The following is a 144179-nucleotide window of genomic DNA, read 5'->3' as shown; positions in this document are numbered from 1 at the left end:
TGTGATTGCTTTTGTAGGCACACTAACCAGAGTTGCTTTCGTTCCGCATTAGAGCATGCTTAATCAAATTTTAGCTGATGCTCACCACAGCAGTACTCTCCTCAATGGGGAATCCCATCTGCAGAACCATCCGGGCTCTCACTACCCTAACATAAGAGAGTAAGCTGACCATGGAGTAGGGATGACTTCTGTTTCTCTCGGTTTTTCTTTTTTCTTTTCTAGTCGTTAGGTTCATCTTGCTGCATTTTCTCATTAGTTTGTGATTATTATTTTTTTGAAAAGTGATAAGTGCCATTTGTGTGAATCAGATTGGAATAAAGAGTTAGTTTCTGAAGTTCAAAGGCTTTATTCATGCAACACCTATTTATAGTATGAGTGGAGATGAGAGAGAAAATAGCAGACATCTTTTCTGGAGAGAAGATAAACAGAATGACTTGGCTTTTAGGGGTGGAGTTAACTTAGACAGAGAGGCTACAAGCCGGGGGTGGCTCAGTAATTAGACAAACATTGTCCTTGTGTAGTTTAAAGTAACGCATGCATTAAGTTTGTAAAGAGAAGGAAATGTATTTGCTTTTCTCCAACAATTAAGATCGTAAGAACTTTGAAACTCCTTACCTATTGACATTAGGCAGATGATATCATTTTAGATGCCTAAAGTATTCTGCTGGATCCAGCCAAAGGGGGCCCATCTAATCCAGCATCCTGTTCTCACAGTGGCCAAGCAGATGCCTGTGCCAGCAGGATCCAAGCACAAGAGCACCTTCTGCTCCTGTGGTTTCCAGCAACTGGTATTCAGCAGCATTGCTGCCTCTGAGCATGGAGGAAGAACAGAGCCATTGTGGCTGGTTACAATTCTCCTCCATGCATTTGTCCAATCCTTTTTAAAAGTCATTCAAGTAGTATAGCACTAGAACTAAGAGAAGGAGGAAAAAATATCTCTAACCACTTTCCCCATCAGCTATCCACTTGCTTAGCATTGTCTACACTGACCGGCAGCAGCTCTCCAGGGTTTCAGATAGGGAGTCTCTCCCAGCTGTACTTGGAGATGCCATTGGGGATTGAACTTGAGACCTTTTTTATGCAAAGCAGATGCTCTGCCACTGAGCTGTGGTCCTTCACTTAAAAATAAAGTAAGACCCTAGTCCTCATGGTTCTGAATAAATAGGAAGCTGGGGTCTTCTGCATGCAAAGCAGATGCTCTCTCACTATGCTGTGGCCCTTCTCAAATAAAGTCCTTGCCTCAAATAGTCCCCCCCTTCTGCACTACACCTTCTGATCTCATCTACCTAGCCAGCACTCAGCACTATCCTTGACTGAGCTGAATCTTCCCTAGAACAGACGGTCCTCGCATTGCTGACCAAAAATGCGTTGCTGTTTTCTCACCAAGACCATTTCCCTAAGACGAATGTGACCCCCATTCATCCTCTCAAAATGAGAGTGAGATTGTGCTGCTCCTGGGCTCTGAGCGGCCTTCGCAGCTGCCTCCAGAAGATCAGCAGTGAGGAAAGTGATAATTAGTTCAGTAATAGTTCTGCCAGCAAATTCAGGCATCACTGAGGAATTCGTGTGGCACGAAGCACATCAAAACACATACCCTGCCCCCCTCTCCCTTGCAGAGGAATAAGCTTGTGCACACCAGATGTTGCTGGACATCATTAAAAGAGCCCTGAAGCTGGATCAAGCCAATGGCCCATCTAGTCCAGCACCCAGTTCTCACAGTGGCCAACCAGATGCCCCAGTGGGAAACCTTCAAGCAGGACTTGAGTGCAATAACCACTCACCCCACTTTTGATTCTCAGCAACCAGCATTCAGTGCTCGATTGCCCCTGGGCATGGAGGTTCTTCTCTCAAACTGGACCTCCATATGGGAGAGTCCTGCTGGATTGGACCAAAGATCCATCTTCTGTCAGAATGGCCACCCAGATATCCCAATGGTCCCACAGGTCCCACAAGCAGGACCCAAGTGCAGCAGCTGCTGGTATTCAGAAGCATTTGTGCTTCCAACTGTGGAAATTACATGCAGAAGGGTGTGATGGCCTGGGAATCTGATTCAGAGGCTGAACCGGAGGAATCCCAGCCTGCACAGGAGTCCCCGCCTCCAGGGCCGGCTGAGCCGGGGCAAGGCCTTGAATCTGAAGGGCCCGCACCTGTGCCGGATCCTCAGGAGCAGACACCAGATGAATTCACTCTGGCTCCGGGGGTGATTGAGGACCCATTGCCTGCAGGTGCTCCTCTCCCAGCCCTGTCAGGGGAAGGTGAGGCTGCCTCTGGGTCCAGTAACCCTCCAGCCTCTCCTGAGCTGCAGAGGCTCAGGGCAGAGAGGCGGAGGGAACTAAGTTCTGTCAGGAGGAGTGCTCGCCTTAAGGCCAGGAGAGGCGAGTCATCTGTGGGCCGGGACCGCCCTAGGCCCCAGAGGAGATAAAGGCCAGTCAGCCCAGTCCCAGGTTGCAGGAGCAACATCGCTGGAAACCTGTTCCTGCCAGTACCCTGACCTGCTTTTCTGGCCCTGACCATGCCCGGCTCCTTGCCTTAGACCCCACTTCGCCCTTGGTGGACAGTTTCCAGACCCTCAGCCCAGGACCGGACTCAGACCATGCCGCACAGTAACCCTCCCCCCCGGAACCAGCACAAAGGGCAACTCAAGGCAGGAGGAATGGAACGATTTCCCTATGAAGAAGGGTTGCAACATTTGGGGCTTTTTAGTTTAGAGAAAAGTTATGTAAGAGGTGACATGATAGAAGTTTATAAAATTAGGCATGGCATGGAGAAAGCGGAGAGAGAGAAGTTTGTCTCCTTCTCTTGTAACACTAGAACTTGTGGGCATCCAGTGAGGCCGAATGTTGAAAGATTCAGGACAGCTGAAAGAAAGTCCTCCCCACAGTGCATAGTTAAAACTATGGAACTTGCGCCCATAAGAGGCAGTGATGACCACCAACGTGGGTGACTTTAAAAGAAGATTAGGCAAATTCATGGAGGAGAGGGCTGCCAATGGCTGTGCTCCACCTCCATGGTCAGAGGCAGTAATGCCGCTGAGCATTGGCTGCTGAAAGCCAGAGGAGGGGAGAGTGCATATGTGCTTGAATCCTTCTGGTGGGTTTCTCAAAAGAGGCATCTGGTGGGCTACTGTGAGAAGAAAATGCTGGACTAGATGTGCCAATGACCTGATCTGGCAGGCTCTTCTTACGTTCTTAGGTTCTTTGATTTAAAATCACCTAGCAGGAAAATTTTCCCAGCTGCCTTTTGCTCAGCCCATGAACATTTGGAAGCAGACCCTCCCCTCCTGGAGGCCCCCCTGCCTTCCTTGGGCAGGGTTTTCTCATCTTATAGAAGCACAGAGAGGTCTGGAGGGTTCTCCTGTATGATTATTTGTGTGTTAGCAAGAACAAACAGCTTATTAATGTCTTCCCTGTTTTTTGTGGGAATCTTTCATCACCGGCCCCCAGAAGAGCCTCTGCTGGGTAGCACCAGTTTGATGGCTTTGATTTTGTAATGTGCCATTATGTAACCTGACAGGAGCCTTTTTGCTGTATGGGTGCAGCAGAGGGCCTGAAAGATTGATGCAGGTTATCCTGAGGATTACTTTGGGGCTTGCAGTGGCTCAGCTCTGCTCTTTTTCAATGGTGGAAGAGTTGCTACAAGGATGCATCGTTCTAGACACATTGCACTAATGCTGCCCCAGTTGCCCCAGATGCCAGTGCCTTTGTGAGCTCAGTCCAAAGTGTCAGACTTTTCTACAGGGCAACAGTGTGTCTGTTTTGCGTTTCACAGAGTTGGAAATGACCCCATGGGTAATCTAGTCCAACCTCCTGCAATGCAGAAATCACAGTGAAAGGATACCTGACAAATGGCAATCCAACCTCCATTTAAAAATCTCCAACCTTCCTAATGTTTAGTCGGAATGTCCTTTCTTATAATTTGAATCCATTCTTATAATTTGAATCTAAATGAATGGATTCAAATTTGTAAGGAATCATTCATTCACTGTGGCAACACTTGCACTTTGGAACTCTCCATCTAGTGATATTAGGCAGGTGCTGTCATTAAACCTAAGAATGTAAGAAAGTGCCCCAAAGTGGGGCATGAGTGCATTAGCAACTCTGCCTTTCTGTGATTCCCAGCAAGCAGTATCCACAGGTATACTATCTATGACAGGGGAGGTGTAACATCAGACAAACTGGCTGCTGGATCACCCCCAAAGGGGGAATCTAGTCCAGCATCTTGTTCTCAGGATGGTCAACCTGAGCTTCTGCTCTCACAGTGTACCTCTGCTGTTTTGTACCATAAACCCATATTGTCCAACATCCTGTTCTCACAATGGCCAACTAGATGCCCCAATGGGAAATCCCAAAGCAGGGCCTAAATGCAGCAGCAACTCTTCCCACATCTGATTCTCGACAACTGGCATCCAGAGCCACATGGACTCTAACAGGGGAGGTAGAAAACAGCCATCAGGGTTGGTAGCCGCTGCTTTGATGCTTCAAAAGCCACTCAGAGAAAAATGTGATTGGTATCCATGCAGCAAGCAATCAATGTGTAAAACCTACAAGGAGATTCTGACAGGCGCCACTGAGAGGCAGCACTGCCTGTTTGTTGCAGTTTGTCATTGAGGAGCAGAACACAATGTGGAGGTAAGGACTGTTGCAGCAGAGAAGATGTAATGGGGGGAGGGATGTAGAATGCAGGAGGTTTGCCCTTGGCATTCGCTTGCTCCTGGCAGATTGCAAAGAATCCTACAGTTTAAGGACCCAGCTCAATGTATATATATTTAAAAAAAGACTTAACAGAAACGTAGTAATTTATTTTAGTTGGCATCCTTGAATTTAAAAATAGACAAGGACACCAGAGAAAGTCATGACAAAGTCAAAGGAACATCCTCTTGCAAGGAGAGATGTGCTCTAAACCGTATGTGCTTCAATCATAGAAACACAGGATTGTATAATTAGTTGGAAGAGATCTTGAGGGTCATCTAGTCCAACCCCCTGCAATGATGAATCACAGCTAAATAATCCTTGACAAATGACCATCCAACCTCTGCTTAAAAACCTCCAATGAAAGAGAGTCCACCACCTTCCAAGGGAGTCCGTTCTTCTTACCATCAGCTCTTACCATCAGAAAGTTATTCCTAGCTGGAATCTCCTTTCTTGTCATTTGAATCCATTGGTTAGGATGCAAACCTCTGAAGCAGCAGAAAAAAAGCTTGCTCCATCTTCCATGTGATGGAAGATGGCCTTCAGATATCATCAGAAGATGGCTCTCATATCACCTCTCAGTCTCCTCTTCTGCAAGCTAAATGCCCCCAACTCTCTCAACCATTCTTCATAACTCAGTTTCTAGACCCTTTATCATCTTGGTTGCCCTCCTCAGCCCACGTTCTAGCTTGCCCTGGAAGCTTTGGAACAAGGCTTCAGAATCTCAGACCCGGGGGCCAAACATAGCTCTCTGGCTCTCTCTGCCTGGCCCTCAAACCCTCCCTAGACCATGTTCCTCCTTGAGTGTCTTTGAACTGTGATGGTGCCTCTTGCTTAAGCTGGGTGAAGGACGGAGAGATGTGTAGTGTGTGTGTAGAAACCTCTGGATTTTGTACGACTTTGAGATACAGCCTACCATACATGTATTGCTCTGCTTTCTTTTGCCGCTAGCCCCACCCACAACTGGTATGTGGACCCTGGAGGTTGTCAGCTACCAGGAGAATATTAATTAAAATATTGGCCATGCTGTACCTCCCTAGTTGCTTCTGAATGCAAGTTGCTGGAAACTTCAAGAGAGCAGAATTGCTGGAGCACTCATATCCTGCTTCTGGGCTTCCCATAAGAGGCATCTGGTTGGCCACTGTAAGAACAGGACGCTGGATTAAGGGTTCCCCTTTGGCCTCATCTAGCAGCCAGGCTCTCCTTATATTCCAGCTCCACTGCCGGAGGCAGTATGACTCTGAATACTAGTAGCTGCAAATAAAAAATGAGGGAGAGTGTTGCTGCTGTGATGCTCAGGTCCTGCTTGCAGGCTTCCCATGGGGGCATCAGGTCGGCCACCAGGGGTGCCATCTTGCCCTCAGGGTTGTGGGTGACAGCCACCGCACGCAGATGTGCAACATCACACACACCCCTGCACGTAGTGTGTGTGACGTCATATAGCCAGCAGCCAGCAAGGCAACCTTTTCTACTCAGACTCAGACACCTGAGCCCCACCACCCAGAAAAAGATGCCTTGCTGGCTGGCTGCGGAGGACAGAGCTGAACTGCTTCTCTCCTTGCCAGCTTTTTTATTGACTTTTTGGATGCCCGGCCCCCACAATTATATTATTGTGGGTGCCCAAACACCTTCAGCCCCTGGAGTTGGCTTCTAGGTTGGCCACTTTGAGAAAAGGATGCTAGAACAGTTGGACCTCTGGCCAGATCCAGCAGTACTCGTCTTATGTTTTAAGTTCCAATAACAATATCCCCTATGCCTGAGCCACCCTCTTGCTTGTGCTTCCAAATGCTCGGCCTCATGGAACTCATCTGCAGCAGATATTTTGAGCCCCATCCCATCCATGGAGCCGTTAACTCAATTTAAAGAATCATAATGCAGTTTGTGGCCAGAAAGAGACGGCTATTTGCAGAGGACAAATAACGGGCAGCTGGGAGTACCTTGCTCCAGAATCCAATACCTAGATGCATGATGCCGGGCCTTAATAGCTGCAAAAGCAAAGCTTTTTTTTTATTTCTATTCACAGACCTTTCCTTGCCAACATTCTTAGTAAATCTCCGAAGAGCTTTTCTCTCACTGCTGACATAAAGCACCAGGAGGGCATTGCAAGATTAACAGCTCTGGTGTCCGTGGCAATGGCGCCCAATGGGGTGCTTGGGAAGGTCTCTTGGAGAGAGATGCCCTCCTAATAACCTGCGTTGCTGCAGCGCAGTTGCCCTATGGGGATCACCAACATACATGGTCACAGGGGACTCTCTCTCTCTCTCTCTCTCTCTCTCTCTCTCTCTCTCTCTCTCTCCCACATCCTTTTCTTTATATGGAAATCTGAACTCTCTGGATGGATTTGCCATCTGTCTTCTCCCCAAGTATTTACAATTTTTTTACTAGAGGTGAACATGTATATATAATCATAAAATTGTAGAGCTGGAAGGGGCCACAAGAGTCATCTGGTCCAATCCCCTGCAGTGCCTCCTGTCTCCCACCCCCTTTTCTGCCATCATTTACCCCTGCCATTAAGATCAATGTGCTTCAATTTCTCTGCAATTTTTAAAAACACCTTTCTCAGGAGCCAAGGCATTGTGTTATCTTACAACTGCCCTGGCTTAAAATGACACCATGTTCCTGCTGCCTGGGGCACGCCAAACATAGCTTTGTGATCACCAGGCTGCTTTCTCAAACTGTGCCATTGGCATTGATTTCCCTGTTTGGAAAAGGCTTTATTGATCCAGGGCTTCGTTTTGAGCAGCACCCCACACTGAGAAACCTTGGCAGTGGAGCAAGGAGGAGGGTCCACAGGGGTCATACTTTGTGCCGGCTTGCTATCAACAGCACTTCTTTATAGACATATAAAAAACACTTGTAGGGTTTTTCTTTAACCCCTCCATTCAATCCGCAGTGTACTGTCTAGCTCTTATAATCAGGCTTTGGAATTTGACCATTTGTAGCTTTGACTCGTGAAAAAAACACCACATTCTCTTTCTGTCTAATGATGCCTGTCATGCTGCTGCCAGCAATAATATGGGACGCAGCCAAGTCCCTGTCATTATTTAATTTTGATCAGGTGCCTGGTTGTCAATTTTATTTGATTTTCTCAAAGCATCCTAGGAGGACACAGGAGGAGAGAGACCACTGCGGCTCAACTCAGCATCCCACCAGAAGAGACTGTGTGAAAAGGGGTGGCGGGGTGGGGAGTTTGGTTCTGGTTTTCATCCTGGCCTCTCTGAATTTGCACTTCCTGGAAACAGTACGCAAACTGGAAGGCAACTCTTTTCTTCACAATTCACTCCAGCAGGGAGGACTTGAACCAATGGATTCAAATGACAAGAAAGCAGATTGCAGCTAAACATTAGGGATAACTTTCTGAAACTAAGAGCTGCCTGACAGTGGAATGGACTCCCTTGGACGGTAGTGGACTCTCCTACAATGGAGGTTTTAAAGCAAAGGTTAGATGGCCATCTGTCATGGATGCTTAAGCTGAGATTCCTTCATTTCAGGGGGTTGGGCTAGATGATACTTGGGAATCCCTTCCAACTCTACAAATCCATGATGAATTTTTGTGAGGACTCTTAAATTCCTTTTGCAAACAATGCAGACATTTGGCAATCTGGACTAAAGGCTGGAAAAATGAGAAGCTGAGAAGAATGAAAAATATTGACAGATTCATCCATTTGTTCTCTCCCTACCAGGGGTGATAATTGCTGTACACCCAGAGACTTATTGGGTGTTTCTCTTTCCTGCACATTGTTTACTGACTCCCCTGCGCTGCAAGAGCAGTGTGTTTTGTTTGCAACATGTCTGCACTCAAGAATAGCTCACAAAATTAAACCTTAAAAAAAAATCAATAGCCAATAATCAATTAAGTAGCAATAAAAAACACAGTCAAGCAATTAAAGCATTAAAACACAGTAACACATAAACTGTCGACTGAGATTTTAAATGGCCTGGAACTGTTTTAATTCCACTAGTAGCGGATGGCACAAAAAAACATGGTATCAGCAGCTATAAGAAAACAGTGGAAAGAAAATAGTAATTACTACCTCCACCCTCTGAATGGAACAGAAGCTGAGGAATTAAGAGGCAATTTATTACTTCTTCACCCAGGAAGCAATAAATGGGACAGAATCAGCAAGGTGGAAGCTTTTAATTAAAAGCACAGGAGCTCTTAACAGCACTTTGCTGCCCCCAACAGCTGAGCCCAGCAATTGCACTTTGATCACACAAAGCCAATCTGAAATAACAAGAAAGCACTAGATTGCAGGGATCTGCCAATGACTTTGTCCATACAGAGTTTAGGGTAGTGTAGGCTCCTCAGTTGTTCCATGGGCCTTATGTCACCTGCTATCAGTACAGTAGTGCCCCGCAAGACGAATGCCTCGCAAGACAAAAAACTCGCTAGACGAAAGGTTTTTTTGTCCGCGATTTGCCTCGCAAGACGAATTCCCCTATGGGCTTGCTTCGCAAAACGAAAACGTCTCGCGACATTGTTTCCTTTGTGTAAAAACCGTTAAAACCAAGGGTGCTTAGCTTGAGCAGCTGCAGTTGCGACTTGGCTTCGAGGAGCAACTGTTAGCACGTGGTTTGGTAGCCTTTTATCAGACTTTGCTCACTTTTGAAGATTTTCCAAAACTTTTCCAGAACTTTTCCAGAACTTCTCTTTCATCCATTTGGTAAGTTAAACTTTTAAAACTTTTTGGGGGGGTTTTGGATTTTGGGTTGGGGTGTTTGGGATTCAAGGACTTGGTGTTGGGAAGGGGTTTGCGATAATCTGGGGGCTTGTGGGCCTTTTTGGGGAATTTTTATGATTTTCTGTGACCATTGTGCCAGGTTGCTTATTTTTGAAAATTTTTCTGAGTTTGAATTTCTGAGTGCTGGCTGGCTAGGGGAACAGTGGGGGAGGTTTCTGCAGAAATCTGGGACCATGTGGGGGTTTTTTGGGATTTTTTATGATTTTCTGTGACCATTGGGCATGGCTGTTTTTTTTCAAATTTTTTTTTCTGAGTTTGAATTTCTGAGTGCTGGCTGGCTGGGGGAACAGTGGGGGAGGTTTCTGCAGAAATCTGGGACCTTGTGGGTTTTTTTTGGGATTTTTTATGATTTTCTGTGACCATTGGGCATGGCTGTTTTTTTTCAAATTTTTTTTTCTGAGTTTGAATTTCTGAGTGCTGGCTGGCTGGGGGAACAGTGGGGGAGGTTTCTGCAGAAATCTGGGACCATGTGGGGGTTTTTTGGGATTTTTTATGATTTTCTGTGACCATTGGGCATGGCTGTTTTTTTTTGAAAATTTTTCTGAGTTTGAATTTCTGAGTGCTGGCTGGCTGGGGGAACAGTGGGGGAGGTTTCTGCAGAAATCTGGGGGCTTGTGGGGGTTTTTTTGGAATTTTTATGATTTTCTGTGACCATTGGGCATGGCTGTTTTTTTTTGAAAATTTTTCTGAGTTTGAATTTCTGAGTGCTGGCTGGCTGGGGGAACAGTGGGGGAGGTTTCTGCAGAAATCTGGGGGCTTGTGGGTTTTTTTTGGGATTTTTTATGATTTTCTGTGACCATTGGGCATGGCTGTTTTTTTTTGAAAATTTTTCTGAGTTTGAATTTCTGAGTGCTGGCTGGCTGGGGGAACAGTGGGGGAGGTTTCTGCAGAAATCTGGGGGCTTGTGGGGTTTTTTTTGGAATTTTTATGATTTTCTGTGACCACTAGGCATGGCTGTTTTTTTTTGAAATTTTGTTGTTATTTTTTGAATTTTTTTTTGTCTGGGTGGGGAAGCAGTTGGGGAGGGGTTTGCAGCAGTAGGGGAGGGGCTGGGGGAGCAGTTGAGGAGGGGTTTGCAATTTCTGTGTTATGGGTGGGTTGGTGCGTGTCTGTGGGAGCAGTTGAGGTTTTTGAAGACATTGGTGATTTTTGAAGCTTTTCCTAAACTTTTTTTACAGCCATTTGAGGTTCCTGAGGACTTCGGTGGTTGATTGCTGAAGCTTTTCCAGAACTTCTCTTTCATCCATTTGGTAAGCTCAACTTTTAAAACTTTTTTGGGGGTTTTTGGGATTTTTGATTTGGGGTTGGGGTGCTTGGGATTCAAGGCCTTGGTTCTGGGTTTTAATTTCTGTGTGGTGGGTGGCTGGGTGCTTTTGTATTTTTTGGGTTTGAAGCACATCACTGATTTTTTTTCCTGTTTCTTAGTTTACGAAGGTGGGACCTGTGCTGCCATGGGACCCAAGAAGACTGCTCCTGCGGTGGCCGGCGAGAGGAAGAAGGAGAAGGTGACGCTGGAGATGAAGAAGGACATCATTCGGAAGCACGACGGCGGAATGCGTGTGACGGACATCGCCAGGGAGTACGGCAGGAACCCATCGACCATCGGGACCATCCTGAAGATGAGGGAGAAGATCATGGCGACTGATGCAGCCAAGGGAGTCACCAGGATCGTGAGGAACCGCCCAGCTGTCCTGGAGGAGGTCGAGAAGTTGCTGCTCATCTGGATAGAAGAGAAGCAGCGTGCAGGGGACACAGTGTCTGAGGCCGTCATTTGTGAGAAGGCCAAGGCCTTGCATGCTGACCTCATCCGGGATCAGCCAGGAACCTCAGCCGAGCCAGAAGTCTTCAAGGCTAGCAGAGGTTGGTTTGACCGGTTCAAGACGAGATCTGGCATCCACAGCGTGGTCAGGCATGGAGAGGCTGCCAGTTCTGATGTTCCTGCGGCTGAAGACTTTGCAGCGGAGTTCCTGGAGCTTGTGAAGACGGAGGGCTACGTTCCGCAGCAGGTCTTCAACTGCGACGAGACCGGGCTGTTTTGGAAGAGGATGCCCAAAAGGACTTTCATCACTCAGGAGGAGTCCAGGCTGCCTGGCCACAAGCCCATGAAGGACCGTCTGACCCTGCTCTTCTGTGCCAACGCCAGCGGCGACCTGAAGATCAAGCCCCTGCTGGTGTACCACTCGGAGAACCCACGGGCCTTCAAGAGACACAAGATCGACAAGGAGCGGCTGAGTGTCATGTGGCGATCCAACAGCAAGGCTTGGGTCACACGTGTGCTGTTTGTGGACTGGGTCAATCTTGCTTTTGGCCCTGCTGTCAAGCAGTACCTGCTGGACAACGACCTGCCGCTGAAGGCTTTGCTTCTGATGGACAATGCTCCTGCCCATCCTAAAGGCCTTGAGGTGGACTTGTTGGAGGAGTTCAGCTTCATCAACATCATGTTCCTGCCGCCTAACACCACGCCACTGCTCCAGCCGATGGATCAGCAGGTCATCGCCAATTTCAAAAAACTCTACACCAAGGAGCTTTTCAGGCGATGCTTCGAGGTGACTGACTGCACCACCATCACCCTGCGGGAATTCTGGAAGGACCACTTCGACATTGCCACCTGCTTGAAGATGGTCAACACGGCCTGGAAAGGGATCAGCCAGAGAAATTTGAATTGCGCTTGGCGCAACCTGTGGCCGGACTGTGTGGCACCAAGTGACTCTGATGCACCAGAGTCAACAGTGGTGCAGGACATTGTTGCCTTGGGGAGGACCATGGGCCTGGAGGTCACGGAGGAGGACATCTGCGAGCTGGTAGAGGGGCACGACGACGAGCTGACCACCCAGGAGCTGGTTGAACTGCAGGCAGAGGCTGCGCAGGAGCAGGCCTCACTGGAAGAGGAGGAAGCAACTGGGGAACGGCTGTCCTCCGAAAGACTGAGGGACATTTGCCAGAGGTGGAAGGAGGTGCAGACTTTTGCAGATCTACACCACCATGAGAAGCACGTGGCACATGACGCTGGGAACTTTTATGATACGAGGGTCATGTCGTATTTCAGGGAGCTGCTGAAAAGGCGGATGAAGCAGCAGACAATGGACAGGTTCTTGACCAAGAAGCAAAGAGTGGAAGAGGAGCCTTCTTCAAGTGCTCCCCCAGAGTCTTAGAAAATGTCTGTATACTGTACTTTGTTGATTTTTAAATGTATTTCTGTCATGTTTATAAAGTTAATTTATTTTCCCTTCAATTTTTGAACTGCTCTTTACAGTATGTGTGACTTTAAAGAGCAGTTAATAAACTGTTGTTGTACCAAATTTGGCTTTGTTTGGACTTTTTTTGACCATAGGAACGCATTAATTGATTTTCAATGCATTCCTATGGGATTTCGTGCTTCGCAAGACGAAAAATTCGCTAGACGACAAAAATTGCGGAACGAATTAATTTCGTCTTGCGGGGCACCACTGTAGCTTCATGTAGCTGCTGTCTGATGAGCCACCTCCTTCAATGCTGTGTTAAGCTTGGTAGAGGGGGTCCTGTTGCTCTGCTGCCCTCAGAAATTTGGCAGGTCAGGGAAAAGGGCCTTCTCTGTGGCAGCCCCTAAGCTGTGGAATTGCCTCCCTGCAGAGATGTGCCTGTTACCTTCATTGCATAGCTTTCACTTTACCCTGGACACCATCTCTCTCTCCCCCCCCCACCTGATAGTTTAAAAGAGGATTTGACAAATATGTGGAGGAGAAAGCTATGAAAGCCCAATAGTCCATTATATTTGGTCCTTTTCTTTTAAAGGACAGGGCAGCAGGAAAGTGCTGCGTTTTTCATGAAAACGTTACTAGTGATGGAAAATTGCATAGGAGGATTTTGCTGTTATCCATCCCATCCTAAATAGGCATTAGCTACCTGACATGGAGGCCTACATTAACAGGGGTGTCTAGGTTGTTGTTTTTTTTTTGTGTGCCATTGCAAACTTGACCTTTCCTACCTCCGTTTGTTCCTCCATTATCCCAGTTGACGTACTGAGTCAAATCTCACTGCAGTTACCTTACACTTTCCTGGCCCTCCAAACTCTCCCTATGCCAGGTTGGGTGATCACAGTAACATCGTACCCTGCATTACAGTGGATGAGACCCTTGGTCCATAAAGACTCAGTGTTGTCCAAGAAGTTGATTGTCCCAGCCCTATCTGGAGATGCTATGGGGGATTGTACCTGGAACCTTCCACTCTACCACTGTGCTATGACCCTTCCACTGAAAACAAAGTAAGATTCTAGTCCTCATGGTTCTGAATAAAGACTTGATTTAAATAGCAACAAAAGAAACTATGTTATCCTGAGTCAGACCATTGGTCCAGCTAGGTCAGTGGGGCCTACTCTGACTGGCAGTGGCTCTCCAGGGTTTCAGGCACAGCAGATGGTCCACTGCTGAGCTACATCCCCTCCCCTAAACATTAAGATTCTAGTCCTGATGAATCTGAATAGGCTTGATTTAAATAGCAACCTAAGAAGCAGCCTTTTTTTGAATCAGACCCATTGGTCCATCTAGCTCAGAGTTGTCAACATGGACTGGCACCAGCTCTCCAGGGTTTTAGGCATGGGACGTTCCCAAGCTTACCTGGAGATACCATTGGGAACTGAACCTGGGATTTTCTGCATGCAACCCAGAGGCACAGTCCTTTCCCCCAAAGAAATGGGGAAATAGTGATATGTACAGCTTGAAAAAGGCGCTTGACATACAAAACTGAAAGCATCCCAAATGCTGTGCATTCCTGCAACCTCCTAGAAAAGCCCAATAAAAAGGTATAAATAAACAATTTGACTCTCATGCAAATGCCTGATTTTAATGAATATTTCATAGGCTCGGGGAAGGGGAAAAAAGTCATTGACATTTTGCTGGATTGCTTCAATTAGCACCTAAGACTTGTGCTCCTACCAGCAACATGATTGCTTATCATAATGCTTTATTAAGCCATTGCTAGGGTGCAAATTTACCCAGGCAACACTGCGCGGACCTCCTGCGGCAGCCTTTATTGGATATAAATGACTTAGTAATTGCGATTGATCATTAACAGAGAACAATATTATTTTGAAATTAGGCAGCGGAGGATCTCAGGAAAAGGGCACAGGGCTTGTTCTCCTCGCGTCAGAGCCATCACAAAAGTGTTTTATATTCAGAGATGCAACTAATGGATCTCCTGGAAGAAAAAGTGTGTTTGGATTGAAGGCATCTGAGGCGATTAGCTCAATTCTCTTGCATATTTCTGTATTGACAGTTGCTCAGTTTTGCCCCATTTTTGTATAGTTTTCTGGGGGAAAGAGGTCAAAGCACTAGCCTGGGAAACTAGAAGCTTTGTAGAGAGAAATCCTCTAACACGAGAGAATAGAATGATAGAACTGTAGAGTTGGAAGGTACCCCAAGGGTTATCTAGTCCAACCCCCTGCAATTCAGGTATCACATCTAAAGACATATCCCCCCCCCCTTCCTAATAAAACAAATTGAGCTCTGCTGGTTCAGGCCAATGACCCAACTAGTCCAGCATCCTGTTCTTACAGTGGCCAACCAGGTACCCTCCCCCCTCCTTTTTGAAGATGGGAACAATCTTTGCCCATCTCTAGTCTGCAAGGACCACACCTGTTCTCCATGAATTCTCCAAGATTATAGACGGAGGTTTTGAGAGGACATCTGCAAACTCCTTTAGTGCACCTGGAATACTGTGTCCTGTTCTGGGGGCCACTAAGAAGGATATTGACAAGCTGGAACATGTGCAGAGGAGGGCGACCAAGATAAGCCTTATGAGGAATGGTTGTGGGAGTTGGGTATTATTATGCTGGACAAGTGGAGACTGAGAGGTGATTTGATAGGTAAAGGTAAAGGGACCCCTGACCATTAGGTCCAGTCGTGGCCAACTCTGGGGTTGTGGCACTCATCTCGCTTTATTGGCCGAGGGAGCCGGCGTACAGCTTCCGGGTCATGTGGCCAGCATGACTAAGCCACTTCTGGCAAACCAGAGCAGCACATGGAAACTTCCCGCTGGAGTGGTACCTATTTATCTACTTGCACTTTGATGTGCTTTCGAACTGCTAGGTTGGCAGGAGCAGGGACCGAGCAACAGGAACTCATCCCGTCGCGGGGATTCGAACCGCTGACCTTCTGATTGGCAAGTCCTACGCTCTGTGGTTTAACCCACAGCGCCACCCGCGTCCCTTGGTGATTTGATATCCACCTTCAAATAAATAAAGAACTGTTACATGGAAGAAGATGGAGCAGGCTTGTTTTCTTCTCCTTCAGATGGTAGGACCTGAACCAATGGATTCAAGTTACAAGAAAGGAGATTCCAACTAAACACCAGGAAGAACGTTTCGGACGGTAAGAGCTATTCAATATTGAAACAGACTCCTTCGGGAGATGGTGGGCTGTCCTTCCTTGAAGGTTTCAAGCAGGTTGGATGACCATCTGTCATGGATGCTTTAATTGGAATTCCAGTATCGCAGGGGGTTGGGCTAGATGACCCTCAGGGTTACCTTCCAAGTCTACACTTCTATGATTCTATGGCAAACATATCAAACCTCCTGTATTAACTTGGAGAGGGGAATTGAATCGTTTGGGAAGCATGGGGACTGTCCTAACACAGGGTGGTCCAAAACATGGTCCAAGGACGTTTTTTGGCGGCCCTCAGAAAGATTTGATGCCCTCCTCTGCATTCCTCACGCTGCCTTCCCAAAGCCAGGTAAGTGAGGTGCTTAGGTATGGAATAGAGGTATGAGGGCTCTGACAGGGTCCTCGGTTCCTCCTGCCTCCTTCCCAAAGCCTAGTTAGCGCTTTCCCAACTTTGGGAAGGAGATGACAGGGCTCTTCACCCTGCCTGAGACTTGTGCCTCCTTCTCAAAGCCCGGTGCCTCAGTTATCTGACTTGGGGAAGGCAGGGCGAGGGCTGGAGGGAGGGGGTCTTGAAGTACTCTTGTGGTCCACTTGGTAGGAAAAGTTGAGCTGCATTGGTCTGGCAGTGCCTGCACAGCGGAGGGGGGCATCTGACTCCCTGTGGCCCCTGCGGTTTTCCACCGCAATATGAGATCCATGCCAGCTCTACAGATAGCTCCTTTCTCTCTAAGTCATCTATCAGTGTTAGAACACCTGTCATGAGCTATTTGAATTATATTTCACTCCGTGGCTGGCAAGGTTTTCATTTTGCAGACAAATCTTCCCTTCTTCTCCCCACCTCCTTTTCACAGTAAGGGAGACCAAAAATGGTATTTAGCTATCTTAATGATGATATATTATGTGTATGTGTGTATGTATACCAGTCACTTATTGAATGGATGGATATACAGTGAGCAGATGAGGCATATTTTGCCAGTGTAGTGTAGTGATTCAAGTGTTGGAAACCTCCCACATGGCCATGAAGCTCACTGGGTGATCTTTTCTTCTGTTTTACCAGTCTACCATTCATACATTGCAAGGGGTTGGACCAGATGACCCTTTGGGTCCCTTCGAACTCTACAAATTTGTGCTTCTGTGCCGTCACTTGTAGCCTGTATCCTGCTGTTGAATAGCGGCTTTTGTTTTTTCTTGTCATTCTACCCTAATTATTCTTTTTGCAAATAACCGTGAAGTTTTCCTTTACCATCAAGCGCTATATCAATTTCATAAAATAAAATAAATATGTAAATAGGGGTAGGTGGAGAAAACCTTTGAGCAGTTTGGAGGACGGATTTTTGGCTCAGTGCTACATGCAAAATTAGCATGCAGGTGTTTCCTTAAAAGGCTCCCCCCCTGAATTCCAGAGAGACTTTGGGTTTCTTCCTTGATTACTGTCATCCATGACATGATCTGAACCACTCCCTTCCCCAGGTATCCTGGAAGCCACCCCTTTCACACAATCTTCAATTATTTTAACATGCAGAACAACCTTTTTGGTGGGGGTAGGGGTGTAATTTTTTTAAGTTTTTAAAATAATGTATATAAAACAGTGAGAACAGTTATAACAGATAATAATTAAAAAATGAAAAACAAAACCATAAAATAGGTACTAAAATAGATTCAGTACATGGGTTAAAATAACAAAGTCCAAGTAAAGACTACCAGCATGATCTGATTATCAAGTCTTAGAATAATAGAATTCTAGAACTGTAGATTTGCCAGGCTTGTGATGAGGCTTAGCTTGAAAATGATGGTTCTGCTGTATATGTGATAAAATAATGCCAAATCATATAAACAGTGCCTGGTTTTAGTCCTTGTCGAAATCTCCAATTATGTGTAATTTTCTCCAGTATAGTAACATTCCAGAGTTGGTGGCACCAAGTGTCGACACAGTGTCAGATTTTGGGCTGTTTTCCATCGAACTGCAATTACTATTTGAGCTGTCACAATCATGCATCAAAATTAAGCATGGACAACAAACAATAGTTTTAAAAAAATCTGTCAAAATCATACTTCAAAAATATTGCAGCAGTTTATATTCCCACCAGTAAAAAGCGACCTTGAGACACCTTAGCAGGTTGACAGAGAGCTTTTTAGAGGCTGCAATAAATGGATTGTTACGTTTTTAGCAAACGCTATTAGGGAGAGACATGTGTGTATATTTATAAACATGGATCCTGCACATTTGCGCACACAAATAGATCTTGTGCTGAGTCCCCAAACCCTTCCCTGGTAGACATCACTGCCTGCAAACGGGTTAGTTGGATGCTTTATTTATGAGGTGCTCAGTCGCGCAGCCTCCTCCAGTGAGTCTCAGGCTCTCAATATTTCATGCAGGAACCCTCCAGCTGCTTGCCCCCATTTCTGGCATAAGCTGCTTTATTTTGCACTGGTCTCCAGGGGGGCATGGAGGCATGCTTCGTGCATTTGCTTGTTTCCTCACACAAAGAACCTTAAAAGCCATCCTCTGGTTTGAAGAGATTTTCAGATCCCTCCCCCCTTCCCTTCTTCCCTTCCTTCCTTCCTTCCTTCCTTCCTTCCTCATCAAAGGTTACTTTGGGTCGTCATGTACAATGGGACCAGCCCTGAAAGCCAGGATCCGGCTGCATGATCTGTGGTTTGCTTGGGGCAGATTTGCAATACATTATGTTTTGCAATACATTTCTTGTTCGTTCATTTGTTCGTTTGTTGCATTTATATCCCAGCTTTTTCTCCATGGAGCCCAAGGATGTTTCCCCTTCCCTCCTCATTTCACAGCCACAACAATCCTGTGAGGTTGGTTAGGCTGAGAGGTCCAAGGTCATTTGGTGAGCTTCAGGGATAAGTAAGGATTCAAACTTTTGTATTTATTTTGAGAAATCCATGACTAAGTTAAGGTGGCTAACCAGCTCCCTTTGCACTGGCGCCTGCTCACGAGGCCTGATTAAAAGCATTCAAGGGGAATAATGTAAATCAACGCTGTCGCCCTCTCGCAATGAGGCATTAGTTTCTTCACGCGTCTCTGTCTTGCTCATTTAAAGCAGTTTTAATCACAGATGCAAAAGGACTTGATCAGTGGGGCGGGCTGCTGAGACGTGGCAGGCAAAGCGGCGAGTGCCCATCTGGGGACAGTAGGAGCCTGGCTTATAGGGCGACCTGAAGGCCAGATTTTAAATTACTCCTCTGCCTTTGGACTAAAAAATCCTTCTGGAGGATAATGACTGAGTCCAATGGCTGCTGCAAGAAACAACACATGACAGATCATAGAATTGAAGAGTTATAGAGTTGTAAGGGACTCAAGGGCAATCTAGTCTAATGTCCTGCAATGCAGGAATCACAACAAAAGAATGCCAGACAGACAGCCATCCAATGTCTGTTGAAAGACCTCCAATGGAGGAGAGTCCATCACCTTCCAAAGTAGCCAGTTCCACTATCAAGCAGTTTCTTAAGTCATCCTTTGGAGGGTGCAGAGCAGGGCTAGTGAGGGAAGCAGGCTGGAGCAAAAGGGTGGGACACAAGGGCCAGTCTGAGAGTTTTGGAGGGCCACATGGGCCTCTGCCTTGCGCAAGGTCCCCCCAAGGCTTCCCTAACACAGTGCATTTGGGTAACACATCATTTGGCTGGAGAGCTGCATTGCAAAATTCAGAGATTTCAAAGGGTTGTCTGCCTTTCGTGCATTCTCTGTGGGAAGTGCAAATGAGGGAGGTTGGCGTTAAAAGGCAAACCGAACAGGATTCCTCCCCCATCCCTAACTAGGAAGACAGGTGGCCAGTGGGCCGATGTGTTTGTGTGGGTCTTTCTTTTTCCTCTTCTTAAGCTTTAATTAATTGAAAGGCAAGGTGGCAACTCAGCTGTTGCTCCCGGCTCCCTCCTGTGCTGCTGCTGCTGCGGCTCACCATGGAGGGAAGTCTCAAATGCTCCTGGGAAGTGACCCACTTTCCTCGTTCCTGAATCTTCCCCCTTTCTTCCTTTCTCCGCTTTCCCCTCCCACCTACTTTTCTCTGCACCCCATCTGTCAATTCCCCCCCGGTCCCCGCCCCCTGCTTTCTTCCTTCCACCCTTATCTCTTATCCTTCTTGTGGTGCAGGCCACTATTAGGGCACAAAGAAGCACTGCCTCAGCAACCCCAGCCAGCACTACCTGCCATCCTTCTTACTTACAACAACCGGTCCAGGGGGTGGCGATGCTGCCTGTCAACTCAATGTGCAGCAGCCATGAAAAATGCAAACTCCATGCTAGGGATCATTAGGGAAGGAATCGAAAATATAACTACCATTGCATAAATCTATGGGGCAACCACATTTGGATTACTGTGTGCAGTTCTGGGTGCCTCACCTCAATTAGGGGACTGTAGATCTGTAAACGTTTCAGAAAAGGGCCACCAAAATGATCAAGGTGGTGGTGGAGAATGGAGCGACTTCCCTATGAGGAAAGTTTGCCGCATTTGTGACTTTTCAGTTTAGAGAAAAGGCAAGTAAGAGGTGACATGACAGAAGTTTATAAAATTATGTGTGGCATGGAGAAAGTGGAAAGAGAAAAGGGTTTCTCCCTCTCTCGAACTCGTGGTCATCCAATAAAGCCGAACATTGGAATACTCAGGGCAGATGAAAAGATGTACCTCTTCATATAGCACATAGTTAAACTGTGGAACTCACTTCTGCAGGAGGCAGTGACGGCCATTAATTTGAACAAATTCATGGAGGACTATCACTGGCTACTAGCCATGATGGCTGTGTTCTGCCTCCACAGAGGCAACAATGCTTCTGAACACCAGTTGCTAGAAGCCTTCAAAAGGCGAGAGTGCTTCTGTACTCAGGTCCTGCTTGTGTGTTTTCCACAGGCATTTGGTTGACCACTGTGAGAACAAAATGCTGGACTAGATTGGCCATTGGCCTGATCCAGCAGGGTTCCCCTTATGTTCTTTGCGGAATTCAGCAAGGAAGAGGACTGGGTAAAACAATTATTAGTTGCCTCTGCCTGTCATTGGCTCTGGTGCCACCTACTGATAGGCTCTCTGGCTTTTGCCCTACCAGCGGAGGCTGATCCAAATGGGGTGCTGCCCCACCAACTGGTCTGATGCTGCTTACAGATGCAACTCTCTGCCTCTCAAAAAAGGGTCAGAGATGGATTTGTGTGATAGAAACAGCTCTCTAATCCATATGTGTCATTCTCATTGATCAGTGCAACACCCCCACCCCAGACTACAGGGTTGCAATAGAGGGTACGACTTGCACATTGTTTAGGATAGAACTGAAGTCACAGCTGCAAAAAATAAAAAATCAAACACCTGCCCCATTTGTCTTCTGCTTCATCATCTTGTACGCTCAGATCTCATGACGTCCGTGCCATCCGCAGACAGGCAGGCAATTGCTTTACTTTGCATTTGCAAACAGAGAATGCACCTCCCGGCACTTCAAGGAGACCCAGGTCTGCTATTTTGAGCCCATTCCTCTTCATTTTGGCAAGTGGAGAGGTTGACAGCGGCAATGCATGCATCTCGAATGCGCTAAAATGTGTGTTGCAATCCAGCAGTGTCTTCCAGTTTTCTCAAGATCAAGAGGTTCAGACGGTTGCTAGGATATGCAGGGGCTTGTGAGCCAGTGCTGTGTATATCCTGATGTGCTGTGTGAGAACATTAGAAGGGTCTGCTGGATCAGGCCTAAGAGGGCTGATCTAGTCCAGCATTGCCTCCTCCCCAGAGGAGCAAATGAGGACATGCCCAAGGTGCTTTTGGAGCAAAACTCACAGAAAGCTGCCTTGCCCGGAGCAAGGCCAATTGGTCCAACTATGTCAGTGCTGTTGACACTAGCTGGCACTAGCCCTCCAGGGTTTCAGGCAGGGTTTCATTTCCAAGCCTACCTGAAAATGCCTTTGGGGATTGAACCTGGGACCTTCTGTCTGCAAAGCAGGTGATCTATACTACTGAGCTGCAGCCCTTCCCTGAAAAAAATTAAGTAAGATTCTAGTCCTCATGGTTCTGAATGAAGGACTGAATTAAACAGAGATATAGAAAGGTGCATTATACCAAGTCAGACCACTGCTCAATCTAACTCTGCATCATCTACATTGACTGGCAGTGGTGATTCTCCAGGGTTTCAGGCAAGGGAGTCTACATTCACTCAACCACTTCATTTGGAGCAACTGGCACTTCTACAGATTCCACATAAAACCTGTTCTGCATTTGTCAGAAATCAATCTTTTAGTGTGGTGGCATCTACAATTTGGAACTCCCTGCTTCGTGACATCAAGCAGGCTCCTCTGTACTCCCTTTGGTGAGTGGAAAAAACATATTGTTTTGCCCAGATATCTGGAATGCTTGTGTTATTAGTTTATTGCTGGTTTTGATTTTCTGAGTGTATTATAATTTTGTTGCTTTATTATTTTTGTAAACTGCTTCAAGTTTTTTAAACAATCAAGTAGTGTATAAATTACAGTATATGAAATGAATAAATGAATAAACAACTTGTTGCTTGAAGGAATACGTTATTTTAGCTTGTCGTGAACCAACCGACAAGCCTCTCAGTTGGGCTTTCTAATATTATATGAGAATGAAAATCCTTTCCCTCCAGACTGAGTCTGTGGTGTTCATAATTTCATAAACTTCCTTCACATTCCTGCCCTGGTAATGCTCCTTTCTCAACTAAAAACCCCCAGACATTTAACCTCTCCTTGAAAAGTAGCTGCTCCAACCCATTAATCACTTTTTATAACTTCAGAAGTGAGCAGGAATTAACTACCCAATGGGCTCTTGACTCCTTAATTCTCCTGCTCCAGAATTGGTAGCTGTATTAAGAATGAGCAAGGGTGTATGGGAGCTACTTACAAATTTCAGGGGTGGGGGAGTCAGAGAAAGGGGTCAGAGGTTTTTGTCATAAAATTTGTGTGTACTAATTTGTATGTGTGTGTGCAAAGCTAGAAATGACTACTTGTATATCAATAGAAGAATATGATGGGAAGAGCTGTTTGATAGTAGAGTGGACTCCCTCAGAAGGTGGTGGACTCTTCTTCCTTGGAGGTTTTCCAACAAAGGTTGGATAACCATCTGTCAGGGATTCTTTAGCTGTGATTCCTGCATTGCAGGGGGGTGGAATAGATGACCCTTTGTGTCCTTTCCAACTCTACATACAATTCTGTGATTCTATGATGCCCCAAATGTTCAAATGCCTCCAGTAAAATACGCCCCTATTTGGAATTCTTAGTGACTCTTCAGCTTCAAGCCAGGATATCTCAAGAGAGCCTCTTTGAAGACATGAGCCGGAGACTTACAAACAACACAAATCTTATCGCCCACCAATACTAATAATGATCATTTCCCTCAGGGATTGTGAATGCCACAACCCAATTTGTACCTCTTCTTTTTTTGATATGCTGAATTTTAATTTCTATTCAATTGTATTTTTCATTCCTTGTGCTCTTAAGAAGAAAAATATAGCCATGCTAGATCAGATCAGAGGGAGCCAGCCCATCTAGTCCAGCCTCTTGTTCTCACAGTGTCCAGCCAGGTGCCCCAATGGGAAGCCCACAAGGAGGACCTGAGTGAAACAGTATCTGACCAGCTCTTGTTTCCCATCAGCTGGCATTCAGAGCTAGGCTGTCCCTGCAGGTTCTCCTATCATAGTAGATGCCCATATGGAGAGCCCTCCCAGATCAGGCCAAAGGGGGCCCATCTAGTCCAGCATCCTGTCCTTACAGTGGCCAGCCAGAAGCCCCAATGGGAAGCCCATGAGCAGGACCCAAGTGCAACAGTAGCCGCTCTCCCCTCCAGTGGTTTCCAGCAGCTGGCATTCATATTACTGTCTCCGACCATGGAGGCAGAGCATAGCCATCATGGCTAATAGCTGTCAATAGCCTTCTACCGAATTTAAAAGCAGATTGGACAAATTCAACTCTGTGTTACAAAGATGTCTTCAAACGTGACATGAGGGCTGGCAACATCAACGCTGCCATGTGGGAATGCTGGAGGCAGTCCATCAGGTCATGCATCAGTAGCAGTGACAAGAGGAGGAATGACCGTTGGGAAGAGTGCAGAGAGAAGAAACGCCTCGGTGCATCTGCAGCAGCACAACTGGGTGCCTTCAACTGCCCCAGTGGCAACAAAACATGTCTCTCCCATATCAGTCTCTGCAGCCACAGCAGGTGCTGCAACCTTCCAGCAGTTTGACCTCACGCCTCAAAAGCACACTCCTTCATGGTCTTCCGAGACAGATAGATGGCAACAACAACCCTGCACCCCTTCCAGTTAGAATCAGGTACAATTTGCAGTGCCTGAGATAAGCTCCTTCAGCTGAGGGGTTTAGGGGAAAAGTCAGCACGAAGATTATTGCAGTGTTGGGCAAGCCTAAAAATTTCCCATCATTGTAATATTATAAGCTAGTGGTAAGCACTATTTATAGCACTGCACAATGTCTGCGCTCTCTCTCTCTCTCGCTCTCTCAGCATTGTTTTCACAGTTTATGCCAATGCTGTTCCACCAGAGTAACTGGCATGAGATGGAAATTTAAAGCTGGTGATGAATGGAGCTTGAACAAAAAATGCACAGTAAACACTTTAATTTCTGTACGACATTAGCGTATTGCTACATCCCAAAGCATCAATATGGAACAGGCTGTCTACAGCAGGAGCTGCAGTGATAACAACTTATTCTTCAGTTGGAGGGAGAGAGGGAAATAACTCAATTTTTTAAAGGAGGGAGAATGCTCCACTCTAAAAAAAATTCACAAATCCCATACCGGCAAGAACAAATCAAAAGAGCTTGCGTGGAGTTGACTCCTTCCAACTAGGAACATGATCTGAATGCAGAATTGCCTTTAACGCTGGTGGCATCTCAAGAGAATTAGGTCCTTGATCATAAATTATTTAGAAATATTAGGCAGACAGCAGGCCGTGATTTCAAATTGATTTGTGGTGATATTAACAAGAAGAAGCTAGAGAGAGAGAGAGAGAGAGAGAGAGAGAGAGAGAGAGAGAGAGAGAGAATACAGTGATCTGAATCTGAGACAGAGAATAACCAACACTAGACACTCAAGGCGGGCGGTGGGTGGGGGAATATCTCACTGGCTCTGATCCAAAATCTATGAGGCTAGAATCTTTTTTGGCTCTCACAACAAAAATGGGAGGAAAAACAGGGGAGATCTCAGCCTGGGCTGCCGACTGTGTCTCCTGGTCTTTGAGCTCAACAATATAGGCAGAGTACAGCATTGCTGACTCCTGGAGGCCTCTCAGTGAGTGGTGATTTGAAACCAGGCTCTTTTGTACCAAACTCTGCCAGAAGGTAGGCCAGTATGGGGTGGGTGTCCAGGCAGTTAAGACAGCCTTTAAGGTCTCTTAATGTCAGAGGTCCCCGTGATGGGGTGAGCTCCCGTTGCTCGGTCCCTGCTCCTGCCAACCTAGCAGTTCGAAAGCACATCATGTGCAAGTAGATAAATAGGTACCACTCCGGCAGGAAGGTAAACGGCGTTTCCGTGTGCTGCTCTGGTTCTCCAGAAGCAGCTTAGTCATGCTGGCCACATGACCTGGAAGCTGTCTGAGGACAAACGCCGGTCCCTCGGCTTATAGAGCGAGATGAGCGCCGCAACCCCAGAGTCGGTCACGACTGGACCTGATGGTCCGGGGTTCCTTTTACCTTTACCTTAATGTCAGAGGTGCTACTAATTCCCTAGGAAAGAGTTAACCAACATTGTGCCTTCCAGGCATTAAGAGCATAAGGAGAGCCCTCCTGGATGAGGCCAAACGGGGCCCATCTAGTGTAGCATCCTGTTCTCACAGTGGCCAAACCTACAAATGGGAAACCTACAATCAGGACCTGAGCGCAACAGGAACTCTCCCCATTTGTTATTCCCAGCAAGTGGTATTCAGATGCATACTGCCTCTGACAGTGGAGGAAGAACATAACTGTCATGGCTAGTGACCACTGATAGCCTTATTCCCCATCATGAATTTGTCTAAACTCCCTTCAAACCCATCCAATTTGATGATGATGATTAACGAGCTTATAAAATTATAAAATCAAACACGGCATAACCTGGAACTTGTGGACTTTCAATGAAGCTGAGTGTTAGAAAATTCCAGACGGCTAAAGCCCTTCCTCACGTAACACATAGTTAAACTGTGGAACTCCCTCCCACAGGAGACAGTGATGGCTGCCAACTTTGATGGCTTTAAAGGGGGATTAGATAGATTCATGGAGGAGGAGGAGGAGACTCCCAATGGCTACTAGCCCAAATGGCTATGCTCTGTCTCTGTGGTCAGAGTTACAGATAGGTAGCCGTGTTGGTCTGCCATAGTAAAAAAAAAAAAAATTCCTTCCAGTAGCACCTTAAAGACCAACTGAGTTACCGTATTTTTCGCTCTATAACACGCACCCAACCATAACACGCACGTAGTTTTTAGAGGAGGAAAATCCGTAGGCATGCCACCCGTAGGCATTTCCTCCATAACACGCACAGACATTTCCTCTTACTTTCTAGGAGGAAAAAAGTGAGTGTTATGGTGCAAAAAATACGGTAGTTCTTGGTATGAGCTTTCGTGTGCATGCACACTTCTTCAGATGTGGTCAGAGGCAGTAATGCTTCTGAGTACCACTTGCTGGAAACTGCAGGATTGGAGAGGGCTCTTGTGCCCAATCCTGCTTGCGGATTTCCCATAGGCATCTGGTGGGCCACTGTGAGAAGAGGATGGTGGACTTGATTGACCATTGGCCTGATCCAGCAGGAACTTCTTATGTTCTTAAACAAATGGATCCCTCTTCTATTTCTAGTTAAAGGCACACAAAAACATCTCCACTCCCTGAAGTTGCAGCCACTTGATAGATTGTCAAGGCTTCCCATGGCCCCAACCATGTTTCTTTTTCTTTTTTAAAATATGCATTGATTAGTGCTAAGGAGCACAGCTCCCTAAGCACCACCTTCCTTTGGAGTCTGCCCGCTGGAGGGTCTCTGGGATTGCACAACTCTTCCTGCCATTGTGTGGGATGGTGATGGGTGGGCACAGTTGACAGGCGCAGCTGCTCTTGTTGGGAGACTCTTTGGACACAGGACACAGGAAAACGATCATGGTGGTCAGGCAGCAGGGAGGAAGGATGAGTAGCAGAGTTGCTGCTATAAGCCTCGGAGCCAGGAGTATAAAACCCAGTAGTGGCACACTTTGCCGTTTTCGGCACACAGCCAGGCTAAGCAGTTCTGCATTGGCTGGAAAGCATGATCTGCTTGAGGGTTGCTGTGCCAGCGTGCTTGGATTTATTTGTCTGTTCATCTGGATCCCATCTGCACCACTGAAAGCACTCTTAGACCACTCTTAAACAGACATGGCTTCCCTCCAAAGAACCCTGAGAATTGTAGTTTGCTAAGGATGCTAAAGGTTGTTAGGATACCCCATTCTCTTCCCAGAAGTACAATTCCCAGGCTTCCCTGTGAAGAGGGGTTGGTTCTTAAAACCACTCTGGGAAATGTAGCTCTGGGATGGGAATAGGGGCCTCCCTCCAGTTCTCAGCACCCTTAATAAACTACAGCTTCCAGGATGCGTTGGGGGAAGTATTGATGGTTCAAAGTGATGCAATAGTTATTGCTTATTTATGTTGTCTAGCTGAAACCATTACAAAACATAAGATATAATAGTAGTGCTTTAAACATGCCAAGACCTAACTTGAATATATACCTACTAAGGCTAATCAGGAAATTCCTGGTGAAATGTTTTCCAGTCAGAAAAGGTTATCGTTGTCAAAAGCATTAACAAGACAAGGTTTATTAGGGGAGAAATTAAAGCTTATTTCAGGGACGTATAAACTTTAGTTCTTTAAAAGAGAAAGTTTGCTGACTTAGCGGGGTTTTGACCAGCCATGCAAATACAGAACTGGGAACCAGAAGCCAACATCAGCATTGCTAACACTGGGCAACAATTTTTTACTTTTTGAATGTTGTCTAGATTTCTACAACTGATTTAGGGTATTTTTGCACTGCTGAATCAGGAAATGGCATCCATTTCTCTTCATCAGGTCAGGTTTACTGTAAACTGAATGGTGGGCATTGATAAAGGTAAGTACACGTAAATTGTATGTTGCTTCACCATTTTTCAAACTTCAGGGCTTGAACTTCCGTTTCTTGGAACTCCTGGAATGCTCAGCGGCAGGGAGGTCTCTCTTCAGAGTCCAACAGTAGTCAGCCATCATGACTGCGTCCCAGCAACCCTGATACCTGGTCTCCATCTCTTTCATGTCCTGATGCAATCTCTCCCCCTGCTCGTCACTCATTGAACCCAGGTTCTCAGGAAACCGGTCCATATGTGAAAATAGGTAGTGCATCTTGATGCTCATGTTGCAGCCCAGGTTTCTGAAAGCAGCCAGCATGTTGTTGAGAAGTTCTGCGTAGTTTCTGGCCTTATTGTTGCCAAGAAAGTTCTTCACTACCAGAACAAATGCCTTCCACGCTTCCAGTTCCACTTCGTTCACTGAGTTTCCGAACTCTGGATCTCTGATGAGCTGATGGATCTGAGGACCGTCAAAGATGCCAGCTTTCAACTTCTCCATGGTCAATCCTGGAAAGGCCTGGCACAAGTAAGTGAAGCAGTCACCATCCTTGTCCAGAGCCTTGGTGAACTGCTTGATTAAGCCGAGCTTGATGTGCAGCGGTGGGAAGAGTATTCTGTCTCTGTCCACCAGAGGGTCATTGATGACGTTCCTTTTTTTGCAAGGCACCAATTCCTCCCACACACGCCAGTCCTTCTTCATGTAATGCTGAGCACGGTCCCTACATGCACAGAAAACATGGGTACTTGGTGAAGCCAGACTGTTGTCCCAACAAAAAGTTCACCATCTTCAGGTCAACACAAATAAACCACTTATGCTGATCATAACCAATTTTCTCCAGCACATACTTCACCACTTCATAATTCTCCTTCAGTGTACTCGAGTGAGCCAGGCAAACTGGTTACCATTGTGTAGCAGAACACATTTCAGTGATCGCTTGCTGCTGTCAATGAACAGTCTCCAATCTTTGGGTTCGTACTGTGGCACTCCAAGCTTGAGCAGAAGCTGCGCAATATCTGCACAGTACACCAAGTCCTTCTCTTCCGAGAAAAAACGGAGGTACTCTTGATGCCTGCTGCGGAAGAAGCTGGTGCGAGCACTGTCAGAGAGCAGGTTTTTTCCCCTTCAATCTGGATGCCAACAGTTCGGCAGAGTCCTTTGACAAGCTGAGGTCGCGAACTAGATCATTCAACTCCTTTTGGGAAAATGGATGTGGAGCATCATCTTCAAGAACCACTTCTTCTTCTTCATGTCCTTCAACACTGGAAGCATCTTCGTCATTAATGTCAGGAAGTTCTCCGAAGACAGGCACTGGAATCTCATCACAATGAGCTACAGGACGACGTGCTGATTGAAGATCAGGATTAATTTAGTTTTGATCCCCCAACTTTATGCTTTGCCGCACCAATTTATGGAAGATTTCGAGGTTTTATGACTTCAAACTGATCCCTTTTTGACATAATCACCCAGAACTACTTCTTGTCATTAAAATAATCATTTCCAATCAAAACAATTATTCGACATGGCATTTTACCCCCACCAACGTCTTCTAAAATGCTCCACACAAGCGTACATGTGAACAAAAATGTAAAAAAACGACGTGGCCATAGCTCAAAAACTTGACCTGATTGAGCAAAACCAATGTGATTTTTGGATTCAGCGCATCAGATTCATCCTAAATCAACTGAAAAAACGCAGACAACAAATTTGTTGTTGACCAGTGTAATTTAACAGGGCTGCCTAATCTCAAGCGACCATGATCCAGGACTGAAGATTTAATTGCTTCCTGTGAAAACTCAGACTTGTTTAGACGTAAGTAAATCCAATGTGCTCAATGGAGGTAACTCTGTTTTGTTGTGAAATAACTGGGGAATACCAGTTGATCCCAAAGTCCCATGTGTGTGGTATTAAACCTCCTTTGCTGTGGTGAGGGTGTGCCTGAATATTTACTTGAAACTTCAGTAGAGGAAAATGTATGAATAAGTGAAGCACACCCTATTTTATAATATTGGATAATATTAATTAATTAATTAATTAATTAATTGGAATTTAAACTCTCCCTCTCACCCCCTGCCTCCTTGTATGGAGTTGGTCTGATCCACAGCTTTTCCTTCTGCAGCAGTGGTGGGTGTTGAGAGCTAAGACCGAGGCCTCCAAGGAGCTTGGTTTTGCAAACTGGTTGATACATTGCAATAGGACAAAGAACCAAGCACTCCCTCCCAGCTCCCCCACCCCCAGCTTCTAAAGTATTGATTCCTCTCATTGTTTAATAGCAATGCTTATGAGCTTGTGTACATTTTACTTTAGGTTCCAAGGGCAATTACCAAATCAGACATGTAGTGAAGGGCCTTTCTTTTAAAAATATTTTTAATTAAATCTCAACAACAAGTGCAGTGAAATCACATTTCCAAAGCAGGAGGTATAAAATGCCAAAATTGGAACGTTCATAATAAAGTAACATACAAAATCATAAAAGAATACAACAGACAAAACAAACTGCAAACAATTTGCACTAGATCATGATGCATATGAAAACAAACAAAAATATAGTGCAAAATCTGAAGATAAATAATGCACTGAGATTGGTTTAAGTAATAAGAATAATTAAGCCTTAATTCAAATTGTTCATACAGCTGTAGCAGTGAATGGCCTTTCTGAAAATAATATCTGGATCACTTTAGGCACATGTGGGAATATTATTATTATTATTGCCTTGAATACTGATAGATAGCTGCATAATCAGAGATTCCTGCTCCTAAATAGACCTGTTTCTTTACATTCCTTCTATGCCTACGCTAAAGTTCAACATGCAAAGTGTTTTTTTTTCCTTCCCTCACCCACCCAGTGCCCATCTGTTTGCAAAATGCAGCATTTGGCCTGTAAATCAGCAGGTGTCTGCTGCTGCAGCATCTCATTTTCACCCCGTTACTGGCAGAGCTGAACAATACTGGTGCGCCAGCAGACGAAAACACCTTCATTTGTCTTCATTGTGGAAATACGTGTCTGGAAATTATCTTGGGTTTGGGGGTGGGAGGGGTTGGGCCACCCGGTCTTTCCTAGCAAAGGGCCTGAGAGTGCAAAAGAGCTGCGCCGTGCGTGCCCAGACACTGCAACATGTATTGAAAATACCACTTACTTCAACGTTCTTCGGTTCAAATTAGGCCACAACTTTATTGATTATAGAAGGAAGTGATTTTGGCTTAGGCACTGAGTATATAACCTGTTTCAACAAGCCCACCTACTCTTTGATTCTCCAATGAGTCGAACCAGTGGTGAGGGAGTCCTGTAATAGACATCAACTAGGTACTCCAGACAGGAGCACCACCTCCAGGATCCCTTTAACATAGTGGTTTTCATCTTTTTTGAGTCCACGGCTCCCTTGGCCAACCCATTCTTTCTGTCGCTCCCTTGTGAGATACAGCAGAATCCCCACTTACATGAGGAATCCATTCCAGACCACTGCACATATCAGGATGTACATAAGTGGGGATTCCCCTGGTTTGCCCATGCCCCATCCCATTCCACCCCTGTCTGTTTTTGGTGATGCTTCCTAAAGGTAAGGTAAAGGGACCCCTGACAGTTAGGTCCAGTCGTGACTGACTCTGGGGTTGCGGCGCTCATCTCGCTATACTGGCCAAGGGAGCGTACAGTTTCCGGGTCATGTGGCCAGCATGACTAAGCCGCTTCTGGCGAACCAGAGCAGCGCATGGAAACGCTGTTTACCTTTCCGCTGGAGTGGTACCTATTTATCTACTTTCGCTTTTTGGTGTGCTTTCGAATTGCTAGGTTGGCAGGAGTTGGGACTGAGCAACGGGGGCTCACCCCGTCGCCTGACTTCGAACCGCCGACCTGATCAGCAAGCCTTAGACTGTGGATTTAACCCACAGCGCCACCCGCGATGCTTCCTACGCAAGTGTAAATGTAAGTGTAAATGTAAGTGTAAGTGTAAATGGGAGCATGCATGTGGGGATTCCCCTGTTTCATTTTTTATTAGTGCTTGTCAGACTAAAGAATCTTTCCAGGCACAAGAAGCAGAAAGAATAAAATAGCAATGTCAGCCCAGTTGGCAATACAGTAATTACTGGCAGTCCATAAGAGAATGCCATCAGTGTTGACACCTGCCTTGATTTTACAGTTTTATATCTTATTCTTTAATCCAAATTGTTTTATTTATTGAAAGATCTTTAGTTGGGGCAGCATGCAAATAATGGCAGTAAATAAATGCTTTATTTTTTGGGAGTGGTGGCAGGGGGTGGGGGAATACTTTTATTCATGGCCTGAGATGACCCTGGAGAAGACCAACCTGTGTGGCTTTGTGGGTGCTGCTAATACAATCCAAGTAAGGGCTTTGGAGTACATTGAAAGTCTTATAGAAGCCTCAAGGAAGGTCAAACCAAGCAGTGCCACTGCTCTGCAGGGCTGAGCTGACGCACTCAACATGGCAGCCCCAGCCTACCTTTCCTGAAGCCACAATGGGGGCCCTCTTATCTTCTTTGAGGCCCCTGCGCACATAGTGCCTACAGGAAAGATCAATATTTATTCTTGTTTGAAAAAAACTCCAAATAGTGACGCCCATCCCCTGCTGGGCTTCAAAATTAGTATGCATAAATATTTTAGTCATCATGGTTCTGAATAATGGGCTGAATTAAAGAATATAGGAAACTGCCTTATTAACCTGGGACCCTTCTGCATGCAAACCAGAGGATCTACTGAGCTACAGCCCTTTCCCAACCCCACAATGTTTATTTTGAAGTTTTAAACCGCAGATAAAAGAAAGTGCTTCTTCACACAGCACATGGTTAAACTGTGGAGCTCTCTCCTACAGGAGGCAAGTAACAAGCCACCAACGTGGGTGGTTTTAAAAGACAATTAAATTCATGGAGTCAGAGAAGGTTACCAATGGTTGTTAGCCACAATGGCTATGCTCTACCTCCATTTTCAGAGACAGCAATGCTTCTGAACCAAAAATTGCTGGAAGCCACAGGAGGGGAGAGTGTTCTTGCCCTTGGGTCCTGCTTGCAGGTTTTCCATGATAGGCATGTGGTTGGCCACCGTGAAAACAGGCTGCTCGAGTAGATGGACCACTGGTCTTATGTTCTCGCTTTGCTGATTGATGGCTAATAAAGCCTTTTCCAGCTCTGTAAGAATTCTATTCTTTCAATGAATAGAATAGAGAGCTTTATTTAGTGTCTGAAGCACAACCATACCACAGATTAAAGACAAAGGCTTTATTATGTGTGCTGGTTTATTTCTCAATGCCTTTCTTAGGATGACATTTGCCCTTTTCTACTGTAGCAAATGCTCCCTGCAATTTTGACCCTCATTAAAGCTGTCTCAGACAGATTTGGATGAGGATGATTTTGGATGAATCTATGCAGGGGTTTGGTAAGCTGTGACCTGTGTGTTTGTGTGTGTGCTAGAGTGGGCTGGGGCACCGGATTGGCAAGGGACCCCGACCTGAGGGGAGACCTCAAAAGCGAAGGCCTGTCTTTCATTTCCCAACCTTGACTCTGCTCACCCAAAAAACCCTTTGTGTTGAGGGCAGAGGGCAGGCAAGAGGCCCTGCCAAGCTATTTTGGAAAGATCCAGTATACTTCCCGGCCTGAATCGATACCCGTCTTTGTACTCTGAATTGCTTTCTCTTTCTGGATATTGTCAAGGGCCCTTGTGCAGTAGACAGCCTGTTTTGAAAATGTCACAGCCTATCAAAACATCTCAGATGGGGAGCGGCCTTTGGGGGCTTGTATTTCTTTGGCCCTCTTGTCAGGCCAGACAGGCGAGGCAAATGCATTAATTGAAGGATGACGGAGAGAAATAAAGAGGGGCAGGAGAGAAATGTCAGCTTGCTTCCCTGAGCAAGTGCAACAGGGTGGTCTCTTTGCATGAACACTGCTTTACCATAAAATGGTGCCTGGTGTGGAGAAAGTGGATAGAAAAGTCATTGCACTATTTGAACCAAAGGCCAGGATCTCCTGGACCTGAGTGCAACAGCAACTCCCCCATCTTGTGCCTACCAGCAGCCGGCATTCAGGGGCATACTGCCTCTGAATTTGGAGTACAGCCATCATGGCCAGTAGCCGTTGGTGGCTCTCTCCTCCATCAGTTTGTCCAGTCCTCTTAAAGGCACTCAAGTTGTTGACCATCACTATGCCTCGTGGAAGCAAATCTCATAAGTTAACTATGCACTGTGTGTGCAGAAAGTCCTTTTCGACTGTCCTGAATTTTCAAACATTCAGCTTCGCTGGGTTCTAGCATTATGAGAGAGGTTGACAAACTCTCTTGTCCACTTTCACCACAGAATTCCCAGCAACTGGCATTCAGAGGCATACTGCCTCCAACTGCAGAGGCAGAGCACAGCCATCATGGCTAGCAATCACCATCAGTCCATGCACTGATGGTGCCTGAGTGCAACAGCTTTCTCAGAACCTGAGCGCAACAGCTTTCTCCCTACCTGCCTCTGACAGTCGTGGTAGAACTTAGCCATCCAAGTTGGTTGCCATCAGTTTTTCTTGTGGGAGTGAATTCCATAGTTTAACTCTGCCCTGTGTGAAGACGGATGTCTTTCCTTTTGACTGCCCTGAATTTTTCAGCACTGAATGGGTGTTGAATGGGTCCTGAATCTTCCAACACTGAATAACCCATTGAGTTCTAGTATTATATCACTAGTATTATATCACTATTTGTGAAAGGCCACACTCCCCCATCCCGAACATTAAAATACCCACTAATTCCAATCCCTGAAGGGAATCTTGATAGATTGCCTTGTGTGAAGGCAGAAGCAAATCTATCCTATCAGCTGGATTTTGGGACCATTGAAGCTCTATCCATGTAGGAGAAAAAGATGCCTGTCGATGGCAGCTGGCACCAAGGAAAGAGCCCATTAATCAGACCAACGGCTGCAAACTGTTTGCTGCCTTATTGACTTCCGTTTGTCAGTTATGAATCAACCATTGCATATATGACCTCCACTTTTAAGCAGGGATTGCAATTAGCTGCAGCGATAAATAACACCTGTCTTTTGAAAGACAAATGTAGGGCTCTTTGACCGGGAGGGTTTGAGCATTCAAAGAAAAACCTTTGCTAAATCTGGTAATTACTGTTGTTATGAGATTGCTGCCCGATTACTAGGGATGGAAGGACCTGCCAGTTTTGCTTCTCTAGGATGGAAGGATCTTTCAGCTTTAGTTCTCTTGGGGCCAGTTTACCTGCGAGATCGCCTTCCCCCATATATGCCCACCTGACCACTTCAACTGGAGGAAACTGGCACTGTTACCGGTGCCACCTAACACCCCTTCTGCAATTGTAAGAACTCCATCTTTTAGTACGGCAGCAGCTGCACTTTGGAACTCCCGGCCTACTGACACCAGGCACACACCTTTTCCCCCCGCCTTTTTATACTTGCTTAAAATATTAGTGAAGCCTGTCAGATGTTTAGAAAATTGATGCACTTTTTGATCTGTTTTTAGTCTGTTGTTAACTTTTTGAAATTTTTAAATTATTGTTGTTAATTTTTCTTAATGATTATTTTATTCTTTTACTTTTTTGTAAATCACATGTAGGGTATAGTGTTGTTTTTTTTACAGTGAAGCAGTGTATAAATTTAATGAAATAAATAATAAATTGAAAGATAGGCATTAATAAATAATTACAGAAAAATCTATCCACCATCTCTCTCCCAGGTTCACTCTCCTGCTCACTATCCGTTCTTCTTGAGGTCATAGAATAATAGAATAAAAAAAACTGTAGCGTTTGAATGGAAACCAAGGGTCACCTGGTTTAACCCCTTGCAATGCAGAAATCACAGCTAAAGAAGCCTTGACAAATCAACGATATGACACTTTCATATTTGGGCAGGGAAAGGATTTGCCACCCATTCCCTGTTCCTGGATTTCTGATGCCACAGGGAATTTCTTTTTACTCTCCTTCCTCTTGTTATTTTCTGTTTCAACTGAAACTCCTTTCATGTCTGTGCCTGAGTTTTCCTGCAGAAGGCAGACAAAGCCTGCAGGAGGGAACTCCTATCAAATCTTTCCAAAAAATTTAAAAAGGGAGACTTCCAAAAAGCAGCATAGATGGGGCAGAACTGGGGGCTGGAAGGTGAGGGAAGGAGTGTGGTCTAAATCCACATGTTCCTTCTTTATGGTTAAAATCATCTGAAATCTGACAGATGGAAAATCGGAAATACTTTTTATCTTTCTTCTTTCTTTTTGTATTATTTCCTTCTTTTTCTTCTTTCTTTTCCTTTGTTTTCCTTCGAGTCCTTTGCTCTGGGTGATTTAAGAAAAAAATGGGCTTGGCTTTTACAAGTTTATTATCGGTCAGAGAAGAATGAGTGGAGGCAGGAACAAGAGAAAGAAAGGCAGATCTTTATTTTCTGTTGCAACAGAGTCCACACACCTCCACTTGCAAGGAGGTGAGGAGGACCCAGAACCAATGTATGTAACAACTTTTAAAAGACTTTAGAAATTGCCCACCCTGTAGCCAAAGACCACCCAAAAGCATCAGATAGGCATCACAGACAGAGGCGATCTACAACAGAAATTTGGGAGTGTGACTGTCAAGATACCTGATAATGGCCAGCCTGGGCTATTCTTCTGAAATGGCAAATACCTTAGTTCTAAGATCCATGGTCACAGACCTTCCCTATTCATGCAGGGTGTTTATGTTTTTTACAGGATTTGAAGGATTTTGCTGGTGAAAAGAACCACTGGGAAGGGTTTTCTCAAGATACTTCCTTCTACGGAAGAGAAAATATCTGGGGTCATTAAGAGAGTCAAGAGGCTTCGGGATTGCTCTGTGAACTCAAAGTGTTTATTTTTTTCAGGGAATATTTCCTAATTTTTGAAGGGTGAAGGATTGGTTTTCTGTGCCCCTTAAAAATTCCTAATTTTTGAAGGGCAAAGGATGGGTTTTCTGTGTACCTTAAAATTTGTGTAACATGAACCATTAGTGGGGTTCAAGCACTGAAGATGATTGTTGGTCGGTGAAGAACCTTGTGTGAGAGGCAGAGAATGGAGGAATTCGGAGGCTGGGAGAAGAAAGGGGAGCTCCCAGGTGAGAGCTGGAGGAGGGGGTCCATCCCTTTCAGTGTGAGACAAAGGTTAAGATTTACCTTTGAGAGAGGACTTTGCATTTCCCTACTTTCTTTTTTAAAATTTAGATTACTTTTTTAAAAAAAATCTTATTGTAGTACGAAAAAGCTTCAATAAAATTTTATAGAAAAAAGAGAAAAGATAGAAAAATCATTTGAGATCTGATGTACAACTGGGAGGAAAAAAGGGAGACCCAGTAGCGATGCCCCAGGCTCTACATTGACTCTGTTGCCATGAGTGATGTTTTTAAAAGAAAGTCAGATAAACTGTCTGATGAGCCAATTTTGGCCCCCTTTACGGATATCTCAATTTAAGTATGCCGGCTGGCTTTATTTAATTATCGCCCTTCCCACGTCCACTGCTTAATCCAGGCCAGTCATGCCTTTGTCAATATGTTATATACAACAACTCTGAAAGGCTTTTTTTGCAGGTTGATGGAAGTCATGGGTGATATGAACTGAGCACTAGTCATTCACAAAATATGGGCCTCCTGGCGTTGGTAAACCAGTTCACACATGGAATGGGCTAAAAATTCTTCATAATCGCCAACAGGGTTCGAGGAATGTGCATAATATGCACATTTTTTGCAATCAATTTCTGCTAATATATGCATTGTTTTGGTACACCTTATTTGGTTGAAGAAAAGCATTGCAAAATTCAGAGCACAGTCATACCTCAGGTTACAACCGCTTCAGGTTGCGTCTTTTCGGGTTGTGGACCCCCGAAACCTGGAAGTGCCGGAATGGGTTACTTCCGGCGGTTGCGCATGCGCAGAAGCGCTGAATTGCAACCCACTCGTGCGCAGACGCAGGTTGCGAACACTGTGGGTTGCGAACGTGCATCCTGCACGGATCACGTTTGCAACCCGAGCGTCTACTGTAGTACAAATTTTGAAGGATAGCTGTGTTTTGCTTGGCATATTGTTTTGCAAAGTGCAAATTAGGTTTGCATTAAAAATGTGAGTTGGCCTGAATGGTGCCCTTGTGCTCAGGTCCTCCTTGGAGGTTTCCCTTTGAGGTACCTGGTTGGCCACTGTGAGAACAAGAAGCTGGACCAGATGGGCCATTGGCCTGATCCAGCAGCAGGGCTTTTCCTATGGAGGTCTATTCTGATAGCAGAACCTCCAGGCCTAAGGGCAGTCTACCTCTGAATACCAGATGATGGGGAACAGAAACTGAAGAGTTGCTGTCTTGCTTGTGGGCTTTCTATGGGGGGCATCTGCTTGTCCACTGTGTCAACAGGATGCTGGACTAATTGGGCCCGTGGCCTGAGCCCATGGGGCTCTTCCTATGTTCTAATGAATTTCTGCTCCTTCTGGGTGCGGTGTGAAGAAGAAATGGCCAGGTGCCCCAAACTGTGTTGAAAACAACGGTGTTGTGCCTGTAGTGAAGACAGAAGGATAATGGAAATATAATGATATTTCAGATGAAATATTTATGACGTGCAAAAGAGCTTTCTCTCTCTCTTTTTGCTGACGTGACTCATGAACTTTTCAGCACTCTACAGCCCATTAGGCGCTTGATGTAATTTTCATACCAGGAGAGAAAAGCAGCTTCTGGGGGAGGCCTCTCCTTCTTCTCTCACCCTAAATCACCTCCTTTGTGAAGGCAGGAAAGTAAATCCATGCCTCCTGGCCACCTGCATTGCATAATCTACGGCAGGCACCACACCAGTGTAGAGGCTGGAATTCCTGGGGTCTAAATAAAGCTGCCTCGTGAGAGGGGCAGCCAGGTGAGATGTTCCCCTACACAGATGAGAGATTCCCTCTGAGACAGTGTGCAAACCAGCGGTGCTGCAGCCATCTTTTGCCCAAAGTAGTGCCTTGTAGCGCAGGTTATATATAACAAATAAATGAAACGAATCAACCCCAAATAATCAAAACTGCAGCAAAACCCAATTGCAAAATTTGGAAAAAAAGGGGGGGTGTCAGCTGACTGGGATCTGCAGCTAGGCTCAAGAGCATTGGATTGGGTCAGTTTGCTGCAAATGAAGGAGGTAACAAATACTCCCCTCCCCCTCTTCTGGTTCCTTGCAAAGGGCTTTTAGTGCAGATGGAAACAGCAGCTGGGCTCAATTCTTGTTACTGCAATGCACCCCCTCACACAAAATGATTTAAGCAGGGTCTGAGGCAGCAAATCTAATTATTACCCACACTTTCCATCTTTCCACCAGTCTACTGAGGCAAAAGGAAAAGTCTGCACCAGTGAATATTTAACAACTGGTTGGTGCTTGAGATAATCTCTCCCCGCTGCTTAAAGACAGCACCAACAATTTTGTGGTTGGCCTTGACAGGTGTGAGTTCTCTCTGGTTCTGAACCACACACACACACAAATGTGGGGTGGGGTGGGGAGGGCAAATTTCTGCCCCAACTACCTCCTCCTGATTCCCAAGGGCTCTTCCTGTTCTGCCACACCACCATTGAATTTTGCTATATGGAGAAGTAGAACCTGTTGTAAGCCTGAGAGGTCTTGCTGGGGAGCAGTTTGCGATAGGTGAAGAGGCCGGAAGGAGGGTGGCATGCCAAAAGTTTCATGGAGTCAGAATTGCAAAATCCTTGGGTACCCCCAAGGATCGTCTAGTCTAAGCATGTCCAAAGTTTGTTTTGGGGGCCTAATCCGGCCTGCTGGCCGATTTAATATGGTCCCTGTGGCAGTAAATGTCCTGGGGTAAAATTGTGAAAAAAAAGCTCAACAACTTTGGTCGGCCATCACGTATGTTTACCTCATCAGATCTGGCCCTCTTTGAAAAAAGTTGGGGCACCCTTGGTCTAGTTGAACCCGTAGCCATCAAATCTGTGATTAAAAGCCTCCAAAGACAGAAGAGTCTACCACTTTCCATGGGAGTCCCCCTCAAGTGTCAAACAGCTTTCCCTGTAAATGTACCTGCCCTGGAGGTGTGACTTAGGTCAGCTGAGTTTTAAAATGCAGACTAAATTATTTTTTCCTCCATCCCTGTATAGTAGAAAGAGTCAGTGTATTGGGTGGGGAGGGGATTGGGGAGTTTCTGGAGGGGACAGAGACTAAAAGGCTTAGGTAGATGCTGCGGGAGGCAGTGGTAGACAGGCGTGCCTGGCATGCTCTGTTCCATGGGGTCACGAAGGGTTGGACACGACTAAATGACTAAACAACAACAGATGCTGTATATGCACATTCCAGCAGATAATTCTGTAGCATTGGAAGCAGGGAGGCCAGATCTCACTCCAGAATTAAAACCTGTTGAGGATGTGCTTTGATATCTGCAGAAGGATGTCATCGGCAACACCCTAAGAAATCCTCTCTCCTCCACTCTTGCATATTTATGCCTCACAGCGCAGGGATGCTAATGTATTCCCAACCCCCCGCCCTGCTTTGAATATACAATTTCAATCTTGACAGTCTCTTAAAAATAGATTTGACACAAGTGATAAAAAAGACGTTCAGAATTGATTTCAAGAGATGCTGCTGATTCCTTCCCCCCCACTCCGCTCAAACCCACTTTAATATTGCAGATTATTTGAAAACTTGTTGAGAATGAATGGCAGAGAAAGCAGATGAAAAGGAGACATCAGAGAGAAGAAGTCAAGCTTGGTGCAGTAAGGCACTTTTTGCTAGACCTTCTGCTAGATTGGTTTTCTTTGCTGAGCAGCTTCATCAAGTCATGAGCACCCACATCAGGCTACACCCCTAATCAACAGTACACATGAAAAGGACCTCTTAGTAGACCACAAGCGTCACACGAGTCAACAGTGTGATGCAGCAACAACAGCAACAAAAAAGCTAATGCTATTCTAGGCTGCATCAACAGACGTCTAGTGCCAAGGTCAGGGGAAGTAATGGTCCCACTCTATTCCTCCTTGGTCAGACCACACCTGGAGTTCTGTATCCAGTTCTGGACACCACAACGTAAGAAGGATATTGTCAAACTGGAACATGTGCAGAGGAGGGTGACCAAGATGATCAAGGAGCTGGCTTTGTTTAGCATGGAAAAGAGGAGACTGATGGATCAGGCTAAAGAGGGGCCCTCTAGTCCATCATCCTACCCTCATCATGGCCTACTAGATACCCCAATGGGAAGCTCTGAAGCAGGACCCGAGTGCAACAGCAACTCTCCCCACTTAAAATTCCCAGCAGCTGATACCATGGCTAGTAGCTATCCTGTCCACAGATCCTACCACTCTGTCTGATAATAAAGCCAGCCCAATTAAGGGTAGTAAACCTTGAGACTCAGGAGCCCAGAAAGTTATTAACTATTGAGCATTCCAGATTTTAAATGCAAACCTACAAGATTCCCTTACCCCCTATAGATCCACTCGATCACTTCGATTGGTGGAACTGGCCCTGTTACATGTGCCAAATAATTCCTATTCCACATCTGTAGAATACTGATCTTTGAGTGTGGCTTCACTTACACTCTGGAACTCCCTGCCTATTGACAGCAGGCAGGCGCCTTCCCTGTGGGACATTATTGCAGTCAAACCAACAATTCATGCTTTGCCAGATGGCGATATGAATGGGCTGAGGCTCACAAAGCCTTCCTGTAAAATTTGCTAGAGAGAACTCTGTGAGATCACTTCCTTTGTCTGCCTTGGCAGGAAGCTGTAACACTACATACTTCCTTCCTGCCTGGGCGGCCTCTTTCCCCCCTGTCATGTTTCCAAGCTGACCCCACATGTATGTTTGAACCAAGCAGCTCAGATACCATTTTTTAAATTTCAGCTTTATACTTTTGTAACTTAAATAGCAGTTATCAACCTGCCTTCATTTTGCTTCTGTAATAGCTGCTTCAGTGCCTAGGTTTTGTAAGTAAATGCTACTTTTATTTCTTCACAAAACAATGTGTGTGTGTGATTGTTGTTTTTAAAGGGAAAGAAAAGGGGTATTACCAAGGAAAATCCAGTAAAGCAAGCTGAATTTTTGTTTCTATAAGGTTAAATAAACCTTAGTTTCCAAGTTTAAGCTGCAAACGATGGTACTCTGCTGATCTCACTCACATGAGCAAGGATAATACAGTGGTACCTTGGGTTAAGTACTTAATTCGTTCTGGAGGTCCATTGACCTGAAACTGTTCTTAACCTGAAGCACCACTTTAGCTAATGGGGCCTCCCGCTGCCGCCGCGCCGCCGCCATGCGATTTCTGTTCTCATCCTGAAGCAAAGTTCTTAACCCGAGGTACTATTTCTGGGTTAGCGGAGTCTGTAACTTGAAGCGTCTGTAACCAAGGTACCACTGTAGCTGAATAATATATCCTCTCCTAGTACTTAAATCATTCCCTACATTCCCTATCCTCTTTTTGCTTCCTTCTAAAAATATTAGACAATGCTACCCAGAGGTTTAGAAAGTTGATAAGAGTTTTGATCTATTTTTACTCTTGTTATTTTTACTTTTCAAAAGTTTAACATGACTGCTATTTTTTCTTAGTGATAATTGTTTTATCTTTTTTTGTAAATTGCTTTGAGGTTTGTTTGTTGTTTTTTTAAAAAAACCCATCAAGCAGTGTGTAAATCTTATGGGGAAAAAATTTCTCAAATTTGACACTTTCTTAACTGATTTCTACTTCCAGCGCCTTTCCACTCCTTGTTCATCTCACTTGAAAAGAGAGAGAGAAAAAACAGAACAAAAACCCACCCAAAAAACTGGAAGGGGGAGCGCTAAAAAGCTACTCTGCTTAATATGTGTAAATATTTCACCAGGAATTAATTAAAGATGAGGGCCATGTTTTGCCTGCTAAGAGGGGCTTTTGGGGGATATGAATTATACACAGCCCTCCTCCGCAAAAGCCTTTCCCCCTCTGCTTGAATGTTTCTTGCAGTTTGCTCTGAGAGCAAATCCCCCAACATCTTTGAGCGTTCATTTAAACACATACACATACACACACCTTTTACTTCTGTGTAACTTTTGGAGAGGCAGTGCCGTGCAGTTGTTACAGTGCTGGATTAGGGCCTGGGACACCAGGATTCAAATCCCTATTCAGCCATGGAGCTTCCTGGGTGTGACATTGAAGGCTAGCCATTGCCTTGCAGCCTAGCCTATTCCAAAGGGTTATTGTGGGTATCAAATGAGAACTTGGACCTGAGAGAGGATAGTACCTGTACCAATGGCTGTGTAAAGGGTTGCCACATGGAAGATGGAGCAAGCTTGTTTTTTCCTGCTCCAAAGGTTAGGACCCGAACCAATGGATTCAAGTTAGAAGAAAAGCTAAATATCAGGAAGAACTTTCTGACACTAAGAGCTGTTCGACAGTGGAACAGACTCCCTGGCAAGGTGGTGGACTTCCCTTTGTTGCAGGTGTTTAAGCATCGGTTGGATGGCCATCTGTCATGGATGCTTTAGATGAGCAGGGGGTTGAACAAGATGAACCTTGGAGTCCCTCCCACCTCTATAATTCTATGACTCTATGACCAGGGTTCAAATCCCCCACCTGGCCACAAATCTGACTGGTTTTGACTAATATAGGTCAAGTCATTCCAGTGGCTTGAGCGAGGAGAAAGCTGTTCAGCAGGTCTACTGTGAATAGCTCTAACATTGCAACAACTACTACTACTACTACGAAGTAATTACATATGACAAAAGACTTTAAAGCAAGAGAGATTCTTTTTATGAGCCAGGAGGAGAAAGGAGAATAAGAGAATTCTCAGTTCTGCAGAGATCAAAGATGCTTTGTCAACATTTAATAGCATCCTTCTCTTGGGTACCATGGAAACCAGCCTCTTGTTGTTTAAATTATGAATGATATAAGGGAAATCCATGTTTCATAATAACTCAGACCATTCCGAAAAGGAAATGGGAAAAAAAAATCTTTGAAATGCAGGTTTACTTTCCTTTTAGGAATCTGAGGAGGATGTGTGAGGATACCTACAGGCTCTTGAGGTGGAATATTGTTTAGCAGTATTCTTTTGTTGGGATCAGTATTTATTTTTTGCTTTTTTAAAAAATATATCCTTAGACGTTATTGTGGCCTCTGTGGGAATTTTTTAATTTTGTGGCATATATTTCAAAATGTTTTTATTTATTGCTTATGACTACTTTTGTTATATTTTAGTAAATAGGTGAATAGTTTCATGTTGTAAGTGGCCTTGAACATAGTTTACAAATAAACAGTGATGATTAGTTGGAATCGGCACATGTGCAGGGGTGGGGAGACCTAGATGTTTATTTCCACGCCACAGCCTAAAAGCACCCTCCAGCTTATCTCAGGATTGAAGCCTCATTTCAGTTCTAAAATGGAGAGGGGACACACATACTCTGAGTGGCCCCAGACATGCAGATGCTGGCTTGGTATGCGGGAAATAGTTGCCTGCATGCAGTTCAGCTTCCTTAAATTGCATGGTGGATAAAAACAAGCTTCTAGACCTCATGGTTGCAAGGGGGGAAAGGCTTAGGAACAGTTCCATGCCTTGCCAAGCTGTGCTTCACTCCCTTCCCCAAATGCAAATGTATTTCAAAGGGGGAGGGTGCAGCTGCCAGCAAGTTGCAGCTGCACCCCCAGGTCAAGCCTGACCCAGGGCGGAAGACAGAGAGGGGCTGAGGTGGAGCCCCTCTCCGACACTGGGATCCAGCATGTGAGGGAGCTGCCATCCACAGCGTGGAAGCTGTGGCCTCTGGTGGGTAAGTGTGCTGACCCCCAGCGTGCATGCACACACATACCAGGCGGCAGGCGGGAACACTAAACTGCTGACCATAACCCTTTGGAACTGCCTGCCTATTGAAATCACTGAACTATTTTTGGTGCATGCTAAAAACCATTTTTGTTTAGGCAAGCCTACCCAGATATTCAAAATGCTGGTGTATTTTTAGTTTATTACTGGTTTTAATTTTTTTAATGTTTTCGTTGTTTTTACTAACAATCCAATTGCTCTATTCTTTCTGTAAACTGCTTGGAGGTTTTCTATAATCAAGTGGAATGCAAATTGTATGAAATAATTAATAAGCCCCAGCTGTCAAAATCATTTTTTATTTCAATGACTTCTTGGCAAATGATACCTTCTTTGCCACAAAAGCCCTTTCATGCGTTTCCCTTCTTTGCATTAAAAACAGAACCAAACCAAAATTCTGCACAGGCTGCTATCCTCTCATGATGGGTGAAAGATGCTTGCAGTTCCTCTTGTTATGAGCCAAAATGATTTTTGCCTTTGCTTGTCCCGCATCCCAAAACCTTCCCGCACTTTACAGGGTAGGGAGGAACCATATCCACCAGTTTCATTGTGTATCATTGATGTGTGCATTATTTATACTAGATTGTATCAAAGGCATGTGTAGGAAGGAGGGGACAGAGTCCTACTCTACACAGAAGTTCACACGCACACAAATTTCATTCTCCTTTCTTCTCATGAGCAAATTCTAAATTATTCACCATTTGGCTTGACAGGGGTTGCTCCCCCAGCTCCAGATAACATCTGAAGAGTCCTGCGGGATCAGGCGAATAGCCCATCTAGTCCAGCCTCCTTTTCATAGTGGCCAACTTGCAGGCAGGAGACCTGCAAGCGGGACCTGGTCTGCAAGTGTCTTTCATCCATTATGAAAGGGTGGCAGCTGGTATTATTTGCCAGTAAGGCCTTGAAAGAAAAACTGACATTGAGAGCTATTTTCGGGGATTAACTTTTTCACAAAGAGACGGGGAAGCAGGGTAGGGTTTCCCCAAAATCCAGGCACATTCTGAAAAATGGGAGGAAAAGATGCTCAAAAATAAGAGAGCTGGGTTTTATTCACTACTTATTTAATAAAAAATGCACAACTCTGGATTGTGGAAAAGCTCAAAGCATCTTACAAAAGGAATATAATAGGATTATTAATAAAAACAATAAAAAAATTCAAATAAACGAAAAACACACCAGCATTCTGAATATCTAGGCAGGCTTACCTAAACAAAAATGTTCTTGGCAGGTGCCAAAAAGAGTCCAGTGAAGGCACCTGTCTGATATCAATAGACAGGGAGTTCCAAAGGTTAGGCTTTCTTGGTACTCGGGAGACTAAACATCAGGAAGAACTTTCTGGCAGTAAGAGCTGTTTGATAGTGGAACGGACTCCCTCGGAAAGTGGTGGACTCTCCTTCATTGGAGGTTTCTAAGCAGAAATTGGATGGCCTCTGTCATGGATGCTTTAGTGGAGATTTCTGCATTGTAGGGGTTTGGGCTGAATTATCCTCGGGGGTCCCCTTCCAACTCTACAATTCTATGAGATTCCCAACATAAGATCCGGCCCTTGTGATTAGTACAGTATATGCATTTTCTTTTTAAATGCACCCTTTCCCCTTTAAAAAGCACTTTTGGTGGGTTGGAGAAGTGCAAATTTGGAATAGCTTGTTCTTTTCCTCATTCCAGAGGAATGTTGCTAAATCCCAGGGTTCTCTCTACAATAATATGGCCACCCCAAATCTGAGTTGTGAACCGTGTATAACCCCATTATTGTCAGAGTTCTCCCCCTACTCTCTGCAAAGAAAAATAATAATTCTGTGGCAGGAATAAAATAATGCAGATTAGGCTGCTGTTTTATTATTTAACATGATTTATTCCCTTCAGTTTTCAATATGTCATATAGAGTAGAATCAGAAAACCATAAAATCGTAGAGTTGGAAGGGACCCCAAGTTTCTAACGCCTTGGAATGCAAGATGTATTTTGAGTCTACTCTAAGGTGCGCTTCCAACCCCTGTATCCAGAATCTAATTCAACCTCTTGGATTTTTGATACCGAGGTAAAGTATAATATAGATTTGTAACCATAATATATTTCATTTGTGAGGAAATGTTATGTTTGTGGTCTGCTAAGCTTGTGGTCTATTAAGACCCCTATATCTTTTCCACATGTGTTCCCCATCATATTTATTTCCTTCGGTGGAAGGACCATGAGCCACAAAGTCTCGGAAGCAGCTGCAAAGCACCATCCACGCTGAGGTATCCTAGCATGACAACTGCAATGAATAAGTCATGAGTTTCTTTCTGCCAAGTGTAGTGAATTCACCATCCTTTTTAAATGTAAGATTCCCAGCTCCATCTCTCTTTCCCATATGATTGCAGGGAGGTCACTGTAGGTTTGGGGGGTCAGTGCTAAGCAGGAAGTGAGCTGAACAAACCCAGTTTTTATCCAGACAATACGGAAGTGTTTGGGTTGTTAGGAGTACCTCCCAGCTTGATTTGAAGGTTCTGGAAACTGTCTCTTGGTAGAGGTTTGATGAGAAGATCAGCAGTCATCTCTTTTGTGTTGGATATTGGGGTTCATGGGATGTTAGAGGTTGGGTTGAACCTCTCATGAGGAACCCATAGTGCTCCTTCTGGGGTAGTTTGTCCACCTTTGGCCCCCACCCTGCACTCAGCTCTCACCTGTGGCTCCTAGAAGCTGACAGCATGTGACAGTGGCCATACTGTGGAAAACGGCTTTGACTGGCTGGCTAAACCAGGTGAGGATAGCTGATACACCTCAAACTTCAATGAGTTAGGGACTTCCCCTGCATGTGAAGACAGGCATGCGGCTGGAGTGGACGAGACCAGTAGTGTGTCCAGTGGTCAATAAGGCATTTCTGCATGTGCTGGAGAGGGGCAGATGGGGCTCATCTACCTGGGAAGGGAGCCCATCTTGGAGAAGGAAAACTCTGATCCTAAACCTCCAGTGCCTTGCGAGTTATCTTTGGGAGAAGAAAAGGCTAATCCTACACAAATCTGGAGTCGCTAAAGCAGTTGAAGTGCCCCTTGTTTGCCTCCTTTTTGTAACTCCTGCAGCCAAATATATTGCTTTGCTTTGAACCACGAGACTGACAGGGCCTCCATACACACCGACCAGGCTTGTGGCCCAGGAAGGTGACTTGGGTGCTGTTTGTCACAGACACAGCTGTTTGTCTTCACCCCTAGAGGTGCACTCCATTATCTCTGAAGACCGATGGATGCCAAGCTTCTAAACCTCATGCATTGGTTACTTCATGACTGGATTACTGCAATATGCACTCTGTGCACTCCGGAACCCTCCATTAGTGCAGAGTGCTGCAGCATGATTGCTGACACTAGTGAGGCCTTGTCAGCATATAGCATCTACGCCCAGACACCTGCATTGGTTACCAATCTGCTCCTGAGTCATGTTTGTTGTTGCTGGCATCCCTGCCTGTTAATATCAGACAGGCAGCTTCCCTGTCTTCATTTCAGTACCTGCTAAAAACATTCTTGTTTAGACAAGCCTACCCATATGTTTGGAAAGTTGATGCAAATTTTAATCTTTTTGTGTGTCTATTGTTACTTTAACTTTTTGAAAGTTTTAAATTATTGTTGTTAATCTTTCTTATTGATAATTGCTCCTCAACACTTCAGTGGCAAATGTGGCTAGGAGGACTCATCTTTGGCTAATATTCTCACTGTGCTATTCCTGGAGAAAATGGATTAGGCAGCCATTGTGGGTGCCTTGGTCATAGACTGAAGCTTGTGGTACATGGATATTCAGAAACTGCAGCTGGTGCAGAATAATGCTCCCAAGCTGGAAGCCCAGAGAATAATACAAATCATAACAAACTGCTCATAACAAACTCTCATTGAGCCTCTGTTTCCCTAGGTGAATATTTAAAACAGAGCATGGTTTACAACTCTTCTGACCTACCAAGAAAAGGACGTTGCAAGAGAGCTTGCCATCCCAATATGTAAGCAGCATTTTAATTCTGAGTCCCTCGGATCCCCAAAGCAACTGAACCTTTACGACCTTTGGTGTGGTGGGCATTGTTGGGAGGGAGGTTAATAAAAATGGTTATAATTCATTGAGGCAAGCTCTATATAGAGCTGTAGCACTGAAATGCTATTGGAAATATACACATCCGTTCATTCATTTCTCCATGGAGCTCAGGGTTGTGTACGTGGTTCTGCCTCCTTGTTTAAGCCCACAACCACCCTGCCAGGTAGGTTAGGCTAAGAGGCAGCAACTGGCCCCCAAGGTGAGCTTCAGGACCAGGTGGGGATTTGAAGCCTGGTCTCCCATGTCCTAATCCAACAGTCTAGCCATTCCAGCTCATGGGCTCACCCTCTGCCACCAGGAACCTCAAGCCCCAAACAGGATTTTATCTCAACCTGATTTCATCACAATGAGTTTTAAAACTTCCTCTTTAAGTCTTGCACATCCATGCCCAGAAGCACTAAAGGGAGCTACAAAAAATGGAAGGAAATATATTTTAATGCATGTATCCATCCATGCATATGCTAAAGGCAGGAATGGATCCCCAGAGAAAGTTGAAGTCAGGTTTTTTTTTGTTTCTTTAAAAAAACAACACCTTGGCTACACGCCTAATTTAAAAGCTGATCTGTTATGAAGCAGGAAGAGACTGGTAAGCTCTTGCAGGTTGATAATGCTTGGTTTTGGTATGATAAAGAGACAGAACAATCCTCAAAGCCTGTCTGGGGAAATTGCTAGGGCTCTGTGCAGGCTGCGGCTGGGTAGGAGTGCAGAAAGTGGGACATGGAGCAGAATTAAAGGTAAGAGCATCAAAGAGTCCCACTGCTGGGCCAGGCCAGTGGCCCATCTAGTCTAGCAGCACTGGGGGACTTTGGCATCTCAAATTTCAGTGGCACCCTGTTCAATGCCAAAATCCACACCCCCCCCCCACCACCCCACAGTGGTCAGTGCCTCATTAGCTATAGTAACTAATTGGCATCCTGGCATTCAAGGGCAATAAAAACATGAGAAGAGCCTGCTGGATCAGGCCATTGCCCTACCTAGTCCAGCATCTTGTCATCACAGTGGTTCATCAGATGCCCCAAATAAGGGAAGCTCATGAGCAGGACCTGAGCGCAGCAGCAGCAGCAGCAGCATCACTCTCCCAAGCAATTCCCAGCAACTGGCATTCAGAGCTAGACGGCCTCTGATGGATGTAGACCAGGTGTACCCTGCTTTTTTAAAAGACAATTTCTGAAAGCCATATTGTTCAGACAGTCCTTTAGAACATGACTTCCCCCCTTATTTTTAACCCACCAATATTTACTGATTTATTACTGATGTTTTTAATGATGCTTTAATTTGATGCTTTGTCTTTATTGATGCTTGGCTGATTTTATTATTACTTTGTATATTGTGTGCTGCCTTGATATACTTTTTGTGAAAGCGTGATCTATAAATTCTTCAGTAAATAAACAAAATGAATCTCACTGATGCCTTCTTGCTCTCCTTTTAGAACAACTTAAAATGATTAAAATCAGCACTGAAAGTCATCACGGCAGTGAGCTGACTATCTCTTAATTTCCCACTCTGCCTTTGCAAATTTGCTAGAGGGTGACATCCATCACCATTGTTTAATCATTTCATGTTAATTACTATTTTACATGATTATGAGAAAAGCCATCTATGCTTGCTGGGTACTTTGAAATTTCATCCCTCTGATGGCAGCGGTTTGGGGATTATGCCCTTGGAAAGGCTGGTGGTGAGGGTGAAATTAACAAATGAAATCTGGAGAGAGAGAGAGAGAGAGAGAGGAGATGGATGGATTAATATTGTTAATTTCCAAATGTTACTGTAGGAACTGGAAGGGAGAAAGGGAACCATTTACAACACTACCAACAACAATGGTTTAGGATGTACCGGTATGTGATCAGTAGTTCTCCAGCTCTGCTATAAAAAAACCTTCCTATAAGTCACATTATAAGAACTGACTATGATGGATAACCCTCCTGCAATCCTAGCTGGTAATGATTCAGAGTAGAGCTCTGAATAAATACGGTATTGCCACTATTCTTGAATGATTCATAAATGAATGAGAAATCAGCTGTCTGCAGTAGTGAGGAAAGCCATATGCTCATGCTAGAGCAGGGGTCAGCAACCTTTTTCAGCAGGGGGCTGGTCCACCATCCCTCAGACCATGTGGTGGGCCAGACTATATTTTGGAGGGGGGAAATGAACAAATTCCTATGCCCCACAAATAACCCAGACATGCCTTTTAAATAAAAGCCCACATTCTACTCATGCAAACACACCAGGCAGGCCGCACAAATAACCCAGAGGTGCATTTTAAATAAAAGCACACATTCTACTCGTGTAAAAACACGCTACTTTCTGGACCGTCCATGGGCCGGATTGAGAAGGCGATTGGGCCGCATCTGGCCCACGGGCCTTAGGTTGCCTACCCTGTGCTAGAGATTCTGGGCATGGAAAGGTGGGGTGTCATCTTGTCCTTTGCCCCAGAAAGGAAAATGTCCAGTCAGTTTCTGTATGTGAAAAGTGGGGGCGGGGAGCTATCTCTGCTTTTGCGCTAGGTGGCAAAATGTTCTGGGCCAGCCTGTGGCATTGGCTTTCATGGGCTGCAAGCCTCCTTCCTCAGAATTTGTCTAATCCACTGTTAAAAAGGTCATATGTGGAAGAATGGCTTGGAAATGTGTGCATAAGGCTCTGGCTTCTGTTAAACACGCTGCTGAAGGACTTCTGGCAGTTTCCACACACACAGCAGGCCAAAAGGGACTCTGGCAATGACAATAAATTAATGGCTTTATTTTGGGGATGCTGCTTGGCTCATAGGGGGCATCTGTAGAGGCTAGCCATAAACAAAGCATTGGAAGACAAGCTCTCCTCTCCTGCAGGACTTATGAGGCCACTGCCAGCACATTAGCAGAAGTAATATGTTAATCTCTCCCATTGCCACTCCAAGGGAATTGTGAGCTTCTAGCATCAGTTACTGGAAAGAGAAAGAGGATATAATTAAAATACCTAAATGAGGAAAGACAAATTCTGGGCTGTAATTAGCTGGGTGGCCTTTCCCCCACTTCTCCTTTTTTTGAAGCTGCAACCAGTTCAGTTACCTGCCTTAGTTTGCTTTGAAAGAGGCCTGGACTAATTTATGGAGGAGGAGAAAGCTATTGATGGCTACTAGCCACAATGGCTCTGCCTCTGCCTCCACAGTTGGATGCAGCAATGCTTCTGAATACCAGTGTCTGGAAACTACAGAAAGGGAGAAGGCTCTTGTGCTCAGATCGTGCTGGAGGGCTTCACATTGTAAGAAGAGGAAGCGGGACTAAATTGGGCCACTGGCCTGAGAGTTGTTGGCCATCACCACCTCCCATGGGAGTTTCATAGTTTGTGTGCTGTATGACTCTGCCCTGAATCAATCCAACATTCCCCTTCACTGGATGTCTATGAGTTCCAGTTTTCTAAATGGGGGGGGGGGAATCCCCCTTGTTCTCCCAATGGTCAACCAGATGCCCTCATGGGAAGTCTACAAGCAGAAACCAAACACAACAGCAACTCTCCCTTGCTGTGGCTTCCAGTAAACTGGCATTCAGAACTATGCTGCCTCTGGAAACCTAGCCAGGAGCGATCAGATGAATCCCATCACCTGTTCTGTTCTCCTTTTCATATGCTATCCACTTGGCAACCAAGTCCCCTTGTTTCCCTTTTCTCTCCCAACGGGAAGACAAGCGGGCTCTTTAATGCTCACCACCAGATGGACATTCTCTCCAAATGCAAGATTCTTGGCATGGGGTGGCATAGCAGACCTTTGATGGCTTTGATGTAAAGCTCTGAAGTGTGCCAGGACACTTCATAAAATGCCACAGCCAGAGATAACTTTGGGCAAACGAAAGGCAGACTTTCCCTCTCTCCAACCCAGCTAGGCTTTCCAAGAGGCTGGTTTTGCTCCAGGTTTTATGAACTCATTTGAATGCAGAGATCGGGACCTGTCAGTTTTCTGTACAGTTTTTACAATGGTGCGTGTATGTGAAATTAAGAAGACAAATTTCTGAAGGAGAGGCCTGTCAATGACTGATCACCACGATGGCTGTGCTCTGCCTCCAGTCAGGGGTAGTGAATACCCTTCTGAATACCGGTTGCTGGAAGCCGCAGGAAGGAAGAGGGATCTTGGGCTCAAATCCTGCTGTTGGGCTTTCCATTGGGATTGCTGTTCAGCTGCTGCGAAAACAGGATGCTGGACTAGGTGGGCCATTGGCCTGATCCAGCAGGCTCTTATGTTCTTGAAATGTTGAGCCCCGAAACACTATATGCTACCTTATTTTTAAAAATCTCTTAATTCTGTTTTATCCAACCATATACACATCTGGATGCTTGCGTTCCATGTGCTACTTATTTTATCTTTCATGCCGGTCGTTGAGCATAATAATAATGGTCTGGGATAAAAAAAACACTTACGTTCTTATGATATTTGGTTTTTGTTGTTGTTTTTCAAAACAACAACACCAGCTTCTGGCTTAGGGGGCATTATTTCATTGTATATCTGCATGATATTGTTATATGTTGAAACAATTTAATAAAAATTACGGTAAGGTAAAATAAAATAAAGATTTGATTTGGACTTGATTTGGATGCGATGTGCCACTTTCCAGCAGCTTTCTAGAGGATGTGAGCAACGAGCTTATAGCCCATGCTGGACCCTCCCTGTTGTTCTTTCCTGTGAACAGCAATAAAATAAAATAATGTGTATGTGTTTGTGTGTATTTTGCTGGCTAGATTTCTCTTTCCAGCTGGTGCCAGTATAACAGAAACAAGACTGAGATCAACACAGCTACTTAGGCACTTTTATTGGCCCTCTGCATGATGGGAATCAAATAATAGGCTATAAAGAAGGCATAATAAAGCCCTTCTGTAGCTTTCCATAGCTTCTCGCCGGAGCTCTGTAATAGACTTTCTCCCTTACCCCCGCCAGTGCCCTTCTCACGGAAACTCCGCCTGCTGCCCCCTGCAGTCTTGTAACACAGGCCACATTTGTCCTTGAGACTCGATAAACATTACCCTCTGGTGTTAGCCTTCCGCTTGGCTTACATGCTTGGAAAACATCTTTCTGTTGCAGAGTGTGGAATGAGCAAATAGGATTAACTGGCCACTTTTCTGAGGTCAGCGGAATTGGTGGGTCCCAATAGATTTATGTGGAAATGTCGGCTTCTGAGAAACACACATTATCTTTTAAAATCATTTGGAGTCTATGTTTTGTGTATGTATGTGTGGCTTAACGTGCCCAGCTCTGAATTGTGCTGATTTCCAGAGGGTCACAGTTTTCTTGTTAGATCTTCTGGAAGCAAAGCAGGGATTGCATTTGCTGTCTGGATATTATTAGTTATGGCACGGTCCTGTCCCCTACCCCACAATATTATTTCTGGTGGTGGTGGTGGTGGTGCAGGGATGAAGAACCTAAGGTCTGGGGGTCTTCTAGCTGACCCTCCAGATGTCCCATAGGCCAATCACCCCCCAAAAGAACTGCACCCTTCACCATCCCTGATTTGCATTCCTTATGTTTTCACCTGGCTGGGATGTGTCCTTGATCTGTGGTGTAGTGGTTAGAGTGTCAGACTAGGACATGGGAGGCCAGGGCTCAGGTCCCCTCCACTTAGCCATGAATCTCATTGGGTGACCTTAGGCCAGTTGCTCACTCTTAGCCTAACCTACATCACAGGATTGTTGTGAGGATTAAATGAGGTCTAGGACCTGGAAGACCAGGGTTCAAATCCCCCCCTTTGGGGAATTAGAGGGACAGAACTACCCAAACTGTACAGAAACTTATTAATGTATGCTACTACAGCGGCAGGAACATTACTTGCCAAAAAATGGAAAGAAGAAGAAGTACCAGCAAAAGAAGAATGGATATAAAAACCTGTGGAATATGCAGAAATGGCAAAACATAATGGAAAAATAAGAAAGGCAACAAGCTTTTTACAAAAGAATGGAAATGGTTTATTGAATGCTTACAAACCAATTGTAAACAGATAAGAACATTGGCAGGATTACTGTAACAACCTGCAGTTTCGTAAGAGTATATATTTAAAGTAGATGAATAAATGAATAAATTAAGGTAATTTGGATATGCAGAAAATATTAAAAATAAATTTAAGGAACCACAGAAAGAGGTGTAAGGAAGTGAAATGTTAAAATGACTGTAAAATTATTGAAATGTATAAACCTGAAAATTATAAATAAAACCAAAAACAAATCCCCACTCAGCCGTCAAGCTCATTGGGTGGTATTGGGCCCATCACTCACACTCGGCCTAGCCTACCTCACAGGGCTGTTGGGATTTAAGAGAACCATGTACACCACTCTTGAGTTCCTTGGAGAAAAAGGTGAGATATAAATGTAGCAAGTAAGCAGTACCTCTTGCCTGCCTGAATGGAGGACTGAGAAAGAGAATCAGGGGTATGTATAGAAACTACTCTACAAATATAAAAATGTACATTTGTTGTTGCACCCATTTTTGCCTCTGGCCTCACCCTCCATCGCCCTGTGGCCCTTAGTTGGCTTTGGTCTGTCTCAGGAGACAGTGGAAGAGTGCTCCTCTGGGATGAAGCCAGACTACTGAAGAGTTACAGCAGCTGCCGAGGCTGTAGAGACCAATACAGAAGTGATGTGTTTTGTTTATGGGATTTGATTAGATGCTAGGAGAGGATATATTTATTATTATCCTTTCTTCCTTGCATATGTGAGTTCAGCCGAGTGCCATCCCTTTGAAGCTTAAAGGGAAGCTTAGATCAGCTAGTTTTAGCCTTTTAGTATAAGTAACCCAGGCTGCTTTAAGGCAGACTGGATTTTCCTGGTATTTCCCCCCTTTCTCCCCCTTAAAATAAGAACCACACAAAAACAGGCTTGTGAAAGGTAAAGATAACATTTACTTGCTCAGAATACGTCTTGAAGAATAGCAGGTACAGCAGCTTGGTGCAGGCAGGCTTAAAATGGTAATTAAGTTATTAAGACATACTAAGCCTGGCTTAAAAATGCTAGAGCTCAGAGATGCAGATGTTATTACGTTGCAGACATTGTGAAAAAATAAGGAAGAGAGTGTGACCAGGCAGGGTGGAGCATATATAGCAACACCCTCTTCCTGCCAGGGCCCAAAGGGAAGTGATTTCACAGAGTTTTCTCTAGCAAATTTCCACGAAAGCTCTTGTAAACCTCTTTTGGAAGTGGTGGTGGAGAAAGCTTTCAAGAAAGTAGAAGGTGGATTTCTGGCACAGCACAGGGGGTTGGATACAGTGGTATCTCTGGGATCCATTCACAACATGAAAAGAGCGCAACCTGAAGTGCCATATCTGCGCAGGTGTGTGGCGCGACATGGTGCTTGTGCGCATGCGCAAGCGGCGAAACCCGGAAGTAACCCTTTCTGGTACTTCCGGGTCGCCACTAGACGTAACCTGAAAGAACGTAACATGAAGCAAATGTAACATGAGGTATGACTGTAAGCTGATTAATGAGGGGAGGGAAAGATGGACAGTCTAATGGCAGTGAAACAGTGTCACATGCAATTCACCTATTGGTGTAGCAGGCGGAGCCTGGAAGACGAGAGCAATTTCACGTGAAATGTGGTGTGTCAAAGAGCCATCCTAGACCAACTCTCTCTCCCCCCCCGCCCCCGCCATACACATCACAAACACCCATTATTGAAAGCAACAAATAAATGTGCATCTGGTGCTATGAGTTTTTCTCACCACTGTGGAAAAGAGCCTGTAACCATGGTGATGTTGTTTCTCACCTCCCACTCACCCCGCCCCTAGATAGACAGAATGTGGCTAGTCAACTGCCTACAGAATTTATTAACTCCCCAAAGTGGTCCAAAATGAAGAAGGGAACTCAGTTGAATTTGACCTGCATCAGCATGAAGGCTCCAGTCATTTTATGCATTAAAAAAATTGAAAATAAATCAAAAGATGTCAAACTACTAGGGGATGCCAATGCTGTTTTGTGAGTGTGGGTTGCAGTTAAAGTTCAGGTGGGTTATACACGGTACTTCAGGTTAAGAACTTAATTCGTTCTGGAGATCTGTTCTTAACCTGAAACTGTTCTCAACCTGAGGTACCACTTTAGCTAGCTAACGGGGCCTCCTGCTGCCGCCGCCGCGCAATTTCTCATCCTGAAGCAAAGTTCTTAACCCGAGGTACTATTTCTGAGTTAGCGGAGTCTGTAACCTGAAGCGTCTGTAACCTGAAGCGTCTGTAACCCGAGGTACCACTGTAATGGGAGTTCTGGTTTCCCCATCGCCACAGACTAACCTCCAGATTAATTCTGTAAAGAGCTGCTAGCCATGGAAACTTGCTTGGTCTCATTCCATTATGGATTTCTTTCCAGACCAGTCTAGTTTTCCAGTTTGCACGCGCCCATACAATATTCTTCTTGTTATGTAGGCCAACAGGGGGATACTGTATATAGTTTTCACTCAGGTCTGTAGGTAGTTTTCACTCAGGTCCGCGGCAGTTCGTTTAGGCGGGAACTCTGAGCTGTGGTGGTTACAATGTTGACAGCCGGCTGCCTATAAATACAGGCCAGCTGAGCTGTTCGCAGTCAGTTCTATTCCAGCTTGTCTTAATAAAGAGCTACTTGAAGAAATCGCTGTGCCGGCTGCTATGTCAACCCACTACTTAATACTGGCGACGAAGGTGGGATTGGATGGACATCAGAGCACAGCCAGATGCGGCCAGCCTCTGAACTGAGCTAAATCACAGAGCGAAATCACTGAGCGAAATCACTGGGCAGAACCAATTCAGAGCTGACTGTTCTGGCTAGAGCACTGTGTTCCATCCATCGCCCTTCACGCCGGCATCGGAATCATGGCTTCATTTGTGCCTCTACCGCCGTTTGCGCCAGCCTCTGAGTCCTGGGACTCCTACCTCGCTCGGTTCGACTGCTACCTCCAAGCCAACGAGCTGACAGCAGTATCAGTGGATCGGAAGCGGGGCCTATTCCTCAGCCTCTGTGGGCCTGAGGTGTTTGAGACGGCCCGAGCATTGGTTGCGCCTGAAGCAGTCCAGGCAACACCATGGGACACGATCCAAGAGAAGCTCCGCAACCACTACGCACCAAAGCCATCCAAGATTGCTGCCCGCCATGCGTTCTACCACCGGAACCAGGCAGAGGGGGAGTCAATCAACAACTACGCCACCGCCCTGCGACAGGCTGCTATGCACTGTGAGTTCCGAGACTTAGACGATGCCCTGATGGATCGAATCGTCTGCGGGGTCCGGGACATCCATCTGCAACGGCGTCTCCTAGCCAAGCCAGACCTCACGCTACAGAAAGCCATTGAGGAGGCTGTGGCCTCAGAAGCTGCTGAACGCTCCGCCCAGGAGATCCGCAAGTCCAGCAGCCCGCGTCTTGCTAGGGGGCCAGTTCCGGTGCATCATGAGGAGGCCAGCAGTGATGAGGCATCCTCCAGTGAAGACGATGACGTGCACCAGACAAAGCGGGAGCGCAGGAAGCTCCAACAGAAGTCCAAGGGCCAACCGGAATGTGCTGGCTGCGGAGGCGACCATTCCCGTGCCAAGTGTCGATTCAGAGACGCCATCTGTAGGAGGTGTTCCAGAAGGGGCCACATCGCTAAGGTCTGCCGATCGGCTCCGTCTGACACCCCCCCCTTCATCGACTCGCAAGTTCAAGTCTTCACTCCAGTCTGCCAAGGAAAGTTGTTTCGCTCTCACCAACTGCCGCTGCCCGTCTGGAACCACGATTGGCCAAACCGACTCGTCTACGCGACGCAAGCTGAACGTCACGGTGCTCATTGAAGGAGCTCCATGTGACATGGAGATTGACACCGGGTCTGCCCTGTCCGTCGTGTCATGGAGCACCATCAAAAGACTGGTACCCAGAGTATCCAAAAGGCAACTCGACTCTCACCGCGTACACCTGAGAGACTATCAGGGAAACGACATTCCCGTGGTAGGCGTTGGCCGGTTCCGGATCACCTTCAAGGATTTTTCGGGCCTGCTCCGGTTGGTGGTGGTCGAAGGTCAGCGGCCAAGCCTCCTAGGGCTAGACTGGTTTGATGCCCTCGGCCTGGAAGTCACCGGCATCAACTGCATCTCTAACGCAGAGACTGAGGGTCTGGTCAAAGACTTTGCCGAGGTTTTTGACGGCACCTTGGGACAATATACTGGTACGCCCATCTCCTTTAGCCTTGATCCACAAGTCGCCCCCATCAAGCTTAAGCCACGCCGGGTTCCCTTTGCTCTCAAGGCTAAGGTGGACGAACAACTGGACAAACTGATCGCCCAAGGAGTTTTGGAGCCCGTTGACCACGCAAAGTGGGAAACCCCCATCGTCACACCTGTCAAGCCAGATGGGTCGGTGAGAATCTGCGCTGACTACAAGTGCACAATCAACAAGGCACTTCAGCAGCACGCTTATCCGGTTCCTGTTGTCCAACACCTGCTGCATTCCCTGGGTGAGGGTAAGGTCTTCGCTAAGCTGGACCTTGCCCAAGCCTATCAACAACTGCCAGTCGATGATGCCACTGCTGAAGCCCAGACGATCGTCACCCACCGGGGGGCATTCCGTTGCCGCCGGTTGCAGTTCGGGGTGAGTGTGGCTCCTGGCATCTTCCAAAGCCTTATGGAGCGTCTCCTGCAAGGGCTTCCGGGCGTGGTACCATATTTTGATGACGTCTTGGTGTCTGCAGAATCACACCAGCAGCTGTTCGAGCGCCTCCGTGCCGTGCTGACCAGGTTCCAGGAGGCCGGGCTCAAGGTAAAGAGGGAGAAGTGCCTGATTGCCGTTCCACAGGTAGAGTTCCTGGGCTATCTTATCGATGCCTCCGGCCTTCATCCAACCACATCCAAGATCCGCGCTATCCAGCAGGCCCCCACCCCAAAGGACAAAACAGAGTTGCAGGCATTCCTGGGGCTGCTGAACTTTTATTACATGTTCCTGCCCCACAAAGCCACTGTGGCTGAGCCTCTTCACCGACTCCTTAGCACTAAGACGCCTTGGGCCTGGGGTCATCGAGAGACGGCGGCCTTCAACGCGGTCAAGGCTCTCCTTTCTTCAGACAGTGTGCTGGTACAGTACAGTGAATCCAGGCCGCTGGTCCTTGCCTGCGACGCCTCACCTTTTGGCATCGGTGCTGTCCTTAGTCACCGTTTCCCAGATGGAAGAGAAGCACCGCTCGCCTACTTTTCCAGGACACTATCTCCGACGGAACGGAATTACAGCCAGCTCGACAAGGAGGCATTGGCACTTGTGGCTGGAGTGAAGAGGTTCCATGAATACCTCTATGGCAGGACTTTTGACCTCATCACTGACCACAAGCCACTCCTGGGCCTCCTCGCCGGTGATCGTCCAACTCCACCGGTCCTCTCACCACGCATGCTGCGATGGACTGTTTTCCTGGCTGCCTACCACTACCGGCTCATCCATCGCCCGGGAAAATCGATGGGCCATGCCGACGCCCTCAGCCGTTGCCCTCTTCCAGCATTTGTGGAAGACCCGGCTCCAGCTTCATCGCTCCTTCTGATTGAGGATCTTCCGGCAGCGCCTGTATCAGCTGCCACTGTGGCCTCCGCGTCTGCCCAGGATCGCACCATCAGCCGGGTGCTCAACTGGGTGTGGAGGGGGTGGCCACAAGGGCCTTTTGCATCGGAGTTCCAGCCCTTCGCAACCAGACAACATGAACTCTCAGCTCATCGCGGCTGTCTGCTGTGGGGAGACCGCGTCGTGATTCCCCAGGGACTCCGTCAGCGCGTCCTGGAGGCTCTGCACGTTGGCCACCCGGGAATTGTCAAAATGAAGGCGTTGGCTCGGTGTTACGTCTGGTGGCCTAATATGGACGATGCCATCACTGCCTGGGTATCCGCCTGTCAAGCGTGCCAAGAGTCGAGGCCTGCACCACCGGCAGCTAAGGGACACACCTGGGAGACGCCAAAGACACCCTGGTCGAGGGTGCACATCGATCTGGCTGGCCCCTTTCACGGCCGGACCTTTATGGTAGTGGTGGACGCCTATTCCAAATGGCTGGAGGTCGCCCTGATGCCCTCCACCACTACCGAAGCTGTCATCCGGGTGCTGCGAGGCCTGTTTGCAACGCATGGGTGTCCTGATGTCCTTGTTTCTGACAACGGACCGCAGTTCACGTCAGGCACGTTTGAGCGGTATCTTTTGGGACTGGGCATCCGCCATGCCCTAACGGCACCTTTTCATCCATCCAGCAATGGGCAAGCGGAAAGAATGGTGCGCTCGACAAAAGAGGCACTGGCGCGCCTGGACCTGGGAGACTGGCATGAGCGGGTCGCCGAATACTTGTTCGTGCAGCACATCACTCCTCATGCGGCCACAGGGAGGAGTCCTGCTGAACTGCTTATGGGCCGCCGCCTCAGGTCACCGCTCGACCGGCTACACCCAGACTTTGCCGTGGCTGAACCCCCAGGCTGTGCCAACGCACCACGGTCATTTGTTCCAGGAAACCAGGTCTTTGCCCGGAACTATGTGGGGGACATTCCTTGGGTGCCAGCCACAGTAGTGGGAGTCACTGGACCTCGCTCGTACCAGGTGGCACTCGAAGACGGACGTTTGTGGCGACGGCACATAGACCAGCTTAGGCGCAGGGTTGGCGACTTAGACACTACCGAGGTGCCCCCAACTGCGCTTGCGGCTCCAGTAGAGACACATACAGATGGCGAGGCCCCACCTACACCTCCCTCGCAAACTGCCAGCGTGGAGCCGAACCAAGCCGTCTCAGAACAGACTCAGACCACTCCACTTGCGGAGGCTCCACCCACAGCAGCGGATCCAGGGGAGTTGGTTCCAACGCCACCTAGGGTCGCACCACAGCCTCAGCGAGAACTGTGTGGCCCTCCGGACTTGGCTACCAGTCCCCGGCGGTCTGGCAGAGTTTCCAAGCGCCCAACTCATTTAAAGGACTACGTTGTTGGACAGGTATCACTGTTGGTCTAAGTATGAGAAATGTAACCGATATGCTTTTGTGCCTAATTGAACCATTACGCGTAGTGCTGTATATAAGGAAACCATTACGATTGTAACTAACGCCTTATCTCGGTGGGGAGGGGTGTTATGTAGTGTAGTTTCACCCTGGGCCAACAGGGGGATACTGTATATAGTTTTCACTCAGGTCTGTAGGTAGTTTTCACTCAGGTCCGCGGCAGTTCGTTTAGGCGGGAACTCTGAGCTGTGGTGGTTACAATGTTGACAGCCGGCTGCCTATAAATACAGGCCGGCTGAGCTGTTCGCAGTCAGTTCTATTCCAGCTTGTCTTAATAAAGAGCTACTTGAAGAAATCGCTGTGCCGGCTGCTATGTCAACCCACTACTTAATACTTCTATTGTTCTGCCTGCTTTCCCTCTGATCCCACTCTACCTCACCACTGGCATCTGGCCCTGAGATCCTTTAAATGAAGAGGCTTTTCTTATAAAAGGTAGATCTAGCAAGAGGAATAGAGCCACAACTCTTATTTAAGGCTCAGTCTGAGGCCTACTTGTGCTGCAACAACATCTGAGCATTGTTCTCAGAGACCCTCTAGCTTGGACCCTGTACTGTTGTACTGTTGTCCAGCTGTCCAGTGTACTGTTGAAACTGTGCCTTGGGTACCTGCTGAGGCAATTGCTTAATAAACATGAAGATTCTTTGGAGCTCTCAGCCCATGTAAAAGACAACAGGAAAAGTGTTTCCTGAGGAGGCTGTTAATATTTAGGGAGGGAGAAGAAATTGGTTCACTTCTCATTTTAATGCAGGCCTATCCAATCCACACTTCCTGAAATGAAGGCTACAACCATGCCTTTAAAGCACCGAAACAACTTGAAACAGTCAAGCCTCCCCCCAAATAATCCTGGGAGCTGATTATTACAGGTGCTGAGAGTTGTTAGGTGACACGATCCCAACCCTATTCCCATCCTTAGAGATGTAATTCTCAAGAGTCTCTTGGGAAGAGGGATTGACTGTAAGAACACTCTGGGAATTCTACCAGAATGTGTTAATCAAGTGAAAATTGTTTATGAAAATGCATTTTTATATTTGGGGAAAATTTGGCAAAATGCATGTATTTAAAGGAAATATGTAGGCAAAATTGGTGGGAAAATGTGTATGTGAGGAGAAATGTGAAGGAATTTTAGTGCTGATTTTTTTTTAAAAAAAGAATATTCACAAGTTGATGTGGTGAGGGGGCAAATTAAATATAAAGACAGGAAAATGAAAAATTGGGAGAACAAAATGAACAGATGCTTCCTTTGCCTCCCTAAGACTCCCGCATTCTGCTAGATTTCTGAGCAGGCATCACTGCCTTCTCATATTTATTTTAGAATCCTGTGGTTATTATTTTTAAAGCATGAGTTATTGATGTTTTAAGAGCTTTTTAAAACAAAACCTTCATTGTCATCTTAATGCAAAGCTAAATCTGCAAAATTATCTCTCTCTTACCTTTTATAAGTAAAAAACAAAAGAAACAGCTTCCATCTTTCTTCCAAAATGAGTTGCAATACTTTGGAGAATAAACTCATGTTCATATATTAGCTCAATTCCAAATGGGTTGAGCAATCTATTCAGAATTATCCTATCTCCATGGCAACAGGCTGATTACATTATCCATTCTAATGATATTACAAAACAGCTCCAATTTTCTACATGATATTGATATTATCTGCTCACGTCCAGATCTAACCGGATATGTAAGCACATCTCAGGCATATGCAAATATCCAATACTTTCCTATAGTCTCCACCCACCCAAGCACAGTCTCACTGCCCATTGCTTCCTGTCTCATTTCTTAAAGTTATTTGGGTTCACAATGCACCAAGTTTGAGATCTACCTAAAATTGTATTAATGGGGGGAGGGCAAGCAGAATGGTGCATAGGATAGCAGGGTTTCCCAAACTTGGCCCTCCAGCTGTTTCTGGACTGCAACTCCCATCATCCCTAGCTAGCAGGACCAGTGTTCAGGGATGATGGGAATTGTAGTCCAAAAACCCCCTGGAGGGCCAAGTTTGGGAAACCCTGCTTACTGTTGGGATACTGCCAGGGAGATAAAGTCCATCATGGCCCCAAGCCGTCTGCCGGACGATCCATCGATCTCCCGTAGGCACGCAGTATCAGCAATTAGCGACATGAGCTCCAGAAATAGCCTACCACATTCTAGAGCCAATGCACACTCTGTTAGCAGATAATGCACAGCCAAAGTCGCACTCAGGAGAGCATTATTTACAAGTTTTATTCAGCGTTGATGAGAACAAAGAAAAACATGACTGCCTGCTTCAGTGTCTACGACACACAGAGAGAAACGAAAGCAACAGAAAACATAAATATCCTGTGAACAGGAAATGCGCAGACTCTGTGACTCACAAAGCCTGCTCCCTTTTAAGGTGGAACGGAAATATCCTAACACTTACGGACCCTGTTGACTGCCTCTAACATTTTTAAAAGAATTATTATTTTTATTAAAATGCAAAACCCAGCTTAGAATAGAGTCATCACGGAAAAGAGGCATGAAATACTGAAGCGGGGGGTGGGGCAGAGCATTGGTCACGCAGTCCAGACTTTTGTTACGATAGAAATCATTGCAAGCCATATAGAAATAAAAGCACAATTAACATGGAGATTAGGAAGGAGGACTTTCTGAGGTAAAGAGCCATTTGACCATGGAACGGACTTCAGAAAGTGGTGTACTCTTCTTCCTAGGAGGTTTTTAAACAGAGGTTGGACGGCCATCTTGTCAGCAGGGCTGGCACCTAAGGTGAACCAAAAAAACTCTCCCCCACCCCTGCAAGAGAAGAAGGGTTGAGTGAAGATCTACATCAGGAATGGGGCCATGGGGAAGGCAGTAATGATCTACACTGGGAACAAGGTTGGAAGGAAATCAGCAGCTCCTCCTATTTGCCAAGAGGCTCCTTCAAAGGCGGTGGGGAGAGGCGCTGCCATGGGTGTGGCAGATCCTGCCTTCAAGAAGAGCACCATAGGTGTCACTTTCACAATGCATTTCTTGGAGGCCAGATCTGCTGCCCCTGTGGATGCTGCTGCCCAAGGCAGTCAGCTCACCTTGCCACATGGGTGGGCCAGCCCTGCCTGTCAGGGATTGTTCCGCTGTGATTCCTACACTGCAGGGAGTGGGACCAAATGGCCCTTGTGTGTACCTTCCAGCCCTACAATTCTATGATTCTAGGACCAGAGACAAAGGAGGGCAGAGCGATGGATGCAGTTCTAACCTTTGTACACCAGGAGGTGTGAATAGATGATCCTCAGGGCCCTTTCCCAGTTCTATGATCTAAGCCTGGCATGTCAGAGACTGATCTGTAACAACAACAACAACAGCAACAACAGCAAGCAGCAAACAAATAAGGGGCCCTTTGTATCCTCTCCCTCCGAAAGGCTTGGGAGAAGATTTGTGCCAAATTCAAGAGCTCTTGTCAAGGGTCAGTCTGGGGGCTGTGTTGCATAGTAGTTAGAGTGTCAGACTAGCACTTGGGAGATCAGAGTTTAGTTCCCTGCTTGACAATGAAGCTCCTTGGGTGACCTTGGGCCACTCACAGGGTTGTTGTAGGGATTAAATTAAGAGGGGAAGATCTGTGTACACCGCCTTGAGCTCCTTGGAGGAAAAGTTGGGAAATAAAGGTGGGATGTGCAGTAAATAAATAATAATAAATAAATTCAACTTCTGCTTCCTGCTTAGAATGGGAGTCAAGGAAGGGCTGCCCCAAGATGATCATCAGGGCCTAATGAATTCAATAATGGCACCTTTGCCCCCTCTCTCACATTTCCCCACTGCGCCTTCTCTGGAGAGCCCGGTGAGAAGGGCAGGCGGCGAGCCTCCAGGCCCATTGTCAGCTCCATCTGCATTTAATTGAGTTGATTCAAGTCTCATTGACTGGGGCTAATTCCTACTAAGCTTCATCAGGCCTGTGATGCTTTGAACAAGACTCAGTGGCAGGCCGGCACCATAATTGAATTTCTTGTCATTGAATCGGACTGCTCAGCTTCTTGCAAAGGGAGTCCAGCCAGCCAGCCAGCCAACGAGCCTCAAATGAGCTCATTGGGGTTCTCATTTAGTTGAGAATCACCCTGCTTTGCAAGGGGAACAATGCTGTCTATGAGAAAACAGCCTCCCCCTTTATTTGGCTGTAAAACTATTTATTCATTTATTTATCTCAAAAATAAACTCTGACACAACTGAAATGTTTTTAGCGAGCACCAAAAAGAGGACAGGGAAGGCAACTGCCTGATATCAATAGGCAGGGAGTTCCAAAGTGCAGGTTGTGCTTTTATAAATGTGGAACTGGTATTATTTGGCACATGTAACATTGCCAGTTCCACTGATTGATGTGGTTGATTGGCCATATGTGGGATAACAATGCTTCACTACCTCCAGGAAGTCCTAGGGATGTCAGAGAACTCAGAGGAAAAACAGGAGGTGGGAATTGCATATATTCAGTTACTCATCCTGGGTTTGGAATGCAAAACAATCCAGCAAATATAGAATCTGTTGCTGTTGCTTTCATTCCATTTATGATACAATTATGCTTTCCCCTTCTCTCACTTCCCCTGGTTTTCCCTTTTTTTGGAATGAGTAGGGTGAAATAACATAATGACAATGTAACTGTACTCCACGCTTTAGTAATTTCCAGGCGAGATTATTCTGGTGCACTCTACATGGGATGGCCCTTGAAGATGACTCAGAAACTTCAGTTGGTCCAAAATGTAACTGCTTACTGGAGTTCCATTTACGTAGATATTGTATAGACCTTGTTTTTAAAAATTTGTGCTGGTTGCCAGTTTATTTCCAGGCCCAATTGAAGGTTTTGAAAGCCTGAAATACCTGCCTTGTACCTGCCTTGCCAATACACTTGTCCAGCTGAGCTTCTATGGAGAGGTTGCTGGTTATGGTGGAACCCAGGTATGCAAAATTGTCTACCACCTCCAGTGTGCGGTCACCATTGCTGATCAGTGGATTGCTGGAGACATCCTGACCCACTACCAAAGTGACCTATGCAGTTGCCCCATGTGTGATGATCACCCCCTATTCTTGCATTTAAACCTCCCAGCAGGAATAGGTGTTCACAGTCTGGGACCCTCCTGACATCCTGGTCTAGTTCCTTGTAGAACTGGTCCTTGTTTCATATGTCAGAGCACACAGACGCTCAAGATGTTAACCAGGCTGGAGATGGATGAGAGACAAAGGAAAAGCAAGTTTTCTGAGCCCTGGGTCAGTGATTCTATCAAAGACATAATGGAGTTCCTCACTGAGAAGCCTACGTCATGAATACATAGTTCTTCTGGATGACAGAAAGTGTAGTTCTTCTCTCAGAGTCTGCCATTTGAAGTGAGTCTGGTCTCCTCTGGAGTGGCAACATCAATATTGAGTGTTTTCAGCTCACAGTCAACGATCGTCAACTTCTGTGAGCCATTGATCTGCAACAGGTCAGTGGACAAGCCAGGACACATGGTCCTGACATTCCAGCTTCTTGGGGTGCAAGGAGATTTGTTTCTTTTCTTTTTCTCCTGGTGCAGAAGTTCATTCTGTTTGTTAAGTGATACTCTGAGCTCCAAGCACCCACTAAAGCAGGTGGACAGTGGCAGGTCAGCATTTTATTGACCAAGGGTTGCCTGGCTTAAGGCAGGCAGTAGCTGACCAGTGAGACACAATGATCTCTCCCACTGACAAAGGTAAGCTCATACCTTATGCTGCTCATAAGATGTCCCACAAGGCAGTGGGTACAAAATGTTCCCCAGGATTTACTCCCAAAGCCTTTCTCACGAATAAGTATGGCCACAAGACAGAAAAGATTTAGGGCCAGAGTTTTCTTTCTCTTAGATGGGTCCCCTTCCCAGGTTAATAGGCCTCTTCTGCTCTTCACTTTCCTTCTATGTGCAGAAACTGCCTACTTGACTGTTGGACCCACTATTGGTCTCATCTGCTCAATTTGCCAGAGCATGTCTTCGCATGCAGGGTAAGTCCCTAACCCACTGAGGGCTTGAGACCCATCGGCTGCCCTCACCTGGTTTAGCTGGCATCCTGGAGTCCCCGAGAAGGAAGTATCTTCCTGCTGAAAATCCCATGCCACAATGAACTGATGTACCGTATTTTTCGCTCGATAACACGCACCCGACCATAACACGCACGTAGTTTTTAGAGGAGGAAAACAAGAAAAAAAATATTCTAAACGAAACAGTGGATGTATGATTTTTGTGGTTCATGCTGTGGCCACAGACATGTGATCTGACGGTGAGTTTGGGGTAGCCCAATGCAAAAATCCCGAGGATCCATGTGGATCCATGTTTGTAACCATGTTTTTGCACCACTGCAGCCCCAGGTAACAGTGGGTGCGTGATTTTTTTGGTGCAAACTGTAGCCATGGTCATGCTATGTGATCTGACTTTAAAGCAAGGAGGTTCTGCTTCTCTCCCTCCTTAGCGAGCTGAAAAACTTTGCTGGAGGGACAGAGAGCCTGCTTGCTTTAAAGGAGCCTACCGGACAGGAGCCGCTTACACTCGTGTAAGCGGCTCTTGTCCGGTAGGCTCCTTTAAAGCAAGCAGGTTCTGCTTCTCTCCCTCCTTAGCGAGCTGAAAAACTTTGCTGGAGGGACAGAGAGCCTGCTTGCTTTAAAGGAGCCTACCGGACAGGAGCCGCTTACACGAGTGTAAGCGGCTCCTGTCCGGTAGGCTCCTTTAAAGCAAGCAGGTTCTGCTTCTCTCCCTCCTTAGCGAGCTGAAAAACTTTGCTGGAGGGACAGAGAGCCTGCTTGCTTTAAAGGAGCCGACCGGACAGGAGCCGCTTACACGAGTGTAAGCGGCTCCTCTCCCCTCTCGCTTTGCTCCTTTAAAGAAGCAGGCACTCTGTCCCTCTCTCCTCCTCATTCAGCGGCTCTTCTCCCGCTGGAAACCACGGAGGAGGGAAACATTCGCTCCGTAACACGCACAGACATTTCCCCTTACTTTCTAGGAGGAAAAAAATGCGTGTTATGGAGCGAAAACTACGGCAGTCTCTCTGGCTTATTGAGTCAGAGCCTGACTGCTGGCATCCTCTCGTCACAGTGACCAACCCCATGCTCTAGAAGGAACCCTGCCAACAGGACCCAAGTGCAACAGCAAATCTCCAGTTGCTGTTCCCCATCATCTAACATTTGGAGGTAGACTATCCTTGGGCATAGATGTTCTGCTGTCACAGTAGATGAGCTGAAGAAGAGCCTGGCTGCTGGATCTGACCAAAGGGGGCCCATCAAGCCTAGCATTCTGTTCTCACCATGGCCAACCAGATGCCCCTGGAAAACCCAGAAGGGAGGCACCAGCACAACAGTCACTGCCCCTGGGAGCTCACAGTTTACATTTCAATAGATGGGGTAACAGGGAAGGAAAGAGATGTGTGTTAACCAGGAGAAAGGATGGTGGGAAGACTGATGAGGTGACATGAATATTCATGAGGCCACGACACACAACCCTCTCAAAACCTTCCTTCAGATTTTTGTTTGAGGAAAATTGACCCTGAGAGGGAGCAGAACCATTTATAAAGCTTTTAAATGCACCCGTAGTGATCTGGGAAGCCTCAAGGATGCTTTACTTCCTTGTGAAAGGAGGAAATTATTATAGCTGTGATGCAGCGCTCTCTCTCTTGCTCTCTGCCAACAGGCTCCCTGATTTTCATTCGTGGCCATGGGTGGATTATGGAGCTGCCTGGGTAGAGTCATTTTAGCAGCAGAGGGGGAGGGTGGGAAGATTTGGTTGTTACCAGAAAGCCTGAAAACAGGCTCATAGCCAAAACGAACTCTTAATCGGAAGAAAGATGGAAAATCTGAGTGTCTGCAGTTACAGTTTAGCAAATACACAATCTATTAGCAACTGGCAATGTGGTGTGTTTTTTAAGAGTGTCCTGAAGGAGTGGGCCTTAGAAGCTTTTATCTATGAAATAGTAATGACTTTGGTTCGAGTGTCAGAAGAACACAGCCTCTTTGCTGAAGATGCTGGATTAATGCCAGGAATAAGACTTATGCATTAGAGTGACAGCAGTATTTGTATTATAACACTTTCTCCGGATTACTTTTGTTTGTTTGTTTGTTTTGTTGGATGTTGATTGTCCTTTGTTGCAATTCACAAGGATCATGGAGTCCAACCCCCACAGGGCAGGAATCCCTCTGTTTAAAAACCTGCAACAAAGGGGAGTCCGCCACCTTCCTAGGGAGTCCGCTCCATTGCCGAACAGCTCTTACCACCAGAAAATTCTTCCTAAGGTTTAATTTCTTGCAATTTGAATCCCTTGGTTCAGGTACTCCCCTCCGGAGCAGCAGAAAACAAGCTTGCTCCATCTTCCATGGGACAGCCCTTCAGATATTTGTAGAAGTGCCCACTCAGTCACTCCTGTTTGCAGAACTGGTACCGTTACAGCTGCTGGACAATATCTATTCCACACTTGTAAGAAATCTATCTTAATGTGAGGCAGCACTGTGGAACTCCCTGCCTGTTGACAGCAGGCTGGTGCCTTCCCTGTACTCTTTCCAGGAGCCTGCTTAAAGCATTTTTGTTTAGGCAAGCCTATCCAGACATGCAGAATGCTGAGACGTATTTAGCCTCCCTTTAGCTACCGATGGGCAACACCCATCATCCCTGATCACTGGCCATGCTGGCTGGTGGGGCTGGAAGTTGGAGTCCAGCAACATCGGGAAGGACACAGGTTCCCCCATTCCTGAAGTATTAGCAAATAGGCTGAAGGGGAAAGGGAGAAAAAATGAAATAATATAATTGCTTGATTATAGAATAAAGAATAATTTATTACAGATTATGGTACGTTATATAAAATTGAGAACCAAATATGAAAGACATTAAGACATTAAAAAAATTCCTAGATGGAAGGTAGGGGGACTTTGGGATCTGGAAAGAAAGAAAGAGAATAATAATCATAATTACTGGTAATCATGTACAAAATTATCTCAAGGTGATGTACAATTAAAAAACAGCAAAAAGAAAAGGTAATATCACAAAGACCAGCACATACTTTTATCCAACTCAGATGGCTGGATCTATACTCACCTTTTAAATGTGATTAGAATGATAGTAGAAGTATCGTTCTAAAATGTCAAGACAGGAAGAATCCTTTTTGACTTCTCTTTTGCTTTGTTTCCACACCGTCTACTCTACCTGGTTTCTGGTAGGGGGGTTGTTCTGCAGTGCCCTCTGGTGTCGCATTAAAGGTAAACGTAAAGGTACCCCTGCCCGTACGGGCCAGTCGTGTCCGACTCTAGGGTTGTGCGCCCATCTCACTTAAGAGGCTGGGGGCCAGCGCTGTCTGGAGACACTTCTGGGTCACGTGGCCAGCGTGACGAAGGTGCTCTGGCGAGCCAGCACCAGCGCAGCACACGGAAACGCCGTTTACCTTCCCGCTAGAAAGCGGTACCTATTTATCTACTTGCACTTAGGGGTGCTTTCGAACTGCTAGGTGGGCAGGACTTGGGACCGAACGACGGGAGCTCACCCCGCCGCGGGGATTTGAACCGCCAACCATACGATCGGCAAGTCCTAGGCACTGAGGTTTTACCCACAGCGCCACCCGTGTCCCCTGGTGTCGCATTATGAACGTTTTAAAAGAACATTATGAGAATCATTCCTTAACTCTTTTTAGCGTTAAAAACCATGAGTGTAGATCGGCCCCAAAACTAGAAAACCAGAGACCCAGCATGTTGTAGTGGTTAGAATGTTAGAACAGGACCTAGGAGCAACCATGGTTCAAATCCCCACCTGGCCACGAAGCTCACTGGGTGACCTTGGGCTAGTCACTGCCTTTCATCCTAGTCTACCTCACAGGGTTGTTCTGAGAATAAAATGGGAGGAGGAACTCTACATATTGCATGTGAAGCTCTTTGGAGGAAAAGTGAGAGCTAATAAATGCAATAAATTTATAAAACCTTTCAAAACAAATTAGCCAGTTTGGATAGCTCACTTGGTTACAGCGTGGCGCTGATAACGCCAAGGTTGCAGGTTGTTCCCTTATGACACAGGTGCATATTCCTGCATTGCAGGGGGTTGGACTAGAATGATCCTCAGGGTCCCTTCCAATTCTATAGTTCTATGATTCTATGAGATATATCTCCAACTGTTTCTGGAAGGCTGGGTTATGGGGGGTTTAAAGTGACTACAGTATAGCTAAATGCCAGCTGTTCTAAAGGGATATAAGGGAAGAGGGATTAGATACGAATAACTGGTTAATAGATACAAAAAAAGTACATCAGATATACGGGAATTGAAGAAACATCTGGAGAATTTGTGAGGATAATTACAAATGTCTTTTGGAACAGATAAGAAACAGATGCAAAAAACAACAACAACAAAACAGACTACATCAGAAGCTGGTGGGCTCTCCTTTGTTGGAGGTTTTTGAAACAAAGGCTGGATGGCAGTCTGCCAGGGATTCTTCAGCTGTGATTCTTGCATTGCAGGGGGTTCGGCTTGATGACCCATGTAAAAGGTAAAGGTAAAGGAACCCCGACCATTGGGTCCAGTCGTGACCCACTCTGGGGTTGCGGCGCTCACCTCACTTTATTGGCCGAGGGAGCCGGCGTACAGCTTCTGGGTCATGTGGCCAGCATGACTAAGCCGCTTCTGGCGAACCAGAGCAGTGCACGGAAATGCCGTTTACCTTCCTGCCGGAGTGGTACCTATTTATCTACTTGCACTTTGACGTGCTTTTGAACTGTTAGGTTGGCAGGAGCAGGGACCGAGCAACGGGAGCTCACCCCGTCGCGGGGATTCAAACCACCAACCTTCTGATCGGCAAGTCCTAGGCTCTGTGGTTTAACCCACAGCACCACCCGCGTCCCTTGATGACCCATGAGGTCCCCACAATTCCATGAATCTAAGCAGAAAGAACTGAAAATATCATGCAATGAAATCATGCTCCAGAATAAACCCCTTGAAATGAATGGATCTAAGCTAGCCACGACCTTTAATGTCATTGGGTCTGCTTTGGGGCGACCAATTCTGGCTACAAAGCTAAACGTTCTTTCAGCCCACATTGTGTGGAAATGGCAGTTCACAGGAGACAAGGAAAGAACTTGAATAGTCACGAATGTAAGCTGCAATGCATGAGTTGGGGTTTTTTTTTTTTAAAAAAAGCATGATGCACTTATGCAATTATTACAGCATGGGAGTAGATATCACCAGTGGTTTAGGGCAGAAAATAAATGATATAGACCATTGGAAGACTCAACAGTGAGAACTACGCTAAGGAATCCATTGCTGATGTCTAAAAGCACCAAGGAAAAATGTTAAAACGGAGCATAGCTATTGTGGCTAGTAGCCATTGATAGTCTCCTTCTTCCTAATTTAATATATCACTGGATATGTATATACCAATATACCAACCTCCAAAGACCTACAAGTATCTATGGAAACAAACTGTGCAAATATAAGCCCCTTGAACAAGCAGCAATTGTCACTTCTGAGCTATAATAGAAGCAAATGCAAAAGGGAAAAAAAATGATTATGCACAAATGAATTCAAGTCAGGCATTTGGAAGATCCTGCAAATTGGGAACGAGATATGCAGCGTGAAAAAGGAGCTGTGTAACTGTCGGACCACATTTAGACATAATGAAAGGAATAAAAGGAATAACGAATATCAGAGGAGGGTGGAAGAGCCTCATTAGCAGAGGTGGGGGTTTCAGGAGCCAGTTTTCCTAGCCTAGAGCCTTTTGCTGGTTGATGATATGGAGAAGGACAGAGTCAGAGCTGCCTTGTTCTTACAGACATGACAAATCAGAGAGAGGAAGTGCACCCAAAAACGTCGCGCAATCTCCTGTTTTTCTCACCACTAAGAATGGAATATAGTTTTTTTAGCTGCAATGGCACCCACACGAGAGGTGCTGGAACTGAACTTTGGTGAGCTCCAGCTGAAAGAGAAAGCTCTGGTTTTAGGTCACTGACAAGCTGGAATTCCCGGACCCAAACCAATAGCTTTAAATTACAAGAAAGGAGATGCCAACTAAACATCAGGAAGAACTTCCATTATTTTTTAAAATCAGCTTTTATTAAAGATTTTCTTGTGTAACAAAGAAGTACATATAGCATTTCCACTTTCAATTCATAGAGTCTTTTTCACAGTTTGTTTACATTTGGTATGAGACACTGTTTCTGATGGTAAGAGCTGTTCAGCAGCTGAAGGGCTGCCTTTCCTTGGAAGGTAGCGGACTCTCTCCTCCATAAAGCAAAGTTTGGATGGCCATCTCTCAAGCGGGCCTTAATTGAGATTCTTGCATAGCAGTGAGTTGGGTTCCATGACCCTCAGATTCCATTCCAATGACAATTTCCATGATTCCATGTGACGCTCCTATGACTTTTTCTTAGGAAACAAACCACGCAATGTAAAGCTACATAAATTGTGGAAGGGAGCAAAAGAGCAGCCAGGAAATCCATCAAAGGGTTCGAACCTCCAAATTTTAATATTCATGAACTGTAGAAAGCTGTCTTCTCTCTGGCTCTTAATATGCTCCCTTTTAAAGTGCTTTGAGATTTATAGCTGAGAACGTAGAAAGGCAAGGAGTTATTACCCATGGGTAAGATATAAGTCAACACCAGAGGAACTGGCAGCTGTAAGTGAAGAGAAAGATTAAAATTAGTCCAGAATAAACAATGGCTTACATATTTTTAAAAATACGGTCAAATATATGTATACAGACTGGAGGGGGGGGGGGAGAGGTTTAGCAACCAAAGGATCTGGATGCTATGAGGAAAGCAAATGAAAATGTGGTAATGCTTCTGTGTCAAGTTGCAGGTGGACTGCTGCAATGCACTTTCTGTTGGGCTTCCATTGGGCTTGATCGGGAAGCTGCCACATTAGTGCAAAATGACAGAGCTGCCATTTTGGCCCCTGATTTTACATAGACACAGGACATCCCTAGTAGTCTACCTTTACAGGATGCCCTACATAAGAAGATCCCTGCAGGCTCAAGCTAATGGTGTGTCTAGTGCTGCATTCTGTTCTGATAGTAGCCAACTAGTTATCTTAAAGGGAAGACCCCAAGCTGGGACCAAGCAGAAGAGCAACTCTCTGCTCCTGCAATTAATTGGTAATTCAAAAGCACTGCTTCCTCCAGCTCTGTGCTAGCGCTGGTGGATCAAGCCAAAGGGGGTCCATCTGGTACAGCCTCCTGGTCTCACAGAGATCTAGAAGATGTGCTAATGGGAAGGCCAAAAGCAGGACCCAAGCACAAGAGCCCTTTCTCTTCCTGCGCTTTCCAGAAACTGGCATTCAGAAGCACTGCCCCTATCAATACTTTGAGTTTCCTCTTTTTCAGGAAAGGTAACAACTTTTGCTTCTTGTGCTTTCTGTCGAAACTGTAATATAAAGCAGTTTACAACTGGATCAGTTACCTGGGCAATGTGGATGAGAGCTTGGCTGGCATAATTTGGAACAATCAAGGGGTGTCAACAGCCATCGGAGTTGGCTAGCAGTAATTCCTTCATTTCAGGAAAGAATGGTGTTTGTGTAATGCAACTGTGCCTCTCTGTTCTATATTAACATCTATCCCAGCAGTACTGACGGCGTTGCAAAATACTTGACTCCTTGTTGCCTCTAAATGCATTTTCGGAATATCCTTAATAGAGTTTTACTTACCTCAATTTGCAAGTCATCAGTTTCCAGCCATGACATGGTGGGAGAAGATTACCAAACGTCACCTTATTAAGTAGACAAAGCAACTAACATCCCATACACCCCAGTATGCCACACAGAGAGATGACTGCTGATCTTCTCACCAAACCTCTGCCAAGAGACTGGTTCCAGAACCTTCAAGCCAAGCTGGGATTCTGGGTGGTTTAATAAAATGTGTGTGAAATTGTTATACCTTTGTCTGAGAAGGGGTTTGTGGGAAAATGATGCTCCAAAATATCATGTTTGCTAGGTGAGCAAAGGGTTACAACACATGGAGTTCCCTGTAGATTCCTAGAGAGCAATCTGTGAAGTCATATTCTCTGCTTGCACAGGTGTATCTTGATTTCAGTAAGGCTTTTGACATGCTTGTGGAGAAGGTGGGGAAATGTAGGCTGGATGAGGGAACTGCTATGTTGATTTGTAGCTGGTTGACTGACTGAACTCAAAGAGTGCTTACAGTGGTACCTCTGGTTATGAACTTAATTCATTCCAGAGGTCCGTTCTTAACCTGAAACCGTTCTTAACCTGAGGTGCCATTTTAGATAATGGGGCCTCCCACTGCTGCTGCATGATTTCTGTTCACATCCTGGGGCAAAGCTCTTAACCCGAGGTACTACTTCTGGGTTAGCGGAGTCTGTAACCCGAAGTGTTTGTAACCTGAGGTGTTTGTAACCCGAGGTACCACTGTACTAATGATTACTCAGCCTGGAAAATAGTGACAGGTGGGGTATTGCAGGACTCTGTTGTGGACCTTTTGCTGTTCAGCCTCTTTATAGATGACTTAGATGAAGGTATTGAGGGGATGCACATAAAATTTGCAGATGACAGCAAACTGGAAGGACCAGCTAATGCCATAGCAGACAGAATTGGGATTCAATATGGCCTTAGCAGATTTAGTTGAGATTCCTGCATTACAGAGGGTTGGACTAGATGGCCCTGAGGGTTGCTTCCAATTCTGCAATTTCATGATTCTATGAACAGTTGCTTCTTCCAAGCTTGATGAGAATTCTTGCCAATAATTCCAAAGGCTTTCTGTAAACTGTCAATCATTTGTGTGGCTGTGACACAATTGTAGGTGTGAACTAGGTAGGAGTCTAAAAGACTATCACCAATTGCTTGGTGAGCCTTGGCAGTGTTGCGGTGGCTGAGCAGGTCTTTAAATATCAATGGAAGGACAATGAAGGATGTACCCCAGGGGTCAGCAATTTTTTTTTAGCAGTGGGCTGGTCCACTGTCCCTCAAACCTTGTGGCAGGCTGGAGAAGCAGCACCGGGAGGGGGGAGCTGGAAAAAGAGCAAGGGGGGTAAGTAGTCCTCCTCCCCACCCCCAGCTGCTGTGCTTACCTTCCTGGGGGCTGCCGCCGCTGCTGCTGCTTCTCGTGGGTAGGCAGAGCAAGCTAATCTGCTCCGCTTTCTGGCCCACAAGAGCACCAGGGCTGCGGTGGTGGAGGGAAGATGAGCGGTGCGAAAGGGCTGGCTCCAGAGAGGGGCTGCTTAAAATGGCACTCAGCCAGCTCAGCCCAGCCTCCATCCTCCTCTAGGCAGGGCGGGGAGAAGCCAGGAGGAGGGAGGGAGGGGGCGCTGCCGCGGTGTGTGTGAGGGAGGGGGGGAAAATAGAATGGTGCAGGGGGAAAATGGTGCAGCCCAAATGAACAGAATCCCCACGCCGATCCACGGACAGTCCATGGGCCGGATCCTGAAGGCTATTGGACCTGATCTGGCCCGCGGCCCTTAGTTTGCCGACCCCTGATGTACCCTGAGAAAAGAGATTTTTTTACCCCAACCATTAAAGTTACTGTGGTTGTGCTGACATCCTATTTCATTTTTACATTTGCTAATTAAAAAAACAGAGACTTGGTAGAGAAGTAGGAACATAAATTTATTGTGATATCTGTTCTTGTGAATGTGGCATCATAAGATTGTTGTGAGGATAAAATGAGGATGGGGAAGCCATTCTGTATCATCTTTATCTATAGTAGAAAACCTAGATTATAAATGTAGTTGCTCCTCCTCTTCATAAATAGGGCTGTTAAGGAATGGCAGCAGAAATTGCTGGTGTTTATTCATTCCATGACATTAGCACAAATCACTGTTGTTGCTTTAAGTCCACAAAAGAATACATAAATGATTACATTGTCCCCTCATCTGCGTTGTGCTTTCATTGCATATAAATGAATGGGGATAAATAACATAATTAATTAGGCAAATTACATAATTTTGTGACAGCTGACACCGAGAAGAGGCATGAAAAGGGCAGAGGAGATGTTGGTTGTATGAAGGCGTAGTCTCCAATTGCTTGTAAAAAGCCCTGATCAGTAGGTGAGGACTTCAGTCTTGGCAACTGATCTTTAGGGAGGAAGACCACTGGGAATGAGCTGCACAATTGCTCATTAGGCTGCCTGACACTCAGCCACATCTGTGAAGATTGTGTTTTTGCTAATAAAGAGTTAACTCCATATTTGAACTGTGTGATTACTGACTGGCAGGCTCCTGTGACACAATGCATCAATAATGTATAATCTTAGAAGCAGGGTGTCACTGTGACCTTAGTGCAAGACAAGTCATCTCCAAATGGGTGGAGAAAATTGACTTGCAGGAGAGATGGCACTGCCATATTGCTCCAATTAATTATGATTTTCATGATCCAAATTTCTAAGCGATCAATCTCTATCCTATCAAGGAGCAGCAACATCAATTTAGCCTCAAAATTGCATCAATTCCCCAAACCAACGCAACCCACCATATGCAGCGCAAATTAATGCAACATAATTGTGGGCATAATTTAAAATAATTGAATGTAGAAACTGAGCTGTCGCTACAGCTGTAAATCTTCCTTTTAAACATGAACAATTAGCTTGGTGGTTTAACTCTCCCCTACTTTTTTCGAGAGAGGGTAAAGGATTTTGAAGCTAGTGCCCCCACTCTCCACACGCTCTCACTCGCCAGACGCTCATAGTACATATAACCATTTGAAAGTTTTACTTAATTATGTGTGTGTGTAGGGCGCGTGGGGGCGACAGCAAAAAATAACTTTCAAACAGCAAAAAATAACTTTCCTGTTCCAGTAGCATGTAACTGGGTCAGGAGCACCATGCAGTTGGTTTAGCCACATCCACAAGGTGTTTGGATTCTGCGGTACTAGCCATTCTCTTTCCAGTGTCGGAGACAATAATGCAGGAAACCGCAGGAGGGAGAAGCTCATGTGTTTGGATGCTGCTTACGGATTTCCCAAAATGGGCATATGGCCACTACTGTGAGTAAGCAGAACAGGATTTTAGTCTAGACAGGACATTGGCCCGATTCAGCAGGACTCTTACACCCCCCCTCTATTATCAGATGCAAAACAGCTGCTGAAAATTGCAGGTGAGGAAATTTGCAGTTACACTTAAGTCCTGACCAAAATGTGCACCTGGTTGGCCAATGTGAGTGGGCTAGATGTGTTATAAATATATGTCTTTTTAATGGGTTAGATATAAAAAGCTAGCTAGAGCAGGTATTTCCCCAGTAGTGTCTGCAACTGCTGATGAGAAAAGTTTAACTTAATTTAATTTTGTTTAAAAAGGTAACGAGGTAGTTTTCAGACATGGTTGGGTGGTGAATTAGAACTATATCAAGACTGAATGCAGATTTAAGGAATATGAACCACCTAGTACAGATGAAACCATCTGTTCTGGGGACATGCTGTGGCTCAGAGGTGGAGCACCTGCTTTGCATGCAGAAGGTCTCAGGTTCAATACCCATCAACTCTAGGTGGGGCTGGGAAAGTACCACTGCCTGATATTCTTGGTAATCAGTGTAGACAATTCTGGCTACATAGATCATATTTATTATTTCCCTTACTCACATGTGAGTTTAACATTCAGTTAGCAGAGTTTAAAATTGCAGTCCCTTTGCAGCTTAAAATGTAGAAATCTCTGGGACAAAGTTGCTTAACCTTATTAATAATTTTAATGGCCCTTTAGGAGACTGGATCACCCCCTTTTTATTGCTCTAAACAAAAGAATTGCACAGAAGTATGTAATGTAAGGGGGGAAAAGTTGTTTACTTACAGAAATTTTCAGACTTGATTCCAGCAAAAAGCAGCAGTGAAAACAAGATAGGGAGAATCTTATGTTAAAAAAACACAAGCTTGAGATAATAAAAAAAAAAGTCGGTGAGAGGTCAGAACAAGCATACTTTCTCTTCAGCTGCATGGAGGAGTTGCGTGGGAACTCCATGTATCTTAACCCTTTGCTTATCTAGCAAACCTAAAAATTAATTTTGGCTGCAATATTATTTCCCACAGAGACATGGAGAGAAACTTCTCTCTGTCCACTTTCTACATAATTGTGACATTAAAGAGTTGGAAGTGTCATTTGTCAAACCCCCTGCAATGCAGGAATCTCACCAATAGTTTTATACCAGGGGCCAGCAACCTAAGGCCCATGGGCTGGAAGCGGCCCGTGGAGGTCACTTGGCCCTGCCCCCGAGCCGCCCCCGAACTGAGACTTACTTCCATGGCGCTGAAAATCGCGTCTGTGCACAATCCGGCCCACAGAGGGATCTCAGTGGGACTGATCCGGCCCAGGCAAGATAAACCTTGCTGACCCCTGGTTTTATACACTTCCATCTCACCTCTGACTACTTTGTATGCTTCCATCCAGTGAGTGGTCCTCTGGGCCTGTTTTGATTTTAGTGCCTGACTGTCCAAAAGAACAACAAGGAAGAAAACAGGAAAAAGATGTTTTCTCATTTAGCAGAGAATTTGAGCATTATTACGCTGTAAATGAGCCTCTGCATTGCTGTGCAAGAAAATGACCCCCTATCAGGAGGTCTTAGTAATATGCAGATTTGTTGACATTTAATTAGATCAGCCATTGATTAATCAGTATAAAAGGCAGGTGGGGAATGACGGAAGACCTGTTTAAAGTTTTCAGGGCCTTGGTTGGTGTTATTTCCACCTCTAATTGAGGCTTAGATTTCACCTAGTCCTAATTAAGAAAGAAATCCGTGTTGAAGCCCGTGAGTTCCCGGGCCAAATTTAGCTCTTCCTTTCAAAACATCACTGACACTCTGATGACTCACCTTTCACAGATGAGTTGGAGTTTTTGTCTTCTTTTGGTTTTTTTGTTTTAGGGGAAAAAAATGAAGTTGTCACTGATAAGGTTGTTGAAATCGGAAAGAGTCTCCTGTGGTTAACCATCTCTCTACTGTTCTTCACTTCTGAGAGGTGACATGATAGCCATCTTTGAATATCTGAAGTGCTCCCACATGGAAGATGCAGCAGGCTTGCTTTCTGCTGCTCCAGAGGGAATGACACAAAACAATCATTTCAAATGACAAAAGCAGGAGATCCTGCCCAACCTTAGGAATAACTTTCTGGTGGTAAGAGTAAGGTTACCAGATTTTCCCCCCAATGAATCCGGGGACACTTTAAATACATACATACATACATACATACATACATACATACATACATACTACACGTTCGGGACATTGATGCTGCAGCGATGGCAGTGGCAGAGGGGTGGCCTCTGCCTTGACCTCAACCGCCATGTTTCCCCTTCCTCTGAGGCTTCTATCTCCTTTCTCCATGAGCCTGGGCAGCCCCTGAGTTGTTGGTTCTTCAGTGGTGGTGGTGGGGAAGCGGTGTGCGGTGGGTCAGGCATGGAAGGCGGAGAAGGAGGGCCGAGAGCAGCGGCGGCAAGGCTCAGGCAGTGTGATGCCTCCCTTCCCATCGGAGCAGCCCCAATCTCATTCCTACTTGCGTGCAAGCAGGAGGGGGCAGGGATCCCTCAGCTGGGAAAGGAGGCTTCCCGTTGCCTAACTGAGAGGTCCCTACCCCCTCCTGCCTGCACGCAAGTAGGAGTTGGGAGACTGCTCCTATAGGCAGCGTGAAGCCTCCCTTCCCAGCTTAGTTGCTGGGGTCAGGGAAGGCGGAGGCAGCCCGGAAGCAGCATCTAAGAACCCTTGCACCACCATCATATGGGGACTTCTGAGCAGCTCCTGGAGCCAGCCAGAACCAACTGCTCCAGGCTGCTGAGACTGTCGCTACTGTGTTTCCCAGGGACATTAGATGAAATTCCAGGGATGGAATTTGCCCAGGGACTTATTCGCAAATCTGGGGACTGTCCCCGGGAAACAGGGACATCTGGTAACCCTAGGTAAGAGCCATTCCACAGTGGAATGGACTCCTAGAATTATTATTATTATTATTATTATTATTATTATTAATATTAATAATAATAATAATAATAATAATAATAATAATACCATTTGGATTGCTATCTACCAGGGATTCTTGAGGTTCCCATGTAGAGCTTTCGCCTTCCCTTGGATTGTGAGCCCACCTCAGTTCCAAAATAGTCTCTGCAGCAGCTTCAAACCACAATTCCAGGATTCCATCCAATATCACCAGGGTTCCCCTTCAACTTTCTTCCTCTTGATGCCCCATGGCAAATCCACTTCATCTCCTAACAGATGGAACAACACCATAGTCATGTTTGGAATATGCATGGGGTTTTGTTTCAGATTCATTCAGGGACTATTCTTCTCAGATATGCAGTTAATTTAACACCTGGGTTTGATCTTGTCCTTGATTATCAATATGATATTGAAGGGAGATATTATACACACGCACACGCACACGCATACACACACAGACCCCTCCAGCCCATCTTCTTCTCCAGATTGATGGCCCCATTATCTCCACTGCCTCTATGCATAGGAAAGGGAACTCTGCATGGGGGAAAGACCTGAGGGTGTGAATGCAAATCCAATTAAGCTGCATTGAAAGAGACAATTAATCTATTTTCCAATTAAGCAATAACACTGATGGGTGGGCATAAATCTGTGGAGTTGGGCACTTGGAGAATATGAGCTGCAGGAGCTTAGGGCAAGTTCATTATCGGAGTGACCTGCTTCAGATACAAAGGTCAACGATCTGACAGATCCAGCACTGTCTGCTTGTGTCAAATGTGCCTTGTTTGCCAACTCAGGAAATCAAACGGAGAGCTAATGGGTGTCCACTGAGGACTACTAGGACTATTAGGGTGCTGATTTGCACCCCATTAATTGGATACATTGGAAAATCCAATAGAGAGCTAATAGGGACCCAATGAAGTATAATGTAGTGTTAATCAGTTGGGTGCCTCTGTTGCAGAGCAGATGGTGCCTAGTCCTCAATGCTCCCAACCCTGTATTTTTATACTGGGAAGATCTGCCAAAACAGATCCCTTCCCCCCAATGCTGAGGAATGCAAAAGAAACCTCTGAGCTGCTTATTTCTAGGGCTTAAGATGTGAAAGCAAGTACAATAGAGCAAGTCGGGAGAGTCACTTTTCAGAGGAAAAGGAGCAGAGAGATGAAGCATCCTTACTTGCTAACCTGCCTCTTCTCTTTTCACTCAACAGGGTAAGGAAGAGGCGAGAGCTAAAATGACGCAGCAGTTACTCTATGAATCTTTTGGAGCAAGATGATAGCTACATTGGACTGCAAGCAGACACCTCCAGATATGACTGGAAAAGGCTTAGTGTCTGAAAACCCTGGAGAGCAGCTGCTACTCAGTGTAGACAATACCTACCTAGGTGGACCAAAAGATTCACTCATAAGAACATGAGAAGAGCCTGTTGGTTTAGGCCAGGGGTCTGCAACCTTTAAGACAAAAAGAGCCACTTGGACCCGTTTCTGAAGGAAAAAAAACTGGGAGCCGCAAAACCATTGTGACATTTAAAACAAATATATCTCCGGAGCCGCGATCTGACAGCGGGCGGGAAGGTGACGTCAGGACGGTGTGTGACTAATGCACGCACCGCCCCCATGCGATGTCATAGCCAGTACAGCGCCCGCCACAGTGGGGAGTGTCGGGCACACAATGCGCCTCCTCCCCTCGCTAGTATCCACCCCGGAGCCGCAGCAAAGGTGTAAAAGAGCCATATGTGGCTCCGGAGCCGCGGGTTGCAGACCCCTGGTTTAGGCCAAAGGGGGCCTATCTAGTGCAGCAACCTGTCCTTACTGCGGCAACCAGATGCCTCAGTGCAAAGCCCCAAAGCAGGACCTGTGTGCAAAAGTATTCTCCAATTGTCCTTCACCATTATTTGGCATTGCAAGGTAGACTGGGCATGGAGATTCTGCTACCACACTGCATAATTAAACCATATGCCTTTAAAAAGAGGATTAGACAAATTCATTGAGAAGGCTATCGATGGCTGCAGGCCTTGGTGGCTACGCTCTACCTCCATGGTCAGAGGCAGGAATGCTTGTGAATACCAGTTGCTGGAAACTGCAAGAGGGGTGAGAGCTGTTTGCTGGTTTCCCATAATGGGTACCTGGTGAGCTACTATAAAAACAGGATGCTGGACTAGATGGGACATTTGTCTGATCCAGGAAGCTCTTGTGTTATTATGCTCTTAATAGACCTCCATAAGGAGAGCCCTGCTGGACCAGGCCAGTGGCCCATCTAGTCCAGATGCTTTATATTGAGCCATACCTCTCTTGCGTTTTGCACACTGATTGGCAACAGCCCTCTAGGATTTCAGGCAGGGAATATTACACAGCCCTACCTGGAGATGTTGCTGGGAATTGTACGTGGGACTTTCTTCATGCAAAGCAGATGCTCTACCACTAATCTACAGCCTTACTTCTGAACCCCTTACCCAGTGCTTTATCCTTCAGAAATGATTTGTAATCCCCAGTGTTTAGGCTCCATCAGGGGAGTCTCTGAATGGGCCAGCTTTTCCTGCTGTGGCTTCCAAACATCAGAGGCGTTCCTGGATTTTGAACTTTAATCCATGCTGCAAAGGAGTAATCCCATCCTAATCAAGGCACGTGTGTGTGTTTCTGGCCAAAATGTCCGATTAAAGGAATTTTCAATTGTAAGCCTACTGGCAAGTCTACAGGTCGCTCCATCTCAGTGCAAAGTCGCCTCACCTGCTTTGCAACACTCAGAAAACTAATAAATGCATATCAAGTAGGAGATGGAGAGAAATTTGCATAGAAAGGCAGACTTCATTTGCATTTTCAAAGCAAAAAACAAAACAAAACAAAACCATGTAGACCAAAACAAAGATCTGTTCCTGTGGCTGTAATTTGTTGCAAACTGATTTTAATCATGGATTACTTTAATGCGCTTCATGTGGGTCTTCCCTTGCGCTTGATCCAGAAGCCACAGTTGGTGTGGAATGCTACAACATGGTTGCTGATAGGAGTGAGGCCTTGTTAGCATATAAAACCTGCTCAGAGATCTCCACAGGTTTCTGATCTGCTACTGGGCCAAGTTCAAGGTGTTCCCATGAGTATATAAAGCCCTTAACAAATTGGGACCAGTTGACCTGTAAGATCGCCTCATCCTACCTGCGCCCACTATACCACTTCAGCTGGCAAAACTGGAACTGTTCCAGGTGCCACACGGTACCTGCTTCACATTTGTAAACTCAGTCAGTAGAGCATGAGACTCTTAATCCACTGGGTACCTGTTTGTTTCTGGGCACAATTCAAATTTCTGGTTATGACCTATAAAGCCCCATACAGCTCAGGCCCAGGAGAAACTAGACTGGAGAAGTTAGACTGGCTCACTCCTGGTTCTCCTGCTGTCAAGTGAAGACTGTTTTACTCTGGTAGGCCATTGTGAACTGGCTACATTTTAAGAAAAGGGCTTTCAACAGTGCTGTGCTGTTTTTTATCTGTATTTTAATATATTTGTTTTTATGTTGTTTTAATTTTGTTTAATTAACTTTTAATGATGGTCTTATAGATAAGTTTTTAGTTTTTTGTATTTTATCTGTGAGTCCTGGTCGAGAAAAAGGTGGGATACAAATAAATATAATGATTATAGGCTGTTCTTGTTTGCTCAGTAAAGTGAGGCCAGAACTTTTCTCTTTGGACTCTGTGCTGTTTTAAATGACTTTGCTAACAATGGCATTTTATGTTTTCATTTTGTGTGTGTTCACAGCAAAGAAAAGCTTTGGGGAAGAAAAGCACCTGCAGTCCTGTGCCATCTCTTGGCTCACCTTCTCTGAATTGTGCTTCTACTGACTGTGTGCCATATGTGGATAAATGGGGGAGCAATGGTTTCTAAATATAGATACAGGGAGAGCTGCAATAGGGTTTTTTATATATAAAAAATATTGCATCCATTTATCTTCCCAAGAATGCACCTGGGGGATTTAGTAATTAAACCATACCCATCCAGTTTCTATGGTGCTCATACAAACACCCGGTAGCATCTATCATCCAGGGAGCAAAGGGGAGGGGGAGGGGGCAAGGGAATGGAGCACATTGCAAGGGGGGTGGGGAAGTCTCATTCTGCTTCACTCTGTGCACTGTTGACCTAGCTTTTCCTTTGCCCAGACAAGCCCTTTATCTGGCATGTGCCTCCAGTAAATCACAGCTTTACTTTTGTGGGCATATTAAAATTGTGACAGATATTTGATACACTTGGGCTGCGTATGCACTGTACATACATCAAGCACACGGCTCCCCCCAAAGAATCCCAAGAGTTGTCGTTTACCCCTAAAATATCCAGCTCTCTTAACAAGCTACAATTCCCAGGAGTCTCATATCCAAAGAAACCCCAGATCTGGGAAACCCAAGCCCCTGGGATCTTGCACCACTTGGCGACTGGGGTGGCATATAACAATATTCAGAAGCATTATTGTCTCTGACTGTGGAAGCAGAGCCAAGTCATTGTTGCTAGTAGTCACTGATAGCCTTATCAGCCTCCATGAATTTGTCTAATCCTCTTTTAAGGACAACTTAGCCATTGGCAACCATCATTTCCTCCTATGGGAGTAAGTTCCCTATTTCCATCTGTTTGGCATGCAGAAGGTCCTGGGTTCAGTCCCCAGTGGCATCTCTCTAGGTAGTCCTGGGAGAGACTCCCCTGTGTATTGAAAAAACCCTTGGGGTCTGCTGCTAGTCTGCGGGTTCAACACTGAGCTAGGTGGACTGTCTGGAAAAATGGTTCCACACCTGTCAGACAGAGGCATGGAGTGGGTGTTTTGGGACCAGAGTCTGCAGCTTTCTCCTTCCTTCCTCACTCTCTGCACCCACACCCACACACCAAGTAGGTTGGGCTGTGGTGAGGCTATGTGTGTGCGTCTCACTGATCCACTTTGATACACCCCCCCCACCTGAAAAGCAACACACGGATATTTATCTGGATAAATAAATATATAAAATCCCCACACCTCTTTACCAATGATCCCAAAAAATCTGCATTGGGAAGCAATTAAAGGCTGTTGCCATGGAGATCTTGACTGCTGTTGGATTGCCCCATCAGCATCCGGCTGGTTTGGAAAGTGGGTCACTTTCTGCAGCCACTCTGTGCTGCTCTCCCTGATGCTGCAACAGGGACCAGCCTACCTTTAGGTGGGAAGTTGCCACAGAGGGTGTCCATGGAAGCTCAACATCACTGTGCCCTGGAGGAAAAGGCCTCTGTGTGGTCCTGTCAGTCCTTGTGGGGAAAGGCAGTAGCTCAGCATTACAGCATCTGTCTTACAAGGAGAAGGTCCCAGGTTCAATCCCCAGCGTCAGCAAGTAGGCGCTGGGAGGAAATCCTGCCTGAAACCCCAGACAGCGGTTGCTGCCAATGATTGTAGACAATACTTTCCTTATTTTCCAAAAAAATTATTATTATTATTAAAAATCAAAAAGAAGATCTACAGTGGTTCTTAGCGAATATTCAATAGCTTTTCACCAAAGATTAACTAATCTAAATAAAAATGCAAACCAAAAGAAGGAAAAGGGAAAAAAGAAGAAGGAAGAAAGAGAAAAACGAAAATGAAAAGGGAGGAGGGAAGAGGAGGAGACCTTACGTTTCTTCATCTGTCATCTATATACAAAAAAATTATTCAGAACATCCACTCCAAGATAACACCCAACAATTCCTCTTTCTATAAGACAATATTTTGATCCTCAAACCCAGATTTAAGCTTGTTTTCTTTTTCATGCAAAAATTTTGCACGAGTTTCCAATCTTTAGTAAATATTGACAATTATTTTTCTGTGATTAAGCACATAATCTCAGCTAAGTCCTATGATCTCAATAACTGTTCCTCCATCGTAGGTATGATGAATCTTTCCATTTTCATACATATAAAAGTTTCACCACTGTGATCATGTATTGAAATATTGTTCAATTTTATATTCATTATCCCTAGCAAGCTTCATTTTAATGTTACACTTTAAAATATTCTGCATCAATGTAGTAGTAGTGGTAGTAATGATGATGATGATGATGACGATGATGAAGATGAAGATGATAATAATAATAATAATAATAATAATAATAATAATAATAATAATAATAATACATATACCCCACCATGTGACTGGGTTGCCCCAGCCACTCTGGGCAGGTTCCAACATAATGTAGAAACACAGTGAGACCTCAAACATTAAAAACTTCCCAATACAGGGCTGTCTTCAGATGCCTTTGGAAAATCACGTAATTGTTTATTTCTTTGACATCTGACAGGAGGGTGTTCCACAGGGTGGGTGCCACCACTGAGAAGGCCCTCTACCTGGTTCCCTGTAATTTCAATTCTTGCAGTGAGGGAACCGCCAGAAGGCCCTTGGAGCTGGACCTCATGTATATATTTGAATCCAATATTTCTTAGCTTTTTTACGAGTCCACCAATATACTGAGCTAGATGGACCAAGGATCTGACTCAGTATAAGAACCCTTAATATGTTCCTATGCCAAAAGGACATAATCTGACTTTCCCTAAGTATTGCTGTGGCTTCTGCAGGGCCAAATTTAACTGTCTTCCTTCCAGAATATTGGAAGGGCTCCACCTTCAACTATCTAAAGGGCTGACGTGGAAGATGGAGCAAGCTTGCCTTCTGCTGCTCTAGAAGGCAGGTTTTGAACCAATGGAGTCAAATTGCAAGAAAGGAGATTCCAGCTAAATCTTAGGAATAACTTTCTGACAGTAGGAACCATTCAACAGTGGAACAGACTCACTGGCCAGGTGGTGGACTCCCCTTCATTGGATGTTTTCAAGCAAAGGTTGGAGGGCTGCCCTGCCAGGAGGACCTTGATTCCTGCATTGCAGGGCATTGGACTAGTTGACCCTCGGGGCCCCGTTACAACTCTACTATTCTATTATTCTATCTACCATCTGCTATAGCATGCTAAAAAAATAGGCTTATGCAGCCTCAGACCTGCAATTTGCCTAGCGACTGCTTCCCCCTTCCCGTCTTTGGAAGCCCCAGCTCCATGGATATCTCCCAACCGTAGCAAGAAAAACAAGGTCATAATCACCTTATTGATTCTGTCTCCAGCTGAAGGAATCTAATCCTCTGTGTGTGCGCGTTTGTGTGTCATTCAGAGCAGAGCTAGCAATCCAGTCTTTAACTCTAGCAGCTAGGGGATTCTCTATCGCTCGGTGGAAGGCTTATGTTGTTACAACACGTCAATCAGTCTCGAGAACGCGTGCATTAAGTAGATGGCCTTCTTGTCATTTCTCCCCCCACCCTCCTCAGCTGATTATCTGAAAAGAGAGCAATTTCCTTTTCAATTCCTCCTGCTGCAGGAGGACCATATGGCCCTGGAATCCAAATCCTGCTTTGCCCAGGATGAATCTGTCTCTCTCTCCCTGGGAGAGCTGAGGACCATTTCAAGCAAAAGGGAGAGACTTAGTGAAGCTGGTTCATGGCAAGGCTGGAGATGGTATTTGTATTTATAGATGACTTAAGTTCTGATCCTCCTTGTCACCCAAGGAGGGTGATGGGTCTGAGGTTCCATAGAAACACAGGAAACTGCATAATATTGAGAGTCAGCAACTGGTCAATCCAACCCAGTGTTCTCCTGAAGAGTCACCAGCCACCAACCTCTCCCATCGAAATGAAGACATCAGTCTGAGTCTGTGTTTGTGTGTGGTGAAAATTCTGCTGCTTCCACATCATGAGGTTTATTTAAACTTAGTGCATTCATTATACATCATTCTTCTTCTTATTTACAAGCCTCATTTTCCCTAGACTGGGACTCAAGGTGGCTTAGAAATAAAAATGCAAAACACAGATAAAATAGGAAAAGAAGCTACAATCATAGAAAAGACAATTATTTAAAAATGAATGAGGTTAAAACAATACAAAAGCAAATCTATTAAAATTACAGAGAAAAAACAATAAAAAGTCATTTCCTTAAATATAGACTTCTGAAACGTTGTTGTTGTTTAGTCGTTTAGTCGTGTCCGACTCTTTGTGACCCCATGGACCAGAGCACGCCAGCTAAAGGTCAACAAGGATCCTTTCTGTCACAGCTCAGTGATGTTTTGCAATCCTAAAAAGGTTTAGTCCTGGAGGAGACTTTCCCAGCTGTGCCTGAACCTTTCAGGCTTCAACCTGGGACCTTCTGCATGTAGAGCAGATTCCCTACCCACTGAGCTATGGCCTATCCTCTCAAAAAGAGGAAGTAAAATTCTAGTCCTCGTGCCTTTTGATCTCTTAAAATGATGACACTTTTGAACTGTGGATAGACATCAGCCGCTTTCCTGAACCTAGTCAATAGGCCAAGAATGTGACGGTGCTTGTGGTTTAAACTGGGCTGAAGATTTTGTGCATAATGTTGGTTTGGGAGGCTGTGGTGTCATTAGGATATATGGTTTTATTTACAAATCTATACAATCTGCAGGGATGCGGGTAGCGCTATGGACGCGAGTGGCCCTGTGGGTTAAACCACAGAGCCTAGGACTTGCCAATCAGAAGGTTGGCGGTTTGAATCCCCGCGACGGGGTGAGCTCACAATGCTCAGTGCCTGCTCCTGCCCACCTAACTGTTCGAAAACACGTCCAAGTGCAAGTACCGCTCCAGCGGGAAGGTGAACGGCATTTCTGTGCGCTGCTCTGGTTCGCCAGAAGCGGCTTAGTCATGTTGGCCACATGACCCAGAAGCTGTACGCCGGCTCCCTTAGCCAATAAAGCGAGATGAGCGCCGCGACCCCAGAGTCGGTCACGACTGGACCTAATGGTCAGGGGTCCCTTTACCTTTATACAACCTGAGCATAAGCCTGAGGGGTTCACAGCATTAACACCGTGAACAGATCTTGCTTCTTCATTAGTTGCAGCTTTGGATGCAGCGCAGAGCAAGCAGGTTTCTGTGTCTCCAGCTTCCAGGCTGCTTCTAGCTCAACTCTCACACTCCACTCAGGCTCTTGATTTCTCCTAGGAGCTAAGTGAGAAGGGGTGGAGGAAAGGCCCACCACCCCTTAACTTGGAGGGCCCCATCACTTAGTTGTGGATCTTGCGACCTGGGCCAATCTTTGGGGATGCCAATGAGGATTCTCAAGTGGCCAGCTAAGGTCATTGTCCTACAAAGAAGCTTGCCTGACTATCTCAGCAATACAATCCTCTATTAAATTCTAACCTTCATTGGGTACAGGACCCCAAGAACTGGAAGGGACTCAGGGCATTTTCCAGACTGACCCCTGATACCCACAGCGTCAATTATTGTCTAGTATATAATGCACTGAGAAAACAATACTTGGGACAAAGTTTAAGGAGAGATGAGAAGACGTCAGGCTATGAATCTTTCATTTGGGTACACATGAGAAATATCCAACAGTGAAGACAGCACATTTTTCATCTTCAGCAACTGATGGGAGGACTCCTAGGAGGGGATGCTACATCTTCCTAGGGAGTGTCTAGATCTTGTTTTATGCTTTTAGGTTTTGAGAGATTTTGTTCAGATTTGTATACATTCATTTTATTCCATTCCATTTTATTCCATTTCAATAATTGTTAAATGAGTCTTTCCTTTTTAAAGGGGTATCTTGTGATTTGCCAGGGAAACTTAACATTGAGCCAGGGTGGCATACTGTTTACAGTGGTGGACTAGCACCTAGGGGACCAGGGTTCGAATCCCCACTTGCCCTGCCTCTCAGCCTGACCTACCTCACAGGGTTGTTGTGGGGATTAAATGCGGAGGGAGAGAACCATGCACACCACTTTGAACTCCTGGGGGGGGGGAGTGGGATATAAATGGAATAAATCAAACAAAATCCGTTCATGCTGCAGTTGACCAGGGTCTGAGTTAACTTCTCTTAATAGGTCAGGGCATCTGACTGTTAACCAGAAGGCTGGTTGTTCAAGGCCACCCAGGGATGGCTGTGAGCAGGATTCCTGCATTGCAGAGGGTTGGACTAGATGACCCTTAGGGTCCCTCCCAACTCTATGATGACTAGATACAGATAAGATACAAATCAAAAAGGTGAGCCAGGTAGAAATTTCAGGATCCTGCTTGCGGATTGCGACTCTCTCAAACCTCACAAATTTATCTTGATCCTTTGTTGACATCAGATGCCTGGCACGACTGGAGAGCCTGGTGACAGGCAGTTACACAGTCTTGCCACAATTGTTGCTGATCGTCCAGTGCCATGCACTTAGTTTCATACAACTGACTCTGGTTTTTCAGGCCACCTAGAAAGAATGATTTGAAGTCATGCAGCAGATGCCAGAGGGCTGAAATGTTTCCAAGTCAAGAGAACAGCTGGCAGGCTGAAAGGGAATTCTGTGTGTACTCTCATTATGATAATGCAGTAATGACTGCTGGTAATTAAAGATCTGTCAGCTCTCCCAGTGGAACAAACCTCTGCTTTTCTGAAAAGTAATATGCTGTGGATGTTCCCAACAGCTACCAAATTCAGTTAACTTGCACACCAGAGGGGCCACAGGGAACGGATGGTATGCTTTGGCTGTTTGAAAAGCTCCCATAGTTTGGGGCAGCATTGAAGGTGAAGCACGAAGGCTCTGCAAAGCCAGTGCTGTTCATCAGCTATCTCCTAGGTTTTGTGTGTTGGGACTTGTGGAAGTCAGCTGGTCATTCACCACACCCCAACCAGTGTGATGTTATCTGCAGAGCACGTGGAGCCCCAGCAGAGTCTTCAGAGATTTCCTGCTCCCAGCAGAACATCCTCTTCCAGAGTCTCCAATTAAGAGGAAAACTCCTCTCCCACACAGTTCAAAGTAACCAAGTGTTCATTGTCTCCAGATGCAAGACAAAGCTAAACACTGCTATCTACTATGTGCAGTCCTTATGGCCTTTGAGGTAAAGATACATATGTATGGAGAGATCCATCAACACTATCACCACGCTAGCTAACGCTGCCATGGAAAACCCACAGTCTCTTCCCCTGACTCTCACAGATTCAGAGTCAGATTCTGCCAGCAAAACAGAGCAGGAAATGAACCTGCAACAGGACTAGACATAATGAAAGCAATGCCCTAGAGACTATGATACCCGTCTCTACACATAGGCATACAACCTGAACCAATGAGAGGGTGAATGGCTCAGCAAGGCATGCAGTCAACCTCACTGGTGTTGCTATGGCAACCCAGTGCGCCTGGCACCCTTATCTCAGCACATCCAGATGTGGGGGATATGCTCCTCAAGACATGAGCCCAAGCACGGTGTAATTTAAGCCATGGTTCACATTACACCAAAAGTGTGAATTGTTTGAAGCAAACTAATAAGGTTTGTATAGGCTGTGTGAGGACCTCCCCCCACCCTCACCCAGGCTTGTTGTGTTTCGTGCATGGCAGGGGGTTGAACTGGATGACCTCTGGGATACCTCCTAACGGTTGTGGGGATGTATCTGCCTTGAGAGACAATGGAGTGTGCCTTTGGGGGTGAAATCAAACTGCTGGGTTAGCAGCGCAGTGTGTATGGAGGTCCTGGGGTGTCCAGACAACACGACACCCCTCTTAGCCTCGCTGATGTAGTCCAAAGGAAACTAGAGCAATGCATTTGGCACCAACTTGGCTGGAGGAGTTTCCCAAAGGAGACGTACAAGGCGCCACCGAACCGTCTTAGGGACCCACTCCAGATTTGTGTAGGTTTACTCCATAAGCCTTTTCTTTCCCAAAATATATCCCACAAGGCAATAAAGGTTTAGGAACAGAGTCTTCCTTCTCCAAGAAGGGCTACCTTCTCAGATTGACAAGCCCCAGCTGCAGAAATGCCTTTTTGACCGTTGGCCCACTAGTGGTCTCATCCGCTCAGTCTACCAGAGCCTGGTCTTCATATGCAGGCGAAATCCCTAACTCACTGAGGGTTTAAGACCCACCTTCAGCTGTTTTAGCCAGCCAGTCAAAGCCATTTCCCGGGATGTGGCTGCTGTCACTTGCAGACAGCTTCTAGCAGACACAGGTAAGAGTGGGGAACAAAAGTGTACGAAGTACCCTAGAGGCAAGATGTGTCCCCCATCAGAGGTACTGCCCCTCTTCTAACGCCCCATACACCCCATACAACTCTGACTCTACAGTTCTATGGTGCTTTGAATTTAAACTCCACACAGTTAGTCACTTTTTAAGATATGAAACCTTCATTTATTAATCCAAATGACATCATTGGCATTTACAACATTCATTGCATAAACTTGGACATACAAAGTTTTTGTTTTTTTACCACCTCTGGTTAATAACAGACATAACATTGTACAAGATATTGGCTGGATACATGTTCAAACAAATATTTGGGTACAACAACTTGTCCATAATACATACCTTTTTATATATTTTTTTTTCATTTTTTTTTATTCGTGTATTTATATCTACTTAAAGAGACACAGATCCATTAGCTACTTTGGGTCCCAGGACAATGAATCTAAAGGTGACATAAAACACAGAGGGGGGAGATGTTCGTTCGTTTGTTTGTTTTTTAAAAAAAGAAGAAGCAGAGAGTGAAATACTCGAGAGTAGGCGCCATGGGAGACAATATCTACCTGCAACATTCCTTCTAAAAGTAAAATAAAAAAATTAAAATTGAGAAGCCCATTGATGTGAGTCAACTTCAACACCTCATCATAGCTGACTGTGATGGAAGGAACTGTCCATGCAATGCACCAAAAAATAAGAGAGCAATTGAAGAATCAGGTGTCCCCCCCTTCCCCCCCCCACATCCCCATGATAAAGTTTTCCCCCCAACAGTCATCGCCTTTTACTTTGTACTTTATAACTACAACTTTGCTATCAGAACAGTAGGGAAAGAGAACAGACAGACCACCTGCCCTTGAAAAATAAGACACCCAAGAACAGAAAATTAATTTGTCAAGTGCAGTTCCAGCTGCAAATAAGTTGGTTTCATTCCCCCCCTCCCAAAGGTCTATAACACGAGTTAGATGTTTGATTGAAAATTCGGAGAGGTATGAGCGCAGATCTCTTGCAGGTTTAAATACCGGAGACTCCCACATTGACATTTTGGCAGCTGTTTTCCATTTCTATATCTATTTTTTCTTTTAAAATATATTTCCATAGTATGTATCCCTTCCAGGTTTGTTTGTTTTTTGTTAAATGGTTCAGTTCCTTTCCCGACGAAAAAAAGTGGACTACAATTCATCTGATCGGACCACGTGGAAGAGGGTGACGTTGTAAAGGATTTGATGACCGTTGTTCCACGCATAGAGAGCTCTGTCCTTGGGGTTGTAGTCCAACATGGAAATGTGGGAGTATTTGTTTAGGAAGGGGATATCGATGTATTCGTAAGTGGAAGTGTTGGTCTGATAGGCGTAGGTCACTTTCGTACCCCCCGAGTAACCATTGGTGACGTATAATGTGCCACAAATGATGAACCCTTCTCCAGCACTGCGTTTCGGGTAACTGGTGTTCCAAGTCTGGATGCTCTGCAAAGTGTTGGGGTCCAGCTTGCTGATGACAATGTTGCCTGCATTCTGGTTGGTGGCATAGACGGCCCACAGGCCATTCTCATCCACCATGAGGTCAATGTCCGAGTGGCCACCCCAGGCATAGTGGTAGACATTGTTATAGCCGGCATAGTCCAGGCTACGAGTCTTAAGGATGGTCTCCGTTTTCAAGTCAAATTTGATTATGATGTGGCTTTGGTATTTGTTGAAAAAGATGGAGCCATTATAGACCACTTGTCCTGTCCCAGACCATGGGTGAGGGAGGCGGTGGGAGGTGAAGTTGTCTGTGTTAATGAAATCGGACATGGATTTGTACTCCCGGACAAAGCGATTGTTGTGATAGCTGTCCATATACCAGACCTACAGAAAATGCATACAGATATCAGCATTAGGAAGAAGGAAGAAAAGATGTTTGAGAAACATTCTGTATAGATACCAGGTTGTGTCCACTCAGAGTAGATCCATCACCCTCTTTACCCAGGCTTTTGACACTTGACGTGCATGCTTTTAGGAGCCACCTTATAAACAGTGGTACCTCGGGTTACATACGCTTCAGGATACAGACTCCGCTAACCCAGAAATAGTGCTTCAGGTTAAGAACTTTGCTTCAGGATGAGAACAGAAATCGTGCTCCGGCAGCGCAGCGGCAGCAGGAGGACCCATTAGCTAAAGTGGTGCTTCAGGTTAAGAACAGTTTCAGGTTAAGAACGGACCTCCGGAACAAATTAAGTACTTAACCCGAGGTACCACGGTATGTGTTTGTCAGTTGTTTTAAATGGTTTTTTATTGTGTTTTAATGCCTGGGACCTTAGGGTGTAGGACAAACAGCAGCAACAACAACAATTAAAAAAAATAGGTTGCAGCATTTTGGTCTAGAGAAACTGTAAGATGATAGACGTTTATAAAATTATGCACAGCATGGAGAAAGTGTAGAGAGATTTCTCTCTCTCATAAGGTTAGAACTCATGGGCATTCCAAGAAGATGAATATTGCAACATCCAAGACAGATAAAATGAAGGGCTTCTTCATGCAGAGCATAGTTAAACTATGGAACTGACTTCCACAGGAGGAAGTAATGGCCACCAATCTAGATGGCTTTAAAAGAGGAGCCAAATTCATAGAGAAGGCTACCAATGACTGCCAGCTACGATGGCTGTGCTCTGCCCCTACAGTCAGAAGCAGGAATGCTTCTGAATGCTAGTTGTTGGAAACTGCAGGAGGGGAGAGAGCTCTTGGGCTCAGGTCCTGCTTACTGGTTTCCCATAATGGACATCTGGTTGGCCAATGTGAGAACAGGATGCTGGACTAGATGGGCCTTTAGCTTCATCTAGCTTCATCTGAAGGCAGCCCTGTTTCGGGAAGCTTTTAATGTTTGATGTATTATAGTATTTTAATATTCTTTTGGAAGCCGCCCAGAGTGGCTGGGGAAGCCCAGCCAGATAGGCGGGGTATAAATAATAAATTATTATTATTATTATTATTATTATTATTATTATTATTATTATTATTATTACTAGCAGACTCTTCTTATGTTGCTGGACTTGACCCGCTTAGGTATACTAATTTAAATTGGTCTACTCTGAGTAGTTGTATGCAACACTCTGCTTTGCTGTCTGTTGTAAGTAGCACCAAGAATGAACTGAGAACTAATTCAACCTTGTGCTTCAATGCTAATCGACAGCTTGTGGATTCAGTTGGGAAATTGGGGTCTCCACAATACCATTACAGATGGAATATATTTCTACGGAGTCAGTTCATACATTTAACTGCATTTCCTGTATAGCAATATAGTAATTAAATACCCTGCAATCGAGTGATGACTTTAAAAAGCCCCATTTCTATTACATACTAAAGGGCGCAAGACACTCTCTGCAGCATCCCATCTAAGGAGCATAGGAATATATGGGACAAGGCAGTTCCTTATTGAACGTGGCCCCGAGCTGCGAAAAAAATGGGCACATTATGAGAAACAATGAAAAGTTGTGTGTGCGTGCGTGTGTGTTTTCATGAAAGCATAATTCTGTGAATGGGAACTGTCAAATATCCCTTGTCATCCTGTCCATGATTTAGTATGGGATCAAAGGAAGAAGCTCAGGATCATGTTACAGGTGCAGTGAGGTTCATCATCTTACCTTGCTCTCACCCTCTGGAGCTAGTGGGTCTGTCATCCATGAGCCAAACCTGGATCCAGATGTCTTGACTGTGATTGGGTCACTTATTGCTGTCAGTTTCCCACAGGCTGCAGAAAGGTTGAACACAATGGGAGTGAGCAAACTATGTGATTTTTTTAATGGTGCCCTGTCTAAATCAGCCATTATCTTGGGAATTATCTTTTTTTTGGGGGGGGGGTGGAGGGACGGCTTTCCATTTCATAAGCCACCCAGTCAGGTCCTTGGCTGGAGGACTATCACTGAATGTGAACAGGAAAGCCCCTGTAAACATTAGCAGACCATGTGCAGAATTCTTATACAGGTATACACTTCACTGTGTCTTGAGCAGACCCTTTTCTAAACCTGGTGGTCATACTCTTAGTAACATTTGCTGGGAATTGCAGGAGGGGAAAGTTGTTATTGTGCTCAGTCTTGCTTGGGGCATCCCATAATGATTATTTGTTGGCCACTGTGAGAATAGGAGGTTGGACTAGATGGGCCCCCAGCAATGCTCTCCATGTGGAGGTCAACTGTGAGAGCAGAACCTCCATGCCCAAGGGGAGTCTAGCTCTAAATGCCAGTTGCTGGGAAATCACAAGTGGGGAGAGTGTGCTCAGGTCCTGCTTATGGATTTCACATTGACACCTCTGCTTGGCCACTGTGAGAACAGGGTGCTGGGATAGCTGGGCCATTGGCCTCATCCAGCTGGGCTCTTCTTAGCTTCTTCTGTTCTATCCATCTGCAAGGAAATTCCCTCTTTTCAGAAACTGAGTTTACAAAGAAAGTGCTCCTCTTTCAAGAGGGAACACAGGACATTGCCTTTAACTGAGCCAAACCACAGGTTCATCTAGATAAGCATTGTTAGCACTGACTGGCAGCAGCTGTCCAGGGGTTCAGGACTTTCCCGGTTGTTACCTGGAGATGATCTTACCAAAGTGAGTGAAGGAGACACAGGATGTTAGGATTCCAGTGCACTTTGCACCCAGAGAGGCATGTAGCCCCTTGCATTGCAGCGAGTTTGACTAGATGGCCCTTTGGGAACCTTCCAACTCAACCATCCTATGATCCTATCACCATCCAGGGTGTTTGTGATGCCACGGAACACTCATAAACTGCTCAGGTGAAAACAAAAACAAAAAGATTGGCTTTGTGAGACACAGCAGGGGGTCCCTTCTTGGATCATCCAGTGATCATCCACACAGGTCAGATAGCCATCTGTTGGGGATTCTTTGGCTGAGACTCCTGCATTGCAGGGGATTGGACTAGACCCCTGGGGTTCCAACACTCCAATTCTAGGATTCTTTCTGGGTAGCAAAATGTAACCTCGAGTCAGCTGTGAAAGTGCTAAACAATGGGCAGCAGTGGAGATCTGAACAGCACATTCCAAACAGCAGCTGACATCATCATCACGATGCATTAGAGCGGTTACAGTGCCTATGACTCCCTCCTCCTTCTCTAATTAATGGTAATTAAATTGAGAATTGTCAGCCACATCCAGTGGCCTCCTTCTCTTAACAAACAGCAGCCTTATTAAGAAAACTGCCTCCTGGCACTCCTAAGAAAGGAAATTGTTCTGAAAACAGCTGGGATGCTAATGGTTCAAAGGAGCAAAGAAAGGAAATTGACCAGAATCAGGACTTTTGATGATGGAGCAGAGATAACTCTTTCATGTTTTCACTCTTGCTTACAAAACCACTGATTTGTTGGATGACTGGTATTTGCCAGCTGCTATTGAGCCAAAAATTATAGTGCTTCTCAGTCATCTAAGCTGGCATTTTTTATCACTGGCATGCCACTGTATTAACTGAGAGTTCCTTGCTTGATGTTTTCAATGCTGTTAGGACTGCCTATGCCATGTTCACATCAGCACTATGATGCCACTTTAAACAATCATGACTTCCTCCAAAGAATTCTGGGCACTATAGTTTGTTAAGGGTGTTGGGAGACGTCCAAAGACCCCTCTTCCTCTCTCATGGATTTAGATGGATCAATTCTCTGATGGACGCTGATGGACTCAGTTTAAGCCAGTTCAGGAGATGGGCTTTTTTCTCTCACATGTTTCACATGCAAAAGGTCCCAGGATCAGTTCCGAGTATGTTCAAATAGGGCAGGCATGGCCAAACTTGGCCCTCCAGCTGTTTTGGGACTACAATTCCCATCATCCCTGACCACTGGTCTTGTTAGCTAGGGATGATGGAAGTTGTAGTCCCAAAACAGCTGGAGGGCCAAGTTTGGCCATGAAGGTCCATGGTTCTGACATGTGTGTTCCACATGTACTCCACCCTGCACCGTTGTCTCTGTCCAGGGTCCTGACCCTCTCCAGCAAGAATCTGGTTCAAGACAGCCTTCCATGGGCCTTCCTTCCTGCATTCTTGTCTGGGACCCTAGCTGTTATTGGGAACACAGAAATAAGACACAAACCCCTAGCTAGTTCCATAAATTTATGTGCACCTCGCACTCAAAACAGAGGGCACAAAATACACCTTGGAACATACCATATTTTTTGCTCTATAAGACTCACTTTTTCCCTCCTAAAAAGTAAGGGGAAATGTGTGTGCATCTTATGGAGCGAATGCAGGCTGCGCAGCTATCCCAGAAGCCAGAACAGCAAGAGGGATCACTGCTTTCGCTGCGCAGTGATCCCTCTTGTTGTTCTGGCTTCTGAGATTCAGAATATTTCTTTTCTTGTTTTCCCCCTCCAAAAACTAGGTGCGTCTTATGGCCTGGTGTGTCTTATGGAGTGAAAAATACGGTAATTAGGAATGGAATTGGAAATAAAATTGCTGAATTGAAGCATAATGCTGTTATATAATTCTATGGTGTGGCCACATTTGGAGTACTGTGTTCAGTTTTTGTCCCCTCATCTCAGACAGGACGTTGGAAAAGGTTCAGAAAAGGACCACCAAAATGATCAAGGGGATGGAGTGACTTCCTTAGGAGGAAAGGCTACAGCATTTTGGACTTTATAGTTTAGAGAAGAGGCAAGTAAGAAGTGACATGATAGGAGCTTCTAAAATGATGCATGGCATGGAGAAAGTGGATAGAGACTCGGGGCAGATAAAAGGATGTGCTCCTTCATACAGCAAATTGAACTCACTCCTGCAGGAGGGAGTGATGGTCATTGATTTGAATGGCTTTAAAAGAGGACTGGGCAAATTCATGGAGCAGAGGCCCATTGCTGGTTACCAACCACGATGGCTGTGCTCTGCCTCCACAGCTGGAGAGAGCAGTGTTTCTAAAAACCAGTTGGAAACCCCAGGAAGTGAGGGGGCTCTTTTGCTCAGGTCGTGATTGAGTTTCCCATTGGGGCATTTGGTTGGCCACTGTGAGAATGGGATGTTGGACTAGTTGGGCCATTGGCCTGATCCAGCAGGCTTGTCCTTATGTTCTTATATAAACTTCATTTACTAGCATCCACACATATATGAACCAAGCATCCATTTACTGGCTTCACCAAATGATAATGTGCAATCATTTTCAGTGTGGAAAGAGGTGGTTGGGGAAACAATCACTCTCAAAAACTTTGCTCACAGTTCCTGTGACTGTTTCCTACCTCCACATTACCTGTATCGACACCTTCCCTTACTTGCCTCAATTGGTGCCATTTGCTAAGATCTAACATCTCAGTTTATTGGGGATCGCATTCTGAGCAGCTTGAGGCCGTACTGTTACACCCCCAGGTGTCATAAAGCCCATGTGGAATGAGAGCAATGCTTTGGCTCTCATTCTGAATGAATGTACAATTTTACGTCTTTTTCTGTCCTACACTGAAAACTTACCCGCCCCGCAAAAAGTGGGTTCAGAGAATGCATCTAATCCTTTTTCAAAATGATCTCAGTCTGTCAAGGTACTCAACATCCAGGTTTTGAAGTTCTGATGAATGTGTGTGTGTGAAATAGAAGATAGCAATTTGGCCCTAGTTACAGAGTTGGTGAATCAGAAAATGGGCAGACTAGGGGTCTTCAGTGCAGTGATTTCAAATATGAGCCCCGCTGACTCCTGAGAGCACACCTGTTCAGCCATTCCTCTGAACCGAACTTCTGATTTTATAGTTTTACCTCTTTTGATTTTTAAAAACTGTTTTGCTTCTCAATTGCTTGTTTTATTGTCTATTTTAATGAAGGATGTCTTAGTGCCCCAATGGAATTGTTATTGCCTGTTTTAATTACAGATTGGTTTTAGAGTTGTAAACCGCTTGGGGGCCAATTTGGCATGTAAGCAGCATATAATCAATAAATAACACTGGACAATTATGGTGGCATCCAACTTAAGTTCTAGTCAGAAAAGAGGTGTTGTAATTAATATACCTAAATTTGCCACATCCATCAGTTCAGTGGGGCTTCTCTAAGTAGAAGTATAATTGGCTACAACTGATTCATTTGGCCTGAGGATCACTTTGAGACAGAAGTAACGGGAAACAAGGAAAAGGCTCCACCTCATCCTTTCAAGTAGTCTCATCCAGCAGAGCAGGTGTCATCCTCCAGGAAAACAGATAGGGCCTGAGGTCTACCTGTTGTGGACCCAGGAGTAAAAGCATCAGCAGCAGGATGTTGGGGGTGACCAAGACTTCATAGTTCTGTGTTCGTAATAAGCATAAAGAGAGCTTGGGTGCTACATCAAGTCAAAGGGGGCCTCTAAAGTCTAGTGTCCTGTTCCTACAGCAGTCAACTGGATGCTACAATAGGAAGCCAATGAGCAGAACCTGACCACAGAAGCAGCAACTCTCCCTGCTTGTGATTCCCAGCATTTGCTTCCATGGCAGCCATTTAGTGAGTGGTAGAACTCCCCCGCCCCCCGATAAATCACACTCCAGAAAGGTTGGCACCCCCTGGTTCAGTTCAGTGGATGCTGACAAGCAGCAGCTCACCAGAATTTCAGATAGGAGGGCTTTCCAAGCTGTACCTGGAGATCTGTTGGGGATTGGACCTGGGACCTTCTGAATGCCAAGCCTATCTCCTGGCACAGAGTTGTGGGCATCACTCCAATGCTTCCCAAATCTCCCTACTGTGTGAATGTGCTGACGTGTGCAGTTAATGAACAATATCCTTGCTACCTGAATCATTTGTTTCCTTTCAAGGTTCTCCTTTGAACTTTGACCCAGTGGTAGCCAATGAGCAATGCATTCCAGGAATGTGTGATGTAGAACAAGGCAAGAGCATCGCTGTCTCCAAGTTCACAGACCAGCTTATAGTCATCTAGGACATGTTGGGGCTGGAACCATAATCATGCAGTAGCTGGGACTTATTCCCCCCCCCTTCCTCCTCCATTTTTGCAAACTGGATAAAAAGGAGAGTATCTCTGAGCATGTTCAGAGTGCTTGCCAAAGAACATACTTTGGTCCTTGCAAGGATTTGTGTGTTCAGTGGGATTTTTCACTTCTCTCTCTGTACAGCAAATGCACACACACACCCTAAACACATATTGAAGTACTCCCTATCACTTCCAAAGTGGCTCGCCGTGTGTGTGTGCTGTCCAGGAATCACTTGATCCAAAGCCCCACAGAGCAGCTGAAACATGCTGCCTGATACTTTGGAGTCTAACCAAACAACACCTCCCAGTTTGGAAACCTGATTCCTGATATGTGGAGACCTATGGAGACTCAAGGAAATGCACTCTGCACCACCTCATGAGCACCTTTGCCTACGCTTTCTCTCATTCTTTCTCTTTTTCTCCCTCCCTCTCTTTTCCATGGTTAAAACACTGGCACTGAAAACAGGTGCTGGGTTAGGAACACAAGCTCCACCTAGCTTAGTACTATCTGCTCTGACTGGCAACAGCTTCCCAGAGTTTTAGACCAGGGGGGCATTTCCATCCCCACCTGGGACTGACCGTGGGGATTTCTGCATGCAAAATACATGCTCTGCCACTGTGTTATGGACTCTCCCCTAAATATTACATTTCTAGTCCTCATTGTTCAGAATTAAGGGGCCAAATGGACACTGGCTCTCCAGGCTTTCAGAAAACGGTATTTCCCCAGCTCCAGCTACACATGTCAGAGACTGAACCTGGGACCTCCTGGGAGGATAAACAGCAGGTGCTTTGCCACTGAGCTATGGTCCTCCCGCTAAGAATAAAGTAAGGTTCTAGTCCTCATTGTTCTCAATAAAGGGCTGCCTTAAATTGGAACATTGGAAGGTATTTTATACCATTGGTGTATCTTGCCCAGTAGAATCATATAATTAGAGAATTGTAAAGTTGGAAGGGACCCCAAATGTCATCTAGCCCAACTCCCTGGAATGAAGGCATCAAGGCTAAAGAATCCCTGACAGATGGCCATCCAAACTCTGCTTAAAAACCTCCAATAAAGGAGAGTCCACCATATGTCAAGGTCATGGAATCATAACATTACGGTAGAGTTGGAAGGGACCCCAAGTGTCATCTTGTCCCAACCCCCCTCTCGCAGTACAGGAATCACAGCTAGTGTTTCTGACATTGACTGGCAGCAGCTCTCCAGCAAGTCTTTCCCCAGCCCTAACACGAGATGCTGGGGACCAGACTGGGCAGTCTTTGGCACATAAGGTGGATGCTCTACCCACTGCGCTACCACCCCCTTCCCCTCAAGGAAGGGTTATGTCCTCTTGACATAAAGCTTGGCTCTGTACACATGGCTCCTAAACCTCTTGAGTCTTGGTGACTGGTTGACATTAAACGGGTTAGAGGCATGTGCCCCCTGCCCTCTGCTCCACCAGGGCAGGTCCTCCTCCTCCTGCTCGCTTGGGTCGTGCAGGCCTACCTAATTTTTGCATGCAAGCCCGGAGTCTCTCCTCAAGATTTGACACTCTGTTCTGAAGCTCTTCGTAGTCATAGGCGCCAATCTCCTCCTGGAGCTCGTTAAGAACTGACGTCAGATTCTGGACCTCCTCTTTAAACTGCAAAACCAATTTGGCATCGGCCTTGTACTCCTCCAACACAGGGATCAGGGGCCTAAGCTCCTCCATTTTCGCTTTAATCGCCTGCAAGGTTAAAATAAGCTTGGTTTCAATGCTCTGGTCTGCAAAAGCCCTCCTTACCCCTCGCCTACCTCTAAGAGAGCTGCCTGCCTGGGATGCGCTTTCTCCAACACCCTCACAACAAAAGACCACCATTATTATTAGTATTATTAATGCTTGCTGAGTAGGGGTGGGGTGGGTGTCCAAATGTGGAAAGGATATATAAATATATTATATAATATTAAACAGTCTGGAGCACACCATCTTATTTGGGAAAAAAGGCCTTTATTTAGAATTTTTTTTCTTTTTTTTTAGAATGCAACATCTTAAGGTTACATGCTTCAGTCACATACACAAATTCTTTTTTTCCCTTTTCCATAAATTAATAATAATAATAATAATAATAATAAATAATTAATGCATCAACAAGGATTTTTGCAAAACTAGTCATGAAATGCATCTCTAACAGTTTACATGCAAAAGTTAGAACTCTCGGCTGTTTGTGACGCTGGAATAATGGTGCTAATTTGCCAAAAAACGGAAACAAAAATAATTAAGAATAATCAAATGAAGAGGAAATCAAAGGATGGCGGGAAAGGCTCTCTGCTTTCTGCTTTTTTTTTCATGGTTACATGGAGGGGGAATGAACGGCTTCTTCAGTCAGTGCGACATTGGGTGTTAAAATTTCTTTTAAGTTAGCCCTGAAAGCAAGAAAATGAGAGGCGGTTGAACAGCTAGCTTGCTAACCTCCTTAAACAGACAGCAGCTATTAACAGACTGTTTCTTTTCTTTTTAAAACATGAATTAATCAATTAAGACAAAATAAAATAATGGGTTCTGGTCTTCCTAACTGTGCTTGACTCTCAAGCAAGCCCAGTGGGTTTACTCGGAAGTCAATGCAGTTAGCGGGATTGCAGTCTGGAAAAACAGGCGCCGCCCCCCAGCCCACCCCCAAGAAAAGGAAAACACTTTAATGACTTGGGCACAGTTACACCCTATGTTTAAAACACTGTGATACTATTTTAAACAGCTATGGATTTTCTAGAAACTGTAGTTTGTTCATAGTGCGAGACACGCCCCACCCCTTCTCGTCAAAGGGCTCCAATTCCCAGAGTTCCCTTGAAAGAGGCATTAACTGTTAAATCACTCTGAGAGGAGACTAAGGGGGCCTTTTAACTACTCTCAGTATACCCTTAACAAACTAGAACTCCCAGAATTCTCTGCTTAAAGTGGCTTTTGTCATGCTTTCAATGTATGCTGTGAATGGGATCCTTCTCTCATCCACACAGTGACTTTGTCAATGGTAGGGTTGTAAAGGGGAAAGGACCCTGAGGTTTAAGAGGTCCCTCTCAAAAACAAAACAAAAACCCCCTTCTAAATTCAGTTGTGGATAGAATGGGTGCAGGGGCGATAACTCCTGCAGGGTCTGAGCGGTTGGACAATTTCCTTCCTCCTCTAAATGAATAGATCGGTGTGTGGGTGGGTGTGTGGGTGGGTGTACCTTCCAATGATTTCACATCATGACTTTTATGTAAACTGCACTATAAGTGCACAGCCCTGCATCCTTTCTATGAGGAAAGATCATAACTCAGTGATAGAGCATCTGCGATGCAGTCCTAAAATGGTTTGGCTCTAGGGACCTCCAGGTAAGAGGAGATTAGGATTCTGGTCCTAATGGTTCTGGAAGAGGGGCTGAATTAAATAGGAACATAGGAAGTTGCTTTATACTGAGGCAGACCATTGGTCTGTCTAGCTCAGTATTGTCCACACTGACTTAGCAGTGGCTCTCCAGGGTCTTAGACAGGGGACTTTCTAAGCCATAATAGGAGATACTGCTAGGGAGCTGTCTGCATGCTCTGCCACTGAGCTACAGCCCTTCACACACAAACAAAGGTTCTAGCGCTCACAATTCTGAAGAGAGGGCTGAATAATCAGGATACAGGAAGCTGTGGGATACTGAGTCAGACCATTGGTCTCTCTAGCTCAGTATTGCCAACACTGACAGGCAGCAGCTCTCCAGGGTTTCAGGCAGGGAATCTCTTCCCAACCCTATCCAGTGATGTCAGGGATTGAACCCAAACCTTCTGCATGCAAAGCGGATGCTCTACCAGTGAGCTAGTGCCTTTCTTTTGACAAGATTCTAGTCCTCATGGCTGTGAATAAATGGTTGAGTCAATCGGAACATAGGAAACTGCCCTTTTCTGCCATTGCTACATCTAGCTTAGCATTACCTACACTGACTGGCAGAGGCTCTTCAGTGTTTCAGGCAGAGGAACTTCCCAGCTTTAGCTGGGGATTGAGCCTTGGACCTTCTACATGCAAACCAAACCCTCTACCCGCTGAGCTAAGACCACCCCCCCCCCAAGCAGCTCAGTCTCATCCCCTGGGCAAGAAGCAAGCTCACCTTGAACTGTCTGGCCAGGTGCTGCTTGTGACTCTCTTCCACTTGCTTGAACTTCGACTCCAGGCCTCTCATCTGGTTCTCCATCTTCTCAACGTACTGTAGATCCCGCTGGGTCCGCCTGTCCAACACTTCTATTGACTGGGACATGTTTTGTACCTGAGCAGAAAGGTGGGTTGGAGGGAGGCAGGTCAGGGACACACAGAAGATAAACAGAGGCAGTTAACTTGAGAAGCAGCCAGTTTCCCACCCCCGCCCCACAAGCACAGCTTCAACAGACAGGTGAATGGAGGAAAAATAGTGAATATGTTTCTACTTATGCTTGGTACTCTAATGGTCAAATCCATGCTGATCAGTGGCTATCAGCTAGAAGCCATGTTCCCTCTGAATCACAGGCTTTTAAGAGAATTGGACAAACTAAATTCATGGAGGTGAAGGGTATCAATAGTCATAATGGCCACGTTCTGCTTCCATGGTTGGAGGCAGAAATGCTTCTGAACACCAGTTGTTGGAAACTACAGGAATGGAGAGGACACGTGCTCAAATTCTGCTGGGGGTCGGGGCTTCCTCTAGTGGGCATCTGGTTGGATAACAGGATACTGGATTTGGTGGGCCATTGGCCTGATCCAACAGGGCATCTTCTCATAGATGCCCATTGTGTTAGAAGAACCTCCATGCCCACGGAGTATTAGCTCTACATACCAGAGAATGGGGAACATCTGACAAGTGTTCTTGTTCTGGGTGCCTACTGTGAGAACTGGCTGTTGGACTGGATGGACTGGATTGACTCCTGGTCTGAGGTTATGGTGCTGTTTCATTTTATTATCCATGAAATTGGTGAGGATGCAGGCACTACCCACAGAGCTATTACCCTTCCCGTAAAAATGAAGGAATATTCTGGTCCTCATAGTTCTGAATAAAAGGTTCAATTAAACAGAAAGCTGTGTTGGTAGGTAGAGTCAGGCCACTGATCCAAGTACTTCAGTACTGACAATACTGACTGGAAGGATTTCAGACAGGGGTCTCTCTCTCAGCCCTACCTGGAGATGCCATTGGGCCTTGAACCTGGGACCTTCTGCATGCAAAGCAGTTGCTCTACCATTGAGCTACCAACCTTCCCCTAAAAATAAAGCAAGATTGTAGTCCTCATGGTTCTGAATAAGCATGTAGGTGCTATGGCCCATCCCCAATGTTCTTATAATCAGTTAAACTCATCATCTTTGGTGCAAATGAGGACAATCATGGAGCCTCTTTTTTCATTCTTCTGTTCACTCACCTGTCTTCTGAAGCAGAGGAGGCGATTCATTACCGCCTGGGTGTGTTTGACTAAGAAGAATGTCTTCACTGTAAGGTGAATGATCACCTCTTCATTTACACCCGACAGTCATCGATTGCTGGATACAGATAAAGCGGGAACCCCAGCGATAGAGACAGTTGCTAGGCACCATGAACTCACCTTGATATATTACAGCATCAATCACAAGAAGAGACTCAGGAATAGGTGGGTGCCATGTAAAAAGCCATCTAATGAATGAGACCAAGGCTGGCTATGTACCATTCATTTAAAGAACCCCACCATTAAAAACAAAAACAAATAAACATGGGAACTGTGGTTTCTGAAGGGTGCTTGAAACTGGCAGCTGTGGTGGGTAAACTATAGTTCCCAAAACTAACTCACTCTCTCTCTCTCTCTCTCTCTCTCTCTCTCTCTCTCTCTCTGTGTGTGTGTGTGTGTACATGCTTCTGCATGCTTTAAATGTATGGCATGTATGCAGCCTGGTTTTATACACTTAGGCTGTGTACATAACACACAGTACATAACATTTCCCAGCTTTTCCTCATCCTGTATTTGTGTAGCTTCTTATTCATGCTTAAACACAGAGCCTGACATTTTTTCCATTGAAATTCATTTTGTTAACTTTGGTCTGGCTTGTCAATAGCTTTCTTAAATTGTGGTGCCCAGAACTGGACAGAGTATTCCAGGTGTGGTCTGACCAAGGCAGAATAGAGAGGTACTATTATTTCCCGTGGTCAAGACACTAGACTTCTTTTGATGCAGCCTGGGATAGCATTCATTTTTTATTTTTTTTGCTGCTGCATCACGCTGTTGACTCATGTGAAGCTTGTTATCTACTAATACCCCTAGATCCTTTTCACATGTACTACTGGCAAGCCAGGCACCCCCATCTTATATTTGTGCAGCTGGTTCTTCCTGCCTAAGTGTAGAACCTGACATTTGTCCCTATCAAATGTTACTTTGTAAGATTTGACCCAGTTCTCCAATCTGTTAAGGCCATCTTGAATCCCAATTCTGACTTCTGCAGCATTGAGTACCCCTCCCAGTTTGGTGATATCTGCAAATTGGATGAACATTCCCTCAATACCTTCATCCAAGTTGTTTACAAAGACATTGAGCAACAATGAGCCCAGGAATACTTTTAATGTTCATTTAATCCAGTTCTGTATGCAGCCTTCATGCTTTGCTAACAGCAGAGGGTTACACCTCTTCATAGAAATGTCAACTTTCTATTAAAAATATTGTGAAAAGCCACTCTAGGAGATTCTCTTTCTATGTTTGAATCAAGTGTGTGTGTGTGTGTGTGTGTGTGTGTGTGTGTGTGTGTGTGTTTAACCACCTTCATTTCCATTTGTTACAGAACTGTCTTGCTATAACAATCCACTAATAGTATGTTATACTTTCAACCTCTCCAAACATAATTAGATTTTCCTTTTCCTCTTTTTTGCAGTTCTCTCTGTGTGGGAGGCTGATGAACAAGTGTCCCAATTCTGTTCTTTAAAAGCAAAAATGGTGATGTGGAAATAGCATAAGGAAATCAACACAAGAACGTCAAAAGAGCTTGCTGGATCAGGCCAAAGTAGGCCCGTTTGGTCTAGCATCCTGTTCCCAGAGGGGTCAACCAGATGCCACAATGAGAAGCCCTCAAGCAGGGCCTGAGTGCAATAGTATCCTCCAGTACTTAAGCCCCAGTATCTGGTATTCAGAGGTAGACTGTTCCTGGGCATGGAGGTTCTACTATCATAATAGGCCTCCACAGGAAGAGCCCTGCTAGGTCAGGCCAATGACCTATCTAGTCCATCATCCTGTGCTCACAGTGGCCAACCAGATTCCCACTGCTGCCTCTGAATACGGAGGCGGAGCATAGCACTTTGTGTCTAGTAGCCATTGATAGACTTCTCCTCCATGCATTTGTCTAATCCTCTTTTAAACTCATCTAGGTTGGTGGCCTTCACTGCCTCCTGCGGGAATGAGTTCCATAGTTTAGCTATGCATTGCATGAAGAAGGACTTCATTTTATCTGTCCTGAATCTTTCAACACCCAACTTTGTTGGATATCCACAAGTTCTATTGTTATGAGAAAGGGAGGATCCATTTTCTGTGCATGGGATCCATCACTTCTTGCCAATGGGATGGGGAGAAGGCACCATATTATCCTTCGAAATGCCTTCAGCTATGGGATCACCTCTGTCAAACACCAGTCTCCTGGGAGGATAATTCCCCCTCTGGAAGTATAGTACAAGCCCCCACTCTAAGGCTAGTCCATCTTTGATCATTCATAGTTAAGCTTGCTTTCCCTTCCCAGGGGTTAAGCTATGCTAGCACTGCTGCTTAAAATGTCTCCATGAAGTATGGTGTGATTTTTCGTAATACAAAAGTTACAAGAGTCCACCTTTCTTTACAGAGGATTTGGCCTGCTGGGTGGCTACGAACTCTAACCATTCAATGGAACCTCCATGCTCAGGAGAACTATACCTCTGAATATCATTTGGAGGCCATTGTCAGTGGAAGGACATAACCTCCCAGAAGTAAATGGCTGTCCACAGTCAGAAATGGAGTGTTCATTTAAATCAATGGTCCCCAAAGTAGGCAGTATCACCCACTGTGGGGAGATGGGATTACCTGGGATGCATTAAGAGGCAAGCGGTTGGCAGGGACGTGCTGGAGGGGTAAATGACTACCAGACTTTAAAAAGCTGGTATCAACAGATCAAGTTCACCAATTTTGTTGAATTAATTAAACTAAATACTTTTAATCAGATTTTGAATAGGTGTGCAATTCATGGAGTCTGCTTTGAATTTTATTGTTATTATCTTCCTTAGTGGTTCATGCAGATTGCTATTCTGAATTTTTCTTTTTTGTAGGGTATGGCAGGGGGCACAGGGGATGAGTTTATGGAAGAAAGGAGTCGGCGGCTAGAATTTTTTTGTGAACCAGCAGCTCAAGTGGACTTCAGCTTGAACCTATGCAAGGATTCAGAAGTGTAGATCCAGAAATTCTGGACCAGCTAAGATTTACTTCCAGAGTTGGAGGTAAAATAGATAGATATATAGATATGGAAATATTAATCAAATCCTGGCAGATAGTCTTCCAAATGCCAGGGATAATGGTATCACCCACAAGAATCCAATTAATTTAAAGTGAGGGGGGGCAGAAAAGATGTCATTTCATAAGAATTTATGCATGATCAGTGGAAACCATTAAGCAAAGAATCCCTAGATCCCAAGATTATATCCCTTAATAAGATTCTTCTGATCTCTCTGCCCTGCATGCTATTAAAATCAGATCACGTGAGTGTTGGTGTAAAATATACATCGCTACATATCACAACTCCTTTTCTTTTTGGCTAGCATTTGATGTGGGCCATGCTGTCATCTTACTCGAGCTTTCCAGGAGGAGAGAGGCAACAGCATGGTGCTCCATTTTAATTTTGCTTCCTTCCTATGGTTTTATATATATATATATATATATATATATATATATATATATATATATATATATATGTAGGTTTTGGTGTCTTCGGGTGTCTTCCCGTGTAAGAGTTGGGGTGTCTAGGCGACGTTTCGACGAGGTCTCACTCGTCATCTTCAGGCTGGTGCTTTCGGCTTCTTGTTACTAGAACAGAGCAGGATCTCAGTGTTTGAGTTCCTATAAATACTGTTGAGGGGTGTGGTGTATAGCCTCCAACGTTCTGGGCAGAGAGGAAGTTCCTAGGTTAATGTGCCTTTTCTTCTTTTGTTCATTAATTACTTGAGGGATATCTTGAGTGATTACTTGAGTGATATTCTGAGTACCACTTAGGAGGGTCATTAGGTGTGGATTAGTTGCTAAAGCTTTCGTGTCTTGACCTCTTGACCTTGTAAAGAGTTTTTCTGAGAAGATGGCTGTACTGCACTTAGTTGTGCTCTGGCTTGGCTTCGTGTATAGGGGCGAGCTGTGGTTTTGTGCCCTGTGCCAGCCAGATCTGTGTAGGGATTGCAGGGGGGTGCAGCATCCGGAGGTGCCACTATGGTTTGGCTACTGGATGGTGTCTGTAATTTATCTGTGGAGAGGGTCTGGGTTTGGGTCTGGTGTGGTTGATTGGAGATGGCGTTCTGTGTGCCTCTGGTTCTGGTGTCGGTTTTTGTGGGGAGGGCTAATTTCCAGATGTCTGGCAGGCGGGACGTGTCGTCACGCTTGTTCATGTTGTGAGGGTGTTTCTCTATCTCGATGGCTTCCATGATTATTCTCTTGTGGTGATGTTCCATGTTAAAGAGCAATTTGGAATCTGCAAAATTAATTTCGTGTCCTGTTTCTTTCATGTGTTGGTAAAGAGAGTATTTATAGTATTTATAGGAACTCAAACACTGAGATCCTGCTCTGTTCTAGTAACAAGAAGCCGAAAGCACCAGCCTGAAGATGACGAGTGAGACCTCGTCGAAACGTCGCCTAGACACCCCAACTCTTACACGGGAAGACACCCGAAGACACCAAAACCTACATTCCTGTACCCGTGAAAATCTACGAAAGCAAATATATATATATATATATATATATATATATATATATATATATATCGGGGGGAAATTGGGCCGACTGGCTCTTTGAAAATGTTAAAGCGTTCTGTGAATGGAGCGTAATGCAAACCATGCCAATTGGCGATGTGATGATGATAGTAATACTCACCCACTCCTGTTGCTGATTTATTTGGGACAACACCCAAGGCTTTGATCTTTTCATGGTTTTAATTAACAAGAATGCATCAGAGTGCCTCAAGCTTTCAAAAATATTTTTTTCCTGCGGCTTTTAGCACCGTAACATCCAAGCATAGCGAATTAATGAAAGCAAATTAATTGATCCCTTCCATAGCCAGAACAAAATTTGCTCTTCCCAGTAAGTTTCCCCTGCAAGTTTTTAAATGTCAGATATTCTCCCTAGGTAGATGCTCCTGGGTGCTCAGGTATTTAAAATGTGAGAAGAACCCCATGACGTGCAATTGCTATATTTGGAATTTGGCAGGGTTTGGCAGCAGACATGCATTGGTATTTAGAGTTTGACCGTGGAAGGGTTATATCTCATAAAAGGTACCTGCAGAAGGGAGAAGACCAGCTCCTCTATAAAGATATCACAGTTCAGAACTGGAGAAGGGTGTGTGTGTGTGTGTGTGTGATTTTATGCATTTTTTTGCTCAAAATTTCCTAATTACCCAGGTTTTCACCCATACAACTGGACTTGGTATTATGTGTCCGAGTTCTCAAACCAACATAATTCTACTGATCGAAAGCAAGAATTTCAAAATTGTGAACTGTGAACCTTATGCAAAGATTAAACATTTTAGCCATTTTACCAACTGCCTTCTTCTCAATCAGTTGGTTCAAATGAAATAAAATTGCAAATAACTGACATTTTATACACTGAAGGGTGTTGTTGGGTGACATTCAGGATGACTCAGCTGGAACTCATCACCAGTTTTTCTATTTCCTAATATAATAATAACAGACTTTTTTTTTTAAGGAACAAGTTCCCAACTTTCAGCCCCACCAGTTAATCAACTAAAGTTGAGTTGATTAACCTACCACTAAAGTTCATTAAATATTGCATTTCTGGAGTGAAGTAACGATGGGAGACACAACCCTTTAAAAATACATGCAGGTCCCACTATCAGAAGACTAATTATCTGCAATTCAGTTACCCGAACATAAAGAATTACCCTGAAACCACGCTCCAGGCGCAGCTGATTCACATATTTGAGCAGCTGGAGTTTGCCCACTCCCTTACTTGTTTTTGCGTTGCTGGTCAACAGCAGCCAATTCCAGGCAGAAACTATGGAGAGTGGCAGGGACAGATCCCGGATGAAAAATGTTCCCACGGGAAATAAGGGAAATAATCAGCTCATGATGTGAATGCTTGCCTAGCGAACAGGATGCATTGTGTTCGGAAAGGGGGACTTGCATGTAAAAGCAAGATTAATCTACTACTGAAGTTCATTAAAGATTATAGCAGTAGGTTGGTGGAAGGTAATAATAATAATAATAATAATAATAATAATAATAATAATAATAATAATAATTTATTATTTATACCCCGCCCATCTGGCTGAGTTTCCCCAGCCACTCTGGGCGGCTCCCAATCAGTGTTAAAAACAGTACAGCATTACATATTAAAAACTTCCCTGAACAGGGCTGCCTTAAGATGTCTTCTGAATGTCAGGTAATTATTTATCTCTTTGACATCTGATGGGAGGGCGTTCCACAGGGCGGGCGCCACTACCGAGAAGGCCCTCTGTCTGGTTCCCTGTAGCCTCATTTCTCGGTAGAAGGACATAACCCCCTGCTGTGGTTGTTTTTTGTTTTTTTAAAAAGCAAGTTCCACCAATTAATCAACTTAAAACTTTAGATGATTAACCTATCACCAAAATTCATTAGAGGTTGTAGTTGTGGGGCAAGGCAAGCATAGGGAAACACACACATTCAAGCGGAAGTTCTGTTACAAATATTCACTCCTCCCCCCTCCCCCAAAAAACAAGAGAGCAATTGGGCAATCTTTATCTCAAATCCATACTTGGTTATGCAGTAGTTAAGCTCAGCTCCGTTTGCATCCCAGAGTAGCCACTAGGCCCTCCCACCCTCTGGTCTTCCTGGGACACCTGGTTACCTTTTCTAATAGCTGCCGCAGTTGCTTCGTCCTGGCGTCGCGCGAGCACATTGTCTGTTGGGGGGCCACCACTGTGCATATACACCGCCCTTCGCTGTCCTGAGCAGAACTGTAGACCTGCCAACTTTCTTCTGGGTTGGTAGGCAACACCTGGTTTGGAATAGGGGAAGGAAGCATAAGAGAACACAGAATAAGAACCTGAGAGGTGGGTCAGGCCAAAAGGGGCCCATCAAGGCCAGCATCCTCACAGGGGCCAAATACCCCACAGAACCGAGGAACTGTCTCTGGACTTGGAGGTTCCATAGGGTCCATAGGAACATAAGAAGAGCCTGCTGGATCAGGCCAATGGGCCATCTAGCCTAGCATTCTGTTCCCACAGCAGCCTACAAATGCTTGTGGGGAACTGGCAATGCGGGTAGATGCATGAGGGATAGCCCTCCCCCCATACCGGAGAGACAGACAATAGGGAGCTAGATGGAAAGTAGAAAGGGGAGGACTGATAAGATAAGGAAATGGATCAAAGATTGAAAAAGGAGGGAGGAGGAGGAGGAAGAAGAGAAACAAGTTCTTATGGAAGGAGCAGGGCCTTTTCAGTGGTGGTTCCCTGACTCTGAATTTCTACCTGACCCTGGATTTCTGAAGCCATCTCTGAAAGGTCTCGTTCCCCTGTTACCACTATGTTGTTCCATAAGGAGGGCTTGCCATAGAGAAGAATGCATGTCACCATTATTACCAGCTTCTACTGTGGAGATTAAAACACCACCACCACATTTTTTCAGCCAGGTGGGGTAAGGTTCGTCCTTTTTTATTTTATTACAGGATGGACAGCTTTAGTCCATTATGTTCTTTTTATACTTTTGGTGTTATTTTGAATTTTGTATTCTGTTTATTTCATGTTGTCAGTGACAATTAATGCAAAGGATGATACTTTTAAAATGTTTAGTAAAATGTTTAGTAACTACAGTGTTCAGAGTACAGACATCATCTCAGTAATCTATACAACAATCCTGTAAGGTGGGCCCAGGTGGGGATGCCAGAGGGGCCATTGCCCCGGACACAGATTTTTGATGTGGCGCAAAGCAGCCCCCCCCCATGCAGGCAACCCCCACACAGCCCGGTCCGGTGCTCCTCTTCTGATGTTGGTGGAACCATGTTCGTGGAGCAGAGCACTAGGACAGGCCATGCTGGGGGTCCCAGCGTGGGGGCACCTGCTTCGTGCCAGCCAAATGCTACCTCATCTGGCCAGGCTCCCCTCTGTGTTGGTGGGCACACTGTGCCCCTGCTTGGCTCCAGGGTGGGGCAGGGTCGCTCTGATGGGGTTGGCTGCGGTGCCACGGCTGGTTCCTTCCACCCTCTTTGCCCTGCCTGCCCCAGGCGCTGCTTGCTCATGCAACACCATTGGTAGGCCAGAATTCTTTCTTGTCGCTGTCTTGCAGCTGATGGTGGGATGTGTGGCTTTGGGTGCGTGGCTGTCACTCAACATCGGCTCCCTCGGCCAGTAAAGCGAGATGAGCGCCACAACCCCAGAGTTGTTCGCGACTGGACTTAGCTGTCAGGGGTCCTTTACCTTTACCTTTAAGTGAACTCATGGGAGAAGTAATGTTTAGCGCCTCACAATGCTTCAAGCTGGAGAGAGGGGGTTTCTGAGGTCCCTCCTTGCCCAACACAGACCCATCAATCTCCACATCTAACATTGCCAAGAATGTAAGAACATAAGAGGAGCTCTGCTGGATCAGACCAAAGGGGGGGGCACATAGTCTAGCATTGTGTTCTCATAGTGGACAACCAGACAGTGTCATAGCATGGGGGAGACTGGGGGGCCTTGGCCCCGAGCATACAACCAGGCACCCCTACAGCTTCTGTTAGGATTCCTGTCCCATCCTGCAAAGGTGACAGAGCAGCCCATCAGGGGCTGCTGCTGCCTCCCATGCAGGTTCTGGCAGACCTCATCCCTGGCTCTCCGGGCTTCCATACCTGCCAGCTTGCCTGCCTGCAAGGGGTCTCTGAGCCCTAGAGCCCAGCCTGGCCTCACCACCGCGACCCCAGCAGAGGCTGGCAACCACAGAGGCTCTTGCTCTTCGCTCAGCAGAGTGCGCTCCCCAGACAGCAGCGGGAGCAGCCCAGTGAGTGGGCACAGATGGAGGGAGTTGGGAAGGGAAGACCCCTGGCCTTCCTCTCTGAGGGAATTAGGGGGATTTGTCCACCAAGAGCTGCATTGGCCAGCCAGGCTCCCCCTTGATTGGGTGGGCAGGCCCCGCTTGGCTCTCGTGGCAACCCATGCCATGCTGCTGCCACCACATGCCTCTCCTGGGAAGCCTGAAAGAAGTATTTGGGTGCAAGAGCCCTGTGGTTTGCAGCAACTGGTATTCATGGACACACTGCCTCCAACAGTGGAGGTAGAAGAGCTCTGTAGCTGGTGCACGCCATCTAGTCCACCTAGTCCAGCCTCCTGTTCTCACAGAGGCCAACCAGATGCCCATTATGAGAACCCTAAAAGAAGGACCCGGGCACAAGAGCCCTCTCCCTTCCTGCAGTTTCCAGTAACAGGCATTCAGAAGCATTTACTGCTTCCATCTGTAGAGGCAGGGCATAGCCATCATTAAAAAAATCTGCCTTTTTACTGTGATGTTTTGATCTGAAGGTTGTGTGAGGACGATTCCTCTTGAATAGAGAGTAAACTGCAAGGTCCCAAGAACCAAAAAAGTGTCCCCCTCCAGCACACACTGGAACTCCTTGATGCTTCGACCCACCATGAAATCTATCTATCTATCTATCTATCTATCTATCTATCTATCTATCTATCTATCTATCTTCTATCTATCTTCTATGTTATCCATCCTTCATCTGCAGAAACCCAGGGCAGTTATTCCACCCCTTTAATCTGAGCATGAGAGAGATTAGGAGGGATGCTGAGAAATCAAGTCACATCACTTAACTTTGAAGGTGGCGGGATCTGCGTCATGCCCTGAATCTCCCTCTTTGCGCCCGCATGGAAAAGCAGTGCAAAACAAGGAACTTTTCAATTGTTATTCCCCATCATCTGGTATGGAGGTTCTGCTGTCACAACAGACCTCCTTAAGAAGACCTTGGCTCCAAAGGGAGCCCATCTAGTCCAGCTTCCTGTTCTCTCAGTGGCCAACCAGATGGGAAGCCCACAAGCATGGCTTGAGTGCAGCAGCCCTCTCCCCACCTGCAGCTTCTAACAACTGGTATTCAGAAGCATTGCCACCTCTGACTGTGAAAGCAGTAGCCACTGATAGCCCTCTCCTCCATGAAGTTGTATCCTGCATTAGTCATACTTGGGGCTGGCCTATTAAAATCAACACTTGTGACTAACATTGGCCAATTGATATCAGTGGGTCTACTCTAAGTGAAACCTGCAGGACCACCCCCCAAGTGTCCCTATTTTCTAGGGACAGTCTTGGATTTACAGAAGCCACCCCGGTTTCTGATTTAATCCCAGAATGTCCTGCTTTTCCTTAAAAGGTAAAGGGACCCCTGATCATTAGGTCCAGTCACAACCGACTCTGGGGTTGCGGCGCTCATCTCGCTATTTTCATTGGAGAAATGTTGGAAGGTATGGAGTTTTGTGACTCCCAAGCCAAGGAGACAAGTAACTATACAACCTTTAGAAGATACCTGAAAGCAACCCTGCATAGGGAAGTTTTTATGTTTAATGTATTATTATTATTATTATTATTATTATTATTATTATTATTATTATTATTCAGTGGTACCTCAGGTTAAGTACTTAATTCATTCTGGAGGTCCGTACTTAACCTGAAATTGCTCTTAACCTGAAGCACCACTTTAGCTAATGGGGCCTCCTGCTGCCGCCGCACTGCCAGAGCACGATTTCTGTTCTCATCCTGAAGCAAAGTTCTTAACCTGAAGCATTATTTCTGGGTTAGTGGAGTCTGTAACCTGAAGCGTATGTAACCTGAAGTGTATGTAACCCAAGGTACCACTGTATGTTGGAAGCCACCCAGAGTGGCTGGGGCAACTCAGTCAGATGTCTGGGGTACTACTACTACTACTACTACTACTACTACTACTACTGGAATAGGACATCCCTATTTCATCAGAGAAATGTAGGAGGGTATGAACCTGGTCGCTTAGAACCCAATGCTCAGATAAACTGGGCAACTCCCACCTTTCCATTTGCAATCATGCACATTACTGTTTACTGTGATTCTTTTAGAATGGACAGAGAAACATCTTGTCCAAATTTTCCAGGTACTTGGAGTTCCAGAGAATAGCTCTAGGGACTATTTTTGTAGCTCTGTAAATAATTAACCACTTTAAAAGCATCTTTATGGTCAGTCTGTTTCACCAAAGTGGGGGGTGGGGAAGGAGAAGGAGGAGAAGGGGGAAAAAATCCTACAAATGAAAATAGTTCCTTCCACATTTAATCTGTATGTTTCAGACAAGGGGACAGAGGACTGAGACCCCAGATTCTGCATTCCCTTACCCGAAGAGCTGCTGCCAGCCAGAGTTGACTCCAGCTTGGTGCCTTCCAGAGGTTGTTGGACTACATTGAGGTTTTATACAACCAAGCAGTATATACATTTTTTGAAATAAATAAACTAAGCTCCCACCAGCCCCGACAGCCAGCATGGTTGATGGTCAGGGATCACTGGATCATATAATTGTAGAGTTGGAAGAGACCCCAAAGGCTCATCAACCTCCTGCAATGCAGGAATCATAGCAAAACCATCCCTAACCCAGCTTCTGGGACCCTGGGATGTCTTCTGCTTTCACACACTGTCTCCCCTTCCCACATCAACACACCCCTTCCACCCCCATCACAACATTATCCTGCCTCAGTAACAACACACACACCCTTTTGGCACTGATTCCAAAGAGTCACATTCTCTCAAACTCCCCTTTGTCTTTCTCACCTGAAAATAGGAAGACAGTATCTTAATAGAGCTTGCATGGCATAGTGGTTAGAGGGTTGGACTAGAATCTGGGAGTCCAGGGTTCAAACCCCCAGCTCAGTCAGGAAGCTCTTACACCAGTCACTTACTCTCAGCCCAACTTACTTCACAGGGTTGTTGCGAGGATAAAATAGGCAGGAAACTATACACTTTGAGTTGCTTGGAGGAAAGGTGGGATACACCTAATTATACAACAACAACAACAACAACAACAACAACAACAACAACAACAATAATGTACTTTTCAAATCCAGGAGCTCACATATGCAAGAGCTCTGGTCCTTTTGCAGATTACCAAAACCACACCTTGAAAAGATATCAGACCCTTCTCCAGCCACATTAGACTTCTGCTTTCTAAAATAACCTAAATCCAGGAAACTGGCTAACAAAACGACACCTTAAATCATAGCCATAATGATCACAACCGAGCAATTTCTTCGGGGGTGGTGGTGGTGGTATTTCATCTGAAGAGTGTGGAGGGAACAGTCTAAAAAGAGTTTGGGTAGCAGATTCTTCCCTCTCCTCTTCCTGACCCTGAATAGATCATTAATCTTCCCTGCTCAGCTGAGACACCCACTGTAAAAATGGCACATCAGCCTCAGCAACAGGGAATATTCCCAAAAGCATATTGGTTTCATAGAATCGTAGAACTGTAGAATTGGAAGGGTAATCCAGCCCAACCCTCTGCAATGCAGGAATCACAACTAAATAATGCCTGACAGGTGGCCATCCAGCTTCTGTTTGGAAATCTCCAGTGAAGAAGTCCACCACTTTCCACGGAAGTCCGTTCCACGGTCGAATGGACCTTACTGTTGGAAAGTTCTTCCTAATGTCTAGTTGGAATCACCCTTCTTTTCACTTGAATCCATTGATTTGGGTCCTGCCCTCTGGAGCAATAGAAAACAAGCTTGCTCCACCATTCATGTGACAGGCATTCAGATGTTTGAAACTGGCTATCATATCCCCTCTCCCTCTCCTCTTCTCCAGGCTAAACATCCCAAACTCCCTCAACCATTGTTCATAAGGCTTGGTTTCCAGACCTTTTATCAATTTGGCCACCCTTTTCTGCGCACGCTACAGCTTGCTTCTTTCAATTTCATTTGCTCTAATCCCTTAAAGAGCCTGTGTTTTAATAGCAAATACAGGACATGGTGTTGTTGGTTGTTGTTGTTTTTACTCCCTCCACACACACAAAGATTTACAGCTGCTTTATAAATCTTGTGTTTCACCCCCTATACACACAGCAATTGACCTAGTCAGCAATCATTTTTGAGCAACACACACACACTCCCCATATTGCAATGAACAGTGTGATTTGCAGCAGAAATCTGAGCATCTGTTTGCTCAGAAGGACGTCTCACTGTTTTCAATGGGACTTAATCCAGAGTCAACTGCACCCTGCCATCTTAATTCCTGGACAAAAACTACCTCCCGTTTGGAAGATGAAAAAATAAAATGAATTGCTGCATAAATCAAGGCTGCTCCTTCCTATACCCTTCATGCCTCTTTTTTGGGTGTGTGGGGTGGGTGTGGGTGTGTGGGAAGGGAAGGGAAGGGAATGGTGGTCATGGAGGAGGAGACAGGTAGGAACTGGTGGGCCCATCACACTTCTCTACCTGTACACCGTTTTCTTGCACAACATCATAAGGTGGCTATAAAAAAACCACCACAATTTTGACATTGCACAGGACAAGAGATTGATAAACAGGAAGGAGGAGAATGAACATGGTCAGCCACAGTTCACTGGGCTTTCAATTAGGGAGACGGATTATGGGGGGGGGGTTCATGCTCTCAGCCACAGAGTGCTCTCCCCCCCACCAGCAAAGCACATCACAGACTCCAAACCCGCTGCATTAAGTCCACTTGTTAGACCAACACTAAGAGGATTCCCCTTAGAGTGGGTATTTCAATGCTCCCCACCAATCACAATCACCACTCAATCCATCTTTCCACACACCAATTTTATCTTTATATGGGACATATAAGCATGCACAGGACTGGGACCCTGATGCAAGCTCTCTTTCTTTGAGGCTCGCTCACTGTCCTGCTGCACAGTACACTTCCAAATCTCACCCCAAAACCTGCTCACACATGAAGGTGAACAAGCCATTTCTTGAAAGAAGTATGAATGAAACTCTGCATGCAATGGGGTTGGGTCAGCATTGTGCATGACTGAATACATGCTATGCATTTAAAGCATAGTCCTTCCTTGGATGATCCTAGGAACTGTAGTTTGTGAAGGGTGCTGAAAAGGGTGCTGAAAATGGGGGATTTCTGCATTGTTTGATGAGTGGAAGCATATTCAGGTATTCCAAGACCTCACTTGATGTTTCAGTCCTTGGATGGTATGCAAACCATCCCTTCATTTAGAGAGTGCTGCACCAGGTCATATGTGTGGACAGATGCAAAAATTGGGTACCACATTCTCCTCCCTCTGACTCTGATGGATGGGATGGAGAGGAGAGGGCAGAGCCCCCCCCGAAACACTGCTTGCTTTTTCTTTTTTCTTTTTTAAAGAGGATCCTCAGCCACTTCCCAGTCTTAAGGCACCCAAGGACTAGATGAGGAGGAAAGAGAGCTGAAGTCTTTGAAAGCCAAAATGTCTAACTGCAGGCAGGACTGCTGGTGGTCAGGGCATTGCTAAGGACTCAAAGCAGTGAGGCCTGCAATGGCAAGCCTTTGTACAAAATTTGCATCTGATAATCTACAGAGGGGGAATTTAGGTGGTGGGAGGCGACTAAATGGGGTGTGTGTGAGTTTGTGTGTGTGAAACCATCCACCCTATAAGCAAAGTTAGTATTTTAAGACAACTTTGCTTATAGGGTGGATGATTTCACACACACACAAGCACACACAGACACTATTTTAAGTTAGAAAGAGAGGAAGGGACACAAGATATATGCCCCTCTCCAACCCACCTGCTAAAAAGACTCTGATGGATTGGATGCAATATGTCTCTCTGTGTGTGTGTGTGTGTCTGTCTCTGTGTATGTAACCTTCCCTATTGGGTAGATGCCTGCCAAGTTGACCACAGGTGGCAGAAGGTGATCTACACACTTCCAGCCAGCTAGCCAGTACCCACCCTGCCCTCCTAAAGGTGTGTCTCCTAGGAGGAGAGAGTTTGGAGGCTCCCAGTTCTGCAAGAACCCACCCATTTGGGGAAAGGCCATTGTAGCTTAGTGACAGCGCTTGCTTAGCATGGAAAAGTTCCCATGTTTGACCCTGCAACGGCCTCTTCAGACAGGACTGGGAATGTCCCTGCCAGAAACCTGGGACAACCTCTTCTAGTTAGTTCAGGCAGGACTGGGCTAGAGGGACCAGGGGTCTGACTAGCTCTTGAGGTTAATCAGCGGAAGAACATCTACTTTGCATGCAGAAGGTCCCAGGTCCCATCCCCTGCTTGAAACCCTGGAGAGCTACTGCTGCCAGTCTGGGCCCTGCTGAGCTAGATGGCCCAAGGGTCTGATAAGGCAGCTTCCTACATTCACCAGGAGCAGCTATTTCTTAATGGGTAGAGCATTTGCTTTGCATGCAGAAGGTCCCAGATTCAATTGCCTGAAGCCCTGGAGAGAGCCACAGCTGCCAGTCAGTGTGGACACTACTGAGCTCCATGGACTAAGGGTCCATGTTCCTCTGCTGCTCCTTCCTCCCCGCCCTCTCCCAAGCCCATCCCCTGTCAAAGAAAGGGGCAACTCACCCCAGTGCTCCTGTCCAAGGTGCCCCCGGAGGCTGCAGTCAGCTTGGTGGTGTTGAGCCCTACCAGGGACGGCAAGGTCTGGGACATCCAGTTGGTAATCATGGCCATGGTGCTGAGGACCACGCCGATCTTCAGCAAAGGCACCGACATCGCGTCGTCGGGGGGCGCCTCCACCTCCTTCCTCCTCTTCTGACTCGCCCCTTCCTTGCCTCGACGGGCAGCCCGGCCGCCGCCGCCTTCATTCTGAGCCGGGCTCCATGCTTCGCGCCAGGCTGGGCTCCGCCGCCCACCAGCCACCCAAACCAGCCGGCCAACCCTGCCACATCCCGCTCGCCCTGGCGCCTGGCAACCTGGTCCCTACCCGGTGGCTACTACAACCACCTCTTAGCTCCCTCTAGGCTTCCTGGGCGCTCCTCACCCGCTCCTGGGCGTCGCACCAGGCTGATGGTTCAGTCAGGAAGCTCTGCAAAAAAGCAGGAGATTGAAGAGACGGAGACGCAAGGGGCGGAGGCTAGCGGTTCTGCTTCTGTTCGCCTTTGCAAACCTGGACGGCGCCCGCTCTGCAAAAGCATCCCCTGTTCCTGCGCCTCTTGCGCTGGCTCTGCCTGGGCGAGCGGGGCGGGGATGTAACGGGTGGCGGAGAGAGAGGGTAGGAGGAGCCGCCGTGCCCAGCAAGCGCAGGCTGGTGTTAAAGCATCCTTCTACCCTGCCGTCCTCCACAGCCCACCTTCTTCTCCCTCCCTCCCTCCCTCCCTCCTCTTCCCGCCCGGCCTTTTCTGACGCTCGCTGACGCCCCCTGGCGGCATCCAGCAACAAAGAAAGGAGGGGACCGCAAAGGACCCGTCTTGGTAAGGCGCGGAGAAGAAATCCTGCCTAGGAACTGTCTCAGATCAAACGGGAAGGGAAAGGGGAGAAAGAAAAATCCAGCAGCGATCCAACTTCCTTGCATCAGGAGGCAGCAGTGCTTCTGAATGCCAGTTGCTGGAAAGCACAGAAGTGCGTTGTTGTTGCACACAGGTCCTGCTTGTGGGGTACCTGATTGGCCACTGTAAGAACAGGATGCTGGACTGGATGGGCCATTGGCCTTTAATAGCAGGGCCTTTCTTATGGAAGTCTATTGTGATAGCAGAACTTCCATGCTCAGGGACACTCTACCTCTGAATACCACTTGCTAGGAGATGCAGGTGAGGGGAGTTGCTGTAGCACTTAGGTCATTCCCATAATGGGCATCTGGTTGGCCACTGGGAGAATAGGATGCTGGAGCAGATGGGCCACTGACCTTATCCAGCAGGGCCTTTCTTATGGAAGTCTCTTGGGTTAGCAGAACCTCCATGCCCAGGGACAGTCTACCTCTAAATACCAGATGATGGGGAACAACAACTGTGGAGTTTCTGTTACACTAAGATCCTGCTTGTGGGCTCCTTTCCATTGGGGCATCTGGTTGGCCACTGTCTGGAAAGGATGTTGGGCTAGATGGACCCCCTTTGGCCTAATCCAGCTGCAGGGCTCTTCATATGTTCTGCTCCCAGCATTGGAGGCAGGATGCCTCTGAATACCAGTTGCTGGGAATCACAGGTGGGGAGAGCTGCTGTTGTGCTCACGTCTGTCTTGTGGTGGGCATTCCATTGGGGCATCTGCTTTGCCACTATAGGAACAGCCTGCTGGATCATATGGGCTTCTGTGCTGATCCTGCAGCCAGACACCCCCACTGTTGGAGACCGTATACCTTGGGGGGTCGTCTCTAGCTCAGTTGGTTAGAGCATGGTGCTGATAATGCCAAGGTCACAGGTTTGATCCCTGTATGGGACAGTTGCTTATCCCTGCATTGCAGGGGGTGGACTGGATGACCCTCAGGGCCCCTTCCACCTCTGTGATTCTATGCTTCTACTTGCTGGGAACCACAGGTAGGGAGAATGTCTGTTGCACTCAGGCTGCTGGCCTGATCCAGGTGCAGGATTCTTCTGATGTTCACGTCCCTCCCTGCAACTATCATTCCACCCTCAGCAACTTTAAAATCTGTTGTTCCTTAAATTCAAAAATCCATAACTGGACCAAGAAATGAGCCCAACCAAAATGTCACCAAAGATCATGCAAGCATCTTAATTTCTCCAAACGGGTATGAACATTTGATTCAGCCCAAGGGCCACTTTCCCTCGTGATTGACCCTTCCTGCAAGTCATGGCTGGTGCCAGAGGAAAAAGTGGGCAGTGCCACAGACATGACACCTGCCTTTGTACAGTTGGTGACACACCCCAGTCATGCAAAAGTCCACATAAGGGATGGGAGAGGTTTCTGCCAAAGTCAGATTCCAAAACAGACTGACATGATTCAATCTGGTCTAATCATGAGCTGTATTGGATCATGAGTTCTCTTCAGGATCTGCAATCCTGCTGTTCTTTTTACAAAGGAAGCTGCATTATACCGAGCCAGACACAAAGCTCTAGTATGTAGCTCAGTATTGTCAACACTGACTGGCAGCATTGGCTCTCCAGAGTCTCAGGCAGGGGACTGTCTGGAGATGCTGCTGGGGACTGAACCTGGGGCTCTCTGCATGCAAAGCAGATGCTTTGCCACTGAGTTATGTTCCTCAAACAAGGTGGTCTGGGAGTTACAGGACCGGCTGGTATTTTCCTTACACACACACACACACACACACACACACACACACACACACACACACTACAGCTACCTGGTGAGGCACCCACTGACTCTTTTGATGCATTCTTAGGTTGGAGTTGATGACCCTCTGGGTCGCTCCTAACTCTATGATTCTGTGAAATGAAGCTTCCCCATTGAATTAATCATTAAAGATCAGAAGCCCCAAATGTCACTTTAGAGTGTCCCTCAATGCCAATACCAAACTCGTTTTCAACTCCCCAAATACCTGAAGAAAAGGCTGCAATCCTACACCCGTTTCCCTATGTAAGTCTCCATGAACTCTGTAGGGGCTAATATTTGCTGAAGTACGTGCAATATTTTGCTGCGAAGGGAGAAAGCACGGAATAATAATTCATTTTCTTTCTTTCCAGGGGCCTGCTCAAGAAGACAAAACAAAAACAGTAACCTCCCCTCAAAACCCAGATGTTCAGAGTTTTTGTCCTCTTTGCAGACAAAGGACCGTAAAGGAGGGATGACACACATCTGCCACCAGAGATGTTGAGGAATTGCTGGGCTCTGGTGCCACCTTCTAGAGTAGACTGGAATTGCAGTCTCCCCCCAATGAGGTGCCGCAGTTAGAAGGGGTGAATTAAATAGGAACAAAGGAAGTTGCCTTATGCCAATTCAGAACTTTGGTCCACCTAGCTCAGGGTTGTCTACACTGACTGGGAGTGGCTGTCCAGGGTTTCAGGCAGGGAATTTCTCCCAGCCCTGCCTGGCGTTGTCATTGGGAATTGAATGTGGGACCTTCTGCATGCAAAACGGGTGCTCTGCCACTTAGTTATGATTCTCCCTCAATACTAAGATCCCAGTCCTTATGATTCTAAATAAACAACCTGTTCCCAGACTCTGGAATGCCCTCCCCGGAGAAGCCAGGCTGGCTCCCTTTATTGCTGGTATTTTTGCCGGTTGGCAAAGACCTTCTTGTTCCAATAGGCTTTTGGGAACTGACTGCTTTTAATGAGGTGGATGGTGCCGTGCTGTTTTTATTGGGTCGGTCTGTATTTTTAAAAATATGTCATATCTGTATATATGTCTCTCTATATTTATTTAGCTATAGCTATCTCCCTTTCTCTGTGTATATAGCTATAGATTTAATTTCATTAATGTTTAATTGATTTTTAATTATTCCCCCCCATGTTTTTAACTGTTCTTATTTTAGCTGTAAGCCACCTTGAGTGCCTGTCTGGGTAGAAAGATGGAGTATAAATAAATATAACTGTATAGGCAATTTGTTTGTTTGTTTGTTTGTTTGTTTGTTCATAAGCTGCCTTGTTTTGAGTCGGCCCGTCAGTCCATCTCTTTCAGTACTTCCAACGCTGACTGGCAGCATCTCTCCAGGGTTTCATACAGGGGACATTTCCAGCTCCACCTGGAGATGCCACTGGGGGATTGAACCCAGGACCGTTTGCATGCAAAGCAGATGCTCTACCATTGAGCTACAGCTCTTACCTGAAAAAAGGGCTATATTCATAATTCTGAATAAAAGAATGAAGAGTTATTTACAATATATAAAATAATTTTTTAAGCATTTTTGTTTTTAGCTTGTTAAGCTTTTATTGTATTGTTATGTCTTAGTTTTACTATTGTAAACTGTTTTGATATATATTATTTTTGTGATATAGTGGTATATAAATATTTTATGATTAAATTTGTAAATAAATCATCATAGGCAATTGACTTCTACTGCCCTGGATCCACATAGCTCGGGACTCTTCAGGTTTCAGGCAAGGAATATCTCACAGTCTTACCTGGAGAGGCAGTTGAGGATTGAACCTGGGGTGTTCTGCTCCATCACTGAGCTACAGCACCTCCCTTTTGGGTTCTTGATGCCTATTGATTTCCCTTTAATAAAGCCTTTGCATAAACATCATGGTTTATGCATCCTCTCTGAAAAGGCTCCTATGTCAAATCTTTGTCAAAAAAGTGGTGCCCACACCTGGATGCAGAGCTCAAGGACTAATCTGACCAGCACCAAATATGAATGAAACTATGGCTTCTCTTGATCTGGACACGACGCTTGTGTTAATAGAGCCTTAAGATTGCATTAGCTTTAGTAACTGCTGCATCACATGAATGGCTTATGCTCAACTTGTCTTTAGATGCTTACATTAATACTTCTGCAGAACCAAATCTTCCCCTTCTTGTACTTCTGTGTGTGATTCGCATGTGTACAGGGCTTTGATTTTGAGTTGATTTATTGCATATTGCAATGCACATAAAAAAGGAAGTCTCAAAAGTTCTTTACAATATATATATATAAAACATAACAAAACACAATGCAATAAAAACACAAGCCTGAATTGAATAATTGTAACAATAATATCCTATGATTGACAGACATGGCATTGTTGGTGGTGAGACCACTGGGGTGCTAACCAGCTGGCTTTAACCCCTGTCAGGGCCTTTTCAGTGCAAATTCCTCACTTGTGGCCAGTGGCGTAATGTGGGTTGTCAGCACCCGGGCAAGGCAAGTAATTTGCGCCCCCTAACCCATGGATTTGCGCCCCCTAACCCTAACCCCCAGATGTTGCGCCTGGTGCGGCCGGCCCCCCCTGTACCCCCCACGCTACGCCACTGCTTGTGGCATGGCTTCCCTGGTGAGGTGTGCCTGTCTCCAACATTATTGACTTTCAGGAGGGATTTTTAAATGTTCTTCTTTACCCAGGTATTTGATGGCTGAGAAAGACTTTTCTCTGCAGCCCTAAAGCCTGAGAGAATGAATTCTAGCATCCAACCCCCTCCAATGCAGGAATCACAGCTAAAGCATGCCTGACAGAAGGCCATCCAACCTCCGGTTAAAACCCCCCAGTGAAGGAGAGTCCACCACCTCCCAAGGGAGTTTATTCCACTGTCAAATGGCTCTCACCCCAGTCATACCTCGGGTTACAGACGCTTCAGGTTGCATTTTTCAGGTTGTGCCAAAACCCAGAAGTATCGAACGGGTTACTTCCGGGTTTTGGTGGTCGTGCATGCGCAGTGCACGTGCTTTGCGCCTGTGCAGAAGTGTCAAATTGCAACCCATGCATGTGCAGACGCGCCACTGCGGGTTGTGGATGCTGCGGGTTGCGAACGTGCATCCCGCACAAATCACGTTCACAACCCAAGCGTCCACTGTATTCCTAAGTTTTAGTCAGAATCCCCTTTCTTTACATTTGAATCCATTGGTTTGGGGTCCTATCCTCCAGAACTGGAGAAAACAAGCTTGTTCTGTCTTCCATGGGATGGATCTCCATATATTTGAAGATTGCCCTCACGGCTCCTCTCAGTTTCCTGTTCTTCAGGCTAAATATACCCAGCTCCCTTAACCATTCCCTCTAAGGCTTGGTTTCTGGACCCTTCATCATCTTAGTCACCTTCCTCTGCACATGTTCCAGCTTGTCAATATCCTTCTTAAACTAATGTGCCCAGAGATGGACACAGGACTCCAGGTGGGGCCTGACCAAGGCAGAATACGGCAGTCTTTTTCCGCCCCTTGATTTGGAGACTAGACTTCTGTTGATGCAGCCTAGCATTGCATGAATTCGTGTGAATTGTTTATCCCCCTTTCCTTCTTGTCAATAAATATTTCTGCTCCTCTGAAATTGCAATTGGTAACCCCAAAATGAAACTGGAGATTATTCCATGCAACTTTAGGCTCTGTTTCCAACCTGCCTCCCACCCAACCAACCACCTGCCACTCTGAGGACTGGCAGAGGGACATCAATACGTGTTTTGATGTTTTTGAAATCCTTAAAGCCCATCTAGTGATGCTCCTCTTCCCACTTGGCAGATGTCTCTGCTTTGCGCGGAGGATGTTTCCTTTCTCAGAGCAGCTGGTCCTTACATCAGCAATGGAACAAGCCACATATGGCAGAAGCATGTAGGCTGAGCAGTGAAGGCCCCAGAATAAAGCAGAGCTGACGGGGAAAGTCTTCATTTCATTTCGAGTACATGAAAAAATGACAATTAATTTTAAATGGGAACAGGTGGCTCTCTATCAATATTTTAAAATTGAATTAGGAGGTGCCTACTTTGGTCTGGCTTTGCAAATATCGATGGGGCATGACCATCCTGCTTTCCCAAAGGTCCACACACAAAATTCATTCTTCCTATTCCCTTTCTTTTTGACAATACGCCCCCTTCCCTCCCCAGCAAACTCAGCAAAAGAGAGGGAAAAACTCCCTACAATAAGTTTTCAGTACCTCCCTTAACATAAGAACACAAGAAGAGCCTGCTGGATCAGGCCAGTGGCCCATCTAGGCCAGCATCCTGTTCTCGCAATGGCCAACCAGATGTCCCCAATGGGAAGCCCAAAAGCAGAACCTGAGCACAGCATTTATCTCGCCTTCTGCAGTTTCTAGCCACTGGCATTCGGAAGCATTGCTTCTTCCAACTGTGGAGGAAGAACATAATTCTCAGGCCTCTCCTCCGTGAATTTGTCTAAACCTCTTTTAAAGCTATCTAGCCCTCCCTAGTCCCTGTTCGCTTTGAGGACCATGGCTTCAGTTGATTGGAATAAGCCCTCCCTAGGCAATGCCTAAGCAGCTGAGGGTTTCATGAGATCTTTAGCAACATTCCAGCTGATCAGGCTTTGTGCCGTTTAAGAGCAAAATGAGAAACTTGGATCAGTTGGAAAGTTGCTAAAGATGTGAATCGCAAGACAAACTGCAAAATAGTCATTCAGTTGGACTGGGGGTGGGAGAGTAAGCTTTAAGAATATAAGACGAGCCTGCTGGACTGGGTCCATCTACTCCAACATCTTGTTCTCACGGTGACTGAACAGTTGCCTGTGGGAAACCAGCTAACAGGATTTGAGCAGAATAACAGAACTTCCCTCCTGTTATTTCCAGCAACTGGTATTCAGGCGCATTGCTGCCTCTAGCTGTGGAGACAGAGCATAGCCACTGTGGCTAGTATCTACTGGTAGCTTTCTACTAAAACTCCATGAATTTGTCCAATTTTCTTTTAAAGCCATCCAAGTTGGTGGCCATCACTGCCTTCTGCAGAAAAAGCAATTTCCATGGTTTAACGATGCACTGTGTGATGCAGTCCTTTCTTTTATCTGCTCCCTTCCTTTCCTTTCTATACTTTCTCTTGAAGTTTTGGTTATTGACTGACTCTTCCCCTAAAAGAACTTGGGGTTTCAGCACCCCAAGATCACTGGAGACTGAAGGGGCTTCCTGCGTCATCCTCTGGCATATGGGCCTTGGCACAGAGTGTCTTCACAAGCAAAGCTTGGACTGATCCATGAGATGACACCAGCTCAGGTGTCTGCCTCATAAATCAAATCTGATGGCACCTGACCAAATAACATCTGCTTAATTTATACTGTTAGGTTTAAATTATTCAGGACTTGGACTCCATGTTTTAAGTAGGGTATTGACCACACTGGAGCATGTCCCGAGAGGAAGGGGATAAAGATATTGTGTGGCCTTGAAATCAGGGCCAGCGAGGAAAAGGTGGATGGGGTCAGTTTATACTTGTAGCCAGAAGAAGAGACAGGGAAGAGATTATTAGATAGCTTTATTCATTTATTTAAATTTATATTTAATAAAAGGAGCCCAGGGCGGCAATCAGGAAGCGATAAGACAATAAAAGCATGCTAAAAAGAATTCCAGTACACATGCAGACTGTGAAAGATCTCCACTTAAAAGGCTCTTCAAAAGGTCTTCAGTGGTTGCCGAAAATACAGCAGAGATGGAGCATATCTAACACCCAAGGGCAGGGCGTTCCAAAGGCAGGCAGCACAACACTAAAGGCCTGATTCCTATATTGTGCATAAGGGACATCCTGGAGTGATGCAGTGGCGGAGCTTCATGCTCCGGCACCAGGGGGCGGAGCGTGCCACCCGTAGGGACGTGACGCGTGTCTGGGGTGTGTGGTGTGCTGCCCGTAGGGGTGTGACGCCAAGCGCAGGTGGGGGTGCAGCCACAATGGCACCCTGCTGGGATCGCACTGCCGGGGGCGGTGCACTCCCCCTGCACGCCTCTTCCTCCGCCAGTGGGGTGATGGCATCTACAGAAGGCTCGATTGGTGTATCCAGGTCCTAAACTGAAGCAGTGCCTTGAACTTAGCTCATTTGCTGTTTGGCAGCTAATTTCCATTTTTGCTAGCAGAGTGTGTCCCAGATATCATGCCTGCCTGCCTCTAGCCATGCTATGTTATAAATTATAATGATGGCCCCAATCTTGCCTTGCCTGTTAAGGCACCTCTGCTCTTGATTCCTCCCCGCACCTGTGTGTTATCAGCATGATGAGAGGAGGATACCTGTGGAAACGGAGGAAGAATCAAATGGCAACCCTCCAGTCCATCACTTGAGGTAGCTGCCTCATCTCATGAGCCAATTCATGTCACATTTCACCAACTTCAGCTTTCACCAATAAAGAGAGAGAGAGAGAGAGAGAGAGAGAGAGAGAGAGAGAGAGAGAGGTCATTTTCAGCCTCAGGTTATATTTATTACTGGTCTTATCTGTCCTCATAATCAGGATTAGTGTCCTTGTGCAAAGTGATGCCAAACTAATTGCCATTGAACTGAATTGGACAGGTGAAGAGCGTAAGAGGCATTGACCAGTGGAGGGGTATGTCTCTCTCTCTCTCTCTTTCTCTCTCTCTCTCTCTCTCTCTCTCTGTGTGTGTGTGTGTGTGTGTGTGTGAAGAGGGCCCAAGGTTAGCTTATGAACAAGAAGCCATCCATTTCATTTGCTTGGCTGTGTATTCACACTTTGGCACCATTTGGAGATGATCCAAAATGTCGGGGTTCAGGGTTCATGCTAAGTGCAAACCCCGTGTTTGATATATCAATTGCTCAGCTTGTGGAGCACTGCAAAACACGGGGTTTTTTTGCTGCAAAATGCTGCAGGGGAAAAATCCTTGGTGCCAGTTTGGAGAGGACCCCAAATTTGGTGGGCTCGTAGATAATTTTTCTGATCCACACATGGCCTTCATCTGTTTTGCTCTTTTATGGCCAGGTGGCAAGGAATAACATGCGGCATGATTATTCCCCCCCATTTGAGCCACAGGCATTGCTGGAATTGATTGAGCAGCAAAGATATGGAGCTGGTTGGCCTGATCTGTGGCAGAGAGGCAAAATCTGAACTCAGTCCACCACAATCCAATATGCAACTTGCCCATTTGAATTGTTGCCCCTGGGTTAAGGGCTCGTCCACACTTTCACTTGTTCAGTCACTTTTCTCTGGGAAAACCCACTCTTTATCACTGAATTAGAGCATACGCCGGTTGGGTTTTCCATGGATTGATGTTTGCTCTGATTCAGTCATGAACAGTGGATTTTCCTGGGGAAAGTAGTGGGGCAAACAGAAAAGACCACTCAGACCTGTGGCTAGAAAGCATGGGACAAGCAAAAAAAACCCTCTCAACCCCATGCTTTCTAGGCATAGGACAAGCAGAGAGGTGGACGAGACCCTAGTCACTCTGGCTTCTTTTAGGGCCCCCTGTGCTCCACTAGGAGCATGAAGGCATCAAAAGGTCCCTCTTCTAACATTGGTCAGGGAGCTTGGTGCCCTTCAGATGCTTCTGGACTCCGTCATTGTGTCAAATGACCAGGCATGGTGGGAGCTGTGGGGAGGGCCAAAGAGTCCAGCCTTTTTTCCCACTGCTCAATCCTGCATGGATGAGACCCTCTTTCACAACACTAGGCACCTGGTTCCATGCTGCTTAACAAAGTGGGAGTGCTCAACACAATCCTGTGCATGCTAAGATGAGGCTGGAGATCTCAGTACCCAGTCGCTCTGGGTTCCAGGGGCCTATATATATATATATCTGGGGCCACTTTTGAAGGGAAGTGGATTTCTCCACAAGAGATGACCTTCTTCAATATGAGCTTCCAGAGTTTTTAATCAATACAAATGAGTGAATTGTGTTTATTGCATTATTCCATAGCCCATAACAGAATAGAAGAAAACACCAAGACTTTCATAAAAGATAAACAGAACTTTGCTTATAAAACACACACACTTCTTTCTAGTCCATGGCTGAATCCTGTATCCATTCTGTCCTTCCCTCTCTTGGACTGTTGGTGATGAAGAGAGGAGGCTTTTTAGCTGGCTCTCTAGGTAGACACAACACCTAACCATGGGCTAATTTCAAGGTGCTGGTTTTGGTGCATAAAGCCCCATGGAGCTTGGGACTAGGATGCCAGAATGATTGTCTCACCCCTTACACACCCTGTCAATTACTGTGCTCTGTGGGGGAGGGCCTTCTGCAAATGCCATCTTATCAGAAGGTCTGTTCTGCACAGTGAAAGGAATCAGTTCTTTGGCATTGCTGCACCTTCCCTTTGGAACTCACTTCCCTTTGGTATTAGACAAGCACTGTTTTTGGCATCCACTGAATACCTCCCTCTTCCTACAAGCCTTTGAAATGGAGATATTTCCCAGTCTGCATCTGCACCATAATTGTTTTAAAGATGTTTATTATGATTTTATTGCCTGTTCTTTGCCACTCCAGGCTCTTTCGAGCGGAAAGGCAGGGATATAAGCAGAGCGGAAGGAAAGGAGGACCTTTTTTCTGCCTTCCCTCTTCCAGCAACTCCCTGAAGACTGGAGAAGAGACCCTCTTAAGAATATTTTTTTTTGGGGGGGGTAGGCAGGGGAAGGACTAGACCATGTGAAAAATGAACATAATATTTTAGCTGCAGTTCATTCATTTTCAGCTTTGTATTCTTGTTATAAAAAAGTGTGCCTAGACATTCCGTTGTTGCGCCCATAACCTAAGTTTAAGGTGCCATTTAGCTCCTAGGTTTCATATCTCAGTTTCTAACACTGGATATAAATTAAGAAATCAAGGCGAAAGAGAGCGAGCGAGCGAGCGAGCGAGAGAGAGAGAGAGAGAGAGAGAAGCAGTGGACATGCTTAATTTAAGCTCATTCCTTCATTCCTTTTCATGAGTCTACTCTGAGTATAGCTAGTAACACAGTTTGACTCCAACACTAGAGGAGAGTGTGTACCCAAAATGCTTATGTTATAGGTTTTGAGGGGGCAAGGATCCCCTAAACTCCTGGGTGCCAGATCCTCCCCAATAATTCTTGGATTTAGTAAAAGTTAGAATTAATCAAGGTTTGATTAAACTGTACCAAACTTGGAAATCCCTATACCCTGCTAGTGCTAATGACCCAGGCCAGCCTAGCAGAGCTCGATGAGTGAGGACACCCTGCCCTGGGCTCTGGGTAATTAGCAAAAGGCAATACCAGAGATAGGTGGGGAAAGTTTCCTGGGTTACAGTGGGCGATGTGGTAAGCAATATAGGGAAAGAAGTGTTCCTTTTGCAAGCAGGAGGGGCCCCAGAGAATGCAGTCAGGCAGTCTGTTTTATGCTGCAGAGAGGGTCAGACATGATGTTTGGGGTCTCTTGGAATCTGAGGCTACAGCAATGAGAGAAACAGGACCCTCTTGGGATGTAAATGCCCTGCACTCTCTCCATCTAGGTGCAGGTTGTATGTATGTGTAAATAAACCACTTGCAACCAGTGACGGATTTATGTATAAGCTAAACAGGCTATAGCTTAGGGCCCCCCAAAAACCTGGATGTACATTTCCAAAATATAAGATAAAAAACAAATGAAATAAAACCTACACACAGAAACAGTATTTTGTGTTGTGTAGGCTCCTATTTGTTGTGTGCAAATGGCTTTAGATACCTATTAAAAGGTAAAGGTAAAGGGACTCCTGACTGTTAGGTCCAGTCGTGGACGACTCTGGGGTTGCGGCACTCATCTTGTTTTATTAGCCAAGGGAGCCAGCGTACAGCTTCCGGGTCATGTGGCCAGCATGACTAAGCCGCTTATGGCGAACCAGAGCAGTGCATGGAAACCCCGTTTACCTTCCCGCCGGAGTGGTACCTATTTATCTACTTGCACTTTGACGTGCTTTTGAACTGCTAGGTTGGCAGGAGAAGGGACCGAGCAACAGGAGCTCTGTCGCGGGGATTTCATAAATTATTAGTTTCATAAATTACCATATAGCATATATTCAACACAAAACAACAATTTGTTGTTGACAAAGGACAGCTGGACATATAAAGGGCCCAATTACCTTCAGTAGCTTAGGGCCTCATCAAATCTAAATCTGGCCCTGCTTGCAATCCCTGGAATCTCGCTCCACTCATGGAGATTGGGGTGGCATGTAACATTACATTAAGGAAAATTTCTTGCAAAAATGTACATGTTTGGGGGCATATTAGGAGAGAAGTGTGTGAAAACACAGGCAAATATTTACAAGGGGTATTTCTTTTTTGCATATTGATGCAGAAATCTCAGGGGTTGGGAATAAAGTTATGACGGGAGAAATGAGAAATGGAATGAAATAGTCTGATTCAGGGGAAGGGGTGGCAAAATAAAGCAAAGGCCCCCAAACACATCCTACCATAATTGATTACTATAAAGATTACTAAGATAATGAATGCAAAGTGATCTGCACACAGTTTGCTAAGTGCTACTCATTACCGACATGTTTAGTGCATTGTCTCAGTTTATAGGTTCCCACACCTCATAAGAGAACAGGTCGGAATAAAGCAATCAAAAGCATGAAAATACCCAGCTCAGTCATGGACTTGCTATGAATAGAACAAATCTAGAATGTAAAAAGCTGCCTTATACTGAGTCAGGTCGCTGGTTCATCCCGCTCAGTATTGTCCACACTGACTGGCAGTATCTGTCCAGGGCTTCAGGCAGGGGACATTCACAGCCCTACCTGGAGATGCCACTGGGGATTAAATTTGGGACTTTCTGCATGCAAAGCAGGTGCTCTACCTCTGAGCTATGGCCCTTGACCACCAAACTAAAGAAGATTCTGTTCCACCTGATGAATTAAGTAGGAAGGAAGCAAGCTGCCTGATACCGCGTCAAACCCCAGGCCCATCTAGCTCAACTCTGCCTACACTGACTGGCAGCAGCTCTCCAGGGGTTCAGGCAGGGGACATTCCCAGCCTCACTTGGAGATGCCATAAGGAATTGAATCCAAGACCTTCTGCATGCAGAGCAGGTGCTCTACGAGAGAGCTGTGGCCCTTAGTTTGGAATGAATTGCTGAATTAAATAGGAACCTTGAAAACATCCTTAGGCAGAGTCAGACCATTGTTTTTGTCTAGCTAAGTACTGTTGATAGGCTGCGGCTCTCCAGGGTTTTATTTCCGTAGCCTTAGCTGCGTGTTATCAGGGACTGAACCTGGTTCCTTTCATCACTGTTGCTTTTTAAATAAGATTTTATTCAGGTTTTTTGGGATTACAATAAGATAAAAGAAACAAATCTAAATAAAAACGAAAACAGAGGGGGGGGGGAAAGAGAAAAGGAAACTAAAAAAAATAGGAAAATATAAAGGATTTCCAATTTTCCACCTGTCAGTTACTTAAGGAAATTATTCAAAATATTCACTCTAGAATGACACCCAACCAATCAACTTTCTGTTAGGCAATATTTTCCCAGTCTTCAGACCCAGACAGTTTCCCTTTCACACAAAACAGATTTTCCTTTTTGTACAATAAAGTCCAAGAATATATTTATAATAATTATTATTAATAAATGCCAGCAATAGATTTTCTCTAATCAAATCAATTCCTTCCAGCCTTGTCCACAAAACAGTCTCCCCGCTGTGATAATATATGAAATTATATTCCATAGTTCTTTACTTATTATGTATTAATTAGATTGAACCCAAATCTGTATCTTCCATTCCCATTTCCTGTTGTATTTGCAGTGGTTTTACATCTTGATTTTAAAAATTATCCCTTCCATTTATGCTTCTTTCATTATTTTTTCCAAGAAAAGTGCCAGAGGTTTGATAGCTTTCCCCTCTGAATTCATTCCAAGTTGTACACAGAGTCCTTTCCCTCTCAACTCTATCTCTGCCAGCTCAGAATGTCTCTCCATCTCTCCATCCATGGCTCTATTCCACTCCCCCAACATCACAGCTCCGCCATCTGGTTGTTCCGTTCCTTGAGACACCTGTGTGAAGGACTTTTCCATTTTACCATCTGTTGCCTCCAACTCTTACCACCTCGCCCTCCTAATTTAGCAATCGTTCATACTGTTCTACAAAGTTTCTGAGTCCTCTTTAATTCCACTTCCCATTTCATCCTTCTCTGATCTGCTTTCATTCACCATTTTATCAGAGACATCTGGTTGGCCATTGTGGGAACAGGAAGCTGGACTAGATGGGCTGTTGGCCTGATCAAGCAGCCAGGCTCTTCTTATGCTCTTATGAGCTGATCTTCCTACTCTACTCAGGCATGTGCTGTAGACTTTAGGGGGTGGAGGTGTGATCAGCCTTCTCAATATTCCTTAGCAGGGGGCTCAGTCCCCCAAATACTGAGAGGGTGAAGAAGGCCGAATTGCCAAGCCGAGCACAGCGTAGCATCAATGGAAGGCTGCAATGGCCTGCACAGTGTCAGGAGATACTGTGGGGAGATGCAAGGTAGCACCTGCTTGTGCAACATCTCCTGACACTAGTGGAAGGCTGAACTGGCCTGCACAGTGTTGGGAGATGCTGCACAGGTTTGTGTGACCTCATGCTAGGTCGTGCCAGCCCCTGCAGCATCTTCTGACACCATGGGGACCAGTGAGGCCTAGTGGAAGGCTGCACCGGCCTGCGTGGTGTCTCCCTACACCACACAGGCTGGTCCAGCTTTCTGCTAGGATGCGCCGGTCTGGCCTGCATAGTGTTGGGAGACATGTATGATGTCACATGAGTGCAACATGCATCACCCCCCCAATCTTTGGGTCAACCCGGTGCCTTTGCTACGCTATTGCAACGTCTGTTCCATTGGCTCCGAAAGCAGAATGCATATTCTTGCATTTAGCCATGAACACTGTTTTTCTGAGCCATCATGGACAAACACAAAGCTTTCCCCATGGACCAAAACATTCTATCTCCTTAAAGGTCAATGATGCCTTTCTTGTGCTGGTTTTCAGCAGGGATGGGGAGACAGTGGTTTGGAGGAGAAAGAGAGAGGCCAGGAGAAGGAATTGGAAATGTAGATTTGGCACAGAAATATAAATGAGATCCTACAGGCAATGGGGACTGGGTGGAGTCTGGAACAAAGCCATTAGTGAGGACTGTGTGTGTCAGGTGAGCAAGATTAATGGAAACCTGAAACCCTTGCAGAGTCCAGGAATTAGAAACTGGGCTAGGTGGTGAAAGAGCAAGAGCTTCAATTTGAACAGCCCAGGAAGATTCCTTTGCAAAAATCAAATAGCATTGAGTTAGCAAAGCAAGGAGCAGGAACATAGGACCCTTGGTCCATCAAGTTCAGAATTGTCAACATTGACTGGCAGCATCTCAGCAGGGTTTCAGGCAGGGAAAATTCCTGACCCTACCAGGAGATGCCAGGGGCTTAATCTGGAATCTTCTGCATGCAAAGCAGATGCTCTGTTAGTGAGCTACTGCCCTCCCCAGGAACATAGGAAAGCTGTCTTATACTGAGTTAGATCATTGGTCCATCTAGCTCAGCATGGGGTCCATACTGAGTGGCCACAGCTCTGCAGGTTTTCAAGTTGGAGCCTTTCCCCAGCACTGTCTAGAGATGCAATTGGGGCAACTGCCATCTGGGACTTTCTTCACACAAAGCAGTTTATCTACCTTTAAGCGGTGGCCCTTCACCTCTATAAAGCAAGGTTCCAGTCCTCATTGTTCTGGACAAAGGGTGAGATTACAATAGAATTTAGAAAGTTGCCGTATACAGCAATGGACTATCTATCATCTATCTATCTATATCTATCATCTATCTATCATCTATCTATCTATCTATCTATCTATCTATCTATCTATCATCTATCTATCATCTCTATATCTATCTATCATCTATCTCTATCATCTATCTATCTATCTATCTATCTATCTATCTATCATCTATCTATCTATCATCTATCTATCTATATCTTCCTATACCCTTATATTCACCAGGATTTAACTGGGAGCCTGGAGAAGCTTTAGCTGTGTCCAGTCAGATGTATGGTCAGAAATACGTGTGAGAGAAGCATTTCCTCCAGAAGTGAGCTCCCAACACCGCCCTGCTCCTTCTAACTTGGAACTGTGGAAGTGGAAATATTTCCACAGCCCTCGCCTCAGATCTATTTGCATGCCCAACAACCAACTACAGCAGACAGGAACTTTTGCTATTCTCCTGGAAGCCCACACTACCACGGCTTCCAATCCATTACACAATATTCACACAATAAATCTAGGCTAGGTTTGAGGTGCTGGTATTGGTGTATAAAGCCTTATGCAGATTTTCCAAAAGATCACACCATCCCTCCTATATGCCCACTTGACTGCTGTAATGGGTAGAACTGTCACTGTGACAAGTGCCACATAATAACCATTGTGCATTTGTAAGGAATTGATATTTTAGTGTCGCAGCACCTACACTTTGGAACTCCCTGCCTATTGAAATTGGGCAGGCATCTTCACCTTCTCTTTTCGGCACCTGCTAAAAGCATTTGTGTTTAGACAAACCTACTTGGAAGTTGCTCCAAGTTTTAATCTGATTTTACCCTACTGTTATTTTAACTTTTTTGGAAGTCTTAAATTACTGTTAATTTTTGTTATTGGTTATTTTATTCGCCTATTTTTTTTGGGGGGGGACTACATTGAGGTTGTTGTTTTTTTAAAAAAATTAAGCAGTGCATAAATTTCATGAAATAAACAAATAAAAATCCCCTACATCTCCAACCAACCCCTGTGTTGTGCAGGAGAAGGCACCCTGCAGACACCGTCCTATCAGGAGGTCTGCAGGATGCTGGAAGTGGGCCTGCAATGGGAATGGAGCAGTGCAAGCCAGGAGAATGAAACCCACACATTCAGAGACTTTCTTTCCAATGCCACCATTACCACACCAGCACTTTTCAGGCAAAGAGCGCACAGAGGACCAGGAGACACCCTCCTCCAAATCTCACCTCAGCCATAAATTCATTTCGGCCTATCTGCCACCCCCCACCCCCTGTTCAGCCTGCATTGTAGGGGATAAGTAACAACAATATTGAACTGCCTCTCAGAGTTGTTATGTAAGGATGACTGAATCCCTGTAACATGCTTTCAGTACCGTAAACTGTTGTGCAACTTGTGGTCATCATCAGAGATGCTCTGGTTTGGAAATAACAACAACATTAATATTAATCTCTGGATATGCATTTATCAAATAATTCAGTTAATGGGAAGCTGCTTTGTGCAGAGTCCAAACATTGGTCCATGTAGCTCAGTATTGTCTACACTGACTGGCAGCAGAAGCTCTCCAGGACTTCAGGCAACACCACCTGGAGATGCCATTGGGGGTTGAACGTGGGACCCGCTGCATGCAAAGATGCTCTGCCACTAAGCTATGGCCCTTCCCTTAAACAAAAAGTAACAACCTAGTCCTTATTGTTCTGAATAAATAGGAATGGGGTAACCTTCTGCATACAACACAGATGCTCTGCCACTGAGCTGTGTGGCCCTCTCTCCTCCCCCCCTAATAAATTAAGATTCATGGTTCTGAGTAAAAGACTAATTTGAATAGGAACACAGAAGACTGCCTTGTACTGAGTTAGACACTGACTTGCAGTGGCTCCTCAGGGTTTCAGGCAGAGAACATTCTCATCTCCACCTGGAGATGCCATTGGGGATTGAAGCTGGGACATTCTGCATGCAAAGCAGGTGCTCTGCCACTTGAGCCATGGCCCTTCCCCAATTAAGCATGGTGTGTGTATGTGTGTATAATCATTGATTTCTTATTATTGTCACCACCATCAGTCTCAGGACACAGGAGACAAGCCATGCCCTTTCTGCCACCTGGTTCACCCACCACCACCCATCTCTGGGGTATATGCAATAAACCTGAGAGTGATGCTGAGTGAAGCCTGTCCCTGTCTCATTTGTCCTCCTCATCTACTTTCCCACCTGCCTCTCTCCTCACTATTCCTGTGTCCAGATGCAGAATGCAAGGACCTGTTCCCCTCCCTCTCTCCCTGAAAAATGCCTCCATTGTCCTTGACCAAAAGATGGGGAGGGGTGAAGAACAGGTGCCTCCGATCATAAATGCAATTTGGAGGAGTATGGGCTACACTGGAGGAGTGGGGGTGGTGGGTAGGGAAGGGGCACCAGCTACCAGTTTGAGACACCCCATGAAAGAAATGCCTCCCCTATTCATCTATGGGGGTAGGTGGGAGATAGAGAATTGTACAACTCAGCAGGGATACTTTAGCACAGTGTTGTCTCAGCACATTAACAGACCAGCTGCTCTTTGTCAATTTCAGGGCAAGTCTTTCCCGTTTCACCCTTGCCTTTGTCCAACCCTGGGACATGCGCAGTTTCCCTTAATAGGCATGATCACCCCCCTCTCTCTCCACACACTCACACCGAAATTTTGGTTGCCAGGTTCAAGCCTTCTTCAGCCTCCCCCCACAAGCCAGACCTCCCCACTCCCAAACTCTCTCTCCCCATTCCTGATTTTTTTTTTTAAAACCCACATCCTTCTAACACCCTCCCAGTTAGCCACCAGTCCTCTGTATTATTAACAGACCTGTGTTGGAAGCAGTTTTAAAGATGTGTTCCCTTCAATACATTTCAGGTTCAAAGGAAACCAGGCAGGGAAACAAGGGAAGGGATGTAAAAGGCAGGAAAATGGCAGGATTTCCCCCTCTGAACAGAGTAGAAAACAGGGATTCTTTAAGAGAGGGTCCTATTCTTATTCCTATTTACTCCCTTCCTTTCTCTCTTTAGACACAGCTTGGATACAGCATATCCAGAGGACTTCTCACCATGCCCTCTCCCCAGCACGGGATGGAAAAACGGGCTGAAGAAAAGCAAATAACTCCCTATGAAAAAAGTCATCTTTTTTCTCCCTTGCAGACTCATTTACCTGGTTGGGGGAGGGGAAAGTGAAGGTGGGGGAAGGGCTCCCACACTCTTCCAGCAAGAAACATCCAAGTGGCATTTGAATACCACTCTCTACAAATCCCAACACCCTCCACTTCCTTTGATTTTTCTTGAAAGGGTAGGAAAAGACACAGGTTGTAGAATCTGAACTTGGAAGCATACATAGTCAGAAGCATTGCAGGGGGTTGGAGTAGAAAACCCCTCGGGTCCCTTCCAACTCTACAATTTTTGAAATCTATGAAATAATAGATATTTTGAGGTCTGCAGCTCTTTTTCAGTTTCAAGTCTTGGATGCCCATCTCCTCCTGGCTTATCCTCTTGCTAAGTAACTTGAGAAGTGTCTGCCAGGCCAGATTTCCTTTAGAGGCTTCCCCTAGAAGCAACGCCCCCATTTCCCCCCTCCCTCCCTTCCTCCCTAGCGTCCCATCTGCTCCGCACCACTCCCAAGCTTGTGGGTGGTGGGGGAAGCACCCAGCACCCGTCTTCAGGACATTGGATAGCTCCTGACACCACTGACCTCAGTCTCCTTTCCTTCCCACTCTTTCGCCCCAAACGAAAAGTGCGAAAGCACAACAGAAAAAGGGACTCTGCCCTTTGGGGCAGGACCTCAACTTTTAATTGAAGTTGCAGCTTGTGTGCGCGCGCGGGGGAGCATTCAGGCATCTGATCTCCAAAGATGCAGCGGTTCTCCACAAATGAAATACATCAACCTTAGACATCCCCACCCTCTCCAGACCAATTTTAGCCCCCCCGCCCCACAGAAGGAGGAGAAAATAAAATGACCTTTAATGGCATGCTGGTTTGGAAATGTGGGGTGAGGGGGAAACGGTGGAGAAGGGACAGCTGAAAAGCTTCTGTGCTTTTGTGTGTGCGTGTGTGTGTGTGTGTGTGTGTGTGTGTGTGTGGAGTGGTGTTGGTTGTGCATGGCATTAATGGGAGGGGGAAGGAAGGATGGGGTGACGTTAGGGTGAAAGGCACCTACTTGGGTGAGTTCTGTGCCCATCAGGAGGAGGAAGAGGAGGCTGAGGAGCTTGCTGGCGGGTCGCATGGCTCTTGCGGGGGGCTCCAGGCTCGGGCATAGACTGAGCCGCCTCGTCCTCGGGGCTTGGTGGGGTGGGGGTCTCTTCCTTCCTGCTGCCGCCGCCTCTTCAGCTCCCGGATTCCGTCGCAGCCCGTTGCAAAGGATGCTTCGCTGCCTCTCTTGAGGAGGTTCAGCACCACCCTGGGAAGGGACAGCGACCAGCTTCAGCGGCCCCGGGCATCTTCCTCTATTTCTGGCAATGCGCCCCCCAGTTCCCCTCTATCTCTCGTCCTCTCAGAGCTCTTTCCTTTCCCGGTCTCTGGTTATATGATTCCCCCCCACTGGGTGTTTCAATGGCTCCCCTGATCGGAAAAGCATCGGAGAGGAAGGATTTCAAGCCAACCCCAAAGGATGGTGTGTCTTTCTCCTTTCTCTCTCCTGCCAAAAGTTTGCCTTGGAAAAAAAAGCGGGGGGTTGAGGAGGAAGGAGGAAAGAAGGGGGGGGGGGGCTAAAGTAAGGATTAAAAATAAGAAAAAGAGAGAAAGAGAGGAAGCTTTGCAAGGCACTGACTGGGAAGGGGGGGGCTGTCGGAGCAGGATGTGACATCAGCCAAGGCGGGGTGAATTTGACTAAACAGAGGGAAAGTGAGGCTGGATCGGGTGGGTGGATGCATTGGGAGGGAGGGGAAGGGGGCTGACCAGGGGTCCAGGGTGTTTGGAAAGACTTCCCCTCCCCCCAGATCGAGAACAGCTATCTATGGTCAGACCTCCACTTCTGAAGATGCACCCCAGCTCCATATGGGAAAACGTAGACCCTCCTCTAAACCTC

The 144179-nt window shown here is 45.8% G+C and overlaps 2 protein-coding genes and 1 long non-coding RNA gene across 6 annotated transcripts; 2 read left to right on the top strand and 1 right to left on the bottom strand.

The window, feature by feature from the left end:
* The first annotated feature begins 10484 nt into the window (after positions 1 to 10484).
* On the top strand, positions 10485 to 29101 carry LOC308578422 (tigger transposable element-derived protein 1-like). The gene is made up of 3 exons (XM_081178777.1): positions 10485 to 10680; positions 10865 to 12878; positions 28883 to 29101. Exon 2 carries the CDS (start codon positions 10882 to 10884, stop codon positions 12580 to 12582), a length of 1701 nt encoding a protein of 566 aa, XP_081034903.1. The 5' UTR covers positions 10485 to 10680; positions 10865 to 10881; the 3' UTR covers positions 12583 to 12878; positions 28883 to 29101.
* A 34-nt stretch (positions 29102 to 29135) lies between these two features.
* Positions 29136 to 36751, top strand: LOC308578494. 3 transcript variants are annotated; one of them, XR_014003948.1, is made up of 3 exons: positions 29136 to 29635; positions 31610 to 31744; positions 36499 to 36751. It is a non-coding gene; the product is annotated as an uncharacterized lncRNA (long non-coding RNA). The 3 variants fall into 3 exon arrangements; XR_014003949.1 differs by lacking the exon at positions 29136 to 29635 and adding an exon at positions 29642 to 30069; XR_014003950.1 differs by lacking the exon at positions 29136 to 29635 and adding an exon at positions 30259 to 30773.
* A 56692-nt stretch (positions 36752 to 93443) lies between these two features.
* On the bottom strand, positions 93444 to 143951 carry OLFM1 (olfactomedin 1). 2 transcript variants are annotated; one of them, XM_081178797.1, is made up of 6 exons: positions 143313 to 143951; positions 114194 to 114343; positions 106267 to 106422; positions 103667 to 103886; positions 96916 to 97022; positions 93444 to 95143 (listed from the first exon to the last, which is right to left on the bottom strand). In XM_081178797.1, exons 1-6 carry the CDS (start codon positions 143376 to 143378, stop codon positions 94469 to 94471), a joined length of 1374 nt encoding a protein of 457 aa, XP_081034923.1. In that variant the 5' UTR covers positions 143379 to 143951; the 3' UTR covers positions 93444 to 94468. The 2 variants fall into 2 exon arrangements, with proteins under 2 accessions (XP_081034923.1, XP_081034922.1); XM_081178796.1 differs by lacking the exon at positions 143313 to 143951 and adding an exon at positions 122831 to 123533.
* Positions 143952 to 144179: the final 228 nt, after the last annotated feature.

The sequence above is a fragment of the Podarcis bocagei genome (genome assembly GCF_964188305.1).
Source record: "Podarcis bocagei genome assembly, chromosome: Z".
NCBI lineage: Eukaryota > Metazoa > Chordata > Lepidosauria > Squamata > Lacertidae > Podarcis > Podarcis bocagei.
This window is presented reverse-complemented; position numbering and strand designations above follow the sequence as displayed.

Excerpts from the sequence above, each read along its gene's own strand:
- LOC308578422 (XM_081178777.1), top strand. The coding sequence starts at position 10,882 with ATGGGACCCAAGAAGACTGCTCCTGCGGTGGCCGGCGAGAGGAAGAAG.
- OLFM1 (XM_081178796.1), bottom strand. The coding sequence starts at position 122,980 with ATGTCGGTGCCTTTGCTGAAGATCGGCGTGGTCCTCAGCACCATGGCC. Across the intron at positions 106,423-114,193 it reads TGCGGCAGCTATTAGAAAAG|GTACAAAACATGTCCCAGTC; the intron begins GTAACCAGGTGT and ends CTTTCTGCTCAG. Across the intron at positions 97,023-103,666 it reads GGCTTGCATGCAAAAATTAG|CCTGTGGGAAACTGACAGCA; the intron begins GTAGGCCTGCAC and ends ACCTTTCTGCAG.